Source organism: Rhineura floridana, chromosome 1 (assembly GCF_030035675.1).
Source record: "Rhineura floridana isolate rRhiFlo1 chromosome 1, rRhiFlo1.hap2, whole genome shotgun sequence".
In the NCBI taxonomy this organism is placed as follows: domain Eukaryota; kingdom Metazoa; phylum Chordata; class Lepidosauria; order Squamata; family Rhineuridae; genus Rhineura; species Rhineura floridana.
This window is the reverse complement of record NC_084480.1, coordinates 281,127,696-281,238,663: the sequence shown is the minus strand read 5'-3', so window position 1 is coordinate 281,238,663 and position 110,968 is coordinate 281,127,696. Positions and strand designations below refer to the sequence as shown.

General features: G+C 42.4%; 1 protein-coding gene and 2 pseudogenes across 2 annotated transcripts; all 3 read right to left on the bottom strand.

The window, feature by feature from the left end:
• Positions 1 to 4,541: 4,541 nt before the first annotated feature.
• Positions 4,542 to 89,230, bottom strand: NECAB1 (N-terminal EF-hand calcium binding protein 1). 2 transcript variants are annotated; one of them, XM_061607154.1, is made up of 13 exons: positions 88,350 to 89,230; positions 84,989 to 85,013; positions 75,024 to 75,132; positions 52,034 to 52,059; positions 48,185 to 48,282; positions 29,340 to 29,476; positions 27,684 to 27,796; positions 22,160 to 22,236; positions 18,796 to 18,849; positions 16,862 to 16,974; positions 11,633 to 11,707; positions 10,710 to 10,801; positions 4,542 to 4,911 (listed from the first exon to the last, which is right to left on the bottom strand). In XM_061607154.1, exons 1-13 carry the CDS (start codon positions 88,461 to 88,463, stop codon positions 4,883 to 4,885), a joined length of 1,062 nt encoding a protein of 353 aa, XP_061463138.1. In that variant the 5' UTR covers positions 88,464 to 89,230; the 3' UTR covers positions 4,542 to 4,882. The 2 variants fall into 2 exon arrangements, with proteins under 2 accessions (XP_061463138.1, XP_061463148.1); XM_061607164.1 differs by lacking the exon at positions 18,796 to 18,849 and having other exon boundaries at positions 88,350 to 89,229.
• On the bottom strand, positions 34,233 to 36,481 carry LOC133375588 (sorting nexin-7-like; annotated as a pseudogene).
• Positions 54,768 to 58,276, bottom strand: LOC133375587 (DNA polymerase delta subunit 2-like; annotated as a pseudogene).
• Positions 89,231 to 110,968: the final 21,738 nt, after the last annotated feature.

The following is a 110,968-nucleotide window of genomic DNA, read 5'->3' as shown; positions in this document are numbered from 1 at the left end:
CGACTGGAGTGACCAGTCGGAGCAAGAGGAGGATACATCTTATCGTCTGTTTGATGCCTCCGATTATCAGCCTCTTGCTCGCAGAGTACTGAACACCCTTGGTCTACAATCTATACAACCTGCAGCTGCCACTCCTGCTATTAAAGGGGCCAGGGTCCTGAAATCCCCCACGCCAGCAGAGCACTACCTTCCTGTGCCAGATCCTATTGCTAAGCTGGCCAAGGACGAATGGTCTCACACATTACAAACACGCCATTTTAACACCCTTGCGGACAAGCTTTACTCTTTGGCTCCGGAATTTGCAAGCAGACTGGCCGTCCCTGACATAGAAGAGCCGATTTCTAGTCTAGTCTCTAGATCCCTTTTGCCGAGGGAAGGAGATTCACATTTAAAGGATGCCACTGAGCGAAGGCTGGACTTTGCCTTACGCAAAAACCATGAGGCCACCGCTTTCTCCATGCGAGCCTCTGCATCAGCTTCCATCTTTTCCAGGGCAGCGATGATGTGGTTGGATGACCTCTTAGATGATCCTAATCCCAATCCTGTGTCTCTGAGGAGGTCACTGATGAAATTGCGCAAGACAGTGTTGTTTGTGGCTGATACCACCTTGGACGCAAATCAGCTGGGAGCAAGAGCTATGGCAGCTCAGGAAGTCGCTCGGCAGACCCTCTGGCTTCGTCACTGGCAAGCGGACTCTACAGCCAGAGTTAATTTATCAAGTGCACCTTATTCCGGCTCATTACTATTCGGCGAGGAAGCTCTAAAGGCAGTGCTTGTTGACCCCAACGATGCTCGATAGCCTGTCTTGGCCACTGTCAGGAACGTTGATCGCAAGCCCTTCAGACGTTTCACCTCATACCTCACAACCCAGCCCTTTCGAGGAACGCGGCCACGATTTCCGAACCTATGATTTCTGTCCCTCCAGGGGAGTCTGGAACAGACATTTCCCACGCAGAGGTCAGTACCAGGGGCACAGAGGTACCTCAATGTCCTCATATAGGGGAGGGTCTCGCCAGCACAGACAGTACTGACGCGATACCGGTTGGGGGCAGACTGCTTCTGTTTGGAGACCATTGGCTGCGTCTGACTCAGGTCCCCTGGATCAGAGATCTTTTTTGTTATGGCTATGCACTAGAGTTTTCGGCAATCCCTCCGGACAGATTTCATCCCTCCCCTTGTCCCAGGGCACTAGCCAGGCACTGCATCATGCAGACAGCCATACATCACCTCTTGGACACAGCGGCGATAGAGCCAGTCCCTACAACAGAGAGGTTGGAAGGGGTGTACTCCCTCCTATTTGCTGTGCCCAAACGAGATCTGTCATGGAGGGCGGTGTTGGACCTCAAGTTCATCAACCGTTTCGTAAAGTATCGCAGGTTCAAAATGGAATCCCTCCACTCCATTACAGAAAGCCTTCACGAAGGAGACTTCCTGGCTTCTATTGACCTAAAGGAAGCGTATCTCCATGTGCCTATTTGCATAGCCCACAGAAAATCCCTTCGGTTTGCTTTCAGCCCCCAGCATTTTCAATATCGAGCAATGCCGTTCGGCCTCTCATCTGCCCCGAGAGTATTTACCAAGGTGCTACTCATACTAGTGGCTTACCTCCGGCTTCAAGGGGTGCATATCTACCCCTACTTGGATGATCTTTTAATACGGGCGAGTTCCAGGGAGCTGGCTCATCGCCATCTAACGCTCACACTCCGTGTCTTGCAGGCCTATGGCTGGCTAGTCAATTTCGACAAAAGCCATCTCCAACCAACCCAACGCCTACAACATCTAGGGGCGATGTTGGACACCCTGCAGGCGACGGTGTTCCTGTCTCCAGACCGCATAACTGCTATCACAGACATCGCACGGTCTCTGATGCACCACGCAACCGCAGACGTCATGCTTCTAGCCAGGGCTCTCGGAATGTTGGTGTCCACCATCCATATTGTGCCATGGGCTCGAGCTCATACTCGCCAACTCCAGTGGGCCTTGTTGCCGTTTCAGCAGGACATTGCCAGGTCAAATCATCGAGCAATTCCCTTGAGCCCCGCACTGCGTCTTTCATTCTGCTGGTGGACAAGGGTCCAACATCTCACCCAGGGCACTCCGTTCAGAGAACCCCGCAGGACTGTTATCACCACAGATGCCAGTCTCCTCGGCTGGGGAGCCCACTGCAACTCCCAGTTCGTTCAAGGGGTTTGGACCACAGCAGAGCAGACTCAGAGCATCAATTGGCTGGAACTGAAGGCTGTCCACTTAGCTGTGCTCCATTTTCAGTCTCTGTTCCACTTGGACCATGTTCTCATTCGAACGGACAACACGTGTGCCAAATCTCATTTAAACAGACAAGGGGGGACCAGGTCCCGTCCTCTGCAGAACCTAGCTGTCCTTATATTTGACTGGGCAGAGCAACATCTGCAATCCTTAAAAGCAGAACATCTCAGAGGAATTTGGAATGTGACAGCAGACTGGCTCAGCAGACAACAGGTCTTTCCGGGAGAATGGAAACTTCATCCAACCATTTTCCATCTTCTCCAGTGTCGGTTCGCCGTCTTCTCAGTTGATCTATTTGCCTCCAGTCACAATTGCCAGCTACCCACCAGGTACTTCGCTCGATACCTGGACATGACAGCGGAAGCGGTGGATGCCCTGTCGCTACCGTGGCCGGATGGCCTATTGTACACCTTCCCTCCAATACCACTGTTAGCCAGAACCTTGAGGAAGGTGCGACGCGAGAGGGCCAAACTGGTTCTAATAGCTCCATGTTGGCCCCGTCGACCGTGGTTCTCGGATCTCCTTGCCATGTCAGTGACGGACCCTTGGACACTCCCAGTGAGGCCAGACCTCTTATCCCAGGGCCCAATATTGCATCAGGATCCCAATTGGCTCAAACTAACAGCGTGGCTTTTGAACGGGGACATTTAAGGTCTGCTGGCCTGTCTGACGCTGTTATTGACATTATCTTGGCCTCGAGAAGACCATCCACCACCCGTATATATCAACATACTTGGGTGGCATTCTCCAGGTGGTGTCAGTCCCAGCACCTTGATCCTTCCCAGGCCACAATACAACAGGTGCTGCAGTTCCTTCATAGGGGCCTCCTGATGGGACTTAGACCCAACACCTTATGTAGACATGCGTCCACTCTGTCGTCCATTCTCTCAGTGTCCTCCGCTGGTGCTCCTATTGCCTCACACCTGTTCATCAAACATTTTCCGGCTGTATTCCACCGTTTTCCCTCATGGAGTTTGTCGAAGGTCCTACAGGCTTTACAACGCCCTCCGTTCGAGCCCCTTAGGACTGTGCCTTTACGTCTGTTGTCATTCAAGGTCCTGTTCCTGATCGCGATCACCTCTGCGAGACAAGTTTCGGAACTGGGCGCATTGTCTTCTGCCTGCCATCTCTGTGTCTTTCACAAGGACTCTGTTGTGCTGAAGACTGATCCTTCCTTCCGTCCCAAGGTCAATTCAGTTTTCCATTGCAACCAGGACATTGTTCTTCCTTCATTTTGTCAGAATCCTATCCATCCTCTAGAGAAGGCTTGGCATTCATTGGATGTTCGGAGGTCTCTCAAGACCTACCTGTCTAGGACCCAGGATATATGACGAACTGAGTCTTTGTTTGTATCCTTTCATCCACGTTCTATGGGGCATAAAGTAGCTAATTCCACCTTATCCCGCTGGTTGTGTGCTTGTATTACCTTAGCTTATGAGTCCCTTAAGCTTCCAGTTCCAGCTAGTATAACAGCTCATTCCACTAGGTCAGCGGCCACTACGGCTGCTTTTGCTACCAACGCTCCTGTTGCTGATATTTGCAGAGCTGCTGTTTGGTCTACCCCACACTCATTTATAAGGCATTACAAAATAGATCATTATGCCTCTGCCGATGCCTCTTTTGGCAGACAAGTGTTGCAACAGGTTCTTAATGATGATTAGGATGTGGGTGGTCCCTCCCTGTTATGGGCTGCTTTGGTACATCCCGCTTGATGGCAGTCCTCCTATGGAAAATGGACCATTGGTCTCACCTGAAGGGTGATTTTCATATGAGGACTGCCATCACGACCCTCCCAGTTGGAGGATACCTAGATATTTTTGGGGTTTTTTAATATATTCCTGTTACGCTATTATATTTTGATTTACTAATGAAGTCAAGACTGCTATTACTGTTATATCGCTATGTTAGAGTCATATTATTATGAATATTGCTATTGTGTTATGTTCTTGCTGGTAGGCCCGTTGGCCTTTTTTCCTGCATTTTTAGATATCTCTCTTTGGACTCGCTGCGAATGAACTGGAGAGTGGGAGGGGCCTGACGCCCTTAGTCTTGACTTCAAAACATTCTTGCCTTCGGACGATAGGTGGAGCTATAACCCGCTTGATGGCAGTCCTCCTATGAAAATCACCCTTCAGGTGAGACCAATGGTCCGTTCCACGGTATAAGTGTTTCGTTTAATAGAGTAGCAGCAGAAGCTAAATATCATCTATTGATAAAGAAAAAAATAGGAATTGTGCTTTTTATTTTGTTCACATGTTCAGTATAACACATCTCTGTATCTGCATTGGGCTGACTTCAGTGGACATCATGTTAGTAAGCAAAGGTAGCAAACATCCAGGGCAAGCACGCCACGTGTCTAAAAATGAATTCTCAATACATCTTACAAATAGTTAAAACATACTATAAAACAATATAGATCAAACAGAGCCCTACAAAACAAAAGGTCAGTTCGTATCATTATACAATTCCATAAAGTAACAACAAAGAGAACTTGAACACGATTCTGTTCTTAAATTGAAGGAACATTATCTGTTAACTTTAGAGGCTTTATAATAGTTATATGGGTGCCTGTTTTATGTAGAGTGTATATCATTAATTGGGAATTATAGTGAAGCTTCTAGTTGTTGTTGAGGACCCACCAGGAAGCTGAAAAGAAAATGATTGTGCTGATTAGACAATTCTATTTGAGTAATCTTTTTAATTGTTCTAGCTACTTTTAATGAATGGGGTTATTCTTGTCATTGGCTAGTTCATACAAATGAAAGCACATCAGTATCCAAAACTTTCTATATAAAATAGGAAGCTGTAATTAAAGTAAACTACCAACATGAAATTAAATCAGGACTGTAACGATAGGTTAACTGAGCTCTTTGTAGTGATGTGAAAAACCTGGCATCCTTTTTTGTAATAGCAGAAATGTTATCAGCTAAACAGTGAAACTCTTGTGTTATTCCTACCAGAGAACCTGGGGCGCGAACAGGTTCTCTTCTGACATCATGATAAAAATTACATGTATTTTGCACTGTAACACAATTGCCAGGTCCCCTGAGCCATAAGGCTAGCAAGCTTATAAAGCAGATAGCTAAATATATCACAAAAGCTGCCACATGAGCCAGTGTAAAAAGGGAATCCAATACTTATTGGTATTTAGAATGTTTAATTAATTAGCATCTTTGCTCCCTTTGAATACTGAATGCCAAAGATGGAAGGAGAACAATATTTAGACATTACTGCCATCAAATTTTGACTGGCTATAGCTATATACTATAATCTTTGGAACAGTACTGCTTTCGCCTTAATTTCTCCTAAAGGTAAAAGTTCCAATAGAGAGATTCTTAATCCCGTTATTTTATAGTGAGCAGCCATTAGCAACCTTTTTCTAGTTTCATGGAACAGAAACTAGAATCCTGTTAGCCAAAATCAAATGTTATCCACCCGGAAAAGATCAATGTCTAATCCTATTACAGGTTTTAGTTGTGTTTCAAGGCACAATCCTGCATTAGCCATGTATACAAGGACATCAAATATCACTCTCAGTTCAGAGTGATTGAATTCTTTCAACCTCTGTGTTAATGCCCTGTATCCACATTGCTACCCCATATAAAAGCTAAGGTTTTTTTATTGTGCTCAGAGCACCTGCAGTGCCATATGCACCAAGCAAACATTCTGTGAAGAAGCAGCCAAACTGAAATGTGCTAAATGAAGCGTAGCAGATCTTTGAAGGCACCACCGTAAAGTATAAAAATAAAACACCAAGTTACTGGCAGTAGTATACTTATTTACTAGGATGCCCATTATGAATCTATATACATTTTGTAGACCTGGAAAATATTTAAGGTCCTAGTTTTAATAATAACTGTTTAATTATTTATTTTATCAAAACAGGAAAGTCTCACAAATGATAATCTGATTCTCGACTATGATAAAATCATCAGCTTATAACAATGACAGCCATGCAAAAGGTAGCTTCAGAGCATGGTAGTCAACTGATTCCAGTGAAAAAGCTAATACATTAATAAATAAGATAAAGTGGGTGCCAAAACAAAGCCTTGGATCACCTTGAATACAGTGAACTTCATTGATTAGAACCCCAGTTGGACCACCCCTAATTTGCTGAGAGGTTGTAGAATATAATATTTGAATCAAAAAGAGAAGTCTCTTATGTAGAGGATTTTTTAACTTCTCCCATAACAAACCTCTAGCATTAAGATAGAAATAAGCTTTTCAGTTCCACAGATAATGTTTGACTATATCCCTGGGAATATTTTTAGCTAAGTGTGATACAACCACCCAGAGATGTAAAACAAATTGACCAGATCTAAAATTGGCCTATTTCCTAATTTATTAAGTTCAGTTAATAAATGAGTGTCTCAACGTGTTTAATAGGTGGGCTGTATAATTTTTTCTATGCCTGATAATAAATTAAAAGGACTGTAATGAGCCTAATCCCTGCTCCATTTTTGTATAAAAGAATAACTATCGTCCTGCTTAATAAATCTTGGATAATTACAGATTGCTTTATAAATGTAAATAATTTCTAAGTGTGGTTCCCCCTGGGCTTTTATGCAGGAACAATCTAATTGGGCACCTGGGGCTTTCCCATTTTATAATGGGAAAAATCAAATTTTCAACTTCCTTAACTGTAAATGGTGGCCAGGACTGTAGGTTCTCAACATCCACTGGTATATTACCTCCTGTAAAATGGGACTGCTCATTTTATGAATAGTGTAAAGAATTTCCCCAAATTTTAGCTGGGATACTACAAATAAGCTTTCTTGAAGAATTGCCCAGTGGTCCTGATGCAATTCTTCAAAAGCATTGGCTATCATTAGAGAAAGGGAAAACAAATGTGGTCATGGTTAAAAAAGAACCCCATCGGACTCCTAATCAGTTGGAAACAGCAGGTCCAGAGTGTGTTCTACTTAGTGTGTAAGGTTAGTCATATTGAGACAGCTCCATGGTTGTGTTGATGGCCATGAAGAATCAAGCTGGCCCACTTAAGGCAACGTCCACATGAATATTGAGAACCCCCCCTCAATAAGCAATTGTGGGTTTTCTAGCACCACACCAAGGATGAACTCTACTAGCTTTGGCAGGGAGATTGGTGGGTGTTAGTACACCAGCAGAATCCCCAATATGTTCGTCAGACCCATCAGTAGGTACCCATCAGTGTTTGACTAAAGAGAGATGTGACCATAGTATTAGATCAGATCAAAGGTCTATGTGGCCCAGCATTCTGCTTCCCACAATGGCCAAGCAGGTGTCTAGAGGATGTTCACAAGCGGGATATGAGGACAGTAGCATGTACCCTACTGCTGCTGTTCTCTAGCAACTGTCTCTGATCCTGGAGGTAGTATATAGTCATCTTGATTTGCAGTCATTGATTCCCTATGAATGAGAAATATTTTCATCTTCTACCCTCCTAGTCTATGTTAGTACTGCTTTCCCAACCTGTAGATGTTGGATTACAATTCTTCTGACCATTGGCAATGGTGACTGGGCTGATAAGCAACAACTCCTAACAATATCTGGAGGGCATCAGGGTGTGTACAGAGTATCCAGAGATGAAAGCTGAGAGAAGGTAGCTCTTTCCTTGCATGCACGCAGCTGTGTTGAACGCAAAAGAAAAGAGTTCTACAGTTGCAGAGCCACCACTGAGAAATGCAATCTTGGTTAATAAAAACAGGACTGCCGTTATGGTTACAAGTTGTTTAGGGCCTTACAGGTGAAAACCTCTCTCTTTATGTAAATTTATTTTATTATTACATTTATATTCCAACTTTCCTCTAAGGAGCTCTTGGTGGCATCCTCCCATTTTATCCTCATAATAACCCTGTAAGGTAGGTTAGGCTGAGAGACTGACTGGTGCAAGGTCACCCAGTAAGCTTCATGTCTGAGTGGGGATTTGAACCTTAGTCTCCGAGGTCCTAGTCCAACACTGAGCAGTACAGTACATGGGCTTCTAGAACACTATTGTAATCTGGTCTTTGCCCCATTTCTATCCAAAAGGGTGCTATACTACCTGGAGCAGATGAATATACTATCATTTATTTTAATGAACATATTAACATTTAAGAGACAATGTATATCATGAAGAACCTGCTTTGTTAGCCTCACATGATTGATCTAGCTATGATAGAGAAGCCAGTGCCACCTAATCAGTGAACTTAATGTCACTACACTGTGTCTTACTGAATTTTACAGTTGGTCTAAATCTTTTGCATGAAATATATTGATCTTCTGTCATCTGTAGCCATCTGTTGTTTAAATTTACATTGATTTGCAAAGTTATAAGCTAGAAGAAAATATATACATGCATTTTCCCACTTTTTAAAAGGTATTGCTATTTTAGATATGGCTCTGGGTCTTTCCAAGTCAAGATGTTGAGTAATGCTGCTTACATGGTTACAGACATTGAGAATCGTATCCAGTAAAGTTTTCTTGTTTGAGCAAGGATGTCTGCTTACATAATGGAACTTCTCCCTCTCCCCTCCTGTGTGCCCCTCTTATTTGTTCTGGAGGTTTTTCCAAACCTCAGCAGCATCTTTGGGGTGGATGAAGATGAGAGGGAGGGGAAGTTCCATTGCACAAGCAGAAATCCTTGTGTGAATAGGAAAACTTTGTGAGATACAACCCTAACCTTCATTTAACAATTTATTCAAATGGCAGAGAGGTTCTAGGCATCTTCAGTCCAGCCCTACATTTAGAGCAGGGATGGGGATCCTAGGGCTCTTCAGATGTTGTTACTCCATTAGCCTCAGCCATATGGTCAGTGGTCACAGATTATGGGAGTTTCTGTCCAGCAACATCTGAAAGCCACAAGTTCCTATCCTTGATTTAGTCCTTATATATGACTCTAGCCTTAAAAGAAAATAATTTAGTTTCAAGGGAAGAGTACCAATTCCCTCATGAACCAAAAAGCTTAGCATTTAAAGTTAAGGCTTGCACACTCCCTCCTCCTCCCACACAGCAGGAAGAAGGCCTTCAGAGTCTATTTTTGATTAACCAAATCTTGCCATGTTGTCCAGACCTATTTATTTTTATGTAACAAAATTCATATACAACTTGATTGTAATAAAACCTCTTAAGTTGTTTAGAAGACCCAGAACTGTAGTTAATCTTCAGTTTAGCAAGTTGGCTTCAGTAACGATGGTTTAAAGTTAGCTTGTCTGAAACTAGCCTCAGTTAATGTTAACCATACTTTGTCGGTCCAGACAACATGACACACAGCAGTAAAGTGGAAATGAAAGCTTCTGAATTTCCAAGTTGTGCAGGAAGAAGAGGGGGAGCACATGAGCCAAAGGCTTGCTGCAGCTTATCCCTACTCATTTATGTTGTGCTAATGTATGTTTTAGCTGATAATGTGAACATGGCAATTTGCTCATTAAGTGCATAAGTTATTTACTCTTACAAAGTACTTTTTCTTGCTAATGTGTGTCATCTCATGATACAACAGATTGTATCCAACTAAATTCTCAGAGTAAACTTAAGTTAGTCTTGGCCATCTGTTTCAATGGGTCTACTCTGAGTAGGACTAATGTTGGATACATGTCCTCTGTTATCAGTGTTCTTCCTACTAACACTACCCCATCACTACTAATGTATGCTATTCTCTCTTACCCAAATGAAAGCATATAAGAAAAGCAGTATTCACGATACCACAGTTTCTATGTAATATTAGAATTGTCCCTCATTCTTAATATGCATGACACTTTGCATCTGGATTTGTTTTATGTAGGATTTTAAGTTCATGGGGGCAGGAAAAATGGCTTATTGTTAAAACAGAATCTTTTAAAACTGGAATTCCTGGTTTAATTTCAGAATTATATGCAGTAGTTCCTGTATGCGTTCCTATACACCTGTGTACCTGTATGTTTCCTCCTGCAGCGCTAATAGCAGATTTTAGGGGAGATTTAAAGTGAGAAACCCTGATCACAGATCTCCCACATTATACCTACTTGCACTCATAGGAGAACAGTAACAATTTGACCTTCTGTTGAAGTGACAAATTGAATTCAACTGTATTTGTATCAATTATGTCATCAAGCCATTTACAGTTAAGATAACCTCTCGCTTCTCAAGTTGGTAATACAGATGAATTTACTGTTTACGAAGGTATTACTGTGTTAACCTAATGCAGTCATACGCATATTATTCAGAAACAAGACCCACTGTGATCAATAGGGCTTACAGCTAGGAAATTGTGTTTTGGGCCACAACCCAAAGTATGCTTCCCTACTAGTAAGCTCCACTGACTATAGCAGGCCTTACTTCTGAGTAAACATGGATAGAATTGATCTGTTGCCATACGCAAATTGTTGATGGAAGAGGGGGAAATCCCTAAATGGTTGCTTTTCTGCTGTTGCTTTTGGAATGGAAACCAGGCTGTGAGGAGAAAGAAGGGAGAGAGAACGTCTTCACATAATTAACTATTAACATATTACCAGGCACTAGCATAGTTGTAATGTGTTCTGGAGTTTCTAGGCAATCCACATGATTCCTTTGGAATATCTTGCTGTAGTTCATCTGCAGGTGGCTGTAGAAATGACAGTGATTTATTTTTATTCTACATTTATTATATTCCTATATCAACTCACATTTCAAAATAAAATTGGGTAGGAAGCTGTCTTGGTTTTCAAGCCTGCAAAGCCTTTAGTATAGCATGAGGTTGTTGGATAAAATATACACTCATGAGTTAACCATTATTAATAACAATTATCCAGCCCACACTTACTGGGGGCCCACACATAAATGCCTCAAAAGCACACGTTGTCACTGAGCTAAAGACCAGCTCCTGTGAAGATGCTGTTTGTTTGTGATCATGGTGCCTTCATTTTGGGAGCATGTGATTTGTGTTCTCACATGGCTTTTTCAAGTCTGATCAAAAGGCCAGCAGTAACCCATGTGTCCTTGAAGTTTGTTTGGCCACTGGTAAGTGTGAATTGAGCCAGAAAAAAATGTTTCTTTTCTGGACTATTTCCATGTCTTGTTAAAATGTCTCTTCAGGCTTTGATGCATCAATTCCTATATTTTTTTCAAATCTATTTCATGTCTTACTTATTTTCATCTATTTCATGCATACCTCCATCCTGCTGTTCTGAATAACATTATAAGAATCAATACAGTTAGAATGAAAACATGGTATACTGCAGAGAAGTATAATAATTGGAGTTCTTTTAACCAATTAATATAGAAAATCATCAGGCACTATGTTTCTTATATTTAATATGGTCTTTCCCCCAACCCCCCAGCTTAGCTGATAAATATTTACGCTTTGGAAAATCAGGTTTCAGTTCTAGTAATGATAGTTGATATTTTGAAGCATTTATTTGTAACTGTCAATCAGAAATCCACATGGTATGTGTACCTGTTGCAGGCATTGTTCTCCCAGAATTCATAAATGATGAAGCGGGATTCACTTGACAGTTTCTGAATGGAAACACTAAGAAAATGACAGAGTTAATTTGATCAATAGAAAATGAAGCCAGTGTGAAGAAGCAATAGGTTCGGTTTAGACATAATGAGAATCCTGGTTTTGCACTATGAGAATGGGCTGCAGCAAGCCTTGGGCTCGTATGTTTCCCTTCCCTTCTGTTCTTTTGTACCCACAAGGAGACTGAAAGCTGTTTTCAGTCTTAAACTAAAACACAGTTGTGGCTATTTCTATTTGCGGTTCTTTATCCAGCTACAAATATATGCAGGAATATATGCATTTGACCCACAGCTAGATTAGAACGGAAATATTCAGCACTGTAGTCTCATTTTATATAAAAATTTTACTTGAACTACATCCAAGTTCTCTGTGCGGTTTACATAAACAATAAAATAGAGTTCACAATAAAAACACTAAAACAAAAATCATAAAAGCAAAAAACCAACTAAAATCTTAAGGTTTTTGTGTCAAATCTGAAAGAGACCAGCAGGTGTCACTATGTATATGTGGAATGCAGTCAACAAAAAAATGCAGATAACCCTTTTCTGTATGCTCGTTAGGTTGCTTTTCAACTCTGTTAATATTTTTCTTTGTTTGATGAATAATTCATTGTTCCCAATAAAACTGCTTGGTTTCTTTTAAACATCTGTTTTTGTAGCACATACTGGCTTATATATGCATTCTTATCTCCATTCTTTAGTTCACTATATGTTGGTAGCACTTCCAGATCTAGTTAAGATTATACAGCCAAGAGAGTAGCTGTATACTATAGTCATCATGGATTTTTTGCATCTGCAATGTTAAATCGAAAATAACCCCTCATGTCATTCTCATGCTTCCTATAAGCTCATTTCAAAACAAAACCTTACAAATGCTTAACAACCCTCTAAATTTTCATGGCATTACACAAAACAAAGAGAATCGAGAGTTCAAATTGTAAAGAGAGAGAGAGAAAAAACAGACCCCCTTTGGACTTTTTTCTGTCAGAGTTTTCCTAATCTGTTGAAATTAATTAAAAATCAGCTATGTTCACAGAGTACCTGTAATCCTATTACTGACCTGGCACCATACTCTGACCTTCATCTTCTGCAGTTTAAAAGTTTTTAAAATGCCTGGCTGATGTTTAATTAATTTAAGTAATTTAACAGTGGAGTCTGTGATAGCTCTGGGCATGCTCAGTAAGAACCATCTGACAGTGTTCTAAAAGCCAGACTAGCAGCTGTTTGGCTTGGCTCATCACGGGGCCACACCCATGCCAGACATTTATTCCACTTGAGACAGTTATGGCTTCCCCCAAAGAATCCTGGGAAGTGTAGTTTGTGAAGGGTACTGAGAGGAGGCTCCTGTTCCCCTGACAGAGCTCCAGAGTGGTTTAACAGTCAGACGCTCTGATTGAAGCTCTGTGAGAGGAACAGGGCCTCTCCTAGCAACTCTCAGCACCCTTCGTTAACTACACTTCCCAGGATTCTTTGGGAGAAGCCATGACTATCTAAAGTGAAATGAAGGCCTGATGTGGATGTGGCCAAGGACAGCTTTGGTTTAAATTTGGGAGAGGAGACTACATGTGCTTGCTGTAGAATAAAAAGGTGGGGGAAACCCTGAAAAAGAATGATACTGTTCACAATGTTTTACTTTTGGAAAGGAAAGGGGCTTCCCCTCTGCCCAGTGCCCCCCCATCCAATCTCCTGCCCTCCCCCTCTTCTCCCCCTTTCTGCCCTCCCCCTCTTCTCCCCCTTTCTGCCCTCCCCCTCTTCTCCCCCTTTCTGCCCTCCCCATCCTGCCCTCCTATGCTCCCTGCCCCTCCCCCAGGTCAGTTTCACCTATCCTAAGCATCATTGTATAGGAGTAAATCCCACTGAACTCAAAAAGCTGGAAATGATCAAATCTGCCCTCCCTCTTCCCTTCCCCTTCACCATTCCCTTACCCTCCCCATTCCCTTCCAATCCCCCCTTTGCCCTCCCCCTCCCCCATTGTCAGCTTTACCTATCCTAGGACTACGACCTGGGAGACCAGGGTTCGAATCCTGACACAGCCATGAAGCTCACTGGGTGATCTTGGGCCAGTCACTGTCTCTCAGCCTCAGAGGAAGGCAATGGTAAACCACCTCTGAATACTGTTTACTATGAAAACCCTATTCATAGGGTCGCCATAAGTCGGAATCTACTTGAAGGCAGTCCATTTCATTTTCAAGCATGATTGCATGGGAGTAAATCCCATTGAACTCAATAAGCATGTAAATTATCAATGGAGTTGTCCTCCCTCCCATCACCTCACTTTTGCTCCTTCCCTCCCCTGTCCTTCATCCCTCTTCCAATCCCCTCCCCCTTCTGCTCCTCTCCCTCTACTCACCCCTCCTCCCTCATGGTCAGTTTTACCTATCCTAGCCATGATTGCATGGGAGTAAATCCCAGTGAACTCAGTAAGCATGTAAATGATCAGACCTGCCTTTCTCCTCCTTCCCCTCTCTTCTCTCTTCCTCCTCCCTCCCCTCCCCTGTTCCTTCTTCCTCCTCCCCTGCCCAGTCCAGCTCTCCCTCCGGTTAGTTTTACATATGCAAAGCATGATTGCATGGGAGTAAATCCCATTGATCTCAATAAGCATGCAAATAATGAGACCTGCCTCTCCTCTCCCTCCCTCCCCATGGTCAGTTTTACGTATCCTAAGCATGATTGCAGGGGAGTAAATCCCATTGAACTCAATAAGCATGCAAATGATCAATTCATTCTCAGCAAACTTGCACAGGATTCCATTTCTTACCTCCCAGATTAAAAAGCAGAGAAATTCAGTAATAGGTAAAAAACCTTGTGGTTTAAGAACGTACCTACAGCCAACAGATATTTCTATCAAACTTTAAAAAGCAGGGAAATTGGGCAGCTATAGTGAATGCACCAGGGGAGCAGGAGACCTAACCTCCTCTCTGAGATATTGTACTGCCCTACACTTTTGTCAAAATGCAAACACCATTTGGGTTGGTCTTTCACAGTCCAATCCACTTGCTGTGTAGCTTGGAAGAATTTGGTAACATGTACCTCTGAGCATATGGTGAGTGATGGAAACACTTGCAATCAGCACAAAGAATAGAAACAAGACATGTGCTGTGCTGATCTTGTTTTAGCAGGGAGGAAGCAGCAATATTAAAACAATATAGTTCAGACAGTCACTTGAAGTATGTTTGATTTACTTTGCAATTTTAGTTTAGTTTCCTATAGTAAATCATTTTCTTTTTTCTGTCTGTGAATATGTGAAGTACAGCAACACTTTGCAACACTAAAAAATGCTCCAAAAAGAGTTGTGGAATAATGGCACTGACTGTTCTGAAGAATAGTTTCTAGTGGACATGAGGAGTGTCTCAGTTTGCACAAGATAAAATAGGGGGAGGTGAAATAAATTGTAGCAAAATTCTAGGTGTGCTCTATGTTTTTAATTGACCATGCCCACCTTTCCTTAAGTGGAGTAGTTGTAAGCATAGCAGACTGAACACATGCATCTTGGGTAGGCCAAGTTTACTTTTTCAACAGCTAGAGGCATTGTTTAATTAACAACATGTTGTAATCAATCTGATTTTACATCAAACTGCAGTTTCACATCCAACTGTTAATGTATCCAAAATAGAAATGGAGCATAACCTCCAGTTTGAAACACAAAAGGCTGTCTTCACCATCATATGACACTAACCAATAAAAAGGCTTTGAAATTAATAAAAATAAATTTGACACAGATTTCTAGGATGAATAATGAGAGAAATATAATTTTGTATGTTAGAATCTCTGTAGAAACTAGTAACACAGGAAAGAAGCAAAGTAAGAAGAACACCAACAAACATACAAAAATGTAATTCTCCATCTTTGGAGATGGCAGGTGTTGACACCACTCACCATATGCTCAGAGGCACGTTACCAAATTCTTCCAAGCTACACAGCAAGTGGACTGTGAAAGACCAACCCAAATGGTGTTTGCATTTTGACACATTTGTAGGGCAATACATATCTCAGAGAGGAGGCCAGGTCTCTTGCTCCCCTGGTGCATTCACTATAGCTGCGCAATTTCCCTGCTTTTTAAAGTTTGACAGAAATATCTGTTGGCTATAGGTATGTTCTTAAACCGCAAGGTTTTTTGCCTATTGGTGAATATTTATATAGAACAAAGCAACAGATATTACAAACAGGATTAGTAGTTAATATATAGGAAGCATTCGCACATTTTCATAGACTTATTCTAAAAAAGATAGAAGCAGTAGTCACTTATCCTAACTTAGATTATTCAAAAGCTCACTCTGCAGTATAAGAAATTACTGTTTAAATTCCTCAATTGCTTCGTGGTGGACAGTATTACCTAGTATGAGCATAGCGGCATTTCTGTTACCATTATAATTTGTTTTCTGTGCTTTTATATATTTTTGTTTGCCTGAACTGGCTATTTTGTCATCTTTCCACTATTCCTTAGCACTGCTTTGCCAGTGTATAAGGCAACCAGAAATCAAAATTTGTCTTGGGCAAATATTTGTTCAGCAAGTCAGTTCCTGAACCTATAGTTCTACATGATGACAAGAGATACTTGCCTAGATTGTGATGATAAATGCCTCAAATAGCACGAGTAACCGATATTCTGGAAATGAATTATTTAACAAATATTTTAAATTACTTGTTTTAGGTCAGCGTTGAGCGATTTACAGCACAATTTTACATTGTGTATTTTACATGCTAAGAAGTTGACAGCACAATCAAATATGAATTTAGGCAGAACATCCATTGTGTTAAATGGAGTTTACTCCTTAGTATGTATGTTAATTGCCACCTTAGTGTGACTGAACAATTGATTTCTTAGTTTATCCTGACTATTTAAAATATTTCTAGCCTGCTTTTCCCTAATAAATAATCCCAAAGCAGGTTACAGTCAGAATAATTCCACATGTCCATAATTCCATGAGATAAGAAAGTAATTATAAACATGGCTTTGTCATGATCGGAGTAGATAAATATTTAAGTTCCACTGAAATTAATGGGACTTACGTTGCTAACATTGGTTGGTGTAGGGTCATAATCTGAGGAGTGTTTATAGAACCCCCTTATTAGTGTCATCCTAATGATTTCTGATGTGTGTTCTAAGTGGAAATGTGTACCTATCTAAATTTTCTCATTCTCTGAGGGCAATAAAAGTACTCACTGCAGACATCCATCCTGAGAAGAGGCTGTGTCCACATACTGCTGCAGAGCAAACCGGAATTGCTCCAGTTCCTCTTCTGTTACTGACATCTGACGCTGAACTATCATTATGTGCTGACCAAAATAGTAAGACAATGTGATTAGTAAACACATCTCACTCCTGATATCAAAGCAATTTTCTTTTGTGTTTGGAAGACCAAGTCTTATACAAATCTACACATGCAAATAAATTGCTTTCTCTTAGCTTTCAGCATTATATATTTACAAGAGGGACCTGCAATAAAATACTCCTATATGCTCCTGTTCAGCATGCCAGTCAGTAATGCCCTCTTCCAGGACACTTCATCCCATTTCCTGTCCCCCTGGTTTTCTTAGTTTTGTTCCCCAACATTCTCTCAGCATTCTCTGGCCTGTGAGCATGCTCACATTGTCAGTGGGTTGTTTTGGTTCCACCCCCTAAAGCCATCTGATATCTCCTCCTCGTGTGTGTAGTGCACAAAAGTATTTCGGATACATACAGATCAGCATAATCCAGAATTTACTAATAGTGGAAACAGAACGATTTCCAATTTATCTAGGGTCAAAATATGAATAATACAAATACTGTATGCCCAATCCCATTTTAGTATCTTTGTATAATTGAAGAAACATGATCCAAGTAAAGGGAATATGAAAAAGCCATAAAGGAATCCATACGTTATGGCCAGGAGAGCAGTATGCATAGACTGGTTACTGAAACTAAAGCAGTTTAGGAGGCCTGTAATTCAGTGGTAGAACACATACATTGCCTGCAGAAGGTCCCTTGTTTATTCTATGACATGTCCAAGTAGGCTTGGGAAAGACCTCTGAAATCATGGAGAGCTGCTGCCAGTTAGTGTAGATAATATTGAGCTGGATGGACCAATGCTAACTCAATAATAGGCAGCTTCTGGTACTCTACCAGTGCTGGAGGAAGGAGTATCATGAGGAGCCATTATAACTCCATAAACTACCAAGCCGAGGCTTGTTATCTAGTACCAGTTCTCTGCGCAGAAAGCCTTAAGGTACAGATGCAATAGTAATTTGTGCATGTGCTATGTATGCAAAGCTGGATAATTTGAAAGGTCCTTGAAAAAAAATTTCAGAATAGGCTAAACACAAGTTTTAAAATAAATATTTTTGCAAAAGCTTTGTGTTTCAGCTTTGATTGTGAAATGCTAAATATAACATGATTTTTAGCTGGATGCACATAATTTATTGCAGGGGTGGCTAACCTGTGACTTTCAAATATTGCTGGACTATAATTCCCATCATTCCCAGCTAGCATAACCAATGGTCAGGGATGATGGGAATTGTAGTTAAGCAATATGTGGAGGGTTAGTTATCCCTGATTTTAGTATATATTTAAGATAATTCCCTACAATCTGGATTGTCTATCAGAGTTTTATTATATTTTAACAAAAAGATACTTGCTTTCAACTTGAAATGGATGTGCCTTGATTTAATTGTTATAAATACTTTTATAAATACTGCTCAGAATTAATTCTCTAAAAATAGTGTTAAAGTTGAAAATCTTGTTATCATGCCATCGGGTTGGATTGAGTACAATAAAAATAAGAGTAGATATATATATATAAATGCTAAGAAACGTGTTTTAAAAGTTTGAATAAAGCAATGGTGAAACTGGATTCCCCTTCTAAATGTAATATGAATTGTGCAACTTTGGGGGTCCTATTTTTGCAATGTTCAATAAAGTCATGCATCTTTACTGAGACATAAGCCTTACAGAAGTCAGTGGGATTTAATTCCCAAATGGGTGTGTGTAGGATTGCAGTCCTAGTTACTTAAACCAGGATAGATTCTCCAAAGCTCTTTCTTTATACCTTCCTCTCATGGGTATGAGCAAAACTAAACTTTAACCCTCATCATTTCATAATCTGGACAAAAAAGACTTACAGATTTAGTGCTTCCTTCTGATACTTCTTCTTCTAGTGGCTCAAGCTTTAGATCCTTGCCAACAGGATGAAGGGGAAATGCAAACAGAATACCAGATATTACCTATTAGCACCACAATGCTCTGACTTTACTTTTTGAAAAAGGAAAGCCATGGTGATTAACCAGTTTTGTTGTAGGCTAACACAGTAAAACTGTTTCGGAATTTGTGTGAAATCTGAGGACATGAGAAGGGTAACTGTTTTGGGAACTGGGTTTGAGAAACAATGTTATTTCGTAATCTACAGTTAGTGGTTGCCCTTTGGATGCAACTGCTTTTGTTGCATGGATTAGCCTCTGCATGGATTAAAGCTAATCATATATGGCAAGGATCTACATTTCAGCAATGAGGAAACCACATTGCAAGACACTTTTATGATAAAGTTGCTTGCCTCCATAGAACATAGCATAGTTGGTACCATGTTTATTGTAGTCTTCAGTGAGGTGTCTGGCACAACAGCTGCTGTGATATCATGGGATCAATTTCAGTTGATGTGGCTTGATTATATGGACAGGGTGCTTGCAACAACAACACCATGTGCTACTTTGACTCTTGCCCTTCTTGGCTTATTCAAAGAATGCCAAAATGGTATAACTGGGTGAGTCCAGGATGTGGTCAACACATCTTTGTGAGAGTAGCCCTGGCAGTCTTGAAAAAGGTGATGATTTGACTGCATCTCTCTGAAAAAGCTCATCCAGGATTAATTGGTTTGTGACAACTACTGCCTACTGTGACAAATACCCCTTTTGGGGGGAGGTGATGGAGAGGGTCACATCAGGATAGCTGCAAGCATTTTTAAATGAAACCAATTATCTTGTCCTATTCCAGTGCAAATTCTGGTCTGGTTTGGGAACTTATAGGCCTTGGTTGCCCTGATGAATGACCTGTATCAAGACAAGAACAAGGGAGACCAACCCTCTTATTCTTGCTTGATCTATCAGCAGCTTTTTGTACCATTGACCTTGATACCTTCCTGAACTAACCTGGTGAATTGGTTTTGGGGGGCACTGTTTTACAGTAGTTTCACTGCAACAGTTTCAGAAAATAGCTTTTCTGATATTCTGAAATTTCTGATTTCAGAAAATAGCATTGAGTGGGTAGTCTTTGACGTTCTGGCACTTGTGATGTGGGGTGCCACAGGGTACCATATTGTCCCCAATGCTCTTTGACATCTATAATGAAGATGTTGGGAGCAGTCATTAGGAGAGTTTGGGCAAAGTATCTTCAGTATGTTGATGATACCTAGCTCTATTTCTCTTTAGCATCCGGATCAGGAGAGGCTGCACAAACTCCAGACCAGTGCCTAGACTCAATGGTGGGTTGGTTGAGAGCCAACAAACTGAGTCTGAATCCTGGCAAGACCAAGACACTGAATGAGCAGTGCCCAAGTCCAGATAATTGGTCAGTTGTCTGCTTTGGATGAAGTTGTACTCCTGAAGGAGCAGGTTCATTGTTTGGGGTTGCTTGTGTATTCATCCCTGAGAGGCTCAGGTGGCCTCACTGACTAGGAGTGCCTTCTGCCAACTCAGTTGGTAAGACAGCTCCAGACATTTCTGGACAGGGATAGCCTAACCATTGTCATTTATTTGCTGGTAACCTTCAGACCAAGCTATTGCAATGCACTGTATGTGAGGCTGCCCCTAAGAATGACATAGAAGCTGCAGATAGTACAAAATACAGCAGCTTGACTGCTGCTGGGGTTGAATATCACTATCATGTTGTGCTGCTTTTGACAAGATTTTGCACGGGCTGCAAATTAGCTACTGGACTAAGTTTAAGACGCTGCTATTGGTGTACAATGGTCACTTCATCCCTTATATATCCAACCGGTCACTGTGGTCTGCAGGAAAGGGCTTCCTGCAATTACCATCTATTTTATGACATCCATTCCATCCAGTGTAGGAATCTGACCTGTAGTGTAGTGGTACTTACCCTTTGGAACTTTGTCCCATTACATACCAGACCAGCAACATCTTTACTGTTTTTTTAGCACCTGTTGAAAACCCTTTTCCAAAAAAAACCCCTTTAAGTAGAGATTTTTATCCCCAGTTTTATCTGCGTTGCATTGAAATTGTATTTATATATTTTTTATTGTTAAATTCTTCAGGATGTTTTATGAGAAGTGATTCATAAATGAAATAAATAAATTTTAGAAAATTTAAAAATGCAAGTTTGTACACTAAGATGCATGTTTGCGCTTTACATACTTTTCAAGCAAGTGCATTTGTTGAATCAAAGTACATGCTTGTACATTAACAGCTACACAATCAGCAATTTTTGAATTACATGCACAGATGTATAATGGATGGCACATTTGTAAAATGAACATATTCTCATCCATAACAGTTAAACACTGAAAGCTATTTCCTTCACAGTAGGACTCTGACTAATGTTCAGAAATAAAAGCCACTCTCGCTAGCAGCAAACAAAATGTGTCTCTTCCACTTTTGCAAAAGCAAAGGGTAGTTTTTGTTCAGGTTTGGTTGTAAACAATCCATGTGATTGATAAACTTTGGATAATGGGAAACTAATAGTACCAAAGTTATGAGCAGATAAGCAGGTGCAACACCTGAGTGTAGGCAGACCTTTCCTCCAGCCCCTCTGGAGCAGATTTGAGGAAGCACAGGAGGAGGAGAGGGAAGAAAGTCCCATTGCGCTAGCACTAATCCTTGTACTAGAGAAATTATTTAGTTGAATGCTGCCCAAAATGTTTTGTTTTATAGCACCCCCAAAAGGGAGAATCTTTGTCTACAGATCAATCAGTGTCTGTATACAATCAAGGCTAGAATTAAAATAATTATTTATAAACCAGTCAAAACTGATATGTAAATGTAAGTTACAAATCTGTAGTGGAGTGAAGTTCCTCCTAACCCAATTAAAAGGACAACTGAAGAAGCCTACGTTAAATTATTAAAATACTTAAAACAATTTTTAACAGTATAATGTGAGCAGGAAACAAAAAATTTGTCATGTTATATCGACAGAGGAGGAGGAAGAGAACATGCTGTGCTCTTTTTGCCCCAGTCATCATGATATATATGACTTTGAGAGTGGCAGAGGGAAGAGCAAGATCTCTCTTACCAACTTCTCATGTCTCCATAATGAAGAAAAATTCACAGGCTATTAAACCAAAGGAAAAAACTGATCAAATGAGGAGTGAAATATTTATTAACACCTCCAGTAGCAAAGAGGGCCATGGGGTAGGTTATGGTTTAGCTCATTCAGTGGATGTTCCACCTGCTCTGCTGCTGTCAGTCATGGGTGGGAGAATGTGATGCAGGAAGCATAGAGAGATCTTTATAGAAAAATGAAGGGCATTGTGCTCACCTTCTGTTCCAGCTTGTCAATCAGTTTCTGGAGTCTGTTTATTTGGGTCATCCACTGGTTATCTTCCTCCAGCCACCCTATGGGGGAGACAAATAGTGGCTTTGCAAAACACTGTTGAAAACTTACTCGTTTGTTTTGATGTGCATGCTTCCATAAATATAAGAATATTCAAAGATCTATTAATGTTTATTAATATTTATATTTAATTCTGAGGACAGAATCTGCAAGACCAAAGAAGTGAAGTCCTCATAGCCCCCTCCCAGAATACATTGTTCCTGCTTTTTCAGAAACTGTCTATGGCAATGCAGAGCTTCACAAGGTGCTACATACAGGAGACTTATTCAAAAATATAGGCAGAAAAAGCAAGAAGACAGCTCCAGAGGCTAGAAAGCAGAACACAGAATGCTTATGCTGTCTTTACACAAGTACAGTAGCAGATATAGTTTTCGCAGATAAGCACACAGCCAGAAGGGTGGGAAGAAATCTTGGAAAAGGCAGAGGAATGTTACTCATTTTCAAAATGAATGCTATGCAAATCTCTCCAAATTTGGATCTGCATTGTGCACTGCTGTTTCTACATGCAAAAATAGCTGCCATCATGATCCTTACTACATGTACAAGACTGACTGAAATTAATAGTGTCACTTGTGGCAGCTCTCAGTGGCAAAATATTGCTGTTGGAATGATGGGGCAAATCTCATTTCCCTGCATTAGATGGTTTGCTGATAGAGAGACCCTGGATCACTCACAGGAAATATAACTTGGGGCATACCTTTGTACAAGGAAATACTTGCCTGTCTGGTGGTGGTTTTTAAAATAGCAACCACAGGAGGATCCAGAATTGATACTGTGTGGTGCAGGGATGACTTTAAATCTCTCCATGTTGCAATCTCAAAACTGCTTTCCCCCACCCAGCTGCAGTAAAGCTGCTGTTAACTCTTGGGAGGGGATGTTTGCACACTACAGCAGCCTTTCAATTCATGATTAAGAAAAACCGTTGCACTTGATGAGTTCAAAAGGCAGAAGCAGCTACAGAAATTGCTGCTCTTTGCCCTGAGAAGCTACTGTGCGTTCAAGGGAGGAGCAAGGCTTGTTTTATAAACAAACAAACAAACAAACATGGGCAGGAAAGAGAGATTCTTACAGATTAATGTCCAAAGGCAGCCCCTTTTCTTGCCCCATGAACATTTTAAGCTAACCTACAGCAACAACCTCAGAGAGGAGTGTGACATCTCCTCCCCCCACCTATCCTTGCCTTCCTGCAGCAGATGAGGGAGATGTCGAAACACCTTTAAAGTATTTACCAAGAGATAGTGGGCTCATCTACACAGCAGTTTAGTGTGTTTGGTGCTACTGGCATCCCCTTTTAATTCTCATAGTTCACATGACGTTACTGGCAAACAAGCTGTCGCGCAGTTTCTCCCCTATAAATCCGTAGTAACCCAATCTGCTGATAATACAAAAAATTTAGAACAATACAGCTCCACTCTGCTCCACACATCTTTGAAGACAGTTTGCTTTGATGGTTTTTAGTGAGTGGGTGAAACGTCACTTTCAACTATCCTCCTTTCTCCGCCCACAAACTCTCTCCCATGAATTCCATTTTGTTTCTGGGGGTTTATCTAGCAGTTTCTGACTGCTTTGTACTCCCCCCTTCACAGTTTGTTGCAGCCCTCCCTTCTTTCCTCCCTTGCTCCCCAAGCAAACTTCCTTCACCTCTTTTGTTTCCTAAAAAATCTAAAGTGGATTTTTTAAAAAAAGCTTAAAAATACTAATATTGTCAGAAAATATCAATATTGGTATTTATATATATATATATATATATTAAAAATACTGATATGTTGATTTGTTTTTCCAGTGGGGAATTTTTTTAAAAAAAACAAGGGCCAGCAGAGAAAGGCGGGGCAGATGACCCCACTTCTTTTCAACTGCCAAACTTTAGGAAGCGGGGGGCAAGATGGAATAGAAATATTTGCACATGCCCAGTAACTGAGCAACTGGAAGGAGTAAAAATGTAAAATTAGAGGGCAGGGCCACAAGGAAACAGCGACACAAATCTTTCCCAGAGGATGGCCTACTTGCATGAATGGAAAACAATGGGTTTGAAGCTACCATTGACCATGAAGTGTGGACCTTGCAAATCTGTTACAATGGTAAATCTGTGTATTTGCTATGAAGAAATGCTCCCATGTAAATAAGCCCTCTGTAGATTGTGTGTGTTAGATTCAGTACCATTTGTTTTTATACCACCACCCTAACTGATATTTATTTGCTATACAGTAACCAAGCTTAGGCATGACTATAGAACAAGATAAACAAAATACTTTAGTATTTACATATGAATATTTTAAAACATTAAAGATGGAATTAAGCTCTGTATACAATCTATCACTACACTATACTAACTAAAGCTGCAATCCAATACATGTCTACTCAGAAGTAAGCTCCATTGGGCTCAATTGCAAATAGTTTTGGATGAAACATTAACTTGACCCATTCCAGTCTGGGTTCAGGCCTGGTTATGGGACTGAATCAGCCTTGGTCGCCCTGATGGTTGACCTTTATTGGGACAAGGACAGGAGGAGTGCGACCCTGTTACTCTTACTTGATCTTTCAGCAGCTTTTGATACCATTGACCATGGTATCCTTCTGGGCTGATTTGGTGAGATGGGTATTGGAGGCACTGTTTTAGAGGGGTTCCAATCCTATCTCCAAGGTCATTTTCAGAGAATAGCATTGGGTGATCGGCTTCGGCCCCTAGGCAGTTGTGCTGTGGGGTGCGGCAGGGTACCATCTTATCCCCCATGCTGTTTAACATCTATATGAAGCCCTTGGGAGCAGTCATCAGGAGATTTAGGCCAAGGTGCCAGCAGTACACTGATGATACCCAGCTCTTTCTCTGTTACATCTGAATCGGGAGATGCCATGCAAGCCTTGGATTGCTGCCTGGACTCGGTGGTGGGCTAGATGAGGGACAGTAAATTGAGTCTGAATCCTAGCAAGACGGAGGTGCTTTGGGTTGGTGGTGCCCAAGTTCAGATAATTGGTCAGTTGCCTGCTTTGGATGGGGTTGTATGCCTTCTGAAAGAGCAGGTCAGCAGTCTGGGAGTGCTCCTGGATCCATCTTTGCTGCTAGAGGCCCAGGTGACCTCAGTGACTAGGAGCGCCTTTTACCAGCTTCGGCTGGGAAGACAGCTGCCACCGTTTCTGGACTGGGATAGCCTGATCACTGATGTCCATGCACTGGTATCCTCCAGGCTCGATTACTGTAATGTGCTCTATGTTGGGCTGCCCTTGAGGTTGGTCCAGAAGCTGCAGCTGGTGCAAAATGAGGCAGCAAGACTGCTCACTGGGGCAAGCTATCACCAACATGTCACCCCACTGCTGAAAGAATTGCACTGGCTACCCATTTGCTACCCGGCCAAGTTCAAGGTTCTAGTTTTGGTGTACAAAACCCTCTACAGCTTCGGACCAGGATACCTGAAAGACCGTCTTATCCCTTATATACCCAGTCAATCACTGCGCTGTGCAGGTGAGGGCCTCCTGCAGATACCATCTTATCAGGAGGTCCATTCTGCACAACATAGGAAACAGACCTTTAGTGTGGCAGTATCTACCCTGTGGAATTTCCTCCCCTTAAATGTCGCCTTGGACAGATATTGGAAAGATAATACTATCTTTTTGGTGCCTATTGAAGACCTTCCTCTTTCAACAAGCCTTTTAAGTTGGGACCTTATCCTAGTCTGTGTCTGTGTTGGAACTGCTTTTTAATATGTTTTTAAACCTTTTCTTTTTTAAAAAATATGTTTTTAACCTTTTGTTTTTAAGATGTCTTGAAAGCTTTTTAAAAATGTTTTTAAAGATGTTTTGTTTTAATGTATTGTAAAGTCTGGTTTTATGTTTTAAAGTATTTTTAGTGCTTTTGTTTGCCGCTCTGGGCTCCTGCTGAGAGGAAGGGCAGGATATAAATCAAATAATAAATAAATAAACTTACTCCCAGGTAAGCGTGTATTGGATTGCAGCCTAAATCTCTATCCCTCTCAAACCAACCTCCATCCTCTACCCCAATTCCTAATCTAATTATCCAAACCTCAGAATAAAACCAATTGCCTTAACTGACACAACCTCTCATATACTTAAAAACAACCCTCACTCATTCCCTCCTCCTGACCAGAGCAACACCCAAACACTCACTCCCTAGCATTCCATTTTACCCCTCTTCTCTCTAGTTACCAAATAAGGACATATATTAACAAATAATCGTGAGCAGAACCTGGATAACATATTTACATATTCTTTTGATGTCACAAGTGGTTCTTGATCTTGTGTATTTATGAAATGCTTCATACCCATGCCGAACTTGTTTTTAAAAGCTGCCAGGATGTGCTCTAAGCTAGAAGGAATGCCCTAGTATCTGAAAGCAGCTTCCCCTAATCCTAGATGTGGCAGGTGTGAGTTTGGACAGGCACTCTGCGTATGTTCAGGTATTCTTGTAGTTCACAATGCAGGGCTCATCTCTGGCAAGTGAAAACCGGTTTTGGGGCTTATAATTTTATCATCTACATGATTTCGATAGCACTTTTAAGATATTAGTCATATGTTTTTAACTGTATTTTGTTTTAGTTTTTGTAAGCCGCCTGGAGTCCCAGTTCTGGGGAAAAGACAGGATATAAATGAGTATAATTATAATAATAATGTTCTTCACAACCCTCATCCCTTGCAACAGCCCTGGGAGATCAGTTGGTAACATCCCCACTATAGAAATGGGGAACTGCGGATAAAACAGATCCACGTAAGGCAGACATGCTATTCCATCATGACTACAGGTTGCTGAAATATAGTTTTCTCCACTAGCATCATTGTATATATGAAAGTATTTTATTTGTTTCCCATAATACAATGTAATATTTTCCCATACATTGGATAGCTTCTGGTTTTTCTGTTTCTGCTGTACTTTTACAGTTTGTTCAACCAGCAAGTGTTTAGGATGGTATATGAAAACCACTGCACAAGTTCACTATATGGCAAGACTTTGCACCCAGATTTGTCAGGGCAAACTGGAATGGCAGCTTAGGGCCATTTCACACTGGTATATCTTAAGAATGTTCAAACATACTAAAAACATCCAAATGCTTGCATCATACATATACAACCCTGACACCAGTACCCGGCATATTGGGGCATCTGCTGGGGCCTATTCTATATGCCTCAGCAAGGTCCACTAGGGCTGATGCTCTGCCTAGGCCCCTGTTGCCAGCTTCAGCCACCACTTCATCCCCCAGTGGTGTGAATGCTAGTGTCCTTGTTAGCAAGGTAGCCATTAGCCGGCCACTCCTTGGGTGGGCTTACCCAGTGATGGCGGCAATGGTGTTGTAACAGGCTGGGAGCCAAGCAGCTTAATATTTTTCATCCACAATGCTACCTTTAAATTGGTCGTAACCTAAAGGAACACGCTCCTCATTTTCATCTGTATATTTTAAAGCACAGAAAGGCAAAAATGCAATACATCTCTTAACAGTATTACCTTGGTTAAGAAGAGGACTGACTGGAGAAAAACTGCTGTTCCTTTGGAGTCTTCGACTTGAACGTCTTCCCAGCTGCTTTACTGCAAGGACCTCTGGCTTTGCTGATCCTTGTCTTTAAAAAAAAAAAAAAAAATTATGTATACATAAAGCAATTGAATTAATGAGGCAATCTCTTTATTCTGATCCTGTTTCCAGTTCTCTCTGTCTCTCCCCACACACACATACTCTTGACTAGGCTGCCATAAGTCACATAATATTTGTGAGCATTCTAACCACAGAGGGTCTGTCACAAACTTGACATTTGCCAGAGCTACTGTGAACAAAACTGGAACAGAATCTAGGAGCAGGAAAATCTCGAGTGGCTACTGATCCAGGGAGCTAGGAAGCAGAGTGGCCTTGGTGAGGGGGCTGTGGTTTCATCTATTAGAATAAAATAAACATCACTTCAGTAGAGGCATGCATCCACTTTAGACAAAGCATGAATCCAGAACTGAAACAAGCTGCTTCAGAATGGTTCAAGCTTTGTCTGAGGCAAAGCAGGGCTTCCCTGAAGCAACTTGAACAGGGGGGTTCTGAGGCTTTGGGTCCACCTCAAAAATAGCTCTATGTCATATCATAGATTCCAAAGGATCACCATTTTCTGGGCACATATCCATCTGGAAGGAAATGCCTTGAAACTGAATGCACAATTAGCTTGTGAGACAGTTCATGGGCCCCTGCTGTTTCCTGAAATATGACTTCTCTGCTGGGTCTCGTGGAAATCTTGGGGCCAAGTTTTTAATGTATAGATACCTCAAGTCTCGAAAATGTACCTAAGGTTAGAAACACACTCACTGTTCACCAGTTCCAGTGCATCTCCACTTTTCTCTTCTGAAAACCAGCACACAATGCTAGTCAAACCCCGCCTCTTTTTACTGTGAAAACTTATGGGAGTAGCTTGAGTGCATTTTTTAAAAAAAATCAGCTTCAGAGATTTCACAACTGATCGGCAGATCAACCCAGTCACCCTCCAGGTGTGGCTAATGAAAACACTTTGATCTGGTGACTAGTGTGTTTACAGCCTAAAAGGGTTTTCTCTAGTGTGGCACTGAAACCTCTCCTCCAATTTATTTAAAGCTTTCTTTCCCTATGAAAAAGCTGTCTGATTTTCTGCCTCATTCTCAGGATGTTTCAGAATTTCTTTAGAAACCCGTGTGTGCAGTGGTTTGAGCTTACTTTATCATTGAAAGGTGGCTGAGGATGGAATGAATGTTTTTCTCTCCATTAAACATTTTGCCTCTCTACAGCCTCCATGGATGCCTGTGCTTCCTGATCTGAAAAAGCCCCATGAGAGGAGTTCCCTCATGATGTCTTCCCCTGGGCTTTAATTGAGGGCAGGCAGACAGGAAGGCTGCAGAGTGCAGATTGCTGCTGAGATGATTTGTAGAATGCAAGAAAAGACACAAATACTCCTTGGTCCCCTTGAAAGTAAGGTAAGTGCAGCTTTGATAATTTTCCAATAAAATTTATTTTCTCACTAATAAATGGAGAATAGTTGGGGGGGAAATGAGGGAGAAACAGATAATAGGAGCATAGCATTACTCTGCTGCAATTTCTACCTAGAAGAATTCTTCATATATTACCATTGGAGGTGTGTGTGTTGAAATCTCACTTACTTATCTTGACGAGTTTGTTCCTCAGTGGTTTCCATGGCACACTCCAGTGAGTTATGGAGAGACTGTAGCTGATTCAGTGTTTCTTTCAGCAAAAAGCGAGTCACAAACTGTTCCAGCTTAGAGGCCTCCTGATAATTCTACAAAAGTAAAACAGACACTAGCAGAAAGGAAAAGCATAATATTTCACACTTGCACAGGTTTCCTCCTAAATACCAGGTGCACATAATCTTTCATCCACAGCCCTATAGCCAGAAGACATTGGGTGCAATTTCTATAGTATTATTCAAAAACTACTCTGCATAGTCTCTGTCCAGTCAGCTTCCTCTTGAGGTGGATAATTCTGCCCTGTCTACAATAGCTGTAATTGGAGAATTCAGTTACTGTGATGCCAAAATGCAGAAGATTGACCTGCTTATAAAAGGAGGCTGCCTGTTACCTCTCAACATGATTCACTTCTCTGGGTTTGCCTTCTTTCAAGATGGGGCACTATCCAGAACAATGAGATGAAGCAACATAAAACAGGCACCTCTGATGATGGATAATTTTTAATTGATGGGCAAAATTAGATGAAACTTTACATGTGTTATAGCATTTAATGTGTCTGTTTTCTTTCAGATAACCAGGGGGTTAGGAATCATTAGACATGTGGTATATAGTGAGGGGAGGTTAACCTTTCCTCCTTGTAGTGATCCTGACCACAATATCCCCCCCCCATTGCTATTTGTCCTTGGATGGAAGCTGCCAGCGCTGCCAGTGTTATCTTCTTGGGATGAATAGCCATTTTGGGGTGTGTGCATGTACAGTATTTTATTTATTTATTATTTTATTTATATCCCACCCTTCCTCCCAGCAGGAGCCCAGTATATGTGTGTGTGTTCTTCTCAGGGAGCAGGGTTATGTTCCCCCTTCCCATATGCTGCAGTTTTGATTCTGATTGTCCCCCCCAAAGCAGCTGTTATTTGAAAGAAAAAACTCCACACATTAATTGCACATTTAACATGTTGTTTAATTTGGCCCTCACATTCCAACAACAAACCCACAGCCTGTCATCTTTTGCAGGTGGCAGAAACCATGACTGGGGGAGGGTGGGGGAGGCAAAAGAGCAAGACCAGAAACAGAAGTTGAGAACAGGCTTTTAATCATGCAGTCATTTGTACATTATTATTATTATTATTATTATTATTATTATATATTGATATTATTAACCCGCCTTTCACCCAGAGGTCCCAGGGCAGATTACAGCCATTTTAAAACACATAATTAAAACAGTTAAAAACAACCGAAACAATATCACAGAAAATAGGGTGGTTCCTAAAAATATACATCTTAGGTGTTGAAGGCCCGGATAAAGAGGCGCATCTTCAGCATTTACTGAAAGTTATACAATAAAGTTACCAGACACAGCTTAGTGGGGAGGGAGTTCCACAGTTTAGGGGCTGCCAGAGAGAATGCCCTCCCCTGGGTCACACACACACACCCCAGTTTCTGAGGGTGGCGGAACTACCAAAAGGGACCCTTCTGTTGATCTCAACACCTGAGAGGCTGTCTTTCAGGACTTACATAGTTTAGGGCTTTAAACACTAACGTGAGCACCTTGAACTGAAACTGGAAATGAACTGGCAACCAATGCAGCTGTTTTAAAACAGGGATTATGTGAGTTCTAAAAGGAACCCCCCCCACCACCACTAATCTGGCTGCTGCATTTTTGGACCAGTTGAAGTTTCCAAGTCATCTTCAAGAGCAGCCCCACATGGAGCACATTGCAATAATCCAGTCTGGAAGTTACTAGAGCATGGAGCACTGTGACCAAATCTTGTCTGTGGAAAAGGGGCTAAAGCTGGCGAACCAGCCAGAGCTAGAAAAAGGCACTCCTAGCCACTTAGGCCTCCTGAACCTCCAGTGACAGTGTTGGATCAAGGAGTATTCCCAGGCTGCAGACCTGCTCCTTCAAGAGAAGAGCTACTTCATCCAGAACAGGCCGTCTTCCCGTCTCCTGGACATGAGAACTCTGGACACAACACCTCTGTTTTTTCAGGATTCAGCCTTGGTTTATTGGCCCATATCAAGTCCATCACTGCTTCCAAGCACTAGTTCAACACCTCAACTGCCTCTCCTGATTCAGATGGAATAAATAGGTGGAGCTGGGTGAATTGAATTGAATGTTTATTATTACAGTCATAGACCAGCCAAACAATTGCCAAATAAAATATTCCTTAATACATGTTAAAAACAAAGAAAATGGAACATAAACAGTTAGTCAATACAATCAAGTACAAAACTAAATTTGGGTCAAAAGAAACTTCTATATGGATTAAAATTCCTGGGACATCAATTTTCTGCGAATTTCTAGCTCTGCCACAAAAAAGTTAGCGACCTTGCATGTAATAAAAGAATCTTTATCTGCCAGTAGGTACTGGGCATAGAAGGATGTATCTCTACCTTGAAATTTCTGAATAAGGAGCAAGATAAAATGACCTCTTGGGGCATCATAAAATCTACAGTCTAATAGGACATGCTTGACAGTCTCAATGGTTCCAGAATCACAGGGGCAGAAACATTCTGAAAAGGGGATTTTTCTATACCTGCCCTGTAAGAGAGCAGAGGGTAATACGTTTAATTTAGCCAGAGTGAATGCCCTTCTGAGTTTGGGTGTATATAGATGAAGTAAATGTTGAGCCATGGTGAACGGTTTCGGGTACAGATTAGAAACAAGCCGGTGTCCAGAAAGAGACACAAGGGACTGATAGTCTACATCTAAGATTCTCTGTCTAATAGAGTCCAGAGCTTTCATATAGCCCAGTGCCAAAATACTTGTTGGAGAAAATCCCAGTAACGCAAGATGAATAGTGAGGGATTTCCTCCAACTCGATTGGAAGTTGTCTATTAGTACCAGGGGAGAGAGACCTACTGGTTCAAAATTTAGCTTCAGTCGGAGCTGGGTGTTATCTGCATATTGATGGCACCTCACTCCAAATCTCCTGATGACAGCTCCCAGTGGCTTCATATAGATGTTAAATAGCATGAGGGACAAGATGGAACCTTGAGGAACACCACAGATAATTCCCATGGTACTGAACAGTAGCCTCCCATAACTACTTTTTGGAAGGGGTTCTGGAGATATGAGCGGATCTGCTGAAGCACAGTTTAACATAAAGGAAATGAAAAAAATCAGCTCACATTAATAATACAATATCCATCAATATATCTATCTCAGTTTAAATATAAGTTGGTATATGCCATCCATATGTCTGGATAGATATCCAAACAAAACTGGCATTTATAAAGAAAAGGTTCCAATGTAGAAAGGACAGTAAAGTCCTCAAATCATTGCATAATAGATTATGGATGTTTGTTTTTTCAGGCTGAAAGTATAAATCACACTCACTCCATAAATTTGAAGCACATGGGTTCTCCTAAAGAATCCTGGGAACTATAGTTCACCCCTCATAGACAAGTCCCAGCACCATTAACAAACTACAGTTCCCGGGATTCTTTTGGCGAAGCCAGGTGCTTTAAATGTATGGTGTGAATGGAACATATGTGTCATCTTGAGGATCAGAAGGGCTCACAAAAACTTTTGCTGTCCTGCCATTAGTTCCCATACCACAGGAGTATAATTTAAAAGTACATGGACATCTGCAAATCAAAGATTTCTCCAATAGAAATTAATGTGGACAATAACTTAGGACGAAAACAGGAACTATCACTGGGCATGCCCACATCATGTACAATACTGCTATAAAAGTTGTTATTGAGTATCTATTGACAGAGGACATTAAGTGGAGCCAAGGCATGGCCTGAAGGCACATGATGCAGCAACATTGCTGGAGCTAAGGTCTGGTTAGTGCTGTATAGGGGACTGTTGGATATCCCACTGCCTTGAGTTCCATCATGGAAGAAAGTAAGATAAAGATTTAAGACAGATAAAAAGAAGTGCTTCTTCACAGATTCATACTTAAATTATAGAATTTGCCACCATGGGATGTGCTGAGGGCCACCAGCTCAGGTAACTTTAAAAGGGGATTAGCCAAATTCAGGGAGAATAAGGCAATCAATGGCTACTAGTGATGCCTCTGAATTACTGAGGAACAACAGCAGGGGAGGGCTCTTGCCTCCTTGTCTTGCTTGTAGGCTTCCTATAGGTATCTAGTTAGCCATTATGGGAAACAGGATCCTGGATTAGGTGGGCCTTTGTCTAATCCAACAGGGCTCTTATATTCTTATGAGAGAGAGAGAGAGTTTTGAAAGTAACAAACAGAACTTCACCCAAACTTGCTCTGGACCCCTATACGGGTTGCATTAATCACCTAAAAATATATACACGTAATTGTGATTAACAAAACAGAGGTTTGTATTGTACTACCAAAATGTTTCAGCTTCCACTTTCATCAGCTGGTAACATACACATTTTATTATTTATTTTATATTTCCATTTATAGACCGCTTACTATCTGAAAGGTCTTAATTCGGTTTACAATTGAATACACATGGTACAATCAAAAATATATCAAATTAATTTACAAAACAAAATACATGAACAATATCCATATACATAAACACAGTATAAAAGCCAGAGTAGGCCACAAGGGACCCAGGTGCAAAAGATTCAAACACGGGAATTCCTTGCATGGGCCTCAGGAAGAATGTATTTGCAGCTGATACTCTGAGCTCTGATAAACCAGGCAGGTGTTGGGGATTTAGCACCCATCGACAGCACTGTGATCAGGGAAAATGGGGTCGTCCAACTGTCTATTCCCTGGGCTTCTGTGATGAGATGTTTCAGTTCCTCCATCCAGGGCATGACGTGCATGGCCACACTCCAGTCACCCCAATGCATTACCCTTTCCAGTCTTCTGCACCGACCAGCCCCCAGCCGCAACCACCCAGGTCAACTCATTCCTGTTCATAATAGCAGATATTATTTTCTGCCATATTGCTAAAAGCCAGCTTCATGTCAAGATGCATGCTTTCCTTCTATCTATCCCAGTCAGCCTTCAGAGCATTATTGGCACACTCCACTTTGTCCTCATGTTTTCCAGTCTCTTCCAATAGCAGATCATTTTCTGCCTTTTTATTATATACAGCGTTCACTTTGGAATCCAGCTCTGCTTGTGGTCTCTTCATTTCAAAACTCCCCTTAATATTTCACTGTAGAGCAAATACTCATTTATAGCAGGGAAGAGGCTCAGAGAGCACTGCCATCCGTTTCTCTGTAGCCTTGCAACATTTCTCAATGCAACTTGCCATCCCTTTTAGCGTGTCATCCAGATCTTCTTCGGATGCAGACCAAAGTGTGTGGATGGGGCCGAATTCTTTCAGTTCATAAAAATAGTCTCTCTCTTCCTTGTAGACTCGGTGGGATATTTTGTCCAACAGACTCATTTTCTGGCTAAATACGTCCATGTAGTCAATCATTTCTTTAAATGCTTCAGGGCAGTTTTTCACAGTGCCTCCTCGCATCAATGACACACCTGCCTTGACAGTTTGTCCCATTCTGCTGAACAAACCAGGACCCTGCTTCTTGTGAGATGAAAGTTCCCAGGCTTGTGCAGTGAGAAAAAATTTAAAGTCCTCATTAAAAGTTAAAGTGGGATGATCAGCAATTCAGTTTAAAAATTTATGCAGTGCTTTCCTCCTCATTTCAATGAATTCATCATTAAATCATTCTATAACTCCTTTCATATGAATTTGTCAGGTAACGGGGAATGATGAGTGTTGGGTGTGCTTCTTCAAGTCTTCCCTTTAACCAAAGGAAATCTTGATAGCATTGCCTAACTTCATACTCACTGGAGTCAAATTCACCATGGGTTGTCTTTGTAACGACCCTGTAGGTGATGAATGTCTCAAGGGCAGTGATGTAGCTTTCTGGATTGTCAACGGTAATGAAAAGATAATTTCAAATTCATCTTCAAATTTGTAGTGGTTTATCATTGAAGATGGGGATGTTGGCATCAAAGGACTGAATGAATCTACCTCTGTTAGGGATGCATCCTTGCTGAACACTTCCAGGTCTTCATCATCGTCGAACAAATGCTGCTACCAAGGTGGCAGTTATAGAGCTTTTGAGGATGGAGTATTCAGGGAGGCTTCATTTGCAGAAGCTAAGTAATGTTTATACTGTCCTCCAGGTTAAGGCCATGTGGTGCCAATGTGTCCAGAGAGTATATCCAAAAGTTCTCCCTCTTCTTCAGTGCTGCTGGATCTTTTGGCATCTCCATAGCTATTATAGAAAAGTCAAACAGGCTGTGGCCCTCAGTGTTGAAATGTTTTGAAACTGGTGGCTCCATTATTTTAGTCAAGATTACCAATTTGTGGTTTCTGAAGCATGTGTGTAGGTCAGTTGCAGTTTTTCCTATGTATTTGGATATGACATCCTGTTTTTTTGCATTCGATGACATAAATTATATTGCAGAACCTGCAGGTGATATTCTGTTGGATTTAATATGTTCTGCTAGTGCTAAAGCCTCTGTGTGTGTGGGGGGGGGTCAGGATGCTAGCTTTGGATATCCCATATTCTACCCCCCCCATAAGCAACCTGGTTGCCAGAGATTCCTAACTTGTGGTACTATATCAAATATGTTTCCTAAGGGTGCTTCCAGGTGACCTGTTTATTAAGCATTCATTCTGATTTGTTTGCAGTGAGATTAGATGAAATTGGCTATTTAGTAAGTATTCATCCTGATTTGTTTGTGGGGAGGTTAGATGATGTGTCAAAGCAAGTATTATTCCACAGTTTCCCATACATTTCCCCATCACTTTCCTAACTGCGAAAAGGCTGCTTTTTTGGGTAAACAGGTTTGTTGTTCAAGACCTCCCAATCAGCTATAATTGTGCAGCCTGTATTTCTCGGTATGTGATTGAATTCCATCTGAAAATAGAAACAGTCTGGAAGCATTCTAAGACAGAAGTACATGCTGCTCCTGCTGGAAGATCAAGTGGTTGTTGAAATCCCAGCTGTTAAGCCACCCCATGAATCATCCATGTTAATGTGTACCTGTAGACATTAAAGTCATTGCCGACATCTAATTAGCATCCATGAGCATTAATGAAGCCTGTGATATTGTCAATCAAAATAGCTGCTACTAAAGCTAACAGAGAAAATCCCAGCAGGACAGATTGTCTCTTACTCCCTTTGGCACCATTCTGAAGCTAGCACCAGCTCTCTGTGAAAAACATTTGTGGTAGTGGCCTTCTTTAAAGCGACAGAACTCATTTGTACCAGTAAGGCTAATTTCTGCCTCTCCCTAAATTGTTTGACATGGCTCCTCTAATTGGATTAAAGCTGCTGTATCTGGCAGAGCTAATTGCATCACTGGAAGCTTTGATTCTCTGTGAAACAAAGCCAGAGCAGTCCATAATAATATATTGTAATGGGCCATGCAATTCAAATTCTTCAGAAGATATCTGAAATGACTGCCTCTGAATAGCAGTATTCTTTGTTGACAAAGAGTAAAATATTGGCAAAAGGAAAAGGTCTGGCTTGCCTGTGTGAAATTTGATGGGGGGGAGAAGCTTTGATGATCAAAGGATGTTCAGCTCTATAAACATTACAGATGTCTGCCTGAAACAAGAATTCTGAAGAGTAGTTTGGGGAGATGCTAACCCTGCCTTCACCAACTTAGTATCTTCCAGTTGTATCCATAAGCACAGTGTGCTGGCTGGAGCTGATGAGAGTTGTAGTCCAAAACTTTTTGAAGTCACCAGATTCATGAGGCTGTGCTAAAATGCAGGCGGCCATTATTATGGTTTCTGTGCCACCTACCCTAGAGGAGCAGGTGAAGATATGGCTGGGCCAAATGAGGTTTGCAAGCACCACTGACAAGTTGATCGTCAGCACCTGCAGAGCTTTGTGTACAGTGCCTTGCAAACACCATTAATCAGCTGATTGTTGGAATTTGCAAAGTGCTGGGCAAGGATTGTGGGTTTTTTCATATCTCCATGCACAGCATTTGCAAGCCCCGACAATCAGCAGATGCTGATTGCAAGCCCTGACAATCTTACATGTAGGGAATAACAGGTAACCTGACATCATTGTGATGCCAGGTGATTGGCAGCTGGGTAGTCCCACCCACCTGTCAAGCCAGGCCCTGGCCCACAGGAGATAAAGATCTGGCCCACCTCTGAAAGTCTTAAACAACTTGTCTGGGCCAATCTTATGCAGGATGAGTGGCTTTACTGTCTGGTGACATGGCTCTGTTTGCTTCCATTATACTCTGCTTATATGTTTATTTTTAAAAAAGGAAACATTACAAAGTCAGCAGCGGGGTTGAGAAGCAAATGATTACGGTACTGTGATTGATATAACTGTCTAGGAGAAGCGCGTGTAATTGCATCATTGTGGCAGAGAGGTGCTTTTAACTACTCGGATAAACACAGAGGTAGTAAAAGATGTTTTTGATTGCTATTGATGGGGGTACGAAGCATTCACAAGCATTTTTATATTGGAACTGTTTGTATGATTGTATATAAAAGCTGTTTATATTGATTTATATGCGGTATATCATAGTTTTGAGAACTCTGATTATTCACACAAACTTTCCTGTTGCTAGTTGCAAAATTAAAGCACTGGCTTCTCTTGACTCTACAGGTATAAAATGTGGGCAAGAAATGAAAGGGAACACCAGAAGTTCTTGTTATTTTCCCACACAAGAAACAGCACAAGAGGAAATGTACACAGCTCTACCTTGCTTGCCTCCCAGCTCCATTTTTTTGTATTTTTTCATTAGTTTTGTTACTCTGACCTTAAGGATCCATCATGCTTATAAATAAATTAAACAGAAGCATTGTACAAGCTAACACAGCTGTAATAAAATCATTCATTTTTAGGTTTTTAAATATTGTTTGGAAAAGACATATAATACTTTTTGCTACAGATTGTGTGTGTGTAGACTGGTGGACAGAGATGGGGAACAAATTTGATTTTATTTGCATTTTAATGAGAAACTACCTGATTTGCATTTCTCATACCGATACGTAAATGGAAATATATATATAGTCAGTCTATGTGGGGGTAGTTGAAGCCACCCATTATTACATTTCCTCTTTTGGATGCTTTCTTTATTTCATTCTTAATCTCAAGATCTCCCTCAGCATTTTGATCAGGGGGATGATAGCACATCCCCAGCACTAAATTATTCTTGGGGCCTGCTATCACTGCCCACAATGATTCTGTGGAGGAGTCTGCCCCTTTGGGGATTTCTAGCTTGCTGGACTTAATGTCCTCTTTGATGTACAGCATGAGACCACCTCCAGTACATCCTTTCCTGTCCGTTCCATAGAGTTATCCAGAGATAACTGTCCCACTGGTTCTCTCCATTCCACCATGTTTCCATTATGCCTGCTGTATCAGCACACCAGTTCTCCCACCTTGGCTCAGAGGCTTCTGTCAGTGTCTCTCTTCAAATGGCTTTGGCACGTTTTTTGACCAGTGGTGAGTTGGCCTTTCTGAATAGCTATCCTGTGCCCCTGCACTCACAATGCCTAGTTCTATGCCTCTCGCATTCAAATTTTTATCCAGGGAGATTTTTCTGAACAGAAACCACCTGAGCTCTTGTCGACCCCCTCCCCTGCACATCAGTTTAAAAGCTGCTCTGTCACCTTCTTCATTTTAAGTGCCAACAGCTTGGTTCCATCCCAGTTCAACTGGAGCCTGTCCCTTTTATTCAGGCCTGGCTTGTCCCAAGAAAGGTCCTGCTAGATCAGCCAAAAAGCTATTTAGTCCAGCATCCTGTGCCCTTATAGTGACCAGCCAGATGCCCATGGGAATCCTGCAAGCAAGATCTGAGTGCAATAGCACTCTCTCCACTTGTGATTCTCAGCAACTCATATTCAGAGGCATACTGCTTCCAAAAGTGAAGGTACAACATAGGTACAACTTCTTCCCTAGTTGGTTTCTTGTTCCTAATGTATTATTATTTATTTTCTGTTAATAATCTTCATGTTTTTAGCAATGTGCTTCTAGAATTCTTCACTTATGGTCTGCTTGCATTTCTTTTGCCAAAGTTTGTGTTCCTTTTTGTCCTCTTCATTTAGAGCAGACTTTGGGTTGCAGAAGGAAGCCTTCTTGCCTCTATTAGCTTTTTTCACTTTGTTTGTTAACCAGTCTGGCATCCTCTTGGCTCTGGTAGCAAATTTCCTGATTGATGGTGTACATTCTAGCTGAGCATCTAGGTTTTTTAAACAGCCTGAAGAGATTTGTCCTTCTTTCCTTTTCAACTTCTTTTTTACCAGTCCCCTGGAGGATTGCTCCTCAGAGCCCCCACTTCCTCTTGACAGTGCGGGAGCTGACAGCCTGCAAGTGGGACATAGCTATCACATTCCCAAAGGCCTCGTCCCCCAACTTCTCTGCCTCTTCCAGCTTCTCCAGGTCAGCCAGCTTGGTCTCATGGGTACAGACGTGTTCCCCAGGATCTCATTGCACTGAGCGCACATCCACAGCTTCTGTCCAGCATGGAGACAGTCATACATTTGACATTCTGTGGAATACATTGGATAGCCCCCACACCCCTGACTTTCTACCTGCATACTTGTTGTTTTGTTTATTGAATTAGGGCAGAGACACTCACTGTTCTGATGGTTCCAATTATTATTATTATTATTATTATTTATTAGACTTTTATACCGCCCGACTAGCAATAGCTCTCTGGGCGGTGAACACAGAGAATACAATAAAATACACAGTATAATACAATAAGAACATATAAAATAAGAACAATCTAAAATCAGTACAACAGATATGAAAATCAGGTTAACTTAAATTAAAATGCTTTGGAAAAGAGGAAGGTTTTAACCTGGCGCTGAAAGGATAACAATGTCAGCACCAGGCGCACCTCCTCGGAGAAACTGTTCCACAGTTCGGGGGCCACCACTGAGAAGGCCCTAGATCTTGTCACCACCCTCCGGGCCTCTCTATGAGTCGGAACCCGGAGGAGGGCCTTCGTAGCCAATGCATCTCCTCCTCTCTTTTCTGAAAACAGGGACACACAACACTAGTCCAACCCCACCCCTTTTTACTGTAAAACCTGGCAGGACCAGCTTGAGTGTATTTTTCTTTTAATTTGCTTCAAATAGATTTTGCAACTGATCAGCAGATCAGTCCATTCACCCTCCAGGTGTGGCCAATGGAAATGCTTTGCTGTAGGCAATTGGTGTACTCACAGCCTTAGTTTACTTGGGAACTTGGGATGTGTTAAAACAATAAGGGGACAGGGTGAGTAACCTACCGTGGCCTCTTTGCCCTGCTGCTGAACTCACTTGGCTGTTTAACTCACTTGTTACCTAGGCTTGACGCTTTGTCACTGAGGCTGAGATGCTTTGTTAGCTGCGGCTTTGCTCTTGCTCATGGAGTGGGCAGTCTTGCTAGGTGGTACTAAATGCATAGCCCTGGCTGGTTCCCTAGACCAGAAGCTTTCAGTTTGAAAAGCATAAGAAAAGTTAAGTAATGATACAGAAGGCACTAGCATATAGTTGTTTATGTTTGGTATTTTAAAAAATATAAAATGAAATAGGAAATGGTTTTGTGGTCCTATTTCTTAGTAGAGATATAAACACAAGCAGTAGAGTGAGAATATAAACCAGTCCACACCTTTCCCACAGACGTACTAGTTAGTCAAGTAACTCACACACAGTCTTCTTAGGTAAAAAGATAAAGAATATTTACTCATGACCTTTCATATGTTCAGGAAACATAGGCTCTGGCTTAGATGAAAGAAGAAGTAGAAGCCTTAGTCCATTTTAGTCTTTGGTAGTGATACTCTCAGGAGAGCATCTGCCATGCAGCCTCTTCCAGAGGTAAACAGCTCAGTAATGGAGATTATGCAGGAATCCCCAGGACAAAGGAGGAGGAAGCCAGGTAACTAATCCCACCCATTAGGAAGTTACTTCATGGTAAACAGGTACATGGGATATTTCCCAAATATCCCTTAAAGGGAACATCTCCTTTTTCACAAGGGAACATGCAAGTTTGCCTATTCCAACAGTTTAGAATAATGAAAGACTTGAATTCTGTTCCTGGCAAGGTTGCCCCGGCCAAGCATCAGGGTGAGTGTACTTTCTTTAGATGACATAATGAGGTAGGCTAGATGAATACAGGAAGTGGTACCTGAATGATGCAGCAAGCGCCTTCAGAGTGTTGGTCCCCATTTTTCAAAGTACACTCAAATTTGGGGTCTACTGCAAAATGCCTTGTGCTGTCATTGTTCATTCTATGAATTGTTTGAGTATGCTTGCAAAACATAATGCTTAGCTGTGGCTTCCAGACCATGGGTCCACTACATTTTGTTCCTTCACACTTGCTGTCTTTACTGCAGAAAAACATCAGTGCAGCTGCAGCCCTCAGGATTGCCATACACTGTAAAGTGGACCATTGCTTGATAGCTATAGGTAGCAGTTTTGTATGGGTTCTGCAGGTTTATATTGAAGATACATTAAATAACAATACAAGGGAGAAAACGATAATGAGAGGCAAGATGCCTCATCTCTTTCAAAGCATTTCAGTTTTTTAATACTTTGTTTTGGTAAGTTAGACAGAGAGAGGGCTAAAAACAGTTCTCCCCATTTCCACTTTGATCAGGCAAATTGTAACCTGACAGATGCAAGAAAAATCTTTCTCAAACCAATTGTTAATCTAGTCACAGTTCTATTTTGCAACAGAAGTGACTCATAGCAGCTCATCTCCAGGAGCGAAGTAATGGGATTTGTATGCCACATTTTCCCCCATTTTCTTCCTCTCCCCAGACACTCAACTATAAATATACAGGGCTTTCACTCCCTGCCTTGCATGCTCTGCCTCAGTGACAAAACAATGAGGCATTAGCTAAACATGTTTTCCTAAGGTATCTTTAGAATTCAAACCTCATACCTTGGAAAGGAAGTAAAAACATTCTTAAATCACATATTACTGTTATTGTTCTTCTCCCAGTGGCACAACACGAACCAGGCCAGAACATACAGCATTTTTGCTTCAGCAAATGACAGGATGAGTCACTGTGTGGGTCCCACTGAAAAGTGCCTCCCCAAAGTGAGTGTGCAGTCCTAGATTTGGAGGTTCCTGCTTGGGCAGAGCAACGGGAGAATTTTGAGGGAGCGTAAACATTTTGACAACATGCCTAGAGCCCTATTCTCTTGTTCTACCTCTGCTCCCATATGATTACTGTGTCATACAAGGGGGAGAGCAGAGCACAAGTTCATTGGTCTTGCCTCCTCCAGTATGTCTGGGTTGCTGTTCTTGCAGTGGGGAGCCTGATCGTCCATGGTTCTTAATAGCTCAGAGAGCCTCCTTAAGTACAGCAGGCTCCCCCTTGCAGACATTCAGTCCCCAACACGTGAGGGTTGCAGGCATGGCAATGGAGATGTGTTGGAGGTGGCACGGCCAACAGATTCGCCCCTGCTCTCCCCTTTGTATGATGGTAATCATGGGAGGTGAGGAACAAGTGAATAGGAAGACTAAGGTTGCCACCAAATTCCAGAAGTAAATTTGGAGCTTCCTGTTCAAGCAAAACGTCTAAGGAATTTTCTCCTCTCATATAATAGCAGAACCAGGAGTCATCCAATAAAGCTGAATGTTGGAGTTTCAGGACAGACAAAAGGAAGTACTTCTTCTCACCGTGCATAGTTAAACTATACAATTTGCTACCACAAGATGTGGTTATGGCCACCAACTTCCTTCAAAAGGGATTATATATGGATTAAAAGGCTACTAATCATGATGGCTGTATTAACTCCAGTGTCAGAGGCAACATGTTGTAAGAGGGCTATTATGCTCATGTCCTGCCTGCGGGCTTCTCATAGGCATCTGGTTGGCCACTGTGAGATCAGAATGCTGGACTGAAAAGTCAGATCCAGAAAGACTCTTCTTATGAAGGAAGCCAAAAAAAGGTTTGCTTTGGTAAAATTCCTTAGGGATATTAAGCTGGAAGCAAGGGGGGCATTTCCTGGGAAGTGGGGAAGATCCAGTCAGCTTTGCACCTTTTCTGAGGCATTCAATCAAACTTTAGCTACAGCAGTTTATGGAGGCCTGCGTGGTGTAAACCTTGTCATCATTTCAGCACCAGGCAAATATGTTTTTGTTATCCCAAGTATTTGGACAACATCAATGATATACAAGAGGCTTATAAGATCTGAACAGGGTGGTTCATGACAGATGCTCTTGGAGGTTGCTGATTCATAGGGTCGCCATAAGTCGTAGTTGACTTGGAGGCACATAACAACGATATAATTTTGTATTGTTAAAACTGTTTTTAATATGTTTATGTGGTTTTATTATATTTTTTACTTGGCTGTAAATCACTTCAGGACTTTTTTAGTGGGAAGCAATACCTAAATTTAATAATCTATAACAAAATTACAGCTTCAGATGCTGGAGCTTCAAAAATTCATAAGATCAAGCTGACAGGGACAAGAAAGAGTGGTCATATCAGTAGCATATATACAGCAGAGACTGGTGGCCTCAATATCAGTGGAACAGTGAATCCACTCCAGATTTTAGTCTGAAATTTCAAGGAGCTATCCAGCTCCTTGAAAGTTCGGGCTAAAATCAGGAGTGGATTCACTGCCCCACTGACATTGGGGCCACCAGTCTCCACTGCATATATACTAATAAGTGAACTCAGGTGCTGAGTTATGATGGCTATTTGCCAAGAGACATGGCTACTGAGAAACAGGAGGGAAGTGTCAGCATTCTTGGGAGAACCCCAAGCTTTGCAGGAGTATCCTAAGGGGACAACATCCCTCACCCAAAAATAGCCCAGTGAAGACTGACAGGGCCTGTCCTACCATTAGGCAGAGTTAGTTAGCCATCGTAGGCAACAGATGCTATGGGGCAGTGAGTTGGGGCATGGTGTTAGAGGACAAAGTTGGGTGTGTCACATAGTCTGCCCTGTGTCCCCTAGACTAACCTGCTGCCCTCAGATGTGGTGAGGGATGCTGACCCATTGCTGGTATTGAATTAAGATTGAACTGGCAGTCCAGTACCTGGACTGGGAGGGGGGTGCCATTTTGTTCTTCATATCTGTAATGCCATATATTTCCAGAAGCTATCTTGATGTGAGGGCCCAGGAGGATTAGTATGGCATGCCCCATTCTCCCGTCCCATAATTCATGTCTCATACCCCTGATTTATTGGGGTGTTTATTGCTTAGCACACTGTCATTGTATAGTATTGGAATTTGGAGAGCACAAAGCACAGTCTTTCTGATATGATTTATAATAAGCTGAGAAAGAAGGTTTTCACTCTGTCTATGTTCAAAACAAGGCTTGGGAAAGTTGTTCAATTAACCAAAACAATCCAGCTTGTCTCACACCCCAGCTTGCCCAGGTGGGCTTGTTTATGACTTTCCCAAACTGAGCAGGGACAGTGAGCTTAATTGGTTTACACATGTTTTCACCCTGCTTATGTAAACAAGAGTCAGAGAAAGACTCTTGTTAGTCAAAATAAGCAGTTATGCCCATGAACTCATTAAGGGAGGGCATGGGCGAATGCTGGGAATGAATGTCACAAGTGTAGCACATTCAGTGTCACAACTGTAGCACATTCAGGGTCAGGAGAGATAAACAAAAGTCACCTGTGTGAGAACCCAGACACCTGGGTGCTAGGAAGATAAAGATCTCGTAGGTATAAGGTGCCCCCTCTTTGGGGTATAAGAGGACCCCTAGATTGGGGAGATTAAGCATCAAGTGGTTTCAAAAGCCTCAAGAGGTCTCAAAAGCCTCAACAAGCCTCAAAATAACATCAAGAAACAGCTCAAGGAACGCAGCTTTGCTTTAATAAATCAGTTAACTTCTTCACCACCAGTGTGTTCATTGCCTTTTATTTTATTTATTTGAAATTTCAAACTAATTTGCTTGGTGCCTGCCCAGGCTAGGCATTTGGCAATACAATATCAGGTAGGAAAATGTCTTAGGCCAGCACTGAAGACTGATCATGTTCAGTGGCCACAGAATGCTGTCTGTTGTGGGAAGAGGAATGGAAAACCAGTAGAAAGGGAAAAAGAAACTGAGTATCCTAAAAGAAGGCACAGAACGATAGAACTCTAAACAGGAGCACACCGCACTACAACAGTTTGCTGCAGGTCCCACTTTAAATCTAAGTAAGTGCACATTTCCTTTCCAGGGTCCCCCAAATGCATACTTGAATATAATCAAAATTATGCTGGATCCATAATTCCTTAACGCTTTGATAACACACACTGTGAATTTTCAAACTGCATGTCAGGAAGACTATGTGACTATCTGTTCCTGAGGACAACAGTCTCACAGCTCCTCTCCAAGTGCCCAGTGATTTTAGTTAAAGATTACTTTATTGTGCTCAAAATTTTACCACCACTATAAGAGGCAGCCAATTAAATGCAATGAGGATGGAGAAACTCTAGTAGGATGGCATAACATCATCAGTCTTCATGAACTGAAGGCCAAACTCGATGGGATGCTCAAAGTATATTGATCAACCCTGTCATGGTTTAAAACAAACAAACAAACAAATAGCAGGCATTGGGGGGTAGGCTCTGATTTTCACTGGGATTGCATGGGGAGCTGACAAACACCAATGGCACCAAAAGGTGTTTCCCCTTCAGAGCTAATAGCAACTTTTTATTGGGATCTTGACACACAAGGAAAGGGATAAACCTTCCTTCCCCATGTGCTGTGATCTCAACAAAAATGGTGCATGCTATTAATTTTTCTAAAACCCCTGACATGGTTGATCAAGATGCACTTAGAGTCATGTGTAGTTGACCCTAAATCAGGGGTGGAAAACCTACAGCCTTCCAGATCTTGTTGGACTCCAGCTCCCATCATTCTTAACCACCATGGCCAATGGTCAGCAGTAGTGTAGTGGCAAATTCAGAATTGCAGGGTCCCTTCATGTTAGCCACAGCCATGCCCACTCTCCCCATGTTTTTGCTGGTGGATTGAGAATGAGGTTCTTGTTAATGCCTTCTCCCACAATAACAGATGCCTCTAGGAGCTAGTAAGCATGAAAGGAGAGAGTGTTAGCTACTGAAAAGTGTCTTCTCAGTGGCTGACTCACTTTCTCTCACTCTGATTGGCCCCAATCAGCAGGAAAGGACAAGAAAGCCTGTTAGAAGGCTAACACACGTCCCTTTCATGCTAATTGGCCTGTAGGATGCTGGAGACATAGGAACCCTACTGGGACCCAAAAACGTAAGGGATCTAAGAAACCCTAAGACCCTGGACAACTATACCCCTGATAGTCAGGGATGATGGGGTCATAGTCTAACAACGACCGGAGGGCCACAAGTTTCCCTCCTCTGCGCTAAATGTTACCAGGCAGATATGGAAATGAAATGCACAACTATAGCTGTCAGTGCATCTGCGTGTCTCTCATAACATGTACTTCAGCTCCCAAACTGGGGCGGCTTATTTCAATTTTCTTTTAATGCTGAAATGATGTCTTCATACACCTGTTAAATAATTATCATAAAAACACATTCTGTTCAATAAACTCAATAACATTACTCAGTAAATAACTCAATATTAAAATTAATAAAGGGATATAAATTACTCGGTTTTGTTTGTTTTAACATTTGGAAATAAATGTTCTTTGAATGTGTCAGAGCTTTATTCTCCACGAGTTCAGGTTTTTTCTGTTTCCAATATATTCTGATCTGGGATTCATTGGCTTCAGACTACCTGGTTTTCTTTCTATCTTTCTTTCTACTTGCTTGGTTACCCTGGATACCAAAGATGAATGATTCATCCAGGGGCCTGGCTCAGCCCTTCTCCTCAAGTAAAACACGAACTAAACAAGGACTCTGCTGCTCTGGAGGGTCTCGTTTTCCCACTGAAAATGTCTAATGTTCTTTGTTGACCTGACTGTAAGCTGCACAGCTGAAGTCTGTTACCCAAGATTTACATTTGCTTTCAGTACCCTCCTGGGAAACAATGAGCCAAGTATCTGAAACAGTGTCTGGAAAAGTGTGCATTGCGCCTGATCTTGTAAGATGGTGTGATTAACCGCTCAAGGAGGGGAAATATATATATATGTTGCATTGCTAAAGAACTTTGTGGAGTTGGGCCCTGCTTCTCAACAAGCAAAATGTTCAACTTAGAAAGTCAAGATGGGAACATAGGGAACTGCCATATACAGAGTCAGACCAGTGGTTCAGCTGGCTCAGTATTGTCTGCTACACTGACCAGAGTGGCAGTAGATCGCAGACAGGGCAGAAAATTTCCCAGCCCCATTCTGGAAATGCCAGGGATTGAAACTGGGACATTTTGCATGCAAAGCATGTGCTCTGTCATCACTGAAAAACAGAAATGGGTGTTCTGTAAGATGAATGTTTGGAATATCAACCTAAAGCTGCAAGCCATATCTCTTGGATTTCCACTGCAATTTGTTACAGAACAGAATTTCTGGATATGAGTATTGCCTTGCTGAATTACATCAAAGGTTCATCTCTAGCCTAGCATCCTTTCTCCAACATTAGCCAGTCACATGTTCTGGAATTCCAAAGAGAGGGCAAGATGGATATATGTAATAAATCAGTTAGCTGTAAAACCTCATCTGTTGCCACCCTCTAATTTGATAATAGTTCTTCAGATGCACTGGCTCAAAACATCTATCATTTTTACAAAATGAATCCTTACTAAACTTATAAAAAATGTTATCTCATACATATTTATCAAGAATGCTTTTTCTGAGTGGAAAACAAAAATCCCTTGGACAGTATAGAAGGATTAAGGGCAAGGGCATTGCTCAGAGCTGGTCTTTATGGTCCTAGAGGGAATGATGTTTTCCTCACACAACAAGTGCTCCATCTACTAATGCAACAATAGCCACCATCACAATCTGAAATATGCAAAAGAACAGGAATAAAACTTTCTCCTACTTTCTTTGTGGTGTCCATTGCCTTCAGTATGGATGCATTGAGGTCTTCCAAAGCAGACAGCACACTTACATACTCTCCCAAGTGCTGGGAAAAATATTCTAAAAGAAATAGAAATTCACAACTCAAGCAAAGGAGGAAAGATCAAGGAATCATTCTAATATTTTTTAAAAATTAAAAAATATGAATCAAATACATGAATAATGTATAGCGGGCAAGAAGCATAAGAATCTATCATCCAGGAGAAGACTCCTTGCCACTGGCATGGGATTACATTACTAACAGCCCGATGCTTTGTGAAATGTGGTGAAGCCTCTGGCAGTACTGTATTCTGACTTCTAAGTACAAAAGCAGGAGCTTGCACAAGAAAAGGTACAACAGACCTATTAAAACAAAAAGAGAAAAGCAAAGCAGCATCCAAAATGGCCAAAACAATCAAAGAAAGGAGATGACCCTTCAGCAGATCAGATGCCAAAAGAGAGTTAATTAAGCAGGGGTTGGGGATCCCTGATGGCCCTCCAGGAATTATTGGACTTCAACTCCCATCATACCTAACCATTGGCCATGCTGGCTGGGATCTGATGGGAGTTGAAGTCCAATAACATCTTTGAGGGCCACAGGTTCCTTTTCCCTGTTATTACAGACTTACTACTGTCTACAGTTGCTGCTTCTTCTACAGAATACAGGGACACACACACATCCACCCCAGCCCACCATACTTATTAACTGCTGGAGAGGATTTCCATTAGAGAAATGGTGCAGGAGCAAAAAGAGTTAAATGCTCCTCTCCCAGTGCCATGGAGGGCAACAAGGATGACCAGGGGACTGGAAACAAAGCCCTATGAGGAGAGACTGAAATAACTGGGCATGTTTAGCCTTGAGAAGAGAAGACTGAGGGGAGATATGATAGCACTCTTCAAGTACTTAGAAGGTTGTCACACTGAGGAGGGCCAGGGTCTCTTCTCAATCGTACCAGAGTGCAGGACATGGAATAATGGACTCAAGTTGCAGGAAGTCAGATTTCAACTGTACATCAGGAAAAACTGTTTGAGCGGTAAGACAATGGAACCAATTACTTAGGGAGGTGATGGGCTCTCCAACACTAGAGGCATTCAAGCAGCTGGACAGCCACCTGTTGGGTATGCTTTAATTTGGATTCTTGCATTGAGCAGAGGGTTGGACTCAATGGCCTAATAGGCCCCTTCCAACTTTATGATTCTGTGGTTCTGACTGAACTTGGGGAAGGCCTACAACTGCTTTTAGGCAAAGAAAAACTGGAACCTTTGATCCTTATTAGGTTAACCCAAAATGAAAGCACTCAGAAGGTGAAGGGCATTTTCTCCTCTTGTTGCACAAAATGAAGTGGAAAAGGCCATATAAGGAGAAAAAGAACATACAAGGAGATCCTCATAGAACCATGAGGAACTATGAAGACCACTGATTTGTTTCTTTTGGAAAAAAATATTGCTTTTAGAGCAAGCATGATGGAAACATCTGAAGTTATCATGCAGCTCCCATGAGTATTTCTCTGCACAGGGTCATCAAAAGCACGGAAATCAAAGTTGTCTGAATCTGCAGTTAATTTGTTCAATTAGCTCCAGGTTTCAGGGGTGCTGAGTGGGTATCCTTGGCAGTGGCAGGCTGCTGCAGCACTTGTAATGCTGCCAGGTCTAAACTCCAGTTACGTTTTTCCCATAATGCCCACGACACAAATTAACATCCACACCATACATTTAAAGCACCCTTTTTGGCACTTTAACAGCCATGCTGTGGCACAGTTATGCTGTCCCCAGTCTGTCATTTTAAGATCACCCAACCCTCTATTATGTATAAGCAGAAGCTTGTAACATCCTTCCCGCCAAGTTCCCAAAGACACAACCAACAAGGTGGGTTCTCTATGGGAGCAACAGGGAGAAACCTGGTGATAAGAAACAGCCATCCCCAACTCCCCAGAAGATGTCAACTGGGTTACCTGGGAAATGTGATGTGATTGGCAGAAAACAGCCAGCCATCCGTCAAAACCAACATGGGTAAGAAACCCTTAAAAATGGGCTATGGCCATACAGCTTTGTCCCTCTTGATCTCTAAACCTTCAACTGATGTCTGAAGCTGCCAGCACCAGACGTGATCATTGACAGTATGCTTTGCAATGTTAGTTCAAATTAGTGTAAGATTAGTTAAACCAATATTCTGCTGTAGTGTTTTATTTCAGTTTTGAGCTGCATACTTCTTATTATTTCTCCCCTTCTTCCTTATCACCTGTCCTCTTCAAATAAACTGTTGGATTGGATTTCTGGGTTGTACTGGTTTCTGCACACACTCAAAGGTTGCTTGTTCTCCCACATGCCTTAGGCTCCTTGGGCTATGCTACTGGTTGTTAAAATACTTGGGAGAGCAAAGGGGAGACAGGCTGACATTACCAAGCAAGAGACTTGGAATACAGCTGACTGTTCCCCTGCTCCCAAGGAGATCACTGCAAGACAGTAGGAATCCCATGCCCTTGCCCTGGGTGACACTTAAGGAGGTGGTGGCAGCGGAGAGAGAGGAATATGCAGAGCTTGGAAAAGTTACTTTTTTGAACTATAACTCTCATCAGCCCTATCCAGTGGCCATGCTGGCTGGGGCTGATGGAAGTTGTAGTTCAAAAAAGCAACTTTTCCAAGCTCTGGGAATATGATGGTCCCCCAGGCCTATTAGGCTGCCCTGTAGGGTTGGTTCTGGAGCAGGGCCCCCTACTGTTACAATGTCATCCTCCAAAGAATCCTGGGAACTATAGTTTGTTAAAGGTGCTGGGAACTGTAGCTCTATGAGAGGTCTCCTAATAACTGTAAGAAGCACCCTTGACAAACTAAAGTTCCTAGAATTCTTTGGGGGAAGCCATGACTGCTAAAGTGCTTTAAGAGTGCTTAAAGGCATGGAGTGGATGTGACCATAGTGCTGCTCTGGAGCATTATGGGACATAAAAATAGCAGCTAGAGCCAGCTTTTTGGAACTGCTCAGAGCACCAGGCCTGCTAACATAAATAAATAAATAACGAGGGGGCATAGCAGGCATCAGTGATGGTTTCTGCCATGGTGCTAAGACTCCTGCAGCTGCCGAAGAATGTCACGTGTTAGCAGCCGTGGCAAGTGGGAATAGAGATGGTACTAGAGAATCTACCTTGCACAAATACCTTACATGCACTACTAGGGCATGACCTGATCTAAAATGGTCTGCAACAGCACTACCACTTCTATATGAATATATGGGGGGAAATTAAGAAATGGGTCCCCAAATTAATATTTGGGTTAAAGGTGGATCTGGGCTTGAAACAGCTGAAGACTGCTGCAGCAGAGGATAGAGCTTCTGACCCTTTAATAGCACTCAGAAAAAGAGAATTTCAGCTGGAACTGGTTTTCATGTCAAGAAATGGAAAATCTTTCCCTGGAAATTGTTTTGCATCGCTGTAAAAGGCCCTCTCCCAATCTGGTACCCTCTCCAGATGTTTTGGACTGCAACTCCCATCAGCTCAAGTGACCACAGCTGTCCCAAACATCTGGAGGGCACCAGGTTTGGGAAGGCTTCTATAAGAGGCAAAGGTACTATGTCTTCTGTTGCACCAACCAAAAGGATCTTTCTAGAAAGGTATTTAAATTAAAAGACATCATATGAGACTGCACAATTCTCTAGTCACACTCCAAATTAGTGGTAATGTTTTATCAATCTTCCCCACCTTTCCTAGGAGTTATTTGTAGCTCCATTTTCCACAATTAGCTAGTGTAATTAAAGAGGTTCTGCTCTGGCTATAGGGCCCATTGTTCAGATCCACCTGTCTGTGACAACCCCAGAAACTCAAATTCAAGATTAACTTACCAAACAGTTCTTTAGTGTCAAGGTTGCTGAAAAGGAAAGGACATCATAATCTGAGTGCTATTGTGCACAGCCTCTTACCCAGTTTTTATTTATCTGCATTTGTACCCTAAGTCTGACCATCCTGAAAGCTACTTTTATGAATTTATCTGATATAACATTATACCACTTAATACAGTAAAATTCTCTAAGCAGTTTACATAAAAACATTTGGCAAACAAACAACATTCAACAAAATTTCCCAAAGCTTGATAAAAACAGAACACAATTGTATGTCGCTGATAAAACTGAACTGTACAAAACAAAAAAAATGAAAATTCAGAGTCAGAGTCCAGGAAGGTTTGGTCATCACTGTCTCACCTTGAATTACCCTAAGGAGGGCATTTCAGAGGGCAAGTGCTATTACCTAAAAAAGTCCACTTCCACATTGTCCCCAACTGACAATCCTCTGGTCGTGAAATGACCAACAGGGTGTCCTTGGAAGATCTTAAAGATCGGCTTGGTCTGAACTGGAGGAGGTGGTTCTAAATTGTACAGGGCTTTAAATATCAACAATAAAACCTTGAACTTGGTTTGGTAGCTAATAGGCCAGTGCAGATCTTTCAACATTGGTATAATATGTCTAAAGATGGGTGTCCTACTAAGTACCCTAAACAGCTGCCACTTCCAAGCCAAGCAGAAGGTCCCACATACATTACAGTGCAGTAGCCTAATCATGAGGTTACCAATGTATGGACCACTGTGGCAAAGCTAATGAAGGCGCATCCACCAATTCTGAAATGTTCTGTGCAGTGGCAAGATCAAGATGTTATTTAGCATTACACATTTTTCTTGCAAGTTTGTATATGTGGCAACCTGCCTTGTGCCTGGAAAAGTACAGTGAGCCAGTACAGACAACAGAGTATACATGGCAACTGGATTTGTAGTGGAGAATAATAATATTTCTTAACCAGCACTAAATTTCTGCCATTTGGAGGTGCAGGGATTCAGGTCTGCATAAAAGCTTCACTCTTTGCCCCAGAAGTCATTATGCCAAATTGGGTGTGTGTATTGGGATCTGGGAGTCTGCTTTCATACTTTCATAACATATGCATGAAATGAATTTCTCTACACTGCAAGCATACAGAATGGAGCAGTTGTGAATAACAAATCACAGTAATAATAAGAGGCATAATTTCTCAAACAGATACAGCTATAAACCTGGAACACAATTTGCTTCCTTGCATAAGAGAATGATTCAAGTCAGAGAAGGAGTGTGCAGCTGGTGACATGATTATTTTATCAGTTTAGTTGACTCTCTGAATAAGAACATAAGAAGAGCCTGCTGGATCAGGCCAGTGGCCCATGGTGCTTAGAAGAGCCTTCAGCAACACACAAAATGCTGTTGTTAGGAACATAAGTGGTAAACTCCTGAATAAGGATGAAAGAGTTGTGATGCATTGTACTTTTGTAGATTGGGCTCCAGATTTTGTTGGCCCTAAACTATGCAGCTTCAATGGGACCTCCCAGCTGACAAAAGCAGCAAGGCGAGTTAAGCAGCAGAGCAAGTTTGGCAGCAGGGCAAGGAGGCCTGGGCACCTCACTCTTCCCATTTGTTCCTTGAGCTAAACTAAACCTTAGCTTTCAATAAATTTACTCAATAAACTACAAAAACAATTATGCAGGTAGGATGCCAGCAAGCACAGCTTTGTAGTCTCAATGCATGAATGAGATGATGAACTCAAATGTGAGGTAGCTGATCTTCTAACAAAAATATGTATTTGCCTCCATACTTGTGGCCTGGAAAGTGGCCAATGTAATACCAATCTTTAAAAAGGGATCTGGGGGGGATCCTGGAAATTACAGGCCAGTTAGTTTAATGTTTGTCCCAGGAAAACTGGTAGAAAGTATTGTTAAAGATAAAATAACTAAGCATAAAGAAGAACAAGCCTTGCTGAAGCAGAGCCACCATGGCTTCTACAAGGGTAAGTCTTGTCTCACCAAGCGACTGGAGTTCTTTGACAGTGTAAAGGTAATCTGGTTAACATAGTGTACTTGGACTTTTGAAAAGCTTTCACCTAGTTATCTCACCAAAGACTCCTGAATAAGCTTAGCAGTCATGGGATAAGCAGAGAGGTCCGCTTGTGAATCAGGAACTGGTTAAACAGCAGGAAGTGGAGAGTAGGAATTAATGGACAGTTCTCCCAATGGAGTGAGGTAGAAAGCAGAATCCCTCAAGGATCACTATTGGGGCCTGTGCTTTTTAACTTGTTCATAAAAGATCTAGAGTTTCATTCATTCACCATTTTATTTGTATGCCACCTTTCCACAAAAATTGTGCTCAAAGCGGTTTACAACAAGGTGGACAGAAATACATCTCAAAAACAATTGCAAAAACAATTTTCTAATAACAAAAAATAAAACAGTAACATAACTAAATATAACCACACACAAAACCACCTTGTCAATATCATGAACATAATATTACATCTCTTGGCACACAATGTTACACTTTCTGGCAATAGCAAAAGTAAGAGAATTTTGAAAGTTTCACTTGGCTCCTAGTAACCCCCTAGAAATCGCTTGATGTTACTCAGAGTCCTGTCCAGTAGCAACTTCTTTTATAAGAAGTTTCAAAGGCAAGGGGTGGTGGGGAAGTTGGAACCCCCCTTCCATGATCTGCTTTGAACCCTGAAAGTGCTCTGCACATGTTAAGAAGAACCAGTAGTGCTGCCCTAAGCAGCTAGGAAAGCCGCCTTTACCTGAAACCATCAATGTTAGCCTGATAAGGGTAGGTAACCAGCTGCAGCATGGAGTAGGCGCTCAACAGGGGAAACCTGCAGCAACGCGGTGGCTGCTGGAGCGAAGTGTAGCTGGTGGGATCAAACTCACCAGGCATCACATCTACAGGCACAGACATGCTCAGCTGCAGCAGGATTTCATCCAGCATTTTCACAGCCTCCACGCTGGCAGCCTGAGTCTTCTTGGTTAGGTACTGTGCCTTGTTCATTCTGTCTCTGCTCTGGGTATTCTGGCTGAGCAAACTGCCCGCCAGAATGACTCTGGAGATGAGGGCTGCACCGCACTGCTCTCCTTCAGTGCCCAGTTGCCCAGTCACCATGTCCACCAGGAGCTGCATGCCCAGAAGACTCTCTGCTCTTGCCACGGAGGCCAAGGCCAGACACCAGCAAGACAAACCTGTCTGTGCTAGGTCCTGTCATGGGCAGCTGGGTGGGCATATTTGCAAAGCACTGATCCTCAACAAGGAACTTGCCATCATTCCTCTTTGAGCTGGTGACAGCAAGTATGGTCCCTGTCACCAGCTTGTCAATTTGTATGGCTCCCTCCAGTTTGATTCGCTGCAGCTCGTCTTCCCAGATCAGCTCATCCGACTGGTGGATGTACTTGGCGTGGGGAGGCTGTGGGGGCAGATTGTTCTCTTTGCTGATATCCCACAGGATAGAGGGCTGAAGCTGCATAGACTTGAAGACTGTCCCCACCACACAGCATTTCTCTGCTATCTGCAGGTCACACAGCTTCACTGTAATGATGTCCCCCCATTTGCGCCTTGCTCTCTCCACCACGAATGGTCTTATCTGAGTGAGACGTGTGGCATAGATGTGGGCATACTGCCGACTGAAAATCTGCTCCCCAAGTCTGAAGTTCTGGAAGCAGTTGGTATAGGTGGAGATGGGTACCCGGTCAAAGGTAGAGGCCACCACAGATGGAGAGGTTGGGAGGCTCTGTGCAGATTGGACAGCCTGCTCTGAGAATGTGGTCTGCAGAAGGGCTACAGACCTAGCACCCTAAACGGCAGGCTTCTCACCCATGCAGGGCGAAGGCATGTCTCATCTCCACTGGGAAGGAAAACCCCAGCAGATTAGCCTGTCAGGGAGAAGGAAAATGTACCAAACAGAGAAAGCCGACAGGAGTTAGGGATGAGCTGTGAGATGGCCAGGATTGCTGATGATACTAAATTGTTCAAGGTCATTAAAATAAAGAGACTTGAAGAGCTCCAAAAGGACCTTTTCAAACTGAGTGAATGGGCAGTAAAATGGCAAATGCAGTTTAATGTGAGCAAGTGTAAAGTGATGCATGTTGGGGTGAACAATCTTAATTTCACATATACATGCATGGGGTCTGAACTGGTGGTGATTGACCAGGATCGAGACCTTGGGGTCGTAGTGGACAGCTCAATGAAGATGTCAACCCAGTGTGTGGCAGCTGTGAAAAAGGCAAATTCCATGCTAGAGATCATCAGGAAAGGCACTGAAAATAAAACTGCTAATATCATAATGCCATTGTACAAACCTATGGTGTGACAGCATTTGGATTACTGTGTACAGTTCTGGTTGCCTCACCTCAGGATATTGTAGAATTGGAAAAAGTTCAAAAAAGGGCAATCAAGATAATCAAGGATATGGAGCAACTCCCCTATGAGGAAAGGTTGCACTGTTTGAGGCTTTATAATTTAGAGAAAAGAGGAGACATAATAAAAGTTTATAAAATCATGCTTGGCATGGAGAGAGTGGATATAGAGAAGGTTTTTCCCCCTCTCCTAAAACTCATGGACATCCAATGAATACTGGAAGATTCAGGACAAATAAAAGGAAGTATTTCTTTATGCAGCACACAGTTAAGTTATGGAACTTGTTTCCAGAGGAGGCATTAATGGCCACCAACTTGGAGGGTTTTAAAAGAGGATTAGACAAATTCATGGAGGATAATGGTATCAAAGGCTACTAGCCACTATGGCTATGCTCTGCCTCCACAGTCGGAGGCAGTATACTTCTGAATACCAGTTGCTGGAAACCGCAGGGGGGGGAGGAGAGTGTTCTTGTGCTCAGGTCCTGCTTGTGAGCTTCCCATGGGCAATTGGTTGGCCCCTGTGAGAACAGGATGCTGGACAAGATGGGCCACTGGCTTGATCCAGCAGGCTCTTCTTACGTTCTTATGTGTCATCTCCACAACCCATTAGTTTGTAAATGTAAGAAATGCATGTGATATGGTTATATTTTCATGCATAAGTATGTATACAGCATGCATTATTCAATTAAGTTTCCACAAAAAGAAATGGACTGTGCACTTGTCCCCACCCCCAGTTATATGTCAGACTTTAAACACATCAGCGTGCCCTTGCTCCGTGCATTCAGTGGACAGGTGTATATGTAAAGGTACCCCTTGAAGACATTGTGCTTTGCATGTGGGGGTTGGGGATGAGCCCAGTAGGTATGCCAACACTGGAGGCAGAGTCAACAGCAGTAACACACTCCTCCCCGTGTGTTTGGTATATGAGAATCCTGATCCATGGGAATGCTGACCACTGCAAACAGGTGATGGCCCAAGGAAGGGGAAGGTTAATAGTCTTTCAGTTTCAGGTTCTATTACATTTGGGGCTTTTTAGATTAGAGAAAAGGCGAGTAAGGGGAGACATGATAGAGCTCTATAAAATTATGCATGGTGTGGAAAAGTGGATAGAGAAAAGTTATTGTCCCTCTGTCATCATCAGAGAACATGGGCCCATCCAATGCAGCTGAATGTTGGGAGATTCAGGACAAAGTACTTCACGCAGCACATAGTTAAACTATAGAATCGCTCCCACAGGAGGTGGTGATGGCCACCAACTTGGATGCCTTTAAAAGAGGATTAGGCAAATTCATGGAGGATAAGGCTATCAATGGATACCAGCCATGATGGCTATGTCCTACCTCCAGTGCCACAGGCAGTGTGTATCTTATATACCAGTTGCCTGGAATCGCAGGTGGGGAGACTACTGTTTTGCTCAGGTTCTACTTGCAGGCTTCCCATGGCCATCTGGTTGGTCTCTATGAAAGGAGAATGCTGGACTAGATGGATGTTTGGCCTGATCCAGCAGGGCTCTTCTGATGTTCTTATGACAGGGAACCCTGGAGAGGGACTCTGGAAAGTGTGGGTTTCAGAACCACCATTAGTGATCCTGCAGCTGAGGCAGAACATACCTTCTCAGGAGTGTCCTAAAGCAACTGGCTGATATTTATAACCTTGGCAAGATATTCATTAGAGAATCGACCAGCCCCTGCATGCTGTATCTGGCCAGTGAAATGGCCAGTACCTTCTTCCACAGTCACTGACTTCTTGTAGGCCTTGAGGTTTCAAGCTGTGGGGATATAAACTCAGGGCTCTCCTGATCCTCCAAGAAGTCTTTGGGCCAACTGTCAGTCTGGTGGCAGAGGTTTCACGTGAGGAATGGGAGTACAGAGGAAACCAAGAATGATTGTCAGCTGCCATCTTCAATCAGCTATTGCACCATAATATTCTTGCAAGTTCAGGAATGAGAACACTAAACGTTTTTTACAAGCTCTTGGCCTCTCCTTATTTTGTAGCATTGCTGAATACACCTGTCTTTTTCCCTGACACCATTTCCCTGAAGATCCCATTAATTCCCATGCAAATGCAGGTGCAAGAAAATTTGCATCTGTAATGAGTCTTTCAAACTGCACTCTCTCTGTCTAATAACTGTTAGAAGAATACTTCTTTGACAGATGCCTAAGTTCAGAACTACATTTAAATGACAGTTACTCCTCTCTTTTAGAAAATACTGGCAACCTAAAAATGTGCCTGACTGAACCACCCAAAATTATCCTTCAACCTTTCCTAACAAACCAACAGTACGGCAGACCAGCACTATAGCCAAACCCCTGGAACAAATGACATGTACATTGGAGACAGTAGTGTGTGAGAATGTGCTTGACCAAATGGAGGCTAAAATTTCCAGACACTGACAGAAATGACAGTCCTCCTTTAGGAAATGTTGGAAATAATTTACGGAGGAGGTGTAAAAAATGTCCCTGGGGATTACTGAGGTTGCCTCTGGATTGTCAGTATTTTGCAGGAAGAATTCAAACACACACTGGAACTTTAGGTTTGTGCAATTTAAGTGAATTAAAGCACTGTGTTACAACAAATCCATTTTATTTATGTATTTATTTATTTTAAAAAGAACTTTTTGCAGTTAGGAAAGTGGTGGAGAAATGCACTAAAAATGAGAGGAACAAATGATGAACAGGAATATATACAGCTCTAGAAAATTAGGATGAATTATACTTGTCCTATAACCTCCCTGCAAACCAATCAAAATAAAGGTTTAATAAAGATTGGAAATAGTCTAACCTCAGTGCAGGGATGGAAGGTTCTATCAATTGTGGTTCTCTCAGTTTCTCATTTTTCTAATCTTAAATCAAAGTTCTCCACATTTCTGCAGCAATTTGCAGTTTTAAAAAAATCCCAGTGAAAATCTTTAGCATTTTAGTGTGAATTTCTTCTAATAAACAGTTTTTGGCATGCAGTTTTGACTGATGTACATATTACCTGGTTTCACAATGCCACATGTTGCTGCCACTTACTGAGAGGGAGAGGTGAGGCAGCGGAGAGCTCCTGTAGTGGAGTCCATCCTACACTCCCCGCTGCCTTGCCCCTCTCCTTCTCAGTAACCAGCAGCGATGCACAATGTTAGAAAGCCAGGTAACCAACATCACCCTGCCCCTGCTACTAGAGCTCAAACATTTGTCATGGGACTTCATCGTCCCTCTCTTAGCACCCTCCATTGATCTGCAGCCTTGTAGCAATATGCTGCTCCAGAGCGTTAAGAACTCTTTCTGATAGAGCCAGATCCTGTTTGGCTAACAGACAAAATCACTGCTTATCTCAATGAGATACCTAGATGCACCTTTAGTAATTTGTTTAAAGAGTAAAAGCAGCTAAAGTTCTGACAGCTAGTTCTAACTTCATTGTGCAGTGGCATCACAACGTGAAGACCATCCTGGCACATGCCATTATTTTTAAGATGTACACATTAAATGTTTTATGGGGATATTACAAACTGAGGGTTGTAATCAATGTAGCGCTAAGATGAACATTCCATTAACACAGGATTTTTCCTTGAGCAGTGGAACTTCTCCCCCTTTCCTCCTCCCCACATCCCCCCCCCAATTTGTTCTAAGGGTTCTTACAATCTTCTAGAGCAGACTTGGGGATGACAAGGAGCACATGCAGGAACAGGAGAGAGCAGAAAATCCAATTCTACTAGACCAGCCTTTCCCAACTAGTGGGCCACCAGGTGTTGTTGGACCACAACTCCCATCAGCCTCAGCCAGCATTGCCAATGGTCAGGAAAGATGGGAATTGTGGTCCAACAACATCTGGTGGCCCAGTAGTTGGGAAAGGCTGCACTAGACTAATCTTTGTACTAGCATAACTATTTCATTGAATACTACCATGACTAGATATATTTGTAACAAATTCCAGAGAGCTGGAACTACCTGTCGATTTACTGCTGCCATGTATAAGATGCTGCTGTTTCCAATGCAGTAGCTGAAGCAGCAGTGTATTGTCAGGCCGACTGGCTGGTGATGGTTAAAAACTAAATGAAACATAACACGATGGAGCAAAACAAAGTACTCCTTTCTTTATCTATGTTTAGAACCATGGCATTCTCATGCCACTTATCCTAACGAGAACTTAAGCCAACACTACAGGAAAATAACAAATGTAAGCTTTGGAGTTAAAGTTTGGATTTTAAAAAATTGGGACTCGTACCATGATTTTGGGGTGCAGGGGAGGGGAGAAGGGAAATGCACATCTATTCCATCACTTTTCACACTGCAATAGCTTCTGACAGTCACTCTGGCCACCCTCCAAAACCATTCTGATGGGTGCTACATTTCAAAGCCAAGAGCGAGTGAGATCCCAGACCATTAAGGGCCATTTATTAATTCCCTGATATTATTATTATTATTGTTGTTGTTATTATTGTTATTATTGTTATTATTGTTGTTGTTGTTGTTATTATTTATATCCTGCACTTCCTTCCAGTAGGAACCCAGGGCCGAAAACAAAAGGACTAAAAACACTCTAAAACATCGTAAAAAGAGACTTTAAAATATATTACAACAAAACATGTTTAAAAACATATTAAAACAAAATATCTTTAACAACATATTTTTAAAAAAGCAATTCCAACACAGATGCAGACTGGAATAAGGTCTCTATTTTAAACACTTGTTGAAAGAGGAAGGTCTTCAGTAGGCACCAGAAAGATAACAGAGATGGGGCCTGCTAATGTTTAATGGGAGGGAATGCCAAAGGGTAGGTGCCACTACACTAAAGGTCCGTTTCCTATGTTGTGCAGAATGGACCTCCTGATAAGGTGGTATCTGCAGGAGGCCCTCGCCTGTTCAGCATAATGATCGACTGGATATATCAAGGGTAGAGGATCTTTCAGGTATCCTGGTCCCAAGCTGTAAAGGGCTTTGTACATCAAAGCCAGAACCTTGAACTTGGCCCGGTAGCAAATGGGCAGCCAGTGCAATTCTTTCACCAGCGGGGTGACATGTTGTTCATACCCTGTCCAGTGGGTAGTCATGCCGCTGCATTTTGCACCGGCTCCACCTTCTGGACCAACCTCAAGGGTAGCCCCACATAGAGCGCATTACAGTAATCTAGCCTGGAGGTTACCACTGCATGGACAACAGTGGTCAGGCTATCCTGGTCCAGAAATAGCCACAGCTATCTTACCAGATGAAGCTGGTAAAAGGCACTGTTAGCCACTAGAGGGCCTCTAGTGACAAAGATGGATTTAGGAGCTCCCCAGACTACAGACCTGCTCTTTCAGAGGGTGTATGACCCCATCCAAAGCAAGCAACTGACCAATTATCCAAATGTGGGAACCACCAACCCACAGCACCTCCATCTTCCTAGGATTCAGACTCAGTTTATTGTCCCTCATCTAGCCTACCATCAGGTCCAGGAGCGGTCCAGGGCTTGCATGGCCTCTCCCAATTCAGATGTTACAGAGAAACAGAGTTGGGTATCATCAGCATACTGCTGACACCTCACCACAAATCTCCTGATGACCACTCCCAGGGCTTCATATAGATGTTAAACAGCATGGGGGACAAGATGGTCCCCTGCAGCACACCACAGCACAACTGCCAGGTGGCTGAAAGACAATCACCCAATGCTATTCTCTGAAAACGACCCTGAAGGTAGGATCGAAACCACTGTAAAACAGTGCCTCTGATACCCATCTCACCAAGTCAGCTCAGAAGTAGTATCAATAGTATCAAAAGCTGCCGAGAGATCAAGTAAGAATAACAGGGTCGCACTCCACCTGTCCTTCTCCCAATAAAGGTCATCCATCAGGTTGACCAAGGGCAATTCAGTCCCATAACCAGGCCTGAACCCAGATTGGAATGGTCAAGATAATCTGTTTCATCCAAGAGCGCTTGCAATTGCTGCCCACAACCCTCTCACACACCTTCCCTAAAAAGGGGGGTATTTGTGACTAGGTGGTAGTTATCACAAGCCAATGGGTTGAGGGTGGGCTTTTTCAGGAGTAGTCAGATCATCGCCTCTTTCAGGGTGGCTGGAACCACTGCCTTCTGCAACGATGTGTTGACCACACCCTGGATCCACTCAGTCAAACCCCCTCATCAAGCTTTAATAAGCCAAAAAGGGCAAGGATCAAGAGGACACGTGGCCACATTGTCGCAAGCACCTTGTCTACGTCATGAGACCGCATCAACTGAAACCGATCCCAAAAAGTTACAGCAGACATTACACTGGACACCTTACTGGAGACCACAGTAGATGTGGATGGGCATCAAGACTGCTACGGAGGCAAGCAACTTTACCATCAAAGTGCTTTGCAAACAATTCACGGTGGGCCTCTGAAGGGTCTAAAACTCCATTTCCTGGAGTTGATGTCAATAGACCCTGATGATACGAAAAAGCTCCACTGGACGGTTACTTGAGGATGCAATGGTAGCAGAGATGTGGGCCGCCTTCGCTGCCCTTATCACCACATAGTAGGCACAATTGTGATGTTTTACTTTTGCCTGATCTGCCTCACAGCACATCTTTTGCCACTTGCGCTCTAGCCATTGTCCAGCCTGTTTTATTGTCCTTAGTTCACTGGTGTACCAAGATGCAAACCGGGCTCCACAATGTCAGAGAGGGTGCTCAGGAGCAACCGTGTCAAGAGCCCGATGTGCCTCGCTGTTCCACAGCATGACAAGGGCTTTAACAGGTTTACCTGCTCTATCTACTGAGAACTCCTCCTGGGCATTCAGGAATCTGTGATTCCATTAGTCTCTGGGGGTGGACCATCTTAATCTGTCTACCACCCCTGCAGGAGCTGTAAGTCTAAACTTGACCAGAAAGTGGTCTGACCATGACAATTGGGTGACATCCGCCCCCTCCATCTCCAGACTACCCCTTCCTCTATCTGGAGCAAAACCCAAGTTGAGGGTGTGCCCTGCCCTATGCATCAGGCCAGTGACAACATGAGACAGCCTCATGGTTGTCATGTAGGCCATGAAGTCCTGAGCCAGAACACTAGAGGCAGCCTCAGCATGAACATTGAAATCACCCAGACTATCATTCTGGGCTCCTCCAATACCACAGCCAAAACAGCCTCCGTCAGCTTGGTCTGAGAAGCTGCTGGGCACAAGGATGGATGGTACACCAACATCTAGTTTACTGTCTCCTTGGCCTGACACCAGATTCAGGCTCTCACAGCCAGCTCCAAGACAGAGTGGTTTCCTGGTGAGAGAGATGGAAGTTCTGTAGACCATAGCACCCCCCCCCCCATTCCTGCAACCTGTGCTGGTGTTGCACTGAGTATCCAGGTGGGCAAAGCTGGGTCACATCAATTCCCCCCAGCTCACCCACCCAGGTCTCAGTAATGCACACCAAATCAGCACCCTCATCCATGATCAAATCATGGATGAGTATTGTTTTATTGTGTACTGTTCTGGCATTAAACAACAACACACACAGGCCAGTGGGCACAGCAGATGAGCACTGAGGAATCCCTCTACGGGGGGAGTGGGAGCGAAGACCAAGGTGTAGATGGCCCTGCCTTCATCTTATATGGTAGCTCACCACCTCCCCATGGCTATACTTCCCTCTACCCATGATCACTGAAATTGGGGTGGCATCACCCATGTCCCTCCTTACTAAGATTCTCCTAAACACTTGATAGAGCCCACCAACAAAACCTACCAGAACCAATTATCCCAGTAGACCACTGAGAGAATTGGGAACAATCAGACCCACTCAATATCTTTCACACAGGGCATGTCTACTCCCCCCATCTCACACCACATGTATACGCCCTCCCCACTACCAATCTTCTTTAGATTGGTTAAAAAAAATAGAAGGGGTAATGACCTCAGGACTCCCGAAGGGACACCCCCTTTGGTGTCCCAAGGGAAGGTGGGCCTTTATGCCCCCTGACCCAGTCAGGATCTGATGTAAGAGTCTGCAAGGTTGACTGGAGCCTCTCTCTGGATTCAGGGTCAGGCAGCGGGTTCCAGTTCTTGCAGCACTTACCAGGGATTTCAGCTGTCTCTAGAAACAGCAACCCAGAGGAGTGAGCAAGCAAGCACCCAGATGCTCAAGTACTCACTCCCAGGGCAGATCTTCTCCAGTCCCCCAGTGCTGCAGCTGTTCAGCTCTATCAGGCAATGTTCTGGGCAAGACCACGGCAATAGGCCCGTTCATGCTAACTCAGAGAGCCAAATTCATATTTTTGTTTTTCTCTTTGAGTCTAGGAAAAATGCAGAATCCTCAACATAGTAAAGATGCCTTGAGGGAATTGTAATCTCATAAATAACAAGCAACAACTGCACATATTGTGTACCATGAACTGTTCATCTGGAAGTGCCATAGCATTGCTTCTAAAACTAGCTGAAAGGCTATTCACTAATAGGCAAAAAACCTTGCAGTTTAAGAATGTACCTATAGCCAACAGATATTTCTAACAAACTTTAAAAAGCAGGGAAACTGGGCAGCTATAGTGAATGCACCAGGGGAGCAGGAGACCTGACCTCCTCTCTGAGATATTGTACTGCCCTACAAATTTGTCAAAATGCAAACCCAATTCGGGTTGATCTTTAACAGTCCAATCCACTTGCTGTGTAGCTTGGAAGAATTTGGTAACATGTGCCTCTGAGCATATGGTGAGTGGGGAGCTGTGACTCTGGCTTTTAGAACACTGACAGATGGTTCTTACTGAGCATGCCCGGCCTTATCATTGAGTTCTACGCAAAATTTCTTAAATTAATTAAAAATCAGCTAGGCATTTTTTTAACTTTTAAACTGCAGAAGATGAAGGTCAGAGTATGGGGCAAGGTCAGTAATAGGATTACAGGTACCTTGTGAACATGGCTGTTTTTTAATTAATTTCAACAAATTATGAACTCTGACAGAAAAAAGTCCAAAAGGGGTCTGTTTTTTCTCTCTCTCTTTTTATTTATTTATTTATTTATTTATTTAATTCAATTTTTATACCGCCCATAGCAAAGCTCTCAGGGCGGTGTACAACAAATAAAAATATATCTTTACATTTCAATATTAAAAAACCATCTAATTCTCAAATCAACAATTAAACAAACAAAGAAAACATATAACTAACAAATACAACATTAAATACAAATACTGAAATACTAAAATGTTAGAAATATTAAAAATATTAAAATGCCTGGGCAAAGAGGAAGGTTTTCACCTGGCGCCGAAAGGATAGTAAAGTAGGCGCCAGGCGTACCTCATCAGGAAGGGTGTTCCATAGTTCGGGGGCCGCTACCGAGAAGGCCCTCTTTCTTGTAGTCACCTTCCAGGCGTCTTTCTGAGTAGGCACCCGGAGGAGGACCTTCGATGTTGAGCATAGTGTACGGGTAGGTTCATATCGGGAGAGACGTTCCACCAGGTATTGTGGGCCCGTGCCATGTAAGGCTTTATAGGTCAAAACCAGCACCTTGAATTGGGCCCGGAAACATATAGGCAGCCAGTGCAAGCCGGCCAGAATTGGTGTCACATGTTCTGACCGCTTGGTCCCGGTTATTAATCTGGCCGCTGCATTCTGCACAAGCTGCAGTTTCCGAACCATCTTCAAGGGCAGCCCCACGTATAGTGCATTGCAGTAGTCCAATCTCGAGGTTACCAGAGCATGGACAACTGTAGCAAGATGTTCCCTGTCCAGATACGGGCGCAGCTGGGCCACCAGCCTAAGTTGGTAAAAAGCACTCTGTGCCACCGAGGCCACCTGCGCCTCAAGTGACAAGGATGGGTCCAAAAGGACTCCCAAGCTACGCACCTGCTCCTTCAGGGGGAGTGTAACCTCATCCAGAACAGGTCAAACATCCAACTGGTCAGGGGATCCATTTACTAACAGCATCTCAGTCTTGTCTGGATTGAGCTTCAATTTGTTCGCTCTCATCCAGTCCATTATCGCGGCCAAGCATCGGTTTAGGACCTTGACAGCCTCACCTGAAGAAGATGAAAAGGAGAAGTAGAGCTGCGTATCATCAGCATACTGATGAGAACGCACTCCAAAACTCCTGATGACCGTACCCAGTGGTTTCATATAGATGTTAAAGAGCATGGGGGACAGAACTGATCCCTGCGGGACTCCATATTGGAGCGCCCAGGGTATCGAGTAGTGCTCCCCAAGCCCTGCTTTCTGGAGACGACCTGCCAGATAGGAGCGGAACCACTGCCAAGCAGTACCTCCAACTCCCAGATCCGCAAGCCTCTCCAGAAGGATACCATGGTCGATGGTATCAAAAGCTGCTGAGAGATCAAGGAGAATCAACAGAGTTACACTCCCTCTGTCTTTCTCTCGACACAGGTCATCATACAGGGCGACCAAGGCTGTCTCCGTACCAAAACCGGGCCTGAAACCCAATTGAAATGGATCCAGATAATCGGTCTCATCCAAGAGTGCCTGGAGCTGGGATGCAACCACCCTCTCCAGAACCTTGCCCAGGAATGGCACATTTGCTACCGGCCTATAGTTATTCAAATTATCTGGGTCCAGGGAAGATTTCTTCAAAAGCAGTCTCACCACCGCCGCCTTAAGGCAGTGCGGGACCACTCCCTCACCTAGTGAGGCATTGATCTCTTCCCTGGCCCAGCCGGCAGTGCCATCACTGCTAGCTTTTATTAGCCAAGAGGGGCAAGGATCTAACACAGAAGTGGTTGCACGTACCTGTCCAAGTACCTTGTCAACGTCCTCAAGCTGTACCAATTGAAACTCATCCAACAAAATATGACCAGACTGTGCTCCGGAGACCTCAGTTGATTCCTCTGCTATAACTTTGGAGTCTAAGTCCTGATGAATGCAAGAGATTTTATTTTGGAAGTGCTTTGCAAATTCGTCACATCGAGCTTTAGAAGATTCCATCACGTCCTTAGGGCCAGAATGTAAAATCCCTCTGACAGTATGAAACAGCTCTGCCAGACAGGAGATAGAGGTTTGAATAGAGGCAGTGATATGTTGTTTCTTTGCTGCCCGCACTGCCCCAAAGTACGTCTTATTATAAGCACTCACCAGTGCAAAGTTGCATTCGTCAGGAGTCCATCTCCATCTGCACTCAAGCCGTCTCCTACATTGTTTCATCGCCCTCAGCTCCGGAGTATACCATGGAGCTGTATGAGCTCTACAGAGGAGAGGGCACACAGGTGTGATCATGTCAGCTGCCTGGGTCATCTCTGCATTCCACAGATTGACCAGGGTGTCGACGTGAGCGACAGCCTTATCAGCCGGAAAACTCCCCAGGGCTTTTTGAAAACCATCAGGATCCAGCACCCCCACCCTTGCAGAGGGGGAAAGTCGTTGTGAGTCTAAACCTCAACAAGCAGTGATCTGTCCATGACAAAGGAGTTGATGTAAGACTCCCTATTCACAGATCACTATCATCATGTCCTGTAACAAAAATCAGGTCCAGAGTGTGACCTGCCACATGAGTTGGGCCGGTGGTATATTGGGACAGCCCCATGGTCGTCATGGAGGCCATGAAGTCCTGAGCCGCTCCAGATAAAATGGCCTCGGCATGGATGTTGACATCACCCAGAACCAATACACTTTGAACTCTAGATTCTCTCTGACTGCTTTGTGTATTGCCTTGGAAATTTAGAGGGTTGTTAAGCAGGCGTTTCTTAGTTCAGGACTATAAGTTTTGTAAGGTTTTGTTTTGAAATGAGCTTATGGGAAGCATCAGAATGGCATGGGGGTTATTTTCAGTTTAACACTGCGGAATGCGAAAAATCCATGCTGACTATAGTATACAGCCACTCTCATGGCTGTATAATCCAACAGACCTCAGAGACCTCTTAGCTTAATTCAAACCTAAGGGCCACATTACACATTCTGCCATTCTCATTCTCTAGCACTTTGCAGACATTTTCAGTGTGCTAAATAAATGCACACTTGGGATGTTGTGGCATTGCAGCATACACCCATATAGAATGTCTGCAATACAGAGCTCCTATGTGATTTCCAATCACAAGGGAATCACAATCTGGAGCAGAGTCCTCCATGTATATAAAGCTGTATGCATGGGTGCTCCCTGCGGACATTCTAATGAATATGTGTAGGTTGGAACAGAGTAGGGTGGCTACTTACAAATGATCAAGAAAAAGGAAATGCAAAAAGGATGCAGATTTGCATAAATGCAGTACACCTCACCATAGGTGGGAATACTGTGTGTCCATTCAGTTTGCTGTCCAGGGACTGACTGTTGGTAGGCAACTTCAAAGCCACTGTTCTCCCTTCCCATGGTTCTTTAGTTTTAAAACTGGACTTGGACCAGACAACTCTTCATACAGAGTACTCCTTTAAACAGAGGACTGTCCTCTGCAAAATGGAACATGTGGCCACCCTAGAGAGAAACCTCCCACCATGATGAAAGAATAGCCCCCCTAGCCCACATGCATGTACTGAATGCATGTAAAGGGTTATGAAGGGGCGGTTGAAGTGTCAACACACCACAGCATGTGTAGAGAAAGCCCATTCTGGGTTTTGTGAACTAGGCCTTTGTTTGTTTGTTTGTTATGACAGACAAACAGCATCCCACTGTTTCACAAAAGAGAGATGAGGGGTGAGGAGGTTTGAAGCCACAGCTGGTGTTAATCAGTGTAATCAGTGCAACTTAGGAAAGGTAGCTGCAGATTTGATGTTCCAGCTTACACCAGCTGAGCTCAGAGTCTCTAACTGTAATTTCAAATCATCTCAAAGTGGAATGTTTAGCTCTGTTCCAGAAAAATGTAGGAAAAGCATGATGCCAATTTTCTGATTTGCATATTCTTGCTTTAGCCTTTAACTGGGTTACATATAAGATATACCTGTGGAGGAACTCTTTTGCTTCTATCTAATGCTCAGAATGAACTTCTGTAGCAGCTCTAAATATTAACTAGGCAATTATTTATTTTCCCTTGTGATTGACAACATTCTCCTCTGAACTTCAGCCTTAGCTTCCAGGTTTTTTCTTTCTTTTACTGCCAGGAGTTGAGCAGTTGCCTGAAATGTGGACATTCAAACTGAAATGATTTGGTTGCCATGCCTTTCCTAGTAACTGCATCACAACATCAGAATGCAGTTTCTGGGGAAATCATACCTATTGAATTTCTGCTTAACATACCCCTGTAAAAGGCAGAGGAGCCAAGCCAGAAGGAAAGTGAGCAAACCTAGATGGCTCCACTAGAAAGGAAAGGCTTCCTATTATTAATTGCATATTCCTTTTGTAGCCCAGCCCTATCTATGCATGTTTACTCAGAAGCAAGCCCCACAGAGTTCAATAGGACTTCTCCTAAGAAAGTGTACAGAACTGTGGTGCTCTGCAATCTTTACATTGACCCAGTGAGCTAGGTATTATTATTTGTGTGTAACAGACTGGAAATCAAAGTTGACCAACAGCAATTTGCCCCAGGCTGTGAGACTATGGCTATAGAGAGACTGAGACTATGACTATGGTGGAACTTGAACCCACATCTCCTAGGCTCAAGCTCAGCAACCTATCAAGAAACACTGGGTATTGTAATCAACTTGGCGGCTTTGGATATAAAAAGCACTGAGTTATGGCCTTATGTATGGCCATTCCTCTTTTGGCCCATAGGTTTACAACAGGGATGGGGAACCTGTGGCCTTCCAGATACTGTTGGACCACAACTCCCATCATCCCAGACTAGGGTTGCCAGGTCCATGGCCTGAGACTGATCCTGTATCTTTAGGAGAAGGGAAGGTCAGCCAAGTGCAGGTGTTCTTGCAACTCTGTAATGAGAAAAAGCACAAGGTGGAATTCTCTCTCCCCCCTCCACAACTTTTAAAGACACAGAAGACCTCTTGGAGGCTGGGCCTGGCAACCAAGAGGTCTTCTGTATCTTTAAAAGTTGTGCAGGGGGAAGGGAGAATTCCACCTTGTGGTTTTTCTCATTACAGAGTTGCAAGAACACCTGCACTTGGCTGACTAAGATACAGGTTCACTCTCAGGCCAAGAACCTGGCAACCCTATCCCAGACTATTGACCAGATGGCTGAGTCCAACAATATCTGGAGGGTCAGAGGTTCCCCATCCTTGGTCTAGAAGTACATTGCATAGCTTATCCCTGTAACTAAGCATCTGCCACCTGAGACAGACATCTCAGTTTGCCAACCCCTCCTGCAACAGATAGATCTTTGATCCAGCAATAGATATGTCTTCTTATTGGCATAGAATTAGGACATGCATGCAGAAGAGCTGGTGTACTCCAAGGATAAGGAGATCTTTTAGGATTTCTCTTGCAGTGTGAAAGTGAAACCCTTGGTTAGTATCCACTATGGATTTGACCAAAGGGATCTATTCTCCCATTCCTATAAAAATCCGTGAAAGAAAGAAAAAGTGAGCATTGTCAAATCTAAAAGCTCACTACTTTGGTGCTCATAGTGTCTTGACAAGCAGCTAAAAGTGTTTTCTGTGAAGCAAAAACCATTATTATAGACATAGAGCAAATGGCTTCAAAAGCAGACCTAGAAACAAATATGGAGAGAAATGTGATACTAACAGGAAGAATGGGGGAAAGATATAGATTCATGTGTCACGGAAACTTGGTTGGACGAGGCCTCGGCTCCCATTCTTGAGGCCATGTGTCCACCAGGTTTTCGCTACGCACAGCAGCCGAGGGCGGGAAGGCGGGGAGGGGGTGTGGCAGTCATCTATCGGGAATCTTTGGTTTTCACCAGACCTCCGCTCCCGAGGACCAAGTTTGTTGATTGCATGTACTGGAGGTTGGGCCCGAAGGGCAGTTTAGGGATCCTGCTTGTGTACCGCCCGCCCCGCAACACGGCAGACTCCCTGGCTGAGGTGCTTGAGGTGGTCTCGGATGTACGAGCGTTGTCCCCAGAGCTGTTAATTCTCGGGGACTTCAACGTGCATGCTGAGGCCACTCTCGTTGGAGCCCCTCGGGGTTTCCTGGAAACCATGGCTTCCTGGGAACTGCACCTTAGTAATACTGAGCCCACCCATGTAGCCGGTCATGCTCTCGACCTTGTATTTGTCCTGGGAAAGGAGGGAAGTGTTCTGAAGTTGGGGGCTACTTCTTTTATCCCTGTGTCATGGTCAGATCACTATCTGGTGAATATAGAATTCTCGATGCCACACGCCCTCCGCAGGGGTAAAGGACCTATTAGAATGGTCCGCCCCAGGCGCTTGATGGATCCAGATGGATTCCTGACTGCGCTTGGGGAATTGGAACCTGCTGAAGGTCGCTCGGTCGAAACCCTGGTGATGGAGTGGAATGAGGGGATCACCAGGGCATTGGACCGGGTTGCCCCGAAAATCCTCTCCCCCTGAATAGAACTCAGATAGCACCGTGGTATACACCCCGGTTGCGTAATCTGAGGCGGGAGGTGAGATGACTAGAACGCCGGTGGCGGAAGTCTCGCTCCGAAGGTGCTCGGACACAGGTCAGAGCAGCATTAGCTGCCTACCAGGTGGCAGTAAAGGCAACAAAGAAGGAGTTCTTTGCTGCCTCTATTGCATCCGCAGAGTGCTGTCCCAGGAGGTTGTTCCAAGTGGTCCGAAGCCTGGTCGGTCCAGTTGCTCAGGTACCCCTGGAGCATTCTAAGACCTCCTGTGACAAATTGGCAAAGCACTTCGCTGATAAAATCGAACACCTAAGGAGCTCGATTCCATACGCCGTGGATGCAGTGAATGAACCAGAGTTGACCACTTGCAATCCGGTCCAGTGGGATCGATTTCGGCCTCTCCCTTCTGAGGAAGTAGACAAGGTGCTTTCATCTGTGAAGCCTACCACCTGTCTGATTGATCCTTGCCCATCATGGCTCCTTGTGAGTTGCAAGGAGAAACTGGGCAAAGGGATTAGGGCGGTGGTAAACACATCCTTAGAGGAGGGTGTGATGCCACTGGCCCTCAAGGAGGCAATTATAAAACCTATCTTAAAGAAGTCCTCCTTGGATCCCCAAGTTTTGAACAACTTCCGCCCAGTTTTGAATTTGCCATTTTTGGGCAAGATCATTGAGCGAGTGGTGGCTAACCAATTGTCAGCACACTTGGATGAAACGGATTATCTGGATCCATACCAATCAGGTTTCAGGACTGGACATGGAACTGAAACAGCCTTGGTCGCTCTGGTGGATGATATGAGGAGGGCATTAGATAGGGGAGAATTCACCTTTCTTGTCCTCCTGGATCTTTCAGCGGCGTTAACCACGGTATCCTGTTGGATCGCCTGGAAGGATTGGGAATTGGAGGCACTGTTTTACAGTGGTTCCGTTCCTTTCTCTCTGACAGGTGTCAACAGGTAGCATTGGGAGATGAGGTTTCAGACCCTTGGCCTCTCACTTGTGGAGTGCCACAGGGTTCTATCCTCTCTCCCATGCTATTTAACATCTATATGAAGCCGCTGGGTTCCATCATCAGGAGATTTGGGCTGCGGTGTCACCAATATGCGTATGATACTCAGCTCTATCTCTTGTTTAAGTCCTCATCAGAGTTGGCTGTGGGGACCATGTCCAAGTGCCTGGAATCCGTGAGTTGATGGATGGGAAGGAACAGGCTGAAGTTAAATCCTGACAAGACCGAGGTGCTGCTTGTGGGAGACAGGGGAAGGTTGGGTCCTGTTGACCTGAGGTTTAATGGGGTACAATTACCCCTGAAGGACCAGGTCCGCAGCCTTGGGGTTGTTCTTGACTCCAGGCTGTCCATGGAGGCTCAGATTTCGGCAGTGAGCCGGGCAGCCTGGTACCAATTACACCTCATACGTAGGCTGCAACCCTACCTCCCTGTTCATCAGCTCCCACTGGTAGTACATGCCCTGGTCACCTCTCGATTAGACTACTGCAATGCGCTCTACGTGGGGTTACCCTTGAAAACGGTCCGGAAACTTCAACTGGTACAGAATGCAGCGGCTCGTTTACTTACAAACAGTCATCGCCGTGATCATATTACGCCAGTATTATTTAATCTACACTGGCTTCCAGTAGTTTTCCGGGCCCAATTCAAGGTGTTGGTGTTAACCTTTAAATCCCTATACGGTCTCGGCCCAGCGTATCTGAAGGAGCACCTCCAGCATCACCAATTATGCCGCCCGACAAGATCAGCCACGCAAGGCCTTCTCTCAATCCCACCAACAAAAGCAGCTAGATTGGTGGGGACTAGAGAGAGGGCTTTTTCGGTGGCGGCCCCCACTCTCTGGAATTCCCTCCCGTCTGATCTTCGGCATGCCCCTTCCCTAGACACCCTCCGCCAAGCCTTAAAAACTTGGCTGTTTGGACAGGCCTTTGGGACCACCGGGATGGGCTAATTACATACTGAATGCCTGTTGTTTTGTACTGTATATGCTGTTGTTTTATTACTGCTGACTATATTGTATTTTATTGTATTTACTGTATTTTATTGTATTTTATTGAAATTTGATATGTACGTCGCCTAGAGTGGCTTCGGCCAGATAGGCGACCTAAAAATTAAATTTACATTTACATTTACATTTACATAAGAACATAGGAAGCTGCCTTACGTATAGGAAAATGACTGCAAAACATCTCAATGTACGAGGAGGTGTAGGATGGCATGCTCATTTCCCCTGTCCCATGCTCCTATCTCACACCCCTGCATGCCAGCCAGGTGGAACTTTTGGCATGCTTTCTCACCCTGCCTATGTAGAATAAGCTTTGTTTATGTAACATGGATGAGGTAAGAAAGACTCTTAATTGGCCAAAATAGATAGTGGGTGCCAATCGCTCTTTAGTGAAGATGTTTTCTCTCACTGCTAAAGCCTGGGAACTTGGCCTTCAAGGCAGGTGTTATGAATAATGCTGCTGCAAAGTCCAAAACCAAGAGGATTGATAAACAAAGACAGAAGTGTGAGACCCAAGAAAAAGAAACATCCCCACAGGTATAGCTAGTTAAAATCACTGGTGCAAACCTGCACCCAGGTTGAGGGGCTCTTTGAGTATAAATAAGTCTCCCTGGGTTTGGGTCGGGTAGCCTTAACAGAAGCCTAGACAGGAGAAGGTCTGTGTACCTGTTGGCCATCAGCTGGGATCTCTCTTCTGTTGTTACCCGGGGCTTCCAACAACAGAAAGGAGACGTAAGAGAACTGTGCTCAAGAGCTGCTTTTATCTGTTTAGAGCCTTGCCCGCTGTGAAAACACCAACTGCTCTCAGTTAAAGCACTGTAAATTTTCTTTTTTCCACGGGTCTGATAATTGTCCTGTAAATCAATCCTCAAATTTTCTTGCCTTTGGCAAAACGCCTTACACTGAGTCAGATCTTTGGTCCACACAGCTCAGTTTTGTCCACACTGGCTGGCGGTAGCTCCCCAGGGTTTCAGGCGGGGGCTACTGACAGACCTACCTGGAACTGTCAGGGATTTAGCTTGGAACCGTCTGCATGCAAAACAGATGCTTTGCCATTGAGTTATGGCCTTTCCTTCTAAAAGAAGGAATGAGTGTATGAGGTAACCAGGATCTAGGCATTACTCATGAGAGATGGGTTATCCCATATTTTCTGGTAGCATCTTTGTTTAGAAACACATAATATACGTAGTGAATACTAAACAGCTTATGGGTTGCTGTTCCATGACATTTCATATGCTATATATAAAGCTGCAGTTTTACCAGATAAATCAATATTGCAAAAACATATTGCCTTTCCAAAGGCTGATCATATTTCTTTGATTGACTTAAATAATGCTACCCACTCTGTATGGTGTGTGTCGATAGCGTGAAACAGCTCCTGCAGTTCTTCTCTGCTCAGGATTCCATCGGCAAAGTAAGCTTTGAATTCATCAAAGGACAGTTTGCCATCATCTGAAATCAAAGAAGTAGAAGGAAAATTGGTCACACACATGACTGATTTTCTCTTTTAATCAAATTGCTTTTAATATGTTGGGTTATTTTTACCACGGGTCAAGGGTTTTTCATTTTTAAATCTCTGCAGAAACTTGAGATGTCTTAGAAAAAGAAGAGCTAGCCACACCATTGATAAAAGATAAGCACAACTGGTTTTATCATTAGGTAACCCAATGCTACTGCTACTGATTATCATCATCATCGTCGTCGTCATCTAAAAACAGTTATAGATAAAAACATGCTAGAAGCAGTGATCTCAAAGCTGCCAGGAACAGTCTTCTTCAGCCATCAAATGCCTGGGTAAACAGGAATCTTTAGGGAATTACTCTGTAAAAGAACCAAGCATCAACATGAGGCATATCAGTGGCATTGCAGCAGGGCATTTTTAAAGGAATTGTTACTGGGTGTCCATTTTTTCATTCAAATGGCTTGAACATGGAAGCCTCTCTACCATGTACAAGCCCTGACATTTGGACTGAGGTGAAAGTGGATCAAACTAACCAAAAAACCAAAACCAGAGAGTGAGTACAGCCTTGCAAAAAGCATTTACACATTACTAGCCTAACAAAAAAATTATTAGCTTGCCCACCCACTAGTAAATATGTGAACTAAAAAGCAAATTAAAAACTGGTTAACATAGTAAAAACAGGAAATAAATAAATCACTTTCCTTTATGACAGCTTAATCTGCACACTTCCTTGAGTCTTGTAGACCTCATTGAGTGGATGGCAGCAACAGCATCTCTAGACTTCTGTAACTCTTGGTGGAAGAAGCTGTTGGGGGTTATGGCCCAACAGTAATGAAAAGTCCTCTTCCCAGCTGCCTTGTTGCCTAGCCAGGCCTAAAGCAGCTATAAGGGAATAGTTTCCCTGCCCTGGAACTTTCACCAAGCACCAGGGCTGGGTAACACAAGATATTACTGTCTCCCTCTGCAAAGTAGAAGAAAGTTTCCCTCAATAATCTGCAAAATAGGTGCCCATTTTCTATTCTTTTATCTTTTCTAAAAGTTTGCTGTTTGAAGACAGATGGCTTATGAAATAGAAGCCTTTTCTGAAATCCCATTTTCTTCAGCCAAATGAAAGTTAGCCAAATTACAGTGTCATTTCCCATGGCAACATAGCTTTCGACAAATTATTTCACCCACCTTCCTGATCTCACTTACCTTTTCTAATGTGTTTCATTAGCATTTTCTCAAGCAGGCACGGAAACCTGTTTTGAGCCAAACTTCCCCTCCCCTTTTCTCACTTTGGAGAATAAACTAAACTGTAAAATGTAATTTTTGTTTATTTTTGACAGCTTATCAACCGACAATGTGCTCAGCAAAGGAAGTGCATAAAGGCTTGCCCAACGAGCTGCATTCTAACACGCAGATCCTAACTATACAATGCTAACGTTTCATTAAGGCCAAAAAACTGGGAAACATAGGAAATTGTCTTATAATAAGTCAGACCGCTGGTTTGTCCAGTTCAATATTGTCTACATTGACAGGTGGCAGCTCTCAAGATTTTCAGGAAGGAGATACACCCAGCCACACCTAAAGATGCTGGGAATGGAAGTTGGGACCTTCTTCATGCAAAGCAAATGCTCTCACATTTTTACTCAAATGAGAAACCTGCAGCCCTCCAAATATAGCTGGACTACAGCTCCCATCATCCTTGACAATTGGCCATGCTGGCTAGGGCTGATGGAAGTTAGAAACCAGTATCGTCTGGAGGGCCACCAGTTACCAATCCCTGGTATTGTGTACTGGGAAAAGATGTGGTAGTGTTTGCTTTGTTTTGTTTTGACATTTAAAACAAGCCTGTTTTGACAAGAGAGGCAAAGAGAACAAGCCTTTCCCACAGCTACTTGACTTCCAGTAACTTCTGTGGATTACTCCGGCACCTTCTGTGATCACTGCCAGTTTGGAGTCCCACCACTTGTGACTCCCATGCACAGGGCTGGCCCTGCCATTAGGCTGAGTGGGGCCTCAGGTGTCAGATGCTGAGGCATGGGAAGGGCAGTGGCAGTAGCCTTCTGACCATTTCTTCTGAGCTCCCTGGGCACTCCCCTCTGTTGGAGAACAGAGCTGTGTGTACCATGTGGCCAGCCCTCTTGTTCCCTGAGCTAGCCTGCTGCCCTCAAGTGGTGGAGGATGTTGTCCCATCACTAGTGTTGAAGTAAGATTCAGCTACCAATCTAATTGGCTTCTGTATGTGGAATGGGGCCATGGAGTGTCCACTGACTCAGGCAGGAAAACGTCTTGGGCCAACCCAGCTCATGAAGGTATCCTGCATCTCCCCTCAAGAGTGTTCCACCACAGTTTCATCCCATAGGACAAACCTCTGGCATGTGGGCCAAACCTGGTCCTCCAGGAGTTCAGATTTGGCCCATGAGACCATTTCCCCCAAACCATGTCCACCTGCCCCACCCCTGACATCAAATGTGACATCAAGGAGAAGGCAGGGGGGCGGGGAAAAGGCAGGGGGGCAGGGCAGGCCCACCCCTAAATTTGACCTGTGAGGCTAGAATCTTATAAGGATGTGCCCTTCGGAGCCAAACAGGTTCCCCACCTCTGCTGTGGGACTTAACACAACACAGATGCTTGTTCAAGTATAAGAGCTCCCCACTTCTTTATGCATCCACTTTTGGAGAGCTACTTCTATAATAGTAACTAGTGTTGTTATACTCAATGTATTTAACTAGTAGTATTAAGTGAACATTTCTTAAGACACTCAGTCCAGGGCTTGAAGGGTGTTCCTGGGCAAGGTGGCAGAATTACTAGGCGGAGGGTGGCAGGCAGCAGTGGTGGAGGAAGCTGGCCCAGCAGCACCATTGGCCAGAGCCCCGGCACAGGCAGCTGGAATTGCCAGTGCTGCCATTTTAATCCCCCCCAATGCAATGCTCCTGTGACACTACGTTGGGGGATTGCATTGTGGGGAATGAAAACTGTGATGTTGGCAAGTCCAAGCCACCACTTTTCTCAGTGCTGGGTAAATGAAAAAAAAAGTCTAGTGTCAGTGACAGTGGACCCTGCCAAGGCCTGGCCTTTTCTCGAGGTTGTCACGAGCCGACGCCACCCCCAAACCATTCTACTTTGTATCAGGAGCTCTATGTTGCTAGCGGAGGGGGGGGCGGAGGGATGCTGTTCAAGTACTGTCAATAAATAACCAGCTTTAGTGCTCTAGCTATTTGTCTCTGGAATAAGCAGAGCTGTCAGGACTGCATTGTGCATCCTTAGAAACAATGTAGTGACACAATGTCAGGAAAGGAAAGGATTTTTGGAGACTCTAGGCCTTGGAGTCTAGGGCATGCAACATGACAGAGGAAGAAATAGAATGCCATAAAAATGGAAAACAGTCATGCCGTAGCCTGAGAAATAAAAGGTAGGAGAGCCCAGTCAAGCGGGGAAATCATAGGATGAAAACTTAATACAGCCCTTTGATACTGACATGAGGACTATGATTGTCCAACTCAGTACATCACAGAAGAGAACAGCTGAAGAAAGACAGTGTCCATATCAGTGACTACAGCCACAGGACTGGGCCACAAAATGTTAGCTGCTGGTATATATTGTATTGTAAAGACTTACAGATACTAAACGGTGGTATTTTCCTATTTTTATTTCTTAGACTGGGAAATTCATTATTTAAATGTTTTGAATCATTGAAATTACCAACAAATTATGTATGCAGCATTTGCCTTGCTGATTGCCGTAGAATAGATAGGCTTGGATTCACAATGGGGAGAGTTCTGAGGGCTGGATAGAGGGATCTGGAGCACTGCCCTTGGTCCCCAGGCCTGAGGTTCCCTACCCCAATATAACAGGTGTTAAGCAATCTCAGGGGAGCTTAACAAGTATACCTTGAAAGCAATGAAGTAATATTCATAGAGGGGAAATCACATGGCATTAAACTAATAGTTTTAGAAGGGCATGAAAAAGTGAGCTTTTCTCCTTGGGGTGACAGGTACAATGGCTTCTGCCACCAGCTCACTGGAGAAACTGGTTCATGAGAAGGAGGATAGAGCATCTGAGACAACAGGTTAGCATGAGTTTGCTCCCAACTGTTTCACTAAATCTAAAAATCCGCTATTAAGAACATCTTCATATTAGGTTTGCCCAGAGAATACACCCACTTGGCTTCAGATACAGTGTGTGTGTGTGTGTGTGCCTTTCATCAATTCTTAATTATTGTCTTTTCTTTAGGAATTCTTTTAAGAAAAAATGCAAACACCACAGAGGTGTTTCTTCATCAGAGCCGATTTCTATTTGCAATACAAGGATTAGGGTTAGAAGTTGTATTGTGTTAGGACTTCCCAGGAGGATCGCTCCGCCTGTGCTGCCTCTGGGACGGGCTCCCGTCTTGGTGGAAACTTTTTCAGTTTTAAAACCAGTCAGAAGGGCTTTTTGACTGGGGAAAATTTCTTCCGGATAAGGAAGAAACGTAGAGATTTTCCACAGAGCTTTGTTGTGTTTGTTGGAGGCTGGAATTCTGTGAAAGAAGGTCTTCCAGCAGCTCGGACGGAGCTAGGATTTCCAACCAGCTCAACTGATTAAGTGAGCCGGTTTTTTTTTTTTCTTCAAAGAAAAACGGATTAACAGGCAAGCATCCTCCTGTCTTTTCTCATTATTTTGTTATCAATACAGCTAAAGAGATTTGTCGACTTCCGGGAAGGGTGACTTAGCCTGTGCCTGCTTTTGAGACGGGCTCCTGCCTCAAAAGAAGCTTATTCAGATATATCAGTCAGTTTTTTCTTTTTTTTTGACTGATTAAACTTCTCCCGGGTAGGGAGAAACGAAGAGATTAACCTCAAAGCCTATTTTTGTTGGGACGACCAGATCTCATTAATTTATGGGACGAGGTCCAGCCGACGAAGGTGGGACGGATTTTCAACAGCAAGCTCTATCTGTTAAAGCGAACGTTCATCTTATCTTCTAAGAGAGAACGCATTAACAGGCAAGCACCCTTCTTTCTATATTTTTCTTTTACTTGACTTAAATTGTTGCTGTTTAAAAGAGATTTGCCAGATTGATCGGTTGTTGACATCTCACTGGGGAGCCGTAACTTCTCTCTGCTACGCACTAATTAATAGCTTATCTCTGTTTTTGTTGCAAAAAGCTGTCCTGGATTTGCATTCTAAAGATACACACAGAAGAGGGATTTCTATTCCAGATTTTTATTTTGAAAAATATTATACTGTTTTGAGACTACTCTCTTTTTGGTCTATTTTATTTTGACGAATCTGTTTCTTGACGATTGCCATTAATTGTTTCGATCCTGGGAACTGCATTTTGTTTACTTAACTATTGGAGAGATAAGGCTGTCTGCTCTGTTTATACTGTGATGTCACCAAGTCTGGAGTATTAACCCAATTGTTGCTGAAATAAGAAGTGGTTTTCCTATATTTTTCTTTTAAAATGGCAATTAAGAAAGTGGCTGAGAATCTGGAAATAACTATGTTTCAGAAAATAATGGATGAGATTGAGATAACGAAAATTGAATTGAGTAAAATGAAGCAGGAGATTAAAGATATAAGGGTCCCTGTGAGAGAGGTGACCCTGGAAGGGGTCCCTGTGAGAGAGGTGACCCCGGAGATTGGAACAGGGGTCCCTGTGAGAGAGGAGACCCTGGAGACTGGAATAGGGGTCCCTGTGAGAGAGGAGATCCCGGAGATTGGAACAAACGTGGAACAGGAACAAGATTTGGAGTCTATGGACTTTAGAAATAAAATCTATTGTTTGGAACTCAATGTTATCTCTGAAGAAATTAATGAAGATTCTAGAGATAAAGTTATCAATGGCATGGATTATCTTCTGGACTGGAATGATGTGATGGAGCCCAATATAGAGAAAATCTATGGAATTAACTGCAGCCATGTGACAATGGAAAAACTTTTAAGAGATGACCCAGTGTATTTTGAAAAAAAGAACAGAGATATGATTTTACAGCAGTATTTCAGCAACCTATTCAGAATGGATGGCAAGAAAATATTTGGGATAGAGGTAATTCCCATCAGACTCTTACTATATGACTATGGCTTTGACAGCAAGATTATTATGGAATACTGATAATGGAAGATTGGATATTGAAATTACTGGACTTAACAAGACTACTGAAGATGGAAGATGGAAAATGGAACTAATAGAGATAATAGAACAATGGCTACTGAAATTACTGAACCTAACAGATTCTGATGTGATGGATTAATTGAAATGTTTATTTTGACTATGGTTATGACAATAAGATTATCATAATTAGTAATGAGATGGACTAATCGATATGCTTATCTGGAAAAAAAAAATTGATAGATATATTTCTTAAAGAATTGAAATCTCTCTTTGACTTTTTGTGGAAAGAATAAAGTAATGTTTATGAGATTTGATGATTAAGTAAGATAACTACTGGAGGAAAGTGATTTTATAATATGACTTAAGAGACAGGATTGCTATATATTATAGACTTATAACTGATTTGATCTTTGACAAATGGGAAGTCAATATTTTACTCTTTATTTTTTATTTTTGCTTTTTTTTTTTTTCTTTTTTTCTTTTTGTCTAACTATTTTTGATTTTGTTTTTTGTCTTTGAATGTTTTATGATTTTGTCTTGTATGTTTTATGAAAATTTGAATAAAAATTATTGAAAAAAAAAAAAAATACAGCTAAAGAGATTTGTCAAAGAACCAGCAATTAAGAAACCCTGGGTGAGTCATAGCTTTCCCTTTTATTCACGGAGCTAAGGGGAAGAAAATAGAAATTGTTTATCTTTATTTTTATTGCAAAAAGCTGGCATGGAATTCAGCATTATAAAGATTATAAACGGCTGAGGGGTTTCTAATTTAAAGAGAATTTTTATTTATTTATTTATAAGACTTTTGAGTAATATATGTCTGGGACTATTTTTTCCAGTTTACTTTTTTTTTTTTGACGAATCTGCTCATTCTTCCTGCTACTAATTATTTGGATGCTGTGAATTAAAGTTGTTTTGGCACTTTTGGACATACAAGAGATAAGGCAGTTCGTCTTGTCTAGAGGGTGACGTTAGCTGGCTTGAAAGATTAACTTCTTTGTAACTGGATAAAGAAATAAACTGTTCTTTGCTTGGGACATTGGAAATTGAAGGGATTGTGTTTTTTTTGGTTTTAAGAACGACAATCGAGAAGGTGGTTGAGATCATGGATGTACAAGAAGGGACTTTCTCTTTAGATATGTTTCAGAAAATAATGAATGAGATTAAGCTAACAAAACAAGAACTTAGACATAACAGACAAGTGATGATAAGTGAATTTGGCAAAATGAGACAGGAGCTGAAAGAAATTCAGGATTCTATGAGAAAGGAGAACAAAGATAAATTTGGAAAATTAAAAAAGGATGAAAGAACAATTAAAGGGAAGGTTCAAGCCCTGGAGATTGGATTAAATATGGTCTTGGAAAAAGATTTGGATTTCCTGGCTGTGATGGATCCTGAAGACAAATATTACTGTTTGGAATTCAGCGCTGTCCCTGAAGGAATTGGTGAAGAGATTGGAGATAAAGATATCATTGGTTCGAAAAAATTCATGGCCTGGAAGGATTTGATGGAACTTGAAATGGAGAAAGTTTACAGAATTAATTCCTGCTTTGTGACAATGAAAAACCCTTCAAGAGATGTGCTAGTGCATTCTGTAAAAAAGAGGAACAGAGATGCGGTTCTGCAACAATACTTCAGTGATACGTTCGGAAATGATGGCAAGAAAATATTTGTGATGAAGGAAATCCCTATCAGACTCTTATTATATGACTATGACAGCAAGATTATTGGGTGCGTAAAGATGGAAGATGGAAGATGGAATCAACACGGATAAAGGAAGAAGAGCGATTTGAAATTACTGGAGTTAACAGATTTGAAGAGTTGGATTAATTGACATGTCTATCTAGAAAAAAATCTTATCAGGAGGGCTGTTCCACACAATGTAGGAAGTGGACCTTGGGCATTGTGGCACCTACCCTTTGCAATCCCCTCCAGTTAAATATTAGACAGGCGGCATCTCTGTTACCTTTTGGCGCCTACTGAAGACCTTCCTCTTTCAATAACCCTTGTAAGTAGGGGCCTTATCCAAGTTTGTGTTGGAATTGTTTTTTAAAGTTGGTTGGGTTTTTTTAAAGATATTTTTAAGATGCTTTATTTTAAAAACTGTTAAGATGTTTTTAGTGTTTTGTCCCTTGTTTGCTGCTTTGGGCTCCTTCTGAGAGGAAGAGTGGGACAGAAATTTCATTAACAACAACAACATATGAAGCAGCTATTAGTCAACCTGGCGCAGGACTTTCAAGTGTGACTGGCTACCATTCAAGGACTCAGGCAGCGGTGTTTTTCAGCTCTAATGCTTTTGTTTAATAGGAAATGCCAAGGATTAGGGCAGGCCCTATCATTAAGCAGAACAAGGCAACCACCCGAGGCAGTCGATAGATGCTAGGGTAGGGAGTGGCAGTGAAGTATTGGAGGATAGGGCTGTCAGCTCCTCTCAGGTGCAGTGGAAAATACTTGCCATTTTTGAAGTAAGATTCAACTGCTAATCTAGTTGGCTTCAGTATATGGAATTGAGAGAGGATGCCATCTTGTCTTCTTCAAGATCATCATGTGCTCTGCCACCAAAGCTATTACCCTTTCCTCTTGAGTTGTATTTATTAGCATATGTACAGAGAGGAATAGATTTCAAGAGTGACACTGATATTACCCATCAAATCCACCACCTATTCTCTAGATCAGTCTTCCCCAATCTTCATTCCAGACCATTGGCCATGTTGGCTGGGCTGATGGAAACTGTGGTCCAAAACAACTGGATGGCACAGGTTGGAGAAGGCTGCTCTTGATTATTCGTGTACAAAGGAATCAAGGCCATCCTTATAAACAACAGACTTATTTTATTACACGTGTACACCCACTTCCAAATGGTAAGAAGTATCAGGATTCAGTTTCCTTTGGAAGGAGGTCACAGGAGGCTTATGGTGTTTTGTAATATTTGCATTTATTTACAAATATACAAGTTGAGCATACAATGGAGGCTTGCAGCACTAACATTCCAGCAGATGCTGGTCCCCATTCATTTTATTTTTTTTGTGGGGGGCTCGACTTCCACAGGATTCTTCTACAGGACAACTCAGCTCTCTGTGTGCCTCTTTTAGTCCCAGTCTGAACTGAATTAGCACATTCCCCAGCTAGGAGGAAGGAAGAGAAAAGTGAGCCCCTTCCCCAGAAAGTTCTGTTCTTCTGGAAGGAACTCCAGTGATTAGCTCCTGTAGCAACAAATCACCTGTACTTGGCCATCTATTTTACATAACAAAGCCAGATGTGTTTGGCAGGTTTGACCACTCAGGCAGTCCTTCTATTGTCCTAAAAGCAATCTTACAATGACAGAATCTACAAGGTCAATTCTGCCAAAGAACCCATCCAGCCACAAATAAATCAAAACAATCCATGCTGCTATGTGCTACCAACACTGCAGAAAGCCATTCACTTTGGTGGGGAGGCATACTAAACCCTTACAGCTGGAAACGCTTACAGTTGTATTCAGTGTAGCTCTAATAAGTAGATCCATTGGTGCAAGGATTTCTGCTTGCACAGCAGAACTTCCTCCACCTCCTCTCTCCCCGTATGCCTCCTAAATCTGTTCTAGGCATTCCCCCAACCCCCCAGTGCAGATTTGAGGAGGGCACAAGGCACGTGTGCGGGGAGGAGAGAGGAGAAGTCCTATTGTGTTAGAGGTACTCCTTGCACTGACGGGACAGATTAGCTGAAAACCACTCTTAGTGTTTTAACTCTATGATTCTCTGAAAATAAAGAAATAATTGGACTTACCATTTTTATCTGCTCTTCTCAGTATCTACAAAGAAATAATGTCATGTTTAGTTTATATATATATTGTTTAAAAGCAGTTAAAGACTTACTGACTAGAATAACTTAATACAGGGTATTTTTTTTTTTAGATAATGTTTTCTCTTGGATAAGGGATGGTGACCGGGGTCCAACAAGCCTCCTTTCAATGTGGGGAGGGACTGAGCCATCCCCACTCATGGACAAATCCACAACTGAGTGGAGGATGGCCATTAACTTGTAGCAACAGCCACCAACGTGGGTAACTTTAAAAGAGAATGAGATAAATTCATGGAGGAGAAAACTATCAGTGGCTACTAGTCGCAATTAGGGATGGAAAGATCTGTCAATTTTTGGTTCTCTCAGTTTCTCACTTTTTTAATGTTAAATTCAGTCCTCTACACTTCTGCAGCAATCTGCAATTTTTTTAAAAAAAAAATCTTCATGAAAATTCTCCACCATTTTAGTGCAAATTTCTCCAAATAAACACATTTTTGTATGCAGTTGTGACAAAGGTGCACATTTTTGCAAGCCATTTCTCATCCTATCATGCCTTTTTGCATATTATTTTCACTCATGTATTCATTTTTATGCACACTTTCCCCTAATGTATGCATTTTTGTAAATATTGTTTAGTTGGTGACCTGCATCCCAAAATTCTAATAAATGCGAATTTCGAAGAATGGCTGTGTTTCGGTTCTCATATTGTTTTGGAAAGTGCAAATTTGATAAATTCTGCTTGACATGCAAACTGAATCGAAATTCTCACCCATCCCTAGTAGCCATAAAGGCTATGCTGTACCTCCACTGAGGGAGGCAGCATGATTCTGCATACCAGTTGCTAGGAATCCCAAGGGGGGAGAGTGCTGTTGCACTCTGGTTCTCCTGAGAGGCTTCCCACAGGCATCTGTTTGGACACTGCAAGAACAAGACGCTGGACTAGATTGGCCTTTGGTCTGACCCAGCAGGGTTTTTCTTAGAAACATAGGAAGATCCTTTATCTTGTGTCAGACCATTAGTCCATCTAGCTCAATAATATTTACACTGACTGGCAGTGGCTATCCAGGGTTTCAGGCGGCAATTTCTCCCCAGCCCTTTCTGGAGACGCTGAGGGTTGAATGTGGGATCTTCTGCATCTCTTTTCCATGCTGCCAGTGCCACACATGAACTAATTATTACCAAAAAGCTTCAGCTACATTCAGAGGAAAGGTTGCAACATTTGGGGCTTTTTAGTTTAGAGAAAAGGCGAGTAAGAGGTGACATGATAGAAGTGTATAAAACTGTGCATGGCATGGACAATTTGAATATGGAAGGGAAAATATTTACATTGAAAATTCCATTGTGAATGTTTTATGTGAAACCAGCATGCTGGAACTGGGAGTTCCGGTAACTTTCAAATATATTTCAATTCTAGTATATATTTTGGAAACATTTATATATGCCACCTTTTGTCACCTATAAGGACCCCGAAGTTTATAAAACTCTGAACATTTCCATCAAGACTGGACATAGGGTAGAACTGATTAAAAATTCACTTTGGACTTAATGGGGGGGGATCAGAACACATTTATAACAGGAGTTATGTAGGAGAGCTTGATTTGGACTAGGAGAAGAACCTCTCTTCTGTAGGTGCTTTAACCACCAAAAGGCACAGTCTGATGCGAAACAAAAATTTGCCTGGGGTGAAAGAACTGTTAAGAGACTGACAAATTAATCTAAAAAACAGTTACATTGAAATATTGAGATTCTGTTGCATAGGTTCCTACAAAAATGCATAGGCTCTGCTATGAGACTCATCTTGCTCCATAATATCCTTGTGGATATTTTGATGCCTGATGAATGACAGCCATCCTTTCTTTACATGCTTTCAATATTAGTTAAATTGGCCTTTATGAATGATGACTGTTTCTCTTGCTGATTTTGATTCCATTTTTGTGCTGTTCCAGATTCTCCTTGTTATTGTTTAATGCTTCCTTTTAAAAAAAATTAATTGGCTTTCTATTGTAATGATTGATTTAAAAAAATAAATTTATATGAATAAAATATGTACAATTTTGAGGGCCTTTTGGAGTGGAAAAGTGGCCTATACTTTTTAATATCATTTCATTAATATAATATAATCCAGCCTGTCCAAGTCCTAAAGGAGGTGTAGGTGCCCTTCCATTTTCAATAATAATCAATTGATATTAGAAAGCAGTTTGGGTGTCCAGAAAGAAGTTGCCCAGTTAGTAGTCTGAACTTTAGAATTCCCATTGTTATGTTTTTTAAAAAACTAATGCATAGGATCATACGAAGGAAGACTGATAGTATAATTTTTCCACATGCAAATGATGAAAGACAACACGGGTTACATTTTTACGTTGCTTTTTCCTCTCCCAGTTTACATTTGAAAGGCTAACTTGCTTCTCTTTCTGCTTAATGCACTAAGGCTGCAATCCTAACCCCACTTACCTGAGAGTAAGTGTCACATAATTCAATGGGACTTACTTCTGAGTAGACAGAAGTAAGGTTAGAATTGCATTATAAACTGAGGCTTTTTAAAGGAACTTACCTTTTTTTTACAAGTGCATCAAAACGCCACTTCCAGAACTACCTTATCACACTGCACACTAAAAACAGTCATAAAAATAATCTCAAAGGAAATGATGCATTAAATATATATTTTTGCTCTGATGCCCATCTAAGCTGTACTAGATCTTTATTTCTACACTCAGGATTTTATTGGGGAAGTACTAGATTCTATAGCAACCTCAAGTAGCAACTGAGCATCAAAATGCCGTTTTAATCCCCGTCTCCCTTGGAGGCATATCCTAATTTCAGAGGAGTCAAAACCTCATGTGATGTGGGATATTTACGATAAAATTTCCCCGGGGGTTTTTTTAAGCGTATTTTTTTTAACCTCACAATTTTATTCAGAACAAATTGTGCTATTTCTCCACCAAAATAGTTATACATTAATTATCTCAGTGTAAAATGCTTAGGATCAGGATGTTAAAGAAACATTTCACAGCATGATCTCCTTAGAGTTGCGGGACTCTTGTGTTTTCAATCGTTGCATGATAGGCAAACATTCGACAGGTGCAACTGCTCCCTCTGGCTGAAGATGCAGGGAGAGGCGGAAGCATCACCTGTTGAACGCTAGCAGCGTTTAAAAGCACGGGAGCCCTGCCCAGAAAAGGTTGCAATCTTTCCCCCTCTTCCCCACTGAAGGAAGACACAAAACTTTCCCGACGCGAAGGAATCTGTGTCCATCAAAGCCCAAAAGATGGTGAGGCTGAAAAAGAAGAAGACGACAATACAATGACAGCGACAGATGTGCGTGGACAATTAACCCCGTCCTGCTTACGTCCAGGAAGATGGAGAGCCCTTTGGTCATGGTCCAAGCAGAGCGGAATTCTTCGGAGGGACTGGGGGAAGAAGGAGACGCTTCTTCCATACCATCGGCAGCAGCGCCATCCATGTTGCAGCCGGTTGGTGCTGTCGCTGGGAGTGTGCCTGCCGGATGGGATGGAGTGGCAGACGCGGGCTGCTCCTCCTTCTGTGTGAAAGGTCCCCCCCCCTTTCGTCTTTGACGCGTTAGAGTCGTGTCAGTTTGAGGCGAAGCCAGTCCCTTTGTCCCAAGATCTGTCTCCCTTCTCCATGGCTGGCTAGTCGAGGAGCAAAGCTAAGGAACGCTGGCCGGGGCTGGCATTTTTCTCCTCTCTGTCTGCCTCCTTTTGAAAACTCTGCTCCTGGCTAAATCGCTGCCATGTTTATTCTTCTTTGAGCCCAGAATCTGTTTCCAAAGCTTAGCTCTGGGAGAGGGGGAAGCAGCAATGAAAGGCTGTGTTTCTGAGCATGTGCAGAGTGCCTTTCCTGTGCCTGCCCCTCTAAAACAGGGGGCCTCTTGGCAGGTTTTTGAGGACTGACATTTCCTTTAATATTAATTAACTGATTTATTGGCTGTCTGGTCACTTTTAAGGCAGGATTCACTAGCCCATGCCCACTTGTACTACACTGTTCATTTGTAATAATATAAAATAGCTGTGCTGGATCAGGCCACGGGTCCATCTAGTCCAGCATCCTCTTTCCACAATAGCCATTCAGGTGCTTCTGGAAAGTCCCCAAGCAGGACTTGAAGGCAATAGCCCTATTCCTGCTGTTGCTTCTCTGGCAAATTGCTAGTCGGAGATATACAACCTCTGACCATGGAGGTTCCATACAGCCTTAATGGCCAATGCTGGTTCTAGTGGGTCTCCACCTCTCTCTTCTGAAAATGGGGGCACATTACACTAGTCAAGCCCCACCCCTTTTTACTGTAAAATCTGATGGAATCAGCTTGAATGCATTTCTTTCTTTAAAAAAAAAAAAAACAGCTTAAAAGAGATTTTGCAGCTGATTGGCAATTCAGCCCATTCCCCCTCCAGGTGTGGCTAATGGAAATGCTTTGCTGTAGGGGACTAGTGTGTTCACAGCCATAGGGAATTCCATAAATAAATGATGTGCTGTGTGATAAAGTACTTTCTTAGATCTACTGATGTTACCTGTGCTCCACTAACCTTGGTTTAATCCAGGGGTGATAAACCTCAGGCCCGGGGGCCAAATGTAGCCCTCCAGATCTCTTTATCTGGCTCTTAGAACACTGCCTCACCCATCATCATTGCTACTCTTCACCGTCCTTGAGTGCTTTTGCCTGGCTTGAAAGTGTTCTTGAATTGTAATCATGCATTTTCCTTGCCTGGATGAAAGATGGAGCGGTACTGTATATGTGTGGGGGTGCTATAGAAACCTCTGACTTTTGAGTGGCTAGAATTAGGGATGGGAGAGAGATTCAGTTCAGTTCTCATTTAAAGCCAAATTGATCAAATAAGCACTTTCTGAAACAATATGGGAAACAAAACACGGACATCCTTTGAAATTTGCATTTATCCAGATTTTGCAATGCAGTTCTCCAGTCAAGCAATATTTACAAAAATGCATATATTAGGGGAAGTGTGCACAAAATGAATATATTGGTGAAAATAACATACAAAAATACATTATATTAGGATAAATTGCTTGCAAAAATATGTATATTCATCAAACCTGTATACGAAATGTATTTGTTAGGAGAAATACACACTAAAATGCTGGAGGATTTTCAAGAAGATTTTTTAAAATCACAAATGGCTGCAAAAATGTGGAAAACAGAATTTATGATTAGAAAAATGAGGAACTGAAATTGACAGATCATTCCATGATTAGCTGGAATGTCATCTGCTATTCAAAGGTAGGAGGAATATCAATTACTCCACCCACTTTTTCTCTGGCCTGGCCCACTTTTGTCCTCTCTGACCACACCCACATTTGGATCTGGCCTACCCCACCACTGGTATGTAGCCCCTGGAAGATTAAGAGGTGGATGCCTCTGTGGTGGTGGTGTCTGGGCTGTCTGAGCATGCTCACAGGAACTTCTTGCTTCGTATATTTCAGGGCCCTGGCACTGAAAACAGGTTCTAGGGCTGAGACTAGCTAAGCTCCAGAAAGTTTTAAAGGGTGGGTAGACTAGTGACAGAAAGCAATATGGACACATAAAAATCAATTAACCAATAACACATATTCAGCTTGGAAGCCACTGGAGCACTGACTAGAGCTATGAAATATTAGTGAAATTGAATATAAACAGTAGAAAACATCTTAAAACAAAACATCCTCAAAACATCTTCAAAAATGTTAAAAACATCTTTAAAAAGCAATTCCAAAGCAGACACAGTCTGGGATAAGGTCTCTACTTAAAAGACTTGTTGAAAGAGGAAGATCTTCAATAGGCACTGAAAAGGTAACAGAGATGGTGCCTGTGTAATATTTATGGGGAGGGAATTCCAGTACAACAGCTGGTATAGCACAGTGGGGAGTCCAGAGTCTGTGAGTTCAAATCCCTGCTCATGTCTCTGGGGTGTCAAGGGCCAGCTAAAGATCACCCCCACAGTGAGTGGCTCAGGGGTTACGTGCCCTGCCACCTGTGCAGCCATGGGTAAGCTGCAGAGTCCCAAGGAGCCCAGTTGCCCCCCAGCTGGCAGTTGTGGACAAGGAAGGGGCTGGCTTGTGCAGCTGTAGCAAGCTGAGCAGGCTCTAGCCAGCTGGGAAGGACTAGCCTCAGAGGGAGGCAATGGTAAACCCCCTCTGAATACCGCTTACCATGAAATCCCTATTCATAGGGTAGTCATAAGTCGGGATCGACTTGAAGGCAGTCCCACTTTCCATTTTCCATAATTCCAGTACACTTCCCATATAATTCTATACAGTCTAATGTAACTAATTCATTGGCCATAGCCAACAGAAAGCAGTACTCGTAGCAAATGTTAAAGTCCAAGGATCAAGGTCACCAAAAAGCATTATGTGCGCCATAATATACATAATAACCGTTCAGGACTTTCATCTTGTCCTTATGATTCTGAGCTCCTGGCTGAGGCCAGATATATGATGATGTCTAAATAAACATTCTGCTGTGGAGATCCCATTATTTTCCTGATTTATCCCTAGACTTAGATAATGCCTAGCTGGGATTTTCCTCCTTTTAATCTGCCTCTGTGGATATCCCTGCTTCCAGAGATAGTGCCCCTTAGGTTGGCACACTATTTGGCACACAAGAGCTCTGAAGAGCTACAAGGTTAAGGGGAACACGTGTGAATAATCAGTCCTGTGCATACACTAGAATGAGGTAGTCCAGACTATTTCTCAAGGCTATATTCACCCCCATTTTTGTTGGTTTGATCCACTTTCACCTCAGTCCAAATGTCAGGGCTTGTACATGACAGAGAGGCTTCCACGTGCAAGCCACTGGAATGAAAAAATGGACACCCAGTCACAATTCCTTAAAAATGCCCTGCCTGTTGACCCCTTCCCCACATCCTCACAGCCCTACTTGCATCCCTGCCCCCATGATGGGGACATGTGGAAAGTGAGGGGGGGCACAACAGGCTCCTCCCCCCTCTCCCCCAGCTTGTGTGATGTTCGAACAACTGTGATTGGAGAGAATGATTATAGACATTGGGAGGTCTGTGAAAGGATATCCAGTGGTGTATTTAATGCTTCAGCTGCTCCCAAAGTGGCTCATGATTTGTATACATGGAGGTGTAATATATGAGACCTGGTAGTTGTAAAGTAAGTGGGAAAGGGCTATAGCTTAGTGGTAGAGCATCTGCCTTGCATGCGAAAGGTCCCAGGTTCAATCCCTGGCATCTCTAGGAGGGGCTTGGAGAGAATCCTGTCTGAAACCCTGGAGAGCCACTGCCAGTCAGTGTAGACAAGACTGAGCTAGATGGACCAGTGGTCTGATTCGGTATAAGGCAGTTGCCTATGTTCATAAATGCAGTACACTTAGCGTCACTAGTTGGCGTTAAGTGATAATAGAGCTACAGTATATTACAGATTTCTAACCTGGTTTACAAGCTACAGTGTTCTCATAAGGCAGTTTACAAAACAAAACTGTCAGCTGCATTTTACTTATAGTGATTTTACTGTTTTATTGCTTTATCGGAAGAAGTAGCAGCAGCTTCACACATGTAGTAAAAGGGAAATTAAAGAGCTTATTGCTGAACTCTGCATGCTCAGAGGTACACTGGGCGTCACTGTCATTTAAGACTTTGTTTATGCTGTAATTGGTTTTATGATGGTTACATAGATTGTGTATGCTGCCTTGAAATGCCTTAATTGGTAGAAAGATAGTGCTATTTTTTAGAAAATGAAAGTTAAACCACGCCATGTCACTAAGATTAAATTCTAAGTGACAAAAAAGCTAGTCTTTGATTGAGTGTTGAGGATAGCGCTGCAAATGGGATATTCAGCTATCAAGGAGGATCAGAGTCCAGTATCTTTAGAGAGAATTTTGCCTGGTACAGCTTTTCTCACTCTGCATGACAGGTTGCAAACTACAAGGAGTTCTTTTGGCAATCTTAGTACCACTGCTGTTGTCTGTGCCATTAGTGTATACTCTGCCTTCTACTAACTGTAAAATATAAAGTTCTGTCTAATTTATGTTGCCTTCCGTTTAGGGGCTGTATTAGCAAACATTTAGGTTTCCTTCAGTCATATAGGGCTTCAATAAAATAAATCCCCAGGCATCTGCACATTTTCACTCAGAATAATAAGACACTCAACAATGTAGTTCCCATATTGTGTAATGGGATGTTTTAAAAACTCAGTTTGCTCTTTTGCAGATAGTTCTGAATTGTTGCATTCAAAATGTATTTGAAATCAGGGACTTTAAGGTCTTGGAAAAACATGAATAAGTGTTATGAGGCCCTCCCAAAGAATATTCGATGCCAGTTTAACAGATTGAAAATACAGTTTCAGATGGTCAAAAGAGTTAGAAGTGTTGACCCAAGAATTCATTTTCTTTTCCATTAATTGCAGAATCTCTTTGAGACAGAAAATCAGGGAGTAAATGTGCATGAAAAACATTATACATACAAACCAGACAATATTCCCTTATGAAAATTCAGTTCATGCAAAAAGTAAAAGTAAAAGTTGACCCATAAGAAAAAAAAATCCACATTAGGCTAATTCCTTTACTAGGCCAAACAAAATGTCATGAAATCGTGTGCAAGCTTTTGAGTTCTCCAGAACTGTTCATCAGGCTAGATGGCAAACAAAGGGGTTGGCTGATGGTGAAATTATAAAGCCTGCATCTGGTCACAAGATGGAATGTATGCAGAGGTAGCAAACATTGAAATGAGGTTTAGGATTGCACCAAGTTCTGTTGGGAAGAAAGAACGTACAGTGGTTGACCCCATTTCTCTTTCAGAAAAATAAAAACTAGCTGTTCAGGCAAATATCTAATTTTCAACATCCGGGATAAAATTAAAGGATTTCCTCCTTCTTTTTAAAGAAAAGGGGCTTTAAAGGGGAATATTAACAATTTGGACTGTCTGTTCCACTTGCACAAGGGTGAAGGTGGTTGTCCCTTCTGTCTGCAACACCATCCCCCCCTTGCCCCATCTCACACTGTTCAGGAATTGAAAGGGCCCTCTGATCCTCTATTGAGGATTATTAGGAGGGGCAGGGGGCTACAGGGGCAGGGAAAGGGAGCTGTAAAATGTCCCCTTCTGCAAGCTTCCTTCTCCAGGCAGCTCTCAGGGTCCAAGTCAAATGTGAGACAAGGCAAAGATGTCAGACCTTGCTGCCCCCTCAGCACATTTCCATCAGATATGCATGGGAAGATAAGTTCACTCAGTGCAGGGATAGACAACCTGGTGCCCTCCAGATGACTATTGGCTATGCTATCTGGGGCTGATGGAAGCTAGAGATCTGCAACCCCTAGAGAGCCACAGACTCCCCATCATTGCTCTAGTGAGTCTATAAAATATCCATTATTTATTAATTGAAATAATCATTCTGTACTTGGCCTGCTGGCAGACAGACAAACAGACAGACAAATATTTCCACATTATTTAATGTGGCTGAATGCCAGGGAACAAATGGTTTTATACTACAAATATTTGTACACTGGCATTCGACCATATAAAATGTGGAAACATTTGTGTGTATGTTTGTGTATAGGAGAAATTAATTTGCCTACAATTTGTCAGGTTATTAAGTTTCCATTTAGAAAAAGAAGAGTACTGTACCAAGATATTCAGATTGTACAAATTATTTGCAACAAGAAATGGGCAGCTAGCATGTAATGATTTTGTGCTTCCAGTTGGAAAATAAATCACTAGCACTGAACTGAACATGAAATTGACTAAAGTACTATTTATAGTTACTGGAGTTCTTTGAAATAGTTCCTTTTAGCTGAGCAAATTTAAACAATGTCCATCTCTAATGAGGCAAGCACATCATTTCTTAATGGGTAGTGATTCGTGGTCTTCTTAACTGATCGAAAAATGAACGGCATAATGGCCACATCAAAAACAGGACCTGGGATGAAATTATGGATCAAATCCTTTTTCGAGTGCTGGGCTAAGCAGAAATGCACAGAGCTTTCACTAGCACTGGAATATGGGACTAAAAGAGCATCCTGTTCATAAACTAATCGCTTGTTCCTACATTCTTCTACAGACAAAAACAGAAAATAGGGCTTTGCTCTCACTATTTTGCCAACCTACCAAGGAGCAGACTGCTTTCATAGTTCGGCATGCCCATATAGCTGCTCTTAATCTTAACAATCAGGAGCTGATTCACACATGCATGAGCATCATTTGATCTCTCATCCCTTATCATGTGATATTGCACAAATGTGCAAGCTCACTCCACTGATAAGTCTGATGTTGGAAGGCATATAAAATCTCTGTGACAGTTCTTTTACACATGCAGGCCATCATTTGATGTTTCATTAAGAACATGAGGATGCATCTGTGAACAGGGCCTGTTGGAAAGGATGGCCTGTTTACAGGGCCGGCTCCAGGCATGCGGAGGCCCTTGGGCATCAGCTTGCCCTGGCCCCCCGGTGTGTGTGTGCGTGCACACACATACGTGTGCATGCGTGCCCCCCCCCACACCCCACACACCCCCTACCTGTCTAGTCTTTACCATTGCCCTTAATGAAGATGGCGGCTGTGGTTTCCCTAAGGGGAATGAAGCCTCCACTGCCATCTTTGTTGATGGCACACATGCATGCTATGCACGCACATCTCTGCCATCAACTAAGATGGCAGTGGAGGCTTCATTCCCCTTAGGGAAACCACAGCCGCCATCTTCATTAAGGGCAATGCTAAAAAGCCGGCTGACAGGTAAGTGGGGGGCGTGGGGGGTGCGGATCACAGAAGGGGAGCGGAGGGCCCCTCAGGGGCCCCTCAGGGGCTTCTGTAGCTCCGGGGTCCTCGGGCCAGTGCCCAACCTGGCTGCCCTTTAGAACCGTCCCTGCCTGTTTATTTTAAAATGTATAGGCTGCCTTTGTACTCAAAATCTCCAAGATCTTCAAGGTCTCCAGTTTCCAAGGTGTCCAGCTCACAGCCTCAGGATCCCCATCTTACAAAAAGTTAGAGACATATATACTGAGAAAATCTCTTTGGATAAAGCTTGGCCTGCTTTATCATGGAGGAAGACAATGAATGAGTTTCACACATTTTTGCACCAACTTACAGCTTGATTTGGAATATACGTGTCAGGTTACACAACCTTTTGGTCTATACCGTAGCTAATAAAATGTTAAACAGCTGAGGCAAACTTAGGAACATGTGAAGCTGCCTCTTGCTGAGTCAGACCATTGGCCCATCTAGCTCAGTACTGTCTACACTGACTGGCAGTGGCTCTGCAGGGTTTCAGACCAGGGTCTCTCCCAGCCTTACCTAGAGATACTACTGATTGAACTTGGGACCTCTTGCATGCAGAGCATATGCTCTGCCACTGAGCTACTACGACCCTTTCCCAACTTACACAAGAGTCTGTAAAAAATCCAGAGTCCAACCAAATTCCTAGATCCTGGATTCCCAGATGCCTATCAAGCTTGAGGGTTTCACTGAACTGAATTAGGTGCAGATTATGTCAGTCTAAGGGTCACATCTTGGACAAGTCAATTTTATACTGTAAATGAGAAAATGATAGGGCATATTAAATACAGATCTATATATGCAACACGGCCCAATATCTTGCAGCTGGTGAGCCATTATGTTTCAGTACCCTCCTGGCTGTGTGTATGAGAGCAGTGCCTGTCTTGTTCTGTTGCTCAAAAATTTAGCAAGAGAGAGGGAGAAGATAGGCCAGACGGGGCCTCTTTCTTCCAATGCACCTGTTGCCTATAGCAAGTAATGCAGACAGGGATGGTTTTAAAGAAACCCAAAATTATTTATTTATTACACTTATATCCCACATTTTTTTCCATTATGGAACTCAAGGTGGCACACACTGGATTCCTCAGTAGTCTTATGTGCCTTCAGACCTCACCCTAGACATAAAGAAATGCAAGAAGGGCAACCTTCTACAGAGCTGGATATATGGTATGATGAGGCAATCTAACTATAATTCTGACTTCGGATGTACCCAGTTCAATGGCTATGGGCCCCTCCCTGGCCAATCTTTCTCAGAGTTTCTTGATATGAAGCCCATTACACTCCATGGAGACCACACCTTTAGGAACAATGAGCTTTTCTGCCCACAAACTGATGTTCCATTCACTTCAGTGGAGAGGGCTACTCTTTAGGTGAGTGGGAAACATGAACCAAAATACTGAGAATTGTTTTAACACATCCTAAGCTGATGGTCTCAAAAGAAGATAGATATGTGAACTGCTTAGAGCAGAGGTGATGAACTTGAGGTCCGGGGGCAAATGCAACCCTCCAGGCCTTTCTGTCTGACCCTTGGGATTGTCCCCAGGCCATACTCTCTTCCCTGGGCACACCCCTTACTGGTGGGGTTGCCAGATCTCCAGTTTTTGCCTGGAGACTACAGATTTTTGGGATGTTCTCCAGGTCTCAGAATGAGTCATCTTAATCTTTGGACTCTCAGCTTTCATTTTTTAAAAAATTAAGTTTCTAGGTGGTCTCCTTCTCGAGTTATACACCAAAACATCAGCCACCCCTCCGCAACTTCAGTTAAATGAGCTCATAGCTGGCTGCTCTAATCCTGCCCTTTCAGATTTGTAGCCAATAAGTGAAGTCAGGGTTGTGATTGACAAGGCACTAGAGCCCCCTGAAGTCAGAAAACTTTTTTCTTGCTTTTCTGAAAATCTCATAAATTGAGTAAGTATATAGCTTTCATGGCCCTCCGTGGCGCAGAGTGGTAAGCAGCGGTAACGCAGCCAAAGCTCTGCTCATGGCCGGAGTTTGATTCCAACGGAAGGAGGAAGTTGAATCTCCAGTAAAAGGGGTCGAGGTCCACTCAGCCTTCCATCCATCCGTGGTCGGTAAAATGAGTACCCAGCATATGCTGGGGGGTAAAGAAAGGCCGGGGAAGGAACTGGCAATCCCACCCCATATATACGGTCTGCCTAGTAAACGTTGCAAGACGTCACCCTAAGAGTCGGAAACTACTCGCACTATAAGTGTGGGGACACCTTCACCTTCATATAGCTTTCAGTCTTTTTTTCTCTTGTGTGCAGGAGTCAAACAAGTTTAAATATTCATGGGCTGTTGAAGAGGGAACTGTTTTGAAAACCTTCCAAATATGAAGCTTTTGACAAAAATCTGTCAAGAAATATGGAAAACTAAACAATGGCCCACAGACTGGAAGCATTCCATATACATCCCAATTCCAAAGAAAGGGGATCCCAGGGAATGCAGTAATTATCAAACTATTGCCTTAATATCCCATGCAAGTAAAGTAATGTTCAAGATTCTACAACAAAGGCTCTTACCATATATGGAACGAGAAATGCCAGACGTCCAAGCTGGATATAGAAAGGGAAGAGGTACCAGAGATCATATCGCAAACATATATTGTATAATGAAATGGAGCAAGAAATTTCAGAAGAAAATCACCTTGTGCTTTATAGATTACAGCAAAGCCTTTGACTGTGTAGATCATGAAAAACTATGGAATGCTTTAAAAGAAATGGGGGTACCACAGCATCTGATTGTCCTGATGCGCAACCTATACTCTGCATAATAAGCTACTGTAAGGACAGAATATGGAGAAACCGTTTGGTTCCCCATCGGAAAGGGTGTGAGACAGGGGTGTATTTTATCACCCTATTTATTTAATCTATATGCAGAACATATCGTATAGAAAGTGGGATTGGACCAAGGTGTGAAAGTTGGAAGGAGAAACTGTTGGAGTAAACAAATATTGCATGGTCACTTTAAGGGATATTTGGGGAATATCCCATGCACCTGTTTACCATGATGTAACTTCCTAATGGATGGGGCTTAGTTACCTGACTTCCTCCTCCTTTGTCCTGGGGGATTTTTGAATATTCTCCATTGCTGATCTATCCACCATTGTGAGAGGTCGCATGGCACAGATGCTCTCTCTGAGAGCATCCATACCAAAGACTAAGATGGACTGAGACTATTTTTCTTTCATCTAAGCTAGAACCTATGTTTCTGAACATATGAAGAATTCATGAGTAAACATTCTTTTCTTTTACCTAAAGGATTGTGTTGTTATTTATATAGAGAAAGGTGGGGCTAGTTTATATTCTCATTCTGCTGCTTGTATTTTTTACAACTCTGCTAAGAAATAGGACCAACCAAATTAGTTCCTATTTCTGTGTGTATTTTTATAATACCAAACAGAAACATCAATAATTTAAGATATGCAGATGATATGATACTACTAGCAGAAACCAGTAATGATTTGAAAAGAATGCTGATGAAAATTGAAGAGAAAAGCATAAAAGCAGGACTACAGCTGAACGTCAAAAAGACTAAAGTAACGACAACAGAAGATTTATGTAACTTTACAGTTGACAATGAGGACATTGAACTTGTCAAGGATTATCAATACCTCGGCACAGTCATTAACCAAAATGGAGACAATAGTCAAGAAATCAGAAGAACTGGGGAGGGCAGCTATGAGAGAACTAGAAAAGGTCTTCAAATGCAAAGATGTATCACTGAACACTAAAGTCAGGATCATTCAGACCATGGTATTCCCGATTTCTATGTATGGATGTGAAAGTTGGACAGTGAAAAAAAGCGGATAAGAGAAAAATCAACTCATTTGAAATGTGGTGTTGGAGGAGAGCTTTGCGCATAACGTGGACTGCGAAAAAGACAAATAATTGGGTGTTAGAACAAATTAAACTAGAACTATCACTAGAAGCTAAAATGATGAAACTGAGGTTATACTTTGGACACATAATGAGAACACATGATTCATTAGAAAAGATAATAATGCTGGGAAAAACAGAAGGGAGTAGAAGAAGAGGAAGGCCAAAGAAGAGATGGATTGATTCCATAAAGGAAGCCACAGACCTGAACTTACAAGATCTGAACAGGGTGGTTCATGATAGATGCTCTTGGAGGTCGCTGATTCATAGGGTCTCCATAGGTCATAGTCGACTTGGGGGCACATAACAACAACATGAAGTTTTAATCCAGTACTTGATTTTCTGGGAGTAAAGCTGCAATGCTAATCCCACATACCCAGAGTAAACCCCATTGAATTCAATAGGACTTACTTTTGAGTAGAGATGGTTAGGATTGTGCTATAAATTAATGGGACTTTTGAGTGAACATAGCAAAGAATTGTGCTTGTGTTGTAAATCTCCCCCCCCTCCCCAATCCTATTTTTTAAAGCAGTTAGGCAGGGCTTAGATAGGTATCACTGCTTTTATTATGTAGGAAACTAATACTGATTTTATTATTTTTAAAAAAATGTTCTGCAATGACCAACTGGTTTTGACAACATTATATGGGGTGTATGTATTTTTACATCTCGTGTGTGTGTGTGTGTGTTTGTGTGTGTTGTCTTTCAAACAACCCTGGAAGGTATGGTTGCAGACTGGAAACCAAAGCAGCTCACAATAAGAAATAAATCCCTTTAAAATCCAATAATCATAAAAACAAAACAGCTTAAAGTGGCATGATTCTGAATTTTGGGTTGGGTGAATGAAGTTCCTTATCACTTGAGGCTGCAGTTCTGTGCACACTTCTCTATTGAGTAAGCCCCACTGAATACATTGGGACTTGCTTCTGAGTAAACATATGTAGGATTGCACTATAAATATCTTTATAGGTTGTGTAAATAATAAACATATTTGATAGTCATACTTATATAAATATATCTTCATACTATGTCCGAATAAGTATCTGATTTCACACTATGGTTGTACATCATTATTTACTCTACACATTAAGCATGCTCTTCTTCTTTGGGTGGTCATGGTTCCCCTCTGTTGTTTTCATCCTGAGGAGCAGAATAAGCTGAGAGATGGTGAGCAGCCATGGTCACCCAGTAAATTTTATAGCTCATTTCCATTTTAAAAAATTAATGAAAATGATTTACATGCAGGCAAAGTTTATTAAGTAGATCCACACAATACATTTAAAGCGCATCCAACTTGCATTTAAAGCACGACTTCCCCTAAAGAATCTTGGAAAGTGTAGCTTCCCCTCACAGTTATAGTTCCCACCACCCTTAACAAACTACAGTTCCCATGATTCTATGGTGTGATTCATTTGCTTCAAATTGTGTTGAATGTGCTTTAAATGAATGGTGTGGATCTGCACTAGGTATGATGTGCATTCATTAGTGAATTGAAAAGAACAATTTAAAAAGATTTTTTTAAAAACGGGAAGGGTTGTAGCTCAATGTGTGGATATGCTTCGCATTCAAAGGTCCAAAATTCAATTTCTGGAAAAGACTATTGCCTGGAATCCTGGAGAGCTAATGCTAGTCCATGTCATCAGTACTCAGCTAGATGGCACCAAATGGCTGAGTCAGTATAAGGCAGATCCCTTTGTTCCTAAAAATGAAAAAGAGACCCAAGGGCCACAGTGACTCTAAAATGTATTTATGTATTTTAATTACAACATTTATATATCACTTTATTGTAAAAAAAATTCTAAGCAGTTTACAGAAAGAATTAAAACAAAATTATTGGCAAAAGCAGGTATTAAAATTTTTTAAAATAATAAAACCAACAATGAGTTAAAAATAGATAAAAACATAATAGCTTCTACATGTCTGGGTAGGCTTGCCTAAACAAAAATGTTTTTAGCAGGTGCCAAAAAGAGGACAATGAAGGTGTCTGCCTAATGTCAATAGGCAGGGAGTTCCAAAGCATAGGTGGTGCCATGCTAAAGGACTGATTTCTTACAAGAGCAGAACAAGTACTATGTGGCACCCATAACATGGAAAGCACACCTTGAACTTGGCCTGGTGGCAAAACAGCAACCAGTGCAGATTTCAGAGCAGACGTATTATGTGCTGGTAGGATCTCACTCATGTCAGCAATCATGCCACAGCATTCTGCACTAATGGCAGCTCCTGGGTCATTTTGTGCTGGATGGGGATTTCTGTAACCTTGGCTGACTGGCTGCCAGGATTTTTTTTAGTTTTGGTTTGTCAGTCTCAGAGGAAGGCAATGGTAAACCCCCTCTGAATACTGTTTACTTTGAAAACCCTATTCATAGGGTCTCCATAAATCAGAATAAACTTGAAGGCAGTCCATTTCCATTTTATGAATCCTGACTGGTTGTGGGATGCTGAGTTGTCTGCCTTACTCATAGGAATCTTGTTGTGGTTGGTATGGTATTGTATTTAAGAAATCATCACTGTCTTTTGTTTTTCTTTTTATATTTGCATTTCATTTACCTTTATCCTTACTCCCTTTCATCCATAGAAGCAACAAAAGTGGTTCCATGTGGTCAGCTCAACCCCCTTAAACCCACTGATGATGCAGCTTCTTGGTTGCATGATGGTTTGTTTCTTGCCCAATAGTGGTAAAAGAGAATTCACATACTGGGCAGCGTGGCTGCTGTCTATGAAGGTAGACCAAACCATGTGTGTTTTCTGTCTGTCAGTAATTATTCATTGGAATTGGGTTGGCTGTCAAGGTGAGTTTATAGCAGCCCACAGGAGAGACAGAAAAGAGTGGAGAATCTTCTTACTCTTACTCATTTATCAGACCTCTTTCTGAAGTGAAGGGTCAAATCTGTAAAGTAGTTTGGAGCAGCCATGTTAAAAGATAGGAGCAATGCATTCCAGGCAGGGAGTTGCCAACCCTGCTTGGATATGGGTATATTTGCAGAGGATTCCTAGTCAAGCTTTACCAACAACACAATCCAAACCATATCTACTGAGAAGTAAGTCTTATTGAGTTCTATGGGGCTTAGTCCTTAGTAAGTGTGTTTAGAATTGCAGCCTTCAGGGGCATCCATCTTTACTCCTGTGTGCTCCCATCTAACATCTCCACAACACTAGATTCATTTCTTCCTACAATGGCCTTCTGGTGACTGGCCTGGCCTGAGGGCACTTAAACCTTTCTTGCCAGACAGGGGCGTCACCAGCCAGGTGCGGCAGGTGTGGGCCGCACCCGGGTGACACCATGGAGGGGGGGACACCAGAGCCACCTGGACCTGCCCCGCCCCTAGGCTGCGGACGGCACGAGGTCCAGGAAGAAGTGGAACAGGCAGATGCCACTGAGGGCCGGTGGAGAGCTGAGCTGCCTGCCTGGCCTGTGCGGCATGGCATGTGCACTTAGACGTCATTGGAGGTGCCACGTGAGGGAAGGGCGCCAGCGGCCTGGATGATCTCCCGCGGGGCGGGGCCTCAGGGTCCAGACTCCAGGATTTAATCACTGGGAGAGATCATCAGGCTGGAGCGCGCGCGCATGTGCTTAGCACATGCACGAGACACCAGCCACCCAGTCCATGCCCCTGGGAGGGCACGCGCCGGAGGTCCGCACCCCCCGCACTCCCACTAGTGACGCCGCTGTTGCCAGAAACAAGTTGGCTAGATTAAATGTCCCCTACCCAGACATCATCTTTAGCTAAGATTTCTATCTTAATTTCCAATCAGAGAAATGTTTTTGTTTGAATTGTATGCGCCAAGCAACTGTGGTTGATGCTTAATGTATCATACTTAATTACATCAATCTGGCCCACCCTGTGACATCACTTGGGCCTGCTACATGACATCATTCAGGCACACCCCTATGACATCACTCGGGCCCATCCCCAAAATCTCAGGGTTTGAGGTGCTTCTGACCTGGCAACCCTAGTTATCGGCCCTGGTTTGCATCCTCTTTGAATGTCTTTGCCTGGTTGTAATGTGTCCTTAAACACAGATAATGATTCTTGCTTGCCTGGAAGAACAATAGGAGGTGTGCAAGTGTGTGTAGAAACTAGTATTTTCTACAAAGGTAAAATTCACATGTGTTGTTCTGTTTACTTTTATCTCTGGCCCTGCCTCCCACTTGCATGTGGCCCCCAAAAGACTGACCAGATGACAATGTGGCCCCCAGGCTGAAAAAGCTTCACTATGCCTGGCTTAGAGGTTTTCAGAATTAAGCAGTATTCAAATCCTGTTAAATAAACTAAAATACCTAGGATGGTGATAATATGTCATCTAAAATTAATTACCTTTAAATAAGTGGTTTCCTCCTGATTCTTATTTTAGTTTTGTACAAGGAAAGGAATCCCACCCCCTTAAGATACCGTTATAGCTTTCAGTCAGCATGAGACAAAATGAAGCAACCTATTCTATATATACTAGGGCTGCAATGTTTAACCCATTAATCAAGCCAAGTATTGATTAATTGATTTTAAAAGTGCCCCTCATTAATCAAATGCTATTTTGGAAAGGGTTTTCCTTTGCACATGCTCTCCCCCACCATCCATGTACTTCTGAATTGCCACCTGTCATATCCCTCTTTTCCCCTACTTGGGTGACAAAATAGAGAGCAGGGCCAGCTCTGCTATTAGGCAGAGTGAAGTGGCAGGTTTGGGTGGGGGAGGGAGTAGCAGTGAGGACAGAGCTGTGTGTGCCATTGTGCCCCCTGCCCTTTGCCTCTGAAGCCAGCCTACTGCCCTCAGGTACAGTGGAGGACACTGTTCCATTGCTAGTGTTGAAGTACAATTCAGCTTCCAGTCAAGTCAGTTTCTGTGTGTGTGTGCTTGCGCGTGGCATGGCATGTGCACACCATCTTGTCCTTTACCTCAGGCAACCAAATGTCTTGAGCCAGCCTCCTCCTGACAAGGGGGAGAGAGATGCAGCAGGCACACAGACACAGAGCTGTTTTACACTCCAGTGTCATTGCCAGGCTCTGCTTTGTAGTTCACCCCCACCATCCAGAGAAGATCACCAACACACTGGGCACTTCCAAGGATGCTGTATGGCTACAATTCTACAGCTTTCATTGGGAGGAAGGTGCAAGAAAATTGGTGGCTCTTTCTTCTGAACAACGGATTCTAAAAGCATGCCCTTCCCCTTCAGAACGATTGGCTGTTAGCAGGATGCAGATTTGTTCAAATGTAATCTATTAATCAATAGATTCAAATGCAACTGAAAGCACAACCCTGTCTTACTGAGTTCAAGAGGACTTACTCCTAGGTAAGTATGTATCGGACTGCAATCTAAGTGACAGCGTTCCTTAGTGACTGAGTGACAGCCAAGTAAATGCCTGTTTTGTTGCATTTCAAGGGATTTCCAAATTTCCACGCTGAAGAGTGTCATATTTTCCTTTATTTTTTATTCTGCTCTTGATGTCTTACAGTGCAATCCTAATGATGTCTATTCAGAAATAATGCCTGTTGAATTCAATGGGGTTTACAGCCAGGTAAGTGGGATTAGCCTTAGTTCAACAATACTTGGATAGACAATATTTGGTAATTTTCTATTCCACATTCAAGACTCCTTAATTCGTAAGCAAAACTATTAAAATTTCTTCAACAAATGTGCCCTCTACTGGCTTGAACAGAGAATTGTTTGAACTGTATTAAAAGAACAAATTTAGTTTGCAAATTTATACCCAGTCCATGTCAACATTCATTAAAGAGTCTTGTAGCATATTAACAACTGATTTATGTGACAATAAATATAATGTCACAATAAATCTTAACCTTTGAGGAGTCAGAAGGTCTGCTTTTTTGCTACAATTGACTAACATGGCTTACACCTCTGGAATTTATCATCAATTTCATATGTACTTATAACTTGCTGTTTTCTGAGTTATTATGTCACTGAGAACTTTCATTCAATATATATTTGCACTGACTGATCTGAAAACAGCATTATTAAATTACATTTTTTGACCAATAATTGCGTCATCAAGAAATACATCATTATGTTAAAGATCTTGTGATTTTAAAAAGTAGAATATTTTGTTTCTCAAGAAGCTCTTTAAAGCCTGAAATGGGATCATAATTGAATGATACAAATTTCTGTTCCTTAAGTTATTAGAAAATAGGAGAGTAATCTGAATTAATTTGTGTCACTGCTTGTTCTTAATTAAGTTGCAAAGCAGTTAAGACAGGAGACTTGAAGTGTGTGGAAACTACCAAGCAATCCAAATGCTGAGAAGCCGGAAGAGGTGGGGGGCGGCAGAGGAGAAGCCGGCAAAAAGGATCCTCCTCTTGCTCGGGAGCCACCGGCGTGGCTGAACGCCAGCTCCATTAGGAGCCACACTCACGAGTTGGCTGGGAAGCACTGGCTCCGATAAACAGGCCTCCTGGGGAGTAAGCGCTCCCTGTAGGCCACAATGGGACTTAATTAAAATTATTTTACTGCACCAGCCTTTTGGCTGGTGGAGTTTGAGGGGGTCCCGGGGGGGCCCCTCTGAACACAAGGAGGATCTTACTTAAGTTCTCCCCATGGTTCCTCCTTGCCACCCCCCCACATCCTATCCTCTTATTCCTCATTACTCTAAAGACAACCAATCAATTTCTTCATTTCCTTGTTTTATTGATATTTGGAAGAGCTTTCCCTGTTAATTGAAATTCAGTGTGGCATTTGGTTTTGCAACCCACAGTTCCTTTCCCCATCCTCCTTACTTTGAGTTAAGCTGCTTTTCCCAATCCACCCATTTCTCTGAGTTAAACGCTTAGAAAATGTGCTCTTTCTGCTCCTCACAGGTAATCAAGAGTATAGAAGAGACTCAGTTCAGCCCTAGCAATTTACAAAGGTATGAAACACTAAAGTCCTTGATTAAATAACATTAATTGTAGTTGCTATGTCTGCAATGATGTGCACAGTTCAGCTGCTTAAACCCCAGAAATCAATGTGGAGCATTGCATCACTGTAACCCTCCTCTTCTCCAGTTTCACTATTCAGTTGGAAAATCTAGTGCTACAATGCACCATTGCACTAGCAGGCAGATAGCACTTCTTTTCCAAGAGAAAATAAATTTTAAAAATTACTTTGAATAAAAAAAGAAAGATTTGTTCATTTTTAAAAAATGTTACATCAGTTCAGAAAACAAATTAATGTAATGTACAGCTGTGGTTATTGTGCATAAAATCATGCACTGGAAGGGCTCTGTCACAGCCAGGTCATCAAGTTCCAACATAGAATTCCCTTCTAAACAGAGTGTTGTACTATTTCCTCAGGGTGGACACAATTCAGGACAATTGTGTAGCACATCCCAGTGGTACTTTTGCATTCATGAAAGGGCTTTTGATTCCAAAGACCCCTCTGCTAATGAAAGAGGAAGGGAGGCAATGTTTGCTAATTCTCTCTTCTCTGAAAATTAGATCCAGAGAGTTGGGGGACCCTCCAGAACAGGCTGGAAGGTGACATGGAGGCGAAAGGGAATTGGCAAAATACACTTTCCCACCTCTTCAGTTTGCAGAAGCATCTGCTGCCACCTGGATGTGTTGATCATATTACACAACTGCCGTGACCCAGAGAAGGAGATCTGCCTACAATGCAGTCTCCTACATGTGCCAATGCAATGCTTATATGGATCTGGATGTAAGTGCACATTTATATGGTAGCACTAATATAGTCTTCATTTATCTGCCTAGATCAGTCTTTCTCAGCCTGATGGCCTTTATGAATAATTGATCCTGCTTGTTTGTGAGAATTCCTCAATTGTTCCAACGGAAACCTATTCACCCACCCATTGCCCCAGCACTCATTGTTCCTATTAAAAAGAATCACATGGCAGCTGTTTTAGTTTCTGGTAGGCTACTGTATGAAGAAGGGAATGATCCCTGAAAATAACTCCCTACTCTGGACAGTGCATAGCTACCCCAAGCATGCACCCTCTAAGGTACGAATGCATTTTACATATAGTCCCACTAACATTGGTGGTTTGTGAGGTATCCTGACTTTTCTTTCCCATAATTTCCTTTGATGGTCACTTGGATTCCGCATTGAGAAGGCTGGGTTCTGTGTCCACTATCCTGGAAATAACAAGGGAGAGCCTTGTTGCACTCAGGTTCTGCTTGTAGGTTTTCCATAGGCATCTAGTTGGCCAGTGTGACAACAGAATGCTGAACTAGATGGACCTTTGTTCTTATGTTGTGATCACTTCTTAGTATTTAGCCCTTCTAGTTCTTTTGGCTGTCCTACAGTTTTTCAGAAAGGTCATTTGAAATCTTAGATTAGTCATTAATATGTTTCTCTTAAGCCTTCTTCAGGGGACTAGGAGGGAAAATTATACTAGCAAGACATGAGTTTCATCATGTGACAGTGCAGTATCCTACCATCTGAGCCTCAGTACCTGGCCACAATCTTAAGAAGGACTGAGAAATACTGCTTTTTAAAAATTTTCTGAAGCTCAGTCAGGATAAAATCCAAGTGCAATCTAATGCCCAGCTGAAAGCAAACACTAATTTTCCACTAAAAGATTTACAGAACTTTACTGCTTCGAGAATAGAATGGCATCTGTTGTAGTCCTAGAAAAAAGTTTTTTCATCCCTGTTCCTCAGCTGATGGTAAAACGATAATAGCAACAGCTGTCAAGGAAAGGACAACAAGTTAATTCAAAGAGATCAGCTTGGCCAACAACTGTGACCAGAATGGATGGAAGTATACAAAACCCTGAGAGGGGAAGGGGAGACGTTCACTTCTCTGCATAGGTACACGCTGGCTGGGGCTGATGGGAGTTGTAGTTCAAAAAAGTAACTTTTCCAAGCTCTGAGAGGAATAGGGGGTGAGAAAAGGGGGAAAGATTTAAGAGGCAAACCTGCTTTTAGAATTTAAAGATCAGAAATGAAACTTCATGCAACCCAAACCTCCTACCTGGTATACAGAATTCATCAGAGGTAAGGGAACTCAAAGAAGAACTTTTAGGTTGTAAACTTCTGCTTTTTCCCTACCATTTTAATGTATATTTTAGGTAAACCACTCAGAGGTTTTTGCAATTAATTGGTATACATTTCTGTTATATAAATAATAGAACACCAAAATGAATAATACATATTTTAGGAAAAATGTTTTGAAATATTTATTCATAAACACGCATGAGAGAATCTGGGAAATTTTCCTTCTAAAAATCTGTATCCCACTATGATCTCCTGAGATTCAACTGAAGATGCTTTCTTCAGGATACTATATTTGCCCCACTCAAATATCCTGTAAGATAAATTATGCTAGGAGTCTGTGCCTTACTCAAGGCCACGTAGTGAGTTTCACAATGTTGGGTGTTGCTGCCATGCCTGCATCATCCTTTGCCCTTACATGTGAACCAGCAAACTGTGGCTGTGTAATTTCTCCAGATTTCTGGATCAGAATGGCAAACCATGGTTTCCATGAAAGCAGAAGTAACTGATTAAAAATGAGCATACAGCAGAAGGTGAGAGGAAGTTGTGCCTGAGCACAAGACTCACTGATGTAACAAAAACGATGAATTGACACTATATGTGAACCAACCCAGAACTGCACGTTGAAAGAAAAAGGAGAAATCAAAGACAGAGCCATGGGTGGATGGTGATGTTAATGTATATGGAGAAGAAAGCTTTGCAGGAAATATGAGAAGCTCTGTTTTGGACATACTGATGGCAATAAGACACCCAAGCAGAAATATCTAACAGGTATGTGAAGACATGGGACTTGAGGGAGGTAAGGTCTGGAGCACAGGTGTGTTATCTGCTGGGAACCTTAGGGAAGAGAAATTAAATTAAGTAAAATGAATATATGAGTCCCACTTTCCATTGATATGTGTGGTCTTGTGTTAGTCATCACCTATAAAAAGCTGTTTCTCTGGTCCTCACCTATAAAAAGCTAACTTGTATATCTTCCATTGGCGTTATCATGTAGCATGTGAAGCCACTCACAGTCTTTCATTATATGTGTTTTCACATACCCTTTGCACGTAATCTCTCTAATAGACTTGCACTTTTACTCTTTAATTGTTATTACACAGCCATGAGAGCGGCTGTATATTATAGCCAGTGTGGATTTTTCACATTCCGCAATGTTAAATTTCAAATCAGGGTAAGAGATAAGAGAAAGTCTGTTTGCTACATAGCTTATTCAACACTTAAAAACCATGTTTCTCATCTCCCTCTTCTAGTACAGTCTCATAAATTGGCTTGTTGCAAATTCAATACTTCAAAGGAAAAATCCTTAAGGAAGATATAGAGCCTCAAAACGGAGCTGTGTTATTCAGCGTCCTTCTTCGCCGCCATCTTTTCCCAATCCAATGTTAAATTGAAAATACCCTCCATGCCATTCTGATGCTTCCCATAAACTCATTTCAAAAGAAAACCTTACAAAACTTATAGTCCTGAACCCAGAAACGCTAAACAACCCTTTAAATTTTCATGGCGGTACACAAAACAGTCAGAGAGAATAGAGAGTTCAAAATCTAAAAAGAGAGAAAAGAAACCCAGAGCCCTTTCGGACTTTTTTTCTGTCAGAGTTCTCATAATCTGTTGAAATTAATTATAAATCAGCCATGTTCACAGAGTACCTGTAATCCTAATACTGACCTTGCCCCATACTCTGACCTTCATTTTCTTCAAAGTTAAAAAAAATGCCTGGCTGATTTTTAATTAATTTAAGAAATTTTGCATTAAGCTGAATGATAGTGTCAGGCATGCTCAGTAAGAAACAACTGTCAGCGTTCTAAAACCCAGACTCCCAGCTGCTTGGCTTGACTAATGAAGGGCCACACCCACACCAGATTTTGATTTCACTTGAGACAGTTATGGCTTCCCTCAGAAAATCCTAGGAAGTGTAGTTTGTGAAGGGTGCTGAGAGGAGATTCCTGTTCCACTGATAGAGCTCCAATGGCCAGACTGGTTTAACAGTCAGCCACTCTGATTGAAGGTCTGTGAGGGGAACAGGGTGTCTCCTAGCAACTCTCAGCACCCTTCACTAACTACACTTCCCAGGATTCTTTGAGAGAAGCCATGACTGTCCAAAGTGAAATAAAGGCTTGGTGTGGATGTGACCAGGGACAGCTTTGGTTCAAATTTGAGTGGGAGGCTATATGTGCCTGCTGTAAAATAAAAAGGTGGGGGAAATGCTGCAAAGTAATAATACTGTTCTCTGCAAAGGGCCCACCCACCCAATCGCCTCCCCCCCTCCCTCCTATCCCCTCCTTCTTGCCCCTTCATCCTCTATTCCTTCACCCCTCCCTTCCCCTCCCACATCCCCTTCCAATCCCTTTCTTCTCCCCTCCTCCTCCTTTCCCTCCCCTCTGCCCTCCCCCTGCTCCTCCCCCATGGTCAG

What these genes read in the sequence shown, in the direction of transcription:
- NECAB1 (XM_061607154.1), bottom strand. Translation starts at nt 88,463, where the DNA reads ATGGATGGCGCTGCTGCCGATGGTATGGAAGAAGCGTCTCCTTCTTCC. An exon ending in TGACACTAAAGAACTGTTTG is followed by an intron (nt 48,283 to 52,033) that starts GTAAGTTAATCT and finishes TATTTCTTTTAG; the next exon opens with AATATTTTTCCCAGCACTTG. An exon ending in GAGAACAATGCCTGCAACAG is followed by an intron (nt 10,802 to 11,632) that starts GTACACATACCA and finishes TCATTTCTACAG; the next exon opens with CCACCTGCAGATGAACTACA.